The 144,179-nt window shown below is 21.0% G+C and overlaps 5 protein-coding genes across 7 annotated transcripts; 3 read left to right on the forward strand and 2 right to left on the reverse strand.

Moving 5' to 3' along the window:
* Window positions 1–6,875: 6,875 nt before the first annotated feature.
* LOC129617703 (ELAV-like protein 2) lies at window positions 6,876–15,470 on the forward strand. 2 transcript variants are annotated; one of them, XM_055532819.1, is made up of 6 exons: window positions 6,876–7,324; window positions 7,854–7,898; window positions 8,627–8,887; window positions 9,323–9,581; window positions 11,723–11,767; window positions 14,730–15,470. In XM_055532819.1, exons 1-6 carry the CDS (start codon window positions 7,132–7,134, stop codon window positions 15,052–15,054), a joined length of 1,128 nt encoding a protein of 375 aa, XP_055388794.1. In that variant the 5' UTR covers window positions 6,876–7,131; the 3' UTR covers window positions 15,055–15,470. The 2 variants fall into 2 exon arrangements, with proteins under 2 accessions (XP_055388794.1, XP_055388795.1); XM_055532820.1 differs by lacking the exon at window positions 11,723–11,767 and having other exon boundaries at window positions 6,877–7,324.
* Window positions 15,471–30,409: 14,939 nt separating this feature from the next.
* LOC129618434 (zinc finger protein 852-like) lies at window positions 30,410–32,202 on the forward strand. Of its 2 annotated transcripts, XM_055533170.1 has the most exons (4): window positions 30,410–30,522; window positions 30,589–30,785; window positions 30,846–31,676; window positions 31,740–32,202. In XM_055533170.1, exons 2-4 carry the CDS (start codon window positions 30,657–30,659, stop codon window positions 32,154–32,156), a joined length of 1,377 nt encoding a protein of 458 aa, XP_055389145.1. In that variant the 5' UTR covers window positions 30,410–30,522; window positions 30,589–30,656; the 3' UTR covers window positions 32,157–32,202. The 2 variants fall into 2 exon arrangements, with proteins under 2 accessions (XP_055389145.1, XP_055389144.1); XM_055533169.1 differs by having other exon boundaries at window positions 30,462–30,785.
* A 6,202-nt stretch (window positions 32,203–38,404) lies between these two features.
* Window positions 38,405–99,891, reverse strand: LOC129616958 (extracellular matrix-binding protein ebh). Its single transcript, XM_055532433.1, has 10 exons — window positions 99,878–99,891; window positions 97,239–99,721; window positions 91,584–97,167; window positions 89,786–89,883; window positions 43,116–44,495; window positions 42,134–43,055; window positions 41,942–42,075; window positions 41,335–41,887; window positions 41,112–41,268; window positions 38,405–41,039 (listed from the first exon to the last, which is right to left on the reverse strand). The coding sequence occupies exons 1-10, from the start codon at window positions 99,889–99,891 to the stop codon at window positions 39,870–39,872; spliced, it is 12,495 nt and encodes a 4,164-aa protein (XP_055388408.1). The 3' UTR covers window positions 38,405–39,869.
* On the forward strand, window positions 79,602–81,779 carry LOC129618436 (probable WRKY transcription factor protein 1). The gene is made up of 2 exons (XM_055533172.1): window positions 79,602–80,139; window positions 80,246–81,779. Exons 1-2 carry the CDS (start codon window positions 79,709–79,711, stop codon window positions 81,765–81,767), a joined length of 1,953 nt encoding a protein of 650 aa, XP_055389147.1. The 5' UTR covers window positions 79,602–79,708; the 3' UTR covers window positions 81,768–81,779.
* Window positions 99,892–100,960: 1,069 nt separating the features above from the next.
* On the reverse strand, window positions 100,961–102,533 carry LOC129618439 (uncharacterized). Its single transcript, XM_055533176.1, has 3 exons — window positions 102,416–102,533; window positions 101,340–102,228; window positions 100,961–101,275 (listed from the first exon to the last, which is right to left on the reverse strand). Exons 2-3 carry the CDS (start codon window positions 102,155–102,157, stop codon window positions 101,185–101,187), a joined length of 909 nt encoding a protein of 302 aa, XP_055389151.1. The 5' UTR covers window positions 102,158–102,228; window positions 102,416–102,533; the 3' UTR covers window positions 100,961–101,184.
* Between the last annotated feature and the right edge of the window lie 41,646 nt (window positions 102,534–144,179).

Consider the following 144,179-nt stretch of genomic DNA (forward strand, 5'->3'; position numbering starts at 1 on the left):
CACTTTGTTTTTTTCTCTCATTTTGTAAAGTAAAAGGTTCTTTTAAATTTACGAACTATAATATAACATATTCGTTTTTATTATTATTTTTTATTTTGGTGTTTTACAAAGATTATTTTTAGTAATTGTCTTTATCTTTAATTTTTATTTTTTCGTTTTTTACTTTATATAGGTACAATATATATATATCTTATTAAACAAATTGAAAAATGAAATATACTTTTTTTTCTGTAATTCGTATAACAATATGTAGCAATGTATAAAATAATGCGGGTATAATAAAAATGCATATATGCACTTTGCAATTTCTTTTTTTTTTTTTTTATTTTCTCTGATTTACGTTTCAGTGGTTTAAGGTAGTAAATTTATAATAAACAAGTTAAAAATTGAGGGAGTTGAATAAAATACAGGAAAGCATTAAAAAGAATTAAAAAAAATATTTTACTACCTTCTACATATTTTTTTATGAAAATAAAAAAAAACGTACTTTAAAAAAATGAGCACCTTACAAAAATAATTTATAAATTTTTTTACAATTTTTTTATAAATTTAAATAAATTATTTTTTAATAAATTATTTTAAATCTAAGTTTCCAGTTTAACATTTTTAAAATTTAAATTATTTTCTATTTTTTATTCATAAATATTATAAATTATAACAGTTTTAAATTTGCAAAATTTAGGTAATAAATTAATAAACCTTACTTTGTAATTGAAAAAAAAAATTAAATTTTAAATAGAAATTATAATTTTTAATGAATTTTCAATGAAAATTTCGTACATTCAAATTATTTCTGTAAAAATATAATTATACACTAATATTGTACGATTTATTTATTTAAAATGGAAACATTTTCTAAAACAGAAAAGAATTTTATTGCTAAATACAATTTTATTTATTAACAGTTTAATAATAAATAACAATATTTTTTTTTATTATAATATTTACATACTAATATGTAAATATGTATTCTTATAAATTAAAAATTATTCAAAAAGGATAAATATATATATTTTTAATATACATATATACATATGTAAATACCTACAAAACATTCATTAATCAAAACAAAATGACATTATCACGCAAACAATTTTGAATTTAAATAAATTTTATTAGCTATTTGAATTATTTTTAAATTATATTGTTATATATTATATAATTTTTATGTACATACATATTATACTATTTATTAAACAATTAATTATTATTAATACATTTACATGTACGAGTTAAATATGTATAATATGAAATTCAAAAAATTTTTTAATAAAAATATCATAAATTTTTAATATCATTATAAAAAATTATTAAAAAGTATGTACTCTAATAAATTTCATGAAATATTTTCCAATTTTTTATTTGTTCTTTTTATTTTGAATTCATTATTTATTTCTATAGCATTTTATTACTATAAGAAATTAATTATACTAAATTTAATAACCATTTAAAACGTAAACAAAATAACAAAATGAAAAAAAAAATAATCTTTAATATTAAAGAATATTTAAATATTTTAGTAAAGCAAAAATGAAAATATCACGAAATTCTAAAAATAGTAAAATTATATATACATACAATAAATAAAAATGATTTAGAATTATGAAATTCAATAGCAATTTGGAATATATTTAATAGTTAAAATACAAAACGGAGCATAAAATAAATCTTGGTGAAACAAGAATTCTAAAATCTACCGAAATAGAAATTTTTTTTTGTTTTGTATAAGTTTATTGAACTTTAAATTGCTATTTTTTCTAATTTTTTTTTTCCTTTTTGCTTTTTATAGTAACTTACGCCATTTTTAAAATATACGTACACTTACAAGGAAAATAATAATGAAAAATATTGAAAAAGATAACACACAACCATGGTTCATTTTTACTCCCACAAAAAAAAAAAAATAAAAATTCTATCCTAGACAAAATGTTTTTTTTTTTTTTTTTTTTTTTTTAATACATATACACATTTTTATATTTTTATAAACCTAACAAAGTACTTATTATATCTCGTTTCTATACACTTACACTATGCAGTTTACACGCAAAAGGGCAATGAACTTTTCCTGTGGTTATATTAGGAAAAAATTTACCCATTTTCTTTTTTACTACTAAAAATTTTGGCCAGTTACTGAATATTTTCCTTTTGTCCTTTTTTTTTTTTTCTAACTCTCGTATTTTTATAATAGTTTTCAACTATGATATCCTAGTTGTTAAAAAAAAAAGAAAAGAGACGAATATTTTAAAAAAGGATATCCCATAAATGGTATAAAATATATTTTACATTTATGTATCGTATACAGGGTTATACTAGTATATAAATATATATATGTGTTTATAATATTTTAATTCTAAAATATGAGAAAAGAAGCATAATGTGTTGTTTTAGTTTAAAATAAAATAAATATGAAACAAACAGAGGGTCGTAAATATTTTTAAAAATTTTTCTTTCATTTAATATATGCACGTATATATATATATATATATATATATAAACAAAGCAAATAAATGTCTGTTTATAAATTATCCAAAAATGAAAACAAAAAAAAAAAGGACAAAAATATTATATATTGTAATATATTTTTGAAGGATAATAATATTTTTTATTGAAATGCAAGTCGTTAACGCTTACACTTTTATATTATATATAGATATAGTTTGTACATGCATATCAATCATAAATTTATTAAATTTAAAAAGTAAAAATTCAAAGAAAAAGAAAACATGTTATTTTATATTCAATTTTTGTTTTTTGTTAAATAGTTCAGTGTCCTGTTTTTATTTTAGGTTTTTACTTTAATTTTATCTATTTTATATTCACTTGCGTGTAAATCTTACTAATATTATTGTTATTCTTATATGAATTTGTTATTTGCATTTAAACTAGAAAATTCCTAATATTCTATTTCATATTTTTTCTTTTACATATACAATAAAATATTTATATATATACCTAAATACTTAAATATAATCTATATATAAAATTATTATATTATATGATAGTATAAATAAAAGTAATTTTCACATACATACGTAACAATAATATAGTCAAGGATATGTCAATGTAAAATGTGAATGACCCGAAATTATTGTGATAAAATAGAGAAAATGAAATTAAAGTAATAATATTCCTTGTTTTTTTTTATATAGCTATACGATAAAACAAGTAACATAATAAATATTTAGTTCTAAAAATCCTTTTTATAATATTGAATGTATGTTAAGGCTAATAGTTCAGAGAGAGAAAAAAAAAACAAAAATAGCTTATCGTATACATTCCAAATATACAATTATACATATGTATAGATATAGTAAATATATTATAGGATTTTTTGTTTTTTTTTTTTTTTTTTTGTATTTTATTCTTTTATCCCCTTAATCATTGATGCATTTAGTTTATTTTGTCATCTTACTATTATAATCTTCTTTATATTGTTTAATATTTTTTTGTTGATATTTTTTTTTTTTGTTTTATTACAATACATATACATATATGATATTATTATATTTCTCTTTTATTCTTTCTTTTTAATAATATTAACTATATCTTATATTTATGTACATATATGTTTGTATATAGTTTGAAAAAGTCATTATCGGTTTTCCTTTATCCTATATTTGCTATGGTTATATATATATATATATATGTATATGTACATATTAATATTATCCTAGTTTTTATAACATTGAAGAACATTATGCATAAATTGTATAAATTTATATTGTATAAAAATTTTAGAATACAATTATTATAAGTATAGGGTGTAAATCATGTAAAAATTTAATTTTTTAACAAATTTGTTTAAAAAAAAAAAAAAAATGCTTTTATAATGAAAAATATTAATAATTCAATTTATTGCAATATCGAAGAAATTGCAAAATTTTTCAATTATTTTATCGACAATTAAATTTTTACATTCTGACTTTATTGATTTCCTAAACGCAGTAAAATTTACAATGTATCACATTCCAAAATGTATATTAAAAGACATTGTACACTACTACTAAAATACATATGTATATCGAATACAGAACGTGAAGAGAAGAAATTAAAACTGATTTTTCATACAATGAAGCGGTTTTGTTGTTATAAAACTGTATTAAAACTGTTTATGCTGCGTTTCGGAAGTCATGGTTTATTAAATTACAATATTTAGTATTATTAAGATAAACTTAATTTAATTTTGAATAGATATGTTTGGGCCATTAATTATAGCATATTATTATTATTATTAATTATTATTATAAGATTATCCTCTGACCAGACAGAACAGCAAATTCTTAATTCCAATGAATTCATTATATCACATAGATTTATACAAAATTTCCAACCTAAAAACATATACAATTATTAGAAAAATTAATTTTTATAATTATTAATATTTTTATAACATTTATAAATAAATGATTTTTTTTTTATTTCTAATAATTTTAATAAAATAATTCATATTTGAACTTTTCAAATAAACTGTACTCCTTTGTTAAATTTCCAAATGAAATGACATCTAATGTATACAGATTTTTTCTTTAATAAAACTGAAAATAAATTGAAAAATAAAAATTAAATATTATTAAATTTAATTAAATTAAAAACAATTTTTTTTCTAAATAAAAAAGAAATTTTTTTTTTTTTAAATGACGAGTTTTTAAAACCAAAGCATCATAAAAACGAAGAATCTTTTATTAATACCAAATATTTAGACTTAGACCTATAACATTTATTTTTTTATAATTTTAATAAAACCATTCAAATATTTTAAATTAAGTACATACATACTACTACAAATAAATACAATATTTGATATTCTTTCTTCAGAATATTAATTTTTTCTTGTAAAATAATGCTTTATGTATGAAGCATATAATATAAAAAATAGAAATATGAAAAATTTATAGCATATTTTTTATGATTGATAATAAATATAAGAATAGTAAAATTAAATATAATAATAAAATTAAATAAATTATATATGTATAATTTCAATAATTTTGCACAATATTTTTCTGTTTGCTATCTCCAAATGTTTAAATTTTTTACACTTTTTATACAAACTTAATGAACTTAAATATATGGGCAATAAAAATTATTTTAATTTTTAAAGAAATGTTTTGCAAAATTCTAATTTATCATAAATATTTTCGTAAAATTTTATTTACGATAATAATTAATAATATGATTATATAAACTAATTAAATATTATAAATGATAAAGTACCGTTAGTATATTATAATTTTTAAAATTATTATTTAATTTTTTAAAATTAATTTATTGTAAAATAATATTCCTAAATGACACAATACATCTTCTATTATATTTAGTTCTTCAAAATTTTCAAAAGTTAATATTTTTTCTATGACTGCAGCTACATTATACAAGTTTGAAAACAATATATAAATACATAGTATAGAATAGATCAATTTTGCCTTATAGACTAAGTTAAAGAAAATAATCACTGTTTAGCTCTTTTTTTTTGGGCATATATTTTTTGAACATTAAACAATCAGTCCTTACAAAATTAATTGTATGTGCGTACAAGTCTGCATAAATATAAAAGTTTAAAACTTATTTAAATGCTTCTGTTTATCTAATAAATTCTAAAATTTAATAAATTTTAAAAATATAGTAAATTATTTTAATATATAAAATATATTGTTTGTAACACAAATTTTCTAATTTTTAATAAACTTTTAATTAATGGAAATTTTTTTTTTATATTTTTTTTTCCAGATTGAGTTTTCCTCACAAACAAAAGAAAAAAAGAAGACAAGAAATTTAATAAAAAAAAAAAATCATATTTAATTAAAACAAATCTAAAACACAATTTCCACCAAAAAAAAATTAAATCTAATGTGAATAATTTAAAAAAAAAAAAGTTTATATATTAAAAAAAAATATAGACTATAAAAAAAATCAGCCGATTTAATAAAATAAATAAAAGTTCCACAGAAAACCAAACCAAACCATAAAATAAAAATAAAACTGAAATTTTTACATAAATGAAAAATTATAGTGAAATCGAAAAAAAAAATATTAAAAGATAAAATATAAAAGTGTAATTTTGCTGTCTTTTTTTGCATTTTTTGCAATTTTATAGAATTTATATATAAAAAAAAATTAAATAAAATAAAAAAAAATCACAACAACAAGTAACAAAAAAAGTATTATTAATATTTATAATTATATCATATAACTAAAGAAATAAACTCAAAAGCAAATATTTATATAAAAAAAAATATATATATATATAAAAATTTAATAAATAAATTAAGTTTATTAAAAAAAATACAAAAAAAAAACCCAGAAAAAAAAATAATAAACAATTGTTAGGAAAATTTATAGGAAATGAAATTATAAATAAAAAAAAAAAAACTATCATAATTTAACAGAAAAAAAAAATCATTTAATATTAAATATAAAAAAAAAAGAAATTTTTAAATTATTTTAATATAATAAATAATTTTTAATAAATTAATAAATATTTAATAAAATTAATAGGTTAACAAAAAAAAAACAAAAGAAAACTATTTAAATACTTAATTATTTTATAGTAATTTGGGGTTTGTGCAAAGCGCAATCAAAAACAAAAAAAATTATCTAGTCGATATAAAAAAATTCAAAAGACAAATTCAGAGTTAGTGATTCTTCTATAAATTATATATATATATATAAATATTAAAAATAAAATATTAAAAATAATTTTGTTTTTTAGTTCAAAAAGAAAAACTTTAATTAAAAACATAAAATTATATATAAAACAAGAAAAATTTATTTATTCAAACTCTAAAATATATATGTACACACACACATATATATATATACTTATTAATAAATATTTTTATTAATAATCCCAAAGAAAGTGAGAAAAAAAAAACAAAAACAATTTTTTTCTTTTAATTTTCCTTTTAAAAAATTAAACAAAAACAATTAAAACTATATTTATATTTATTAAATATATATATACTTATATATATATAAAAAAAAAACACTCATTAAAATTATCATCAATATTAAAGCAAAAGAAGAAAAAAAATAAATATTATTTTTTAAATTAATATAGAAATAAAATTAAATTTCGATAAAAAAAAAAAAACACTTAAAAAACCAAAAAAAAATATTAAAATAAAATTCAAAATGACTAATACAATGGAGACTGTAGTCCAAAATGGTGGTGCCAACGGATCCGTTGATGGTAATCAGGATGATTCAAAAACAAATTTAATTGTTAATTATTTACCACAAACTATGACCCAAGAGGAGATGAGATCATTATTCTCAAGTATTGGTGAATTAGAGAGCTGTAAATTAGTTCGTGATAAAGTAACTGGTAATTAAATAATTTTCTTATTAAATATATTTTTATTTTAATTGTAATTTAAAATTTTACATATATTAATTTATTTTCAAAATATTCTTATCATTAATATTTGAATAAATTCTAATAATTTATGATGTTTTTCACTAGTTTTATAATAATTCAAAACCAAACATTCAATTTATATTTTAAAGCTAGTTTTAAATAAATTTATATAAAAATTATTTTATTATAATTAATATTATTAGAACAGAATTTTGCTAATTACCCAATAGAACTACTCTTTTTTAAAGAGCGAACCCCCAAAAAAGTAATTCTATTGCGTAATAACAAATATTGTCTTCTGTATAGAACAACAAAATGATATAATTTAATTATACACAATGATATTATTTAAAAAAAAAAAAGTAAATTCTATTATAGCACCCGAAAAGAAAAAAAAACAATAATTTTTTCATATTAATTTAAAAAAAATACAAATATAAATGTACTATATTTTTATTATTTACAATTATTTTCAATAAATATTTTATTATTTCAGTTTTACCAGCTTCAATTACTGCTCTCAACCCAGCTCTTCAGCAAGGTAAGGATGTGCACATTTATTTATTACTTAATAATTCTATTTTAAATTTTTATATATGTATTTTTTTTAATTTTTTTTGTTGAATATTCTAAAAGGTTCTTACAGTATGAAATATGTAATGTTTACAATACAATTTTATTTATGACATTAAATTCAAAGAAAAATTTATTAGTTTTTCAATACTTTATAATAATTATAACATTAAATATTATCCATTTTTTTTTTATCTATATTAAACGTTGTTTGCTAAAATATTATATTATTTTTTGTTATAGTCGCATTTGCAACTAATTTTTGATTTTAACAATAAATGTACATATTTTTAGTTGGCAATAAATATAATTTCATAAAATAATTAAAATTTTCGTTTCTAGTGCACAATAAATTCTTTTTACTTTCTTAATTGTTGTAATTAAATGCACACTAATTAAAAAAAAAAACTATGATATTGTTCAAAATTTAAATATTGCCTGAATTGTAGTAGTAGAAGAACAAAATTATCTGATATAGCAAAACAAAACATAATTAAATACAAAAGTAAATTTCGTTTTGGTAAACTCTAAAATAATATAAACAAGAACAATTTCTATTAGTTACAAATTTTGTTTAAAAACAACTGTACTTAAATTATTTTCTTTTTTTAATATTATTTTTTAATTTTTATATTTTTGTTTTTTTTATTCTTAATTATACCCTCATTTTTATAATTTTATTTAAAATTTTTTCAGTCGGTCAGAGTTTGGGTTACGGCTTTGTTAACTATGTAAGAGCTGAGGATGCTGAAAAAGCAATAAATACATTAAATGGCCTCCGATTGCAAAATAAAATTATCAAAGTATCGTATGCCCGTCCCAGCTCTGAATCAATTAAGGGTGCTAATTTATATGTTTCGGGTCTTCCCAAAAATTTATCACAACCAGATCTTGAATCAATGTTCTCACCATATGGAAAGATTATTACATCTCGTATACTCTGTGATAATATTTCGGGTAATTTATAAAAAAATTTTATTTTGAAAAATTTCTATTTCTAAAATATTATGATTTTTAACAATTTTGTTTTGTATTTATTCTACACGAATTTGTTTTACTTTTATAATTAAAGAAAAAAAAAATTTGCCAGATATAAATTATAATTTTATTGCTTTGTTATAATTTTTTATTTTCTTTTTCTTTTTGTTTATTTTTTAAATCAGTTCCAGGAATTATTGCTGGTGTGAAACTTGATGGTAAATATTTTTTGTTTCTTTTTTTTTTTTTCATTATATTTTTAAATCATTTTGTTAATGCTATTTTGTTTTAATTCGTTTTTATATTAATTATTTATTCTTAAATTTTTTCTTTAGAAATTTTTATATTTTATAAAAATTTATGTAAAATGAAATAAAATTAAAACAAAACAAAAACCCAAAACTAATTTTTTAGGTCTATCAAAAGGTGTTGGATTCATTCGTTTTGATCAACGTCATGAAGCTGAACGTGCTATCCAAGAATTGAATGGAAAAATACCAAAAGCATGTACTGATCCGATAACAGTTAAATTTGCTAATAATCCAAGTACCAGTAACAAGGCATTACCACCGTTAGCAGCATATTTGACTCCAGCTGCTGCCCAAGCAGCACAAAGGCGTTTAGCAACAGCTGTTCCACCGGCAGCAGCTGCTGCAGCAGCAGGAAGGTTAAGGTTAGAAATTAAATTACCAGTGATAAAAAAAAAAAAAAATAATAATAAATTTTTTAAGCTATTACTGTGTTCAATATTTTATAAGCTAAATTTTATCGAAAAAATTTTTAAAGTTTTTATTTATTATTATTTATACAATATATATATATAATATATATTATATATATATATATAATATATTATATGAAAATCTACAAATTTTAAGCCCCGCGATATTACTCAAAATTTTTTATTTTAATTTTTTATCCCGTTTTTTTTAACTTTGTTTTTTTTTCTGTTTTCTTTGATTTTCATTTACTTTTTTTTTTTTGTTAATTTTATTTTAATTTTCAACTTAAGCAAATCTTACAATGAATGTTTGGTATTTATACTTATATTCATATAATATTATCTTAATAAATTGAAATATTTATTAAAATTACTTATATATATCTTCGAAAAAGATGGTTGGCTATATTTTAATTAATGTTTTTTTTTTTTTTGTGAAAAACAAAAAATAAAACATTAATTATCATCTCTAATCTCTGTGAACTTTTTTTATTACAAAGCATGTTAATACTAATAATATACATATATTTTAAAGAATATATTTTTTAAATAAAAATATATAAATACAATGGTAGAAGTATAATATATACCTACAAAATTTATAAAACGCATAATATACTTATTATATATTATATGGTGATCATTTTTTAATCTGAAACACTAAACTAATTTTTTCACACTTATGCTCATTTTTGATCACATTTTTTATTAAAAAAAAAATATATATATATATATATATATAATATTCATACATGCATATATATATATTTTTTTTCATTGTATAATTACTTATATTTTATCAAGAAAACAATATAATTGTATTCGTTAATTTAATTAATAATTACCAAACATTTATTTTTATAAAAGGTGAAAATTTATTTCAAATGAATTAGATATAAGATAACTTATTTAAACAATAATATTAACAAATTCGAATTTTAATAACAGAAATTCGTTAAAAGGAAGAGGTATTATTAATTTTATAATTATTATTCCAAATTGACTCGAAAAATTATTTTTATATACATACAATTACAAATTAAAAATATTTTATTATATACAATTAAATTTTTAAATAAGTTATCATTAAATCTTATTTTAATTCTAAATTTTCTACTTAAATACTAACACATATTATTTTATTTCGTTTTTATATAGTTTTCACAAAAAAAACTACTAATTTTTTAATTCTAAAAATAATTCAATCAAAAGAAAAATATATATAATTCATTATATCTAAAATTATAACATTTTGTATAACGAGATTTTGGATGAAATTTCAGGAAAGAAAATTGAAAATATCTACGTTCCTTTGAAAACAAAACAAAAAAATATAAAAATATAACAAAAAAAAAAAAATTTTTAATATCAGAAGAATTAAATAGAAATTATTTAAAAAAAAACTAAATGAAAATTTAAACATTTTGAATAATTTTATTTTAAAAAATTTATAATATTTTTAATATTTGTTTTAATTGCCAAATTTTTTACTTTTTCAAAAAAAATAAAATTAAACAATTTTTTTTCTTTTAAAATTTTTTTTTTATTTTTAATTTGTTTATTAAATTTTAAGCATTCGCATATTAAAATCAAATCCTTTTATCAACTCAATTTCAGATCCCATCTTTTAATAATATCATATTCAAGCTTTTAGTAAAATATTGTTTCAATAAAATTTACAGATTAAGGCTAAAATCTTTTCAATATAATAAAAAATAATGCTCGATTGCGATAATTGGAAAAATAAAATATAACCCTAACAGAGTTATATAAACTTTTAAATAAACAAAACATTATACATAAAATAATTAATAAAAACAACAGAATTTGCAAACTGTATTTGATATTTACGTAATGCATGAAACATTATTATTTTTATTAATTTCTCTTCGATATTAAAATAATATGCAAATGCTTTAAATTATTTCATTTAAAATAATTTCTTATTTTCATTTTAAGATTAATTTGAATCTTATATTTTCTTAATTCATTTAATTGTTTTTTTTTTTTTATTCAATTATTTTTATTTTTAATTTTTTGAAAAGTTACATTGGGTTTTAATTTTTATTTATATTTTTTCTTATATTTTATAGCATTGGAAAAAGCCCGATGTTAGCCATTAACAAGGGTTTGCAAAGGTGATTTTATTTATTTTTCTACTGTTTCTTGTTTAATATATATTATTTGTATTATTATTACAAAAAAAAAAAATCTATAAAATTAATCTAATCTTTGTTATTTAATATTAAATTTTTAATTTTGTGTTCTTTGTTTTTATTCGTTATAAATTTTGAATGTTAAATGAGTTGTTTTAAATTTTATTTTTTATTTTTTGTTTTAATTTTAATTAATTTTTTTTATTTTGTTTTTGATTCTTATGAAATGCGAAAAGAAATATTGTCTAAAACTATTTTATTTTATAAAATAGTTTAAAACAAAAATTTTTTTGAATTTGAAAAATATAAAAATAAAAAACATAAAATTTTCAATAATTTTATAGGTTAAGGAAAAAACAAGCATATTTAATTTTAAATTTCTTATTTATATTTCAACAAAAACAAACAAATTTTGCTATTTACATATATAGGGAAATTAATTAATTTAAATAAAAAAGTTTTAGAAAACTTTTACTAATGTATTTCAAATTCTTATACAATTCTCAATAAATCTGAATTCTTATTTCAATTTATTTAATAATCTTATTCCTAAATAAATATATCATTTCATATTTATTATTCTCAAATAATGAAAAGAAATTCTCCAAGCATTTTGTAACAATTCTTTTATGTTTCATTAAAAAAAAAAAATTTTTTTATATTTCTTTTTTTTGTATCACCTTTTATTTTCTAATTTATTTAAATTAGTTCATATTTAAGTTTAGCTATTTTCTTAAAATTATTTTTTAGTTTTTCTTATGTTTACAAATTTGTTTTATACTAAAGTTACTAAACCTATCTAAAATTATTTTATTACAAAAATGCATCTTGAAATTAGCTCATATACTATATAATAGTAAAATACAAAAACAAACAATATCATAAACATAAACACAAAAATATAAAATTATAAAATTATAAATTACATAAAATTTAATTTTACAACACTCAAAAAAAAAAAAGAAACAAAGAATAAATTAAAAACAAAATTGAATATATTAAATAGTTTAGAAACTAAAAGAATAAATTTACAAAATAATTTCTTAAGACCGAAAATTAAGTTGAAAATTATAAATTATTATTGTTTTCTTTTTTTGCAATATTCAAATATTTTGCCAATATAATTTTTATTAACAGTCCATTTCAAAATTTAAATTATATATTTTGAGTACCACGTTCTAGTCAATATTCTAATTCCTTTTTACATCATAAATCCTCTTTATTATTATTTTCTAAAAAATTATATTTAATTAAATTACATACGTACATTTAAAAAATACAACACTTAAAATGATTTATTTCAAACTATAAAATCTCGAACTTGGAATGCATTTGTTTTCTTTTATATCTCAAAATTTGAGATATAAATTTTCATGAACAAGAAATCAAAAATCTTGTAAAGGATGAAAGTTTTAATAATTTTAAGAATGATGAAGCCTTAAGAACAATCTGTTAAATATTTTTTTAATTGCAACATCACTTCAATTTTTTTTTGCTAAATTGTTCAAAATGCAAAATTTGTCAAATTAAAAATATTTGATATAAAAATTTTAAATTTAAATATCAGTGAAATAAAAAAAATTTTATTATTTTTTTTTATAAAATAAATTTGAGCAACAAGCTCAATAGTCGTTTCAAATTAATAATTTAAAATTACTACAGTTCTATTTTAAAAAACAAATATTTTGCGTAAACATTTGTATATATTAGATTAATTAACTTAATATAAATTTTTTCTATTAAATTCTTAATCTTTACAAAATTTCATTTATTTACCCAAAATATTCTAATTTTACGTTATAAATGTACGTATTAAATTTTCTTATATCTTTTTTTAATCTGATTAATGTAAAACATTTGAAATTATACGATCATTATATTTTACTTATAATTAATTTTAAGTATAAAATTTCAAATATTTCAATATATTAAGAAATCTTACTTTTAAAAATTATTTAAACAAATTATTTACATAATAATATATTACAAAATATTATTTCTCAAAATAATGGCAATTGCATTTTATTTAATTTTTTTTATTAAATATATATTTATGTACAATATTATTTTTTTTTTCTTTTTCAATTTTTGAATTAAAAGGAATACAAAACATTTTTGATGAAGTCTTTCCTGATACTCTAAAATGAACAAAAAAAAAAAAAGAAAGAAATTAAAATAAAAGACATTTAAGACTAACACGCATGATATCAAAATAACACCCTTTACACCTTACACATATTCATATATGTATTTATATATATATTTCATTTTAAACAAATAAAATAGTCATGTTAATGTTATTTATATATATTTAAACACTTTAATTTATAATTTTCGTACAAACCTTAAATATAATTATAAATATGAAAAAAAAAAAATTTTTTTTTTGGTAGTTCTTTAACTGTAATTATTTGTAAATTTATATATATATATATATATTAATTTTTTTACGTTTTGTATTATAAATACTATATATATACATATATTTAAATAACAGTTCAATTTAATTATCTTTAATGTAATTTTTATTTGTTTCCAAATTATTAAAAATTTTTAAATACACAATTTTTTATTTTTCTTTTCTAATATGATCCTGTCATAGTATAAATCACGTTTTATCTAAAAATAAAAAATATTAAAAAAATTTTTAATTTATTATTTGTGAGAAAAAATTTTTCCGTGATTTTAACTTAAGAGATCATTAAGAGAATTACCATTTTTATTTTTCAATATTTTATTTTAAAAGTGTATGTACTATAAGTCGCATTCACAACTTTATAATTTCTATACATTTTAAAGTTAAAAAATGTTTTTCTTATAAAATAAACAAAAAAAAAAAATTTAATTTCAATATAAATAAAAACAATATTTATAATTCACCTTTTTTTTTTCCATTTTTTTTTTTTCTTTTTATTTACTTTTTCCATCTTTTTATAATATGCAGATATTCACCATTGGCCGGTGATTTATTAGCAAACTCTTTGTTACCAGGAACAGCAATGGCTGGATCTGGATGGTGTTTATTTGTTTACAATTTGGCTCCTGAAACAGAAGAAAATGTCCTTTGGCAGCTATTTGGACCATTTGGTGCCGTCCAATCTGTTAAAGTTATTCGTGATTTACAAACAAATAAATGTAAAGGATTTGGATTCGTTACAATGACCAATTATGATGAATCTGTAGTTGCAATACAATCATTGAATGGTTATACATTGGGCAATCGTGTGCTACAAGTTAGTTTTAAAACAAATAAAACAAAAACAACGTAAATCAATTAAAACAAATGGCAACAACAATAAATTAAAACACATATATAATAATATTTTATTATTATATTTAAAGAAATATAAGCAAAATATTTAACTATTTTTGTTTAATAAAAAAAAAAAAAGCAAAAATTTAAATCATTATGTATAAAAAAAAAAAAAACAAAAAACAAAAAAAAAGTAAGCAGTAAAGGAAATTAAAGAGTTATAAATTTCATTATTTATTTCAAATTAAATAAACGAAGAAAAAATTAAGATTAATCAACCGAAAAACGCTTAAAACAAGTTGAAAGTAAATAAAATAATTAATTTTTATAAAAAACAAAAAAAAAACATTTTTCAGAACACAAAAGTAGTATTTTATATTTTAAATTAAATTAACTTAATTCTATTTTTAATTATTAAGACTATTGGTCTGATACTTCCTACATTTCGAACAGTATATTTGAAGTATTTATTGATTTTAGATACAATGTTAATTAATATATGTATGTTTGTACAAGTACATAAAATAAAATAATTCATTTATTCGCTTTCACATATTACTATAATACTTATATATTTATAGTATTATTCTCATTCATGATCACGTCTTTAAATATTGCTTCACTTTATTATAGTAACATTATAAAAATCAGTTCGCAAAAAATTACTACATATTTCATAAATAATGAGACAAAAATTCTAAATAGCAATAATGTTATAAATAGTTGTACATCAAATAATTTAAATTTATCCGAAAATTAACATTATATTATCACTTTTAATAATATGCTCACAAAAAATGCAAAATGTATGAGCAAAATTAAAGCTCGTTATTATATACTTAAAAAAATTTTACGAATAATATTAAAAAATTGTATGGATTATTAAATCACTTGAAATATTTTTGCATATGCATATCATATTTAATTAAATGTTCATTCTTAAAAAATATTTTGCATTTATATTTCACATAAGCACAAAAAAAATTCTCAATTTAGTTCATTTTCGATATATTAATGCATATAATGTAATTTAAAACATTAAGGAAGGTCTAAAAGTTATAGCATAAAACAATTTGATATTAACATACAAAACATACATACATATATTTTTTAGATTGATAAAAAGTAGAAAAATTAAAATATTCCAATAGTCAAATTTCTGTTTTAAGCCTTTTCTCTTTTTTTTTTGTACTTGAAAAGAAAAAAATTAAATTATTTAAAATTTATTTCAAAATAAACAAATTTTAATTTATATAATATATTATATATATGTATATATATATATATATATATATATATATATATGTACACTTAGATAAAAAGATACTCATATTTAAATAAGTATAGGTAAAATTGCTTGTTTAAAATTCGAATAGCTTAAAAACACTAAAAGGAATTTTTCGTTATTCATTTTTCGATTATTTTCCGTTTTTTTTTTCGTTATTTCTGAAAACAAAATCAAATAACAACAATAAGATAACAAAAGTAAAATCAAATAGAAAGAAATGACTTTTAACTAAATGTATAAACTATTGAAAAATGAAAAAATAACATAAAAAAAATAAAAACAAAAGGAAAAACAAAAAAGAGAAAACATTTGAATTGAATATAATAAAAAGAGAAATGTCCTTCCAAAAGAATATTAATAAAATAATTAAAAAAAAACACAATGAAAAAAAAAGAAAAACCTACTAAAAAATTGCCAAGTCAAAAACGTATTTTTAAATATTAATAATTTCAATCGAAACGAAATATAATAATTTTAAAAAATTAATAACTATACTATTATAATAGACAATTTTGTTATATTAAATATGAAGAAATTAATATACATTAACATACATATATACTAGGTATTCGATTTTATTTTTTATAATGTTTTAATTTTAAATTGGAAATAATTAAAAATATCATCTTAATCTAAATATATAATTTTCAAATAAAGCAACACATAATGTAAAAAATTTTGAAAACAAATAATTTCATAAATCTATAATTAGTATCATAATTCTAAAATTCCACTTACATTATGTATTAAAAATAATTACATTCTAATACAGGAGAAATAAAACATTTCCAAATCAATTTTACACTAAAAATTAATTGCATTCGTTGAGAAATGAAAATTTTTTAATGATGATAAAAAATTTAAAATTCAATTTTAAAAAATTAAAATTTTTGCCAAATTTATCATAAAATTCTTTTTACATTTAAAAGGGAATATTTAAGCTTTCACTTAATGTTAAAGCTAATTTTTAATATTTTGCTATACAAAAGAATAGTATTTATGCAAAAAAAAAAAATAGTATTTATAAAAAAATCTATATAAAATTTTAAATCTGATTTACAATAAATCAAAAACTTTACAATTATTCGAAATAGAACACACATTATAAATATTTTAATATGATGTCACAACACAAAAGCTAAAAATTCGTCAAAGTTACTAGCATAATAAAAAAACAATTATTTTTGTTAATTTTAATTAACAAAGCAATTCCAAATATTTTAAAGCTTACAATTGAAAAAAAAAAAACAAATAAATTTTGTTAAATTCAATTTAATATTAAAAAATTATAAAAAAATAAAATTTTTTTACTATACCAATAAAATAGAAAGTATCAAAAAAATAAATAAATAAATAAATTAAAAAACGAGAATATCTTTTAAAAAATTAATAACTGTAAATTTTATGAAAAACATTCTTTTAAAAAACAGATAAAAATAAAAAAAAAATAAATATGTAATTTTTGAACGCCTGTACTCTTTACAAGTAAATAAGAAAATAAAAAAAAAAAACGAAAAATAATACAGTAACACCAAAGAAAATCATAATATACGAAAATTGTTTTATAAGAAAATTTAAATAAAATCTTGTATTCAAAAAAAAAAATTAAAATAAAAAAAAAAACCAAAAAAAACCAAGAATAGTATTTGTATAACAGGACTTTTTAATTAAAAAATATTAAAAAAAAAAAAACTAAAAAATTAATCAATTCAGAGAAAAAGAAATAATTCTAATTAATGTTAAAAAAAAATAACAAAATTAATATAAATATAATTAAACTAAATAATATTATATAATAAAACATGAATTAAAAAAAAAAAAGTAAAATATAAAACCGAAACGATGGCAATATTTTTGGAGGTTGAGGAATTTCAAATTTTATAAGAAAATTTTTTAAAAATTTCTTATCCTATATATGTAAAAATTTATCGTATAATATACAATATTATATTATATAAAAATTATACATATATATTTATATATGTATATAAATAAATTTTAGTTATTAATAATATCCTCATATATCTATTATATTTTATCGAAAATGATTAACTATTTTATAAATTATTACATAAAATGTAAATAGAATTAAAGAAGGTTGTATAAATTAATATGTAATTTCATATTACTACTATAATATTATATCTTCAAACATACATAAATATTTATGTTATTTAATTCTTCGTTTTTTTTTTTATATATGCCAAAATTTTTCTTCTTCATTATCATTACACAAATGAATATAAATGCAAAAACTATTTAAATATTTCATATTATGTATGTTTTTATGAAATAAAACTTCCAATTGTACAAATTTCACGTACATTACATTTTATTCAAAGAGTATTTAAATATACGAAAACTCTTCCAATGAAAATATTTGTTGCAATTCCATTATTAATCAAAAATTATTTTCGATTTGCTTAAATTATAAAAAAAAAGTTAAACGATTAAATTTGTATTATAATCAATATAATTAAAAATTTTAATTACTTTCCTTTAAGTTGTTATATTCCAATATGATATTATATTAAAATTACATTTAATATTTTTATATTGCTCATGTTGATCCAAAGACTTTTAAAATATTATTGATTGTAATGTCTTTGACATATCTCATTTCCGTACAATGTATGAAAAATTCATCTCATATCGTCACATATATGACATAATAAAAACATAAGAGTACTGAAAATATATAAAAAAATAATTGCAATAAATAATAATTAAAATATTTTAATTTAATTTAGAAATTATTTTCGCTAAAATAAATATAGATATATAAAAAAAAAATTCATTTATTATTCTATACGTATTGAAAAAGAAAGTATAGAATATTAAAACAAATATTAAAAGAAATTTAAAATTACATATTTCTCTGTACCTTGCGCATAATAATAATAATGGTGATTTCGAAAAAAAAAATAACAGTTTAAATATACATACAATTTACACATCTTTTATAAACTTTTACTTTATATTTATTTATGTATTATATAATCAAAATAATATTGTATGATGTATGTAAGTAATATGTGAATTATGTAATTTTCAATCTTTAATTACATAGTAAACATGTATTTGTAACATACATAATATATGTACATATATATACATCATATATACATTATGTGCATGCATAAAAAATTCTAAAATTTTTTATTAAATAAAATTAATTTTTTTCTTTTCAAAATACACATAATTTTCTAAATTTTTTCCCATTTCTTTTATTTTGTTTTTTTTTTTTTTTTTTGCTCCGAGTATTAATTACACACATAATCAAATATAATACTTTTATTAAATTTATATAAAATTAATTTCTATATTTTTTTGCAAACTATTTTTTTAAAAATAGAAAAATTAAAAAAAAAAAAAAACAAAAAAAATATATAAATATATTATATATATATATAGTAAAAATTTTGTAAAAATTAAGGAAAAAACTTAAGAAAAGAAAGCAGCGGACTACGTGCAAACAAAAAAAAAAAATAAAATAAAAAATAATAGGTATCTATAGTTAATTGAAGAGATAAAAAAGAAACAAACATAATAAGTAAAATAAAAAAAAATGATTATAAAAATATATCTGTAATTATTTAAAATGAAAAAATCAATGAAAATCCAGCTTCCAAAATTTATAAACATATTTTTACTAGAATTTAAGTGTTAAAAAATAGTATTTTAGATATAAAAAAAAATAAGAATTAAAATAGTAAAAAAAAAACATCCAAAAATTAATAAAAAAAAAACCAAAATTTAATGAGAGCTTTAATAAACATGACATAATTTAGTAAAATTACATAAAATATAGAAATGTTTGTATGTCTTCTATCCATATATAATATAATTATAATATGTACATTATTATATTGATATACATAATATATGCGTGTTATATAAACATCGAATAATTTCTATATTTTAAAAAAAAAAAACATTAAAAATGAAATGATCATAATTTATACATAAAATAGTAATTATAATGCTTCTTTTCAGATATACATACATACATGCTTTTCCAGATAATTATATTATGATAATTATGATTAAAGATATGAAAAAAAAAAAACTTTCTAACAAACTAGAAGTATTTTGGCTTACAAATTGTTTTACTAAAATAAAGAGAAAAACAAATTATTTAAATAACTTTATAAATATTTTACATACACTTACATACGTATTTCTTAAAAATATAAAATAATAATGTTCCAAATAAAAAAAAAAATAGCCTAAATTAATTTTACTTATTAAAAGCTTTGTTATGTTTATTAAAGTTCAATCTTCAAAAAATGACAAAATATAATAAAAAAAAAAAAAACAAAAAACGAAAGAATCAAAGAAATGACAACAAAATTAAGATAAAACAAGAAAAAACAATTAATTATTTTTGTTTTTTGTTTTTTTTTTCTTTTTTAAAACATTCAAGTACCACAAAATTTCTATACTAATTTTTCAAAAAAAAAAAAAACCAAAAGCTTAACAATAATAGTTACCAACAGAAAAGTTTTGAAAAATTTTAATATATAATATACTATTATAAAAATATTATATATAAATATATTTATACAAAATAAACTTATATAATATATTATTTCACAATATCAAAATACACATATTTAAAATATTCATTTATTATTCATTTCATAATTCAATGATTGATATATCATAGAAATATGAACAAATGAGTATTAAATCCAAATTTTATATATTTGTAAAATATTACGATAAATTAATTATTCCAATGTGAAATCGCAACTAAACTTCTAAATACAATTCATTTAATTTAATATTATAATCTCAAGATAAAATGAGGTTAGAATTAGAAATACATACATATTTAAATACAAAAAAAAAAACTTTCTGAATTATAAAAATAATTAATTTTTTCAAAAAAAAAAAAAACAAACATAATTTAATTGATTAACTTCAAATGAATTGTTACATAATTTTTACAAAATTTTAAAATATCATAACAAATTCTTTACTGAATTTGAATTATACAAAGATAAACATTTACTTTACTATGCCAACATTCAATAAAACCTTTTTTAACAATTCAAATATTTTTTGGCATGAAAAGATACACATTATATCTAATAAATGCATAAGTCGATTTTACATTTTTAATTCAAAATTATCTAATTTTTTAAAACATACAATATTCATAATATATAAAAATATGATTTTAAAAATGTATAGTAAATATTTTTAAATATATAAAATATTAATTTTTTTAAAATAAATGTAATTTTAAAATGCAATATAATTGTGATGATATAATAATATAATATTAATATTTTTTTTTTTTTTATTTAAATTATTCCGTTTCAAAAATTATAAAAAATTTAATTGCTCATATAACACATTTATAATTATATACTACATAACATATTTATATTTTTCATACATATTTTCTTTATGTATTTCAATCGAGAAAAATTAAGTTTTTGTTTTTTCTTTGTTTTCAACTTCATTTACTCTCATTTTAAGAAAACAAATTCTGAATTATTTAAATATTCATTTCAAAATATTAATAATTCAATCAAAATTCAATGTTTTTAACTAACATAACAAAACAATATATATAACACACAAATAAATAAAATAACAAATGAAAAAAAAAAAAATTATATAAGACTGAAAAGTATCTTAAAAATAAAAATCTTCATAAATCGATTAATAATCCATTATCGAATACAGAATGAATCTACAAAGAAAAACAAAAAGAAAAAGTTAAAAAAAATTTAAATTGAAACAAAATGTGTAAAACAAAAATCAATTTCCAAAAAAATAATTCTTCAATCGTAAAAATTATTGCAAGAAAAAAAAAGTAATATCAAATTTCTAAAATTTATTTTTGAATATTTTCAAAAAAAAAAACTATATTGTCTTCTTTAACGTTTTCCTTTTTTCTTTTTTTTTGCTTTTCTTTGAAAATATTATTATAAATTTTATTAATTAACTTTTATTAATTAAAGCTTTAAATAAATTTAGGTATTACTTAATTCAAAATTTCATTTATTAATTCAAATATAATTACAACATATATTTTTTTTTTCGTAAAACATTTTTTATTTTTAATTTCAAATTAATTGATACTATTTTAAATTACAATTATCATTCATTTTTATATAATATCCCTCTTTATTAATAAAACAAAATAAAACATTTCTATCAGCAAAACAACCACCTTTACATAGTACTAAAAATTAAAGAAAAACAAAAAAAAAGACAAAACTTAAATCTACGTAATACTTAATATTAAAGAGAACTATATTACCTAATATTATATAACAAACAAACAAACAAAAAACAGAAAAAATAACAAACAAAAATTTGATAAATTTTTAAAATAAATTAGAAAAATAAAAAAAAAAAATTGAATAAAAAATCTTTACTTAAAAATCAATAGATTACCATTAAAATAAATTTATATAAAAAAAAATTGAACTTCATGTTACTAGTTTTACTGCGATCAATTTAAATCTAAACGAAATATAAATAATATTAAACAGTTAAAATATATGTATATATATATACATACGTATATTTATTTATATAAATAAATATATATATATATATATATATATATATATAATTTATGTATATATATATATATATACATAAATTACAATTATTATAATTATGATTATTAAATGTTTATATAATAATTTTTTTCGTGTCTCTGTAAAAAAAAAATTTACGATAACAAGTCTATATGTATATATTTTTTACACAAAATTAATATATATATAAGTATATATGTACACACATAAAAAACAAAAAAAAAAAAAAAACAAAAAAAAAATACTATCGATGTTTAAAACTAATTCATTTATTATAATTATTATTGATTAATTACCAATTAATTCTTAAAACATTTATAATTATAATTAATTAATTATATATTATTAATTACTATATTATTATTCTTCATCAGTGATAAGTGAATATAGAAAAAGAATTTAAATAACAAACAAAAAAAGTAACAAAATAACCAAAAATAAAACTTGAACAATGAAAAAATATACACACATACAAAACCAAAACAAAAGAAAAAAATAAAATGTTATTTTAAAAAAAAAAATTTATATATAAAGAAAAATGAAAATACTACACATACATAAATAGAAATATAATTGAAATCCGAAAATCGTTAATAGAACAGAAAAAATTAAAAGCTAATACATATTAAATTAAATAAGCATACCAAAGATTTAAAAAACATACATTAAAAAAAAAATTAAGAAATTCCGTAAAATGTAAAATTATGCGCAATCCCACAAAAATAAAATAAAAATTAAATAGAAAACCAAAAAAAAAAAAAAAAAAAACTCTTTATATTTACTTATAAAAAAATTTTTTAAATAAATAAAAATTCAAAATTTCTAAAATATTTAAAAGAGAAAATAAAAAATTTAAAAAAAAAAATTCACCTATATTAAATTATTATTATTATTATTATTCTGATTATTATTATTATTAATTATTCTAGTCAATGATATTTAAAGAAAACAAATTAAAATTAAAAATTATTTAAATTATGTAGCGATTTTAGTCAAATATTTAATCATTGATTCGTTTATAATTTTATCGTGTTAATTATAAGTCGTAAATAAGGAAGGAAATTTAAAGAAGAAGAATAATCAAATATGTGCAACATTCAATAGCAGAAAAAAAAATATAATTAAATATAATTAAATAAAGAATAACAAAAAATAAATATAATATATAAGCATAAATAATAATTAATAATTATTATTTTTTACTCTTTTTTTTCAACATATACATATATTTTATATTTAATTTTCAAAAAAAAAAATTGAATATATTTTATAATTTTGTTGGTATATTAATTTTATACTTCAAATATATTAATTTTTGAAATTTCATTTTGCTATTTAAAAAAAGCTTATTTTTTTATATACTTATATATACAATGCAATTACGTACAGACATACACATTACAAAAATTATGTTCATATTATATATAATTATTCTTTTTACTTATTTTTAAATATTTTCATTTATAAATATAAAATGAATAATACATAAGATAAGAAAAAAATATATTCTCTATTATTCAATAAATTCCAACTAATTTAAACACAAATGAAAACTGTTTTAAACAATACTGTTTAAAAAATTAAAGTTGAAAAAATTACTTTTGTAATAAACTATATTTTTCAAATTTTTGGACAATTTGTAACATAAATATAAAACTAAAGTTGCCAAAATTAAAATTTATATGTAATTGGGTTGTTCACCACAATCGAGAATAATTGAAATAGTTGGATGTCAAATAAAATATTATTTGAAATTAATATTATTTAATAATGCATATATTATAATATGGCAAATAAAGTTGATAGGTAATTAAAAATAATTAAGATGTTAACATTTATAAAAAATACATCTTAAATTTGATTTAAACTAAAAAAGTTTATAATTATTTTTGCTACTTTTTTTTTTTTTATTTAATGAACATAATTTCTTAAACATAAACCAATGAACATCAATCAATTCGAAAGAAACATTTAAATTCACAATGCATATAAATAATTTTTTAATATAAAATGTAAACACCAAAATTTGCATATACTTAGAAGACTCAAAAGTAAAAATCATTTTACAATACAATAATATTGTTGTATTTTACAATATTAATTTCATTAAGAATATCATCTTAATATTACAATATTAATTCGAATTTCATCAATTTTATATAAAATATTAAAAAAAAAAGAAAAAAAAAAATTGTTTTTATAAGATAATTGAAAACAACACTCAATATTTATTACAAAAAATAAACTCTACCCACAAAATACATACTATCGTTTTCATTATACCAAAAAAAAAATATTTATATATTAATATATAAACTTAACCCATCGAAAAGACATTTAAAATTTGACGATAGTAAAAAATTCTTTATCTTAAATAAAAAAAAAAATAAAGATATCAAATGAATAAAGAAATAAATTTCAAAATAAAAAACTCAAAATAAAAGTTTACAGTTCCTTTGAAAAAAAAAAAAAACAATACGCATTTTCATATAAATTTGTATTAAACAAACTTGAATTGATTCAATTTAACTTAATTTTTCATTAATTAATTGAAAAGCAAAATTAAAAAACAATATAATTGCTATATTGCCATTAAAATTAGTTTAATTAACACTCTTGTTAACTTATGACTAAATTTATGACTAAGGGGCGAAGAAAATTAACTTTAGCTATACCGAAATTCTTTAAGATAAAAAAAATAAGGGCTTTTTCAAGATCAACGCAACTGTATCTGTAGAACATTTGCACTCTTAACAACGTAATCTGGTATCACCAAAATTCTTACTTTGGAATGTGTACTTGCATATTAAGTTTTTTATTTATTTATTTATTTATTTATTAATAGATTTTTTAACTTATTTTTTTGTTGCTATTTTCTCTTATTCAAAATTCAGATATTACAATATTTTTTTTTTTAAATATTTATTTTTTTAATATTATTATTAAAAAATTTATTAATCGAAATACATCTCAGTGCAATACTCAAATATACTCATATATGTATACAAAAATTTAAAGTATGTATTTATTAACTTTTATACATGTTTATTAAATATACCTACCTATATATATATATATATAGGTAGTTATATATAAATATATATATACATTAGTTATATATAATAATTAATAATCAACTCAATTATAAAATACTAATAAAAATATTTATTTAATTTGATATATTTATCAATATTTATTTATATTAATACATTTAAAATTTATTATAATTTCTTTTATTAAATTAAATTTTAATTATTTCATAAATTATTTATTACACTTAAAAATATATATTGTAAAGAATAATTTATTTAATAATCAAGGTATAAAAAAAATTATTTTATTAATCTACCTTATATACTAGGCAATTTCATAAGCAAACTGCATTCTAATTATTTTTTATTATTATTGTAACTTATATAAAATATTTAAGAATTAAGTGAATTAGGAAAATTAATAAAAAAAAACTATTTGCTAAATTAATTTTTCAGAAATTACACTTTAACAAATAATTATTACTGCAATACTTGAAATTCATATAGACAAAAAATTGTATTAATTTTTCTTGATTAAATATTAATTGAATTCAATATATTTAAAATTAAATTACTAAATTACTATATTAATGAATAGTTTTTTTATTTGTTACAAATAATATGCAAATTTTCACTTTATTGTGATTGTAATTCACTAAATAATAAACAACAAGTTTTATCGTTAGAAAACAACCATATTGCTAAATTTGTTTATTATATAATTTCTGAAAAATATTATTTTAGCAATTTTTACCATACAAAATTAATTATGTAATTAACCAAAAATAAAAAAAGCAAATAATTTTATGTTATATTTAAAATACTTTCATTATTCCCTAATTTGACACAAAAATGAAATCTATGCACAAATTATAAATAAATAAAATACTAATATGTATTTATAAACTATTATTATGTGTAAAATTTCAAATTATTTAAATATTTTCATTTTAATTGTGCGTATACCAATTTAATTTAAATAATTAGAATTAATTATCGCGTATACATATATATAGATATTAAAAAAAATTATTTCATATTGTATTTAATATCTAGTATGTATTTAATTTATAATTTAATATATATAATTTTAACTTGAATTGTGTATAGGAGTGATATTTTAAATTTTGACTTGTCTATTGTTTTTAGATTTTCTCTAATAATAAATTATTTTCTCTTTTTCTTTTTTTGGTTTTGATTCGTAAAAATTCAATTGCATAATTCATATTTTATTATATTAATCATTATAAATGCAATTTTAATTGTATTACTAAAGTTTGCTAATATTAAAAAGCAAGTAGCATTTAAAATATTAATAATATAAAATTTAGTAAATATTATTTGTTCGTATTAAGTAAGTTAATTTACTCTCTATGTTAATATTAAATAAAAAATATACTAAACTAATTTTAAAAATAGCATTCATTATAAAAGTTTAAATAAATGTAATGAAATCAAATAATCTTTAATAAAATTTATTAAATATCAAATACAAATATTATATATAGATTAATAATAATAATAATAAGATATTATTTTATCATTTATTATAAACATAATTTTCTTCGACAAAAAAACAAAAAAAAAAAAACGAAAAATAAATTTTTGGTGTGTGTTTTTCTTAATTAGTTACTTTTTTTATATTATGTATATATAATACATATTTATAATATATGTATATTTATTTATTATATTAATTTATTAATAATTATTAATGTCTATTTTCTTATACATATATACATATGTTCTTTGCGTTTCTAGTCATTATTATTAAAATTATACTATATAAAAAATACATTGTACAACGTACACTTATAAATTTTTATTCTAATTTTAAATAATCAAAATGTACATTAATTGAAAAAAAGATTAATAAGTATTGTATGTGAATCAATGCTCGATGGCACAAATAATATAGCGCAACAATAAAATAAAAATATTATTTTTTTTTCCTCATATTAAATTTATATTAATTATAAAATTTATTTTATAACCAAAAAAGCAAAAAAAATAAAAATAAAATAAATATTTTAAATATTGTGCTGTCTAATATAGATACGCTGTAGTAGTTCTCTGAATAGTAACAAAATTTTAAATATATTTATATATTTATTCATAATTTTAAAATAAAAAATTATTTATTCACTTGTAATCCTTCTCTTACACGTAGCTCTTTTATCCTTTTTTTGGTCATTTTAAGTAAAAAAAAAAATTAAAATGAAAAAAGTAAAAAAAAAATAAACCAAATAAATATAAAATTGAAATTTGTGTACATTTTATTATATATATTTATTGTTCTTTGAATATAATACAAAAAGATAAGATATTTTATTATTCAAATTAAAAGAAAATAAATAAAAAAACTAAAAAAAAAAATTATATATATAGATATGTGTCTATTTATTTATTATATTTATAATCAAGTAGAACTTTATTCATATTAGTTTTTAAGTTTTTATTTTCAAAAAAAAAAAAATCAAATAGTAAGGAAATAACAATAAACAAACAAATATGAAATACTATAAATTAAATATGAAATATGTTCATTAAACGTGTTTCAAATTTACACAATTTACACTGCAATATATACATATATATTTATATATACATATAAAGATGAATTATATTTCATTGTTTAATTTGGTTTCATGACAAAAATAAACAAAAAACATAACATATGATACATAATTATAATTTTTTTATTTATTAAATTTTTTCTTTATATAACTTAATTTAAATTTTTCTGTTTGTCAATATTATTTAAAAATTTTTTCCTCTATATTTTAATATAATCGAAATATTTTTTGAGTTATTTTTTTAATAATAACTTGGACAATTAATCATTAATTTTTCTTTTTTTTTTTTGGTTTTATTCATTTAAATAAACGTTTAAAAATGTTGATAATTGGATTACAAAAAAAAAAATATATAAAACTAAAACATCATTTGAAAAAAGGTAACTAAAATAATATTAATTAAAAAGACAATGGAAAGAAAAAAGAAACTAACGTAATAATAATTAAACGAAATTTCATAATAAAAATTATAAAAAAATAAAAAAACAAATATTAAAAATAAAAAAAAAGTAATAAGTAAAACAAAATTAACATGCAATATAAAAATTCATTTTGAGACATAAAACAAATACAAACATTGTAATATTGAAAAACGATTTTTTTTAAATTAGTTTTACTAAAAAAAAAAAAATGAATATAAAACCAAAAAAGAAAAAATGATTAATTAAAAAAAAAAAAGGATTTTAAAAAAGAAACAATATACACAACACGAAACAAACAAAAAAAACATACAAAAAAATAAAATATAATTTAAATTCAAAACTACATATACATATATAAAACATACAAAAAACACAAATTTATAATATTTGAAATATAAGTATATTATAAAGATAACTGTAAATATATATACATATGTATATACATATTGCATAAATTAAATATACATACATTTATATGTAATTATATGTTTAGTAAATATATATATATGAGTATATATATTTATCATTGCATATAAATATATAATAAAAGTAAACATGAAACATAAACATATTTCTTAAATTATATATACATACATACTTAAATTGAATAAAAAATTATTATTACAAAAATAAAACGAAAAAGATGAAAAATAAAAAAAAAATTTTAATTCAAAATTATAAATGGATTTTTTTTTTCATTATCACTATTATTAATCTTAATTTTAATTGTCGTCCTCAAATACAATGCGTCTTTCAATTTTATACCTAAAAAAAAAAAAGGAAAAATAAGCATAGGTACATAATTACCGTAATTTTTCCTTAGAAAATCTTTCATCTTGCTGTCCTTTAATTAACACCTTTGGGGAATAAATATTCTCACTCACAGCTGTATTACATTTTTTAAGAGTTTAACTGTTCCTTTATCATTAATACTTCATTTAGTGTACAACTAAAATCTTGCTTAAAATCTTCTGCTTTTTTCTGCATTTATATTGTTTCTAACAACTAAATTAAATGTGTACAAAGTACATATTTATGTACATATGTATATAGTCAACATATTAATTTCGTATGGAATCCAATAATATATGGTTCGTATGGAATCCAAAAGTAAAATTTTAAATAATTTTTTTACCGGCATTTTCCGGTATACAAGCCGTAAATGTTTCTGCTTCATATCCTTGACTTTTATAATTTCCTTAATTTTTGTTCACGTCTGTTCAAATAATTATTCACGCTTTTTATATTATTAAGTATGTAAATTATAAATAATGAATTTATTTCATTTTTTTTTACTAGTAAGTATGGCCTTTAAAAATGAAAATGTCTTTTAAAATTTTTTTTTGACAATATTTTTTAAGTATTGATATAAAATTTTAGTGGCACCTGGTGTCAGTTTTTAAAAATACTTTTATTCACCATATCACCAATTGTCTAAAAGAAATAAATGTCAAAAAAAAAATTCAACTAAAAATGAAAATGAACCGAAAAAAAAAATGTAAACAAAAATAAATTTGCATTGCTCAGCATTTTGACAACTGTTGAAGCAATAAAAATATGTGAGAAATAACTGCAATCGTAAACACGTCTTTAACTTACGGTACATCGAGTTTATTCTTACATTGATTTGAAAAACATGTAAAATAATGTGATTTTACTTTTATAGACATCTCATATTACATGGACTTCAAAACGATATTTCTGTTGAGATTTCTATAGTAAATGAATTAAAAAATGTGTGATACAAATGAAAATATCTGGAGAAATTTATGTCGATTTTGTGGTGCACAAAGTTATAAAAATTTGGAAGAGCCACTTGATAAAAACTTCCTAGATGTCGTGGATAAGCTTTTTTCTTTTTCGGTATTAAGAAACTTTAAGAGAACTCTTAAAATATACATTTTACAATTTTGATTCTTCTAGGTTGAAACATTAAATATATTTAAAATTTGTATCGTTTGCGAAACATTCATAGATTCAATTTGCAAGTTTTACATTCAAGTTAAGAGCGTTTCCAAAATATTTTCAGAAATAGAGAACTCAATTAAAGAAGAAATTCCTATTAATATTGTGCAATTGAATTCAAAGTATAGTTCCGGACATGATCAAATCAAGAATTTTGATAATCAACTAACTCGAAAAATTGTAGGTAATATTAAAAAGAATTCTGAATCTATTAAAATAGAAAACAATCCAATCAAAGAGACTAGTAGTAATTGTAATGATTCCAATGAAAAATCTAATCACGATATTATTGACATTATAAAACAAGAAATATATGAAGAAAAAGAGGACACTGGCAGCTGCATTGAAAATAAAATTATTAAAACTGAGATTGAATATGATTTGTCATCTGATTCAGAGTCTGGATTTCTAAAAGTAAAAAATATAAAAAAATTACAAAATGTAAATGAGAAAACCCCATCAAAACGAAAATGTAAGTGTGAAACTTGTGGTAAAAGATTTTCGAACAATTCAAATTTACTCGAACATCGTAAATTACATTGGCCTGCTGAAAAAAAAGAAGCAAATTTTTTTAAATGTCCACATTGTGATGCTAGATATCCGAGAAAAGGAAAAATGCTTATTCATGTACGAACTAAACATTTAAAAGAAAGACCATTTGTTTGTCAGATTTGTAATAAGGAATTTTCATCTAATCATCATTTAGTTCGTCATAAACGAAATATTCATGATAAGAATGAAAGTACCTGTCCAATTTGCCAGAAACAATTTGCATCTTCCAGAATCGAAGTAGCTATTTCATTAACACTCTCATTCAATTTTTAAAATTTTAATTGTTTTAATTTCTTGTAGGAACATATAAAAAATCATGAGAAAAATTGTGTGCCTTGTACCGTTTGTGGAGATTTATTTAAGCCCAAACATCTTGGTCGTCATATGTTAGTACATTCTGATGTGAAAGACTATAGATGTAATTACTGTGGAAGAAGCTTTAAACGGAATATTACTTTACAATTCCACATGATTACTCACACAAATCTTAAACCATTTTCATGTAGATTTTGTAATCATAGTTTTGTTCATCCGTCTAACCGTAAAAGGCATGAAGAAGTTATGCACCCAAATGAATTAAAGAGTAACAATAAAGATTTTCACGAAAATGACAAAAAACTACCGAGCATTGAAGAATTACACAAAATGTTAGAAAATTTAAAAGGTGGGAGAGAAAACAATTTTCATTTAGAAGAAAATAAAGAATTAAAAATGTAATTACATACGTTGTTTTGCAATATTTAATTTAAGGACGTTAATTTTTGCTCCATTAAATTTGACTTCAGATTATATGGCATAGTTTTAAATATTTAAATTATTTAATTTTAAATATTCAATTTCATTTAAAATCACATTTTGATTTGATTCTAGAAAAAATACTTTCTTAGTATAAAACATGCCGCATGCCTTGGATAAGCCAGAAAGAAAATCATAACAAATTGGCATTTCTTTCCTCTTTTATTTTACTATTTTATGAAATTAGATTAAATTGCGTTCAGTATTATAGCAAATTAAAGTTCAATATTTAAAACAAATTTTATGGTACTCTATGGTGTGTTTCAAAATCGAAGGACTCAGAAATTAAGCTGTGAACTTAGCATAATTATAATTTATAAATTATTTACTTTACAATAATAATTTTCCTTATTCTCTTTTTGTGTTTGTACTTTATTTTATTTTTATACATAGCAGAATATTTATCTAATGTCTTTATATCTAACAAGTCCCAATACTCAATTTTTTTTACGAAATGTTACGAATTTTTGGCCTCGTTGTTGGTTTTTTCTTTAAATGCCACTGATCGTGTCATATTTTTTATTATTTTTTTCTTTTTTTTTACGTAAAAAAGAGATTAATATTTTAAAAAATCTCAGGATATTATACACATTTTTTAAAAAGCTTCCCATTTAAATTCTATTGCACGAAAAAGAAAGAAAGGTAGGAGGAAAGAAAAAATGAAAAAAAATTTCAAATTCATATTTCAGTATGGTTTCAAATGTTAATGAGGAAGGATGTATGATTTTTTATGCACATTTTGTATTTCCCAATAAGGTAAGTTGAGTAGTGTCGGCTAACAAAAATGTTATTAAAAGTAATATAGGTTGACACATTTCAACAATTTGAATTATCTCATTTCGATTATTCATACGTTACTTATAAAATTGTTTCAAATAATTTCAGTTAGTTTTTAAATTATTAAAAATAAATATGTATGTACCTACTTCCAATAAATTTTTTTTTAAATAATTATTTTAAAACTATTTCAAACATGTTATATTGAGTGCTTCAAAAATTTTGCTGTGCTCTTTTTTCATATTTTATTAGCAGGTAAACAAGAGCAATCTATTTATAAAATGTCCCTGCATGTGTATGTATGACCTATCTTAATTCTAAACGGAAAGAATTTTAAAATACCTGAACAAAAATTTTAAAATACCTGTTATTTTACAGTCGGAATTTTTGAGTCATTTGGTAAAATACCATTTATTTCAAAAATAAAAAAATATTCAAATCCGGTCATAAAAATATATGATTGTTTTTTCCAAACATTTTAAATATTTTTTTTTCTTAGGTAATTGATATAAATGATAGTAAGTTTTTAATATTTTTTCAAATAAAAATAGAGGTAAAATTTTGAAGTTTATATAAAATTTGTATTTAACAAATAATATTTGATTGTATTTTAGATATTATTTTCTAATTCCCTCTTCAAATTTTTTCTTTACTATGTATTTATATCAATATTTAAGAATTATCTTTCATTAATTATATTTTCAACTTGACACCACAGGTACTTCCCATATCTTGCGTTAACTTACCCTATGAGAAAAAAAAGCTGTTCACTTAAAAATAATGAAATGCTTTCAGTAACAAATAAAACGTTGAAGGCGAAGGTTGTGTTTGTTGTTTTTTCGTTTTTTTTTTAAATTTTAAAATAATTATCAATGAAAATATTAATACATTTTTTTGATTTTTCAAATATATGTTCTAAATTTTACCTGCTTTATAATAAGTGTGAATTTATTTTAATATTTCTTCTCAAAAAATAGCCACTTCGATTTAAAAAAGGCCATATAAAATAAGGTGTGCTTTCAAGTTTCTCTCTGAGCATTGGGACTTGTTAGATATAAAGACATTAATTTATCACATTCTTGTTTCTGGTAAAAAAAAAAGTACTAATATGTACGTCGTACGAAAAGCTTTATTCAAATCGCATACATGATAATTTTCTATCACGCATGTCTAAGTTAATATCATTTACCACATCTCATAGAATATGAAATTTAGAATATGATATGTAAATACCAATTCTTCGTTTAGAATATAACTTAAACGTTATGGTATGATTTCATGCGATATTTACATGAGATACAACTACCAAAATATATGAGTGATGTTTTTTTTTTATTATCGTTTGCCCTCTTTCTATATACGTAGAAATTTAATGAAAATCAAATAACATTGAAATTCCCAAAGAAATAAGGAAATATATAGAACGGCTTTTAAATATACATTATGAAAATTAAAATAAAAAGAAACCATTCGCTCTTATACAATTTTACTTATTTAAAATTAAAGTAAAACCAAGTACTCTGTCGTTTTACATTTAAAATAATAAAAATTCTAAGATAATTGATTTAACAAACTAAATAAAATTAAAAAGCAAAAATTTACAATAAAATTGTTGTTTTTTTTTTGTTTTCCTTTTTTTCATTCTTTATTATTTATTATTAATTAATTTTAAAGATAAACCTACTTACAAAATCAAACGTAAACAAATTATGTAAAAAAATACTAATAATAGATTCTTTTCCTTTTTTTTTTTATTTCATTTTAAAATAAAAACTAAAATTTCATTATTAATTTTTTTTTTATTGTTTCCATATTTTTTTTTTTTTACTTTTTTTTCTTTTTATATATATTTTGATTAATATTTATATAAATTTATTTTTTTTTTTAATTAATAAACTTAAAAATTTCGTACATACACAAGGGAAAAATTAACGAACTATTTATAATATTTTTACTTTAGATTTTTTAATTTTACTTTTAATTCTTATATAATAGCAAGAAAAAAAAAAATTAAATCTAAAATTAATAATAAAAATTTAAAATATATAAAAAAAAAAAAAAACCAATAAAAAAAATTACATTACTGAATTTTTCATTCAAATAAAATTTATTTAAATTATTATTTTTTTTTTTAATGTTATTTTTTTTTTTTTTTTGTAATTTTTGCATTTTGAACAAGAAAAACTTATAGATTAACGAAAGTTACTCTCTATTTAATTTAACTTATAATAATTATATTTTGTAAATATATATATATATATATATTCATATATATTATATATACATATCTATATGTATTCAAATATATACATCGTAAATACATCTATGTATATATATATATATATATATATGTATACATGAATTTTATATAATTATATTTAATAAGTATAATTAAAGGAAATATAATTAAATTGTTAAAGAGTGTGAAGGGAGTGGGAAAAGGAGGGAAATTAAAAATTAATTTTTTTTTTTTTTACATATATAATTTCTTTTTACTTTTTTTAAAAATTATTTATACTAATTTCTAAAATTTATTAATTTATTGAAAAATATATATTTATATAATATTAAATTTATTTTTTTTTTAATTATTTTTTTTTGTTTTATTGTTTTTTTTTTTGTAATTTTTTTTTTTTCTTGTTGAAATAAATTTAATTTTTTAATATTTTTATTTTATTATACTTAATAACAATACAATTAGCAAAGGTATTTTTAGTTTAATTAATTCTTATAAAGAAAAATAAAAAGTAAAGAAAAAAAAAAAAAATTAAATTATTTTAAAAATATTTATAAGAAAAAAAATTAATTATATATTATTTTTTATAATTTTCTTTTTTTTTTTTATTTAATTAATTAATTTCATATTTTTTATACAATAATATAAATTGTACATATATACATATATATATATATGCATTTATATGTATATATATATATACACTTGCATATATGTATGTTAATATATACATAAATATATATATATATATATATATATATATATATATATATATATATACGTATATTTGTAATATATAAGTACATCCATATTTAAATTTTATGTTTGTACATATATATATATATACATATATATTTAATATAAATATTTTAAGTTTATTTAACATTAATTTTTTTTTTTTTTTGTATTTTTTTAATTATTTTAAATTTTAATTGTATATTTTATTTTTTACAGATTTAATTTTTTAATTTTTTCTTTTTTCTTTTAAATTTAATATAAATGTATATATGTATATATATATATATATATCTATATATATTTATGCATATGAATGTATATACTTATATATGCATAAATATGTATATATATATATATCTATATATATATATATATAATATGTTATATTACAGATTAATTATATTAATAATATACACAAATGTACATATGTATATGAATTTACATATGAACATATATTAAATATGTACAAGTGTGTAGTGTATGTATATAATATTAATCTAAATTAATTTTTATTTTAATTAATTAATAAATTTTTTCTTATGTTTTAAATTTTTTTATTTTTTTTTTTTTTTTATTTTTTGCCTAGTTTTTGAGTGATAAAGTTTTATTTATATTTTTTTTTTTTTCATCAAATTTAATTTATTATATATATATATATATATATATATATATATATACATATATATTTATTTAATAAAAATTTTCTGTTATTGAAAATTAAGAAAACTTTTTTGCTTTTTTACATTTTCTGCTATTATTATTGTAAATGTTGGAAAAAAAAAATAAACTATCTTTGAAGAAAATTTTTTTTAAAATTTTAAATAACAAAAAAATTCTAGTATATATAGACTTTGCATTTTAATGAAAGAAAAACATTTTCACAATGATAAATTTTTAGAATCAATTTTATTTAAATTTAATTAAAAAAAAAATAAATAATTTTTAAGCCTATCTCTCACGTTATAAATTAATATTTTTGATATCAGCTTAAAATTTAAAATTATTTGTATTGTACATACGAAAACGATAATAAATTTAATCAATAAAATAAAAATAAAAAAAATTTTTTAATCAAAAAATATTTAATGCAAATTGAGGTATTCATTTAATTTTACGAATATAATATTATCAAATATCTTCATGGAAATAATTTTTAAATCTTTATTCTTTTTTTAAAAGAATAACTTTTGGGAAGAATAAAATTTTAAATTTGGAAATAATTAATTAAATTAAATGTAACAAATATAAAATACAAATTAAATGTAAAGAAATGAAATTTCTTTAATTATTCTCCCTTTATGTATTTCTTTATTTATTTAAATCAAAAAATAGCAAAAAAAAAAAAATAATAAACGAAAATGTTTTCTTTAACAGAAATTTTTAAAATTTTTTTAATTATGTATATATATTTTTTGTTTTGCATTTACATATTGTTTACTTGCAATTATACTATACAAGACGAATTTATTTATTATTCATTTTTTTTTTTCTTGAATTTTAGTAAATAATATATATATATATTTATTTTTTTTTTTAATTTTCTTTTATAATCAAAAAATTCTGGGGACGTTTGTTTTTAATATTATCTAATAAAAATTTATAGCATTTTATATTATGTATAATTAATTATTACATAATATATATATATATATATATATAATATTAATACATTATATATATATGTATATAATAATTTTCAGAATGAGTTTTAAATATTTTTATTTTTTATATATAATTTTGTTTTTATTTTTATGTATTTTTAATTTCTTTCTTTCCTTTTATTTTTAATTTTTTTGTTATTTTTTTTTTTGTTTTTATCTATATCACTCTTTTTTGTATTATAACTATTTTAATTTAATTAGTACATAATTTGTAATTTTAATAAATGATTAATTTCAATTTTAATATTATTATTTATATAATATTTATATATATAGAATTTTAATTTAATTTTCTTACTATCGTATTTATAAATTTTTTATTTTTTGTTTTGTTTCATATGTAATTGTTTTATATTTAATAATAATGTATAATGTTATATGTAATAATAATGTGTTTATATTTTTGTTTTTATATCAATTAACTCAAAAATTAATTTTATTATTGATCATGTTTTTTTTTTGTTTTTTTTATAATATTTTACACATTTTATAGCAATTTTTAACGATTTATAATTTTTGTTAAACTTTTATGTATGTAGGTAAGTATGTATGTATTTTATGTTTTTTATTTCCCATTATTATAATTATCTATTTTTGTTTTTTGTTTTTTTTTTATAAACATAAATTTTTAATCAAATACATTTTGTTTTAAGCTATATTAAGTTGTTATTATTGTTGTTGTTGTTGTTGTTGGTATATTATGTATGAATTTCATGAAAATTTAATATCTTTTTTTTTTTTTACTTTTAAATTTTCTCTTATTCACATTCAATAAAATTGACAAAAATTATTGTAATTGTTCTAAAAAAAAAATTGTTGTTTGTTGTTTGATAAAAATTGTTGTTAAAAGAAATGCAAATATTATTGATATTGTTAATTTAAGAACAAAAATTTAAATTCATTTTGCACAATAATAATCTTAATGTCATATTTTGTATACAATTTCCCTACAAAATAAATGAATTCCGAATTAATATATTGAAAGTTGTTAATAAAGAATTGTTTTGTATAAAAGTATCGTGCTTACTATCAATTGCTTGTAGCAATTTTCATTTTGTTTGCATCCTCAAAATTTTTAGAGCGATTACAATAAAAATTGAAAATTTTTTTTTTTAATTTTTTGTTTACTCTGTATAGAAATTTTCTATTTTCTTATTTTTAGATTTTCATCATCTTATTTTAAATTTATTTTTTATTCTTTTTTTTTTTTGTTAATTTTTTTTTTTAATAAAAATTTTTGAACTTATACTTTTTTTCTTTAATTTTTTTTTTTATTTTTTTTTTTTGGTTTTTAAGTCTGTAAATTTTAAGGCGTTTTTCGGAATTTTTATTTTTTTTTAATTATTTAAAATTTGATAACATTTTAATTTTTTAGCTGGCGCAAAAAATATTTGGTTTTATAATTTTTTTTTTTCTTCTTTATTTTCATATTCATAAATAGCTTGTATTTTTTGTTTAAGCTGTGTAAAAACTTCATTTTGCTAGTTCGCGTTTTTCGTAATTTCATATTTATATTTTTTATTTATGTATGTTGTTTTTAATTATAATTTCGCATAATTTTTGTTTTGTTATTATATTTTTTTTTTTTCAATTTATTTTATCTATTTTAATTTTTTTTTATAAAATTGAATTTTTATAGTTATTTAAATTATATTACAAAAAATTTTATGAAATTTATTAAATTTATAAATATTATATGATATATTTGAATATTTTTTGAAATGTTTTTAATTATTACAATTGGACAATTTTATACACCAATATACATATAATATATTATATTTTTTAATATAATTTGAAAATTTAATCAATTCAAATATTTATGTTATAAAGTCAATCCATTATTTTATTTATTTATTATTTTTTTTTTGTTTGTGTTTATTCTGAATTATAATTTTTTTTATTTGTGATTTAAAATGTGTATGTTTTCAAAGCGATGTTTTTTTTTTCTTAATTTTTATGATTAAAAAATAAGATATTTTTTTTTTTTAATTATTTATGTATAGTTTTATGGAATTATTTTTTTATTTCGACATCTTTGATTGAGATCATAAATGTAATTATTATTTTTCAAATAGCAGTAAGTTTGATAATGTCAAATATTAATTTAGCAATTACCATTATCATTTGTTTTTTTTTTTTTTTTTTTTAGTTATTCTGTTTTTGATTCTTATAGAAACTCTTATTAATGCCAATATGATATTGCCATTTTTTCTTTAAAAACTATTCTTCGTCGCTAAGAGCCTCATATTGTGCTGATAGCAAAGGTTTTGGTTCAGATGATAATGACTGCTGTGACTGTGGTCCATTATTACTAATATCGATACATTTTCCAGGTTGAACTGATGGTGATACAACTAAACCAGATGGTGGTGGTGGTCCAGTAACATTTAATGCACTATATGGATAAGCGTAAGTTGTTGTAGCAAAAGTAGTTACGGGTGGTGCATATCCACCACTTCCACCACCATTGGGCCTATGTCCTTCATTAACCTGTTGTCCATCTGAGCTTCTGGAACGGCGATTGTCTTCATAACCAGTAGACATTTTATTTCCACTATCTTTTTCTTTACAATGACTTGCTGATAATCTACCATGACCACCATCATTACTGTTACGTTCATGATGTAAATTATGACCACCGCCATGATGATGACTATCATCTGAACGTCGATCATCTTCAGTTCTCATTGCTTCAACTATTCGATGTTTAACGTAACAATCTAAAGCAAATTGATGGGACGGAGGACCACCACTATTAGAACCTCCAGGTCCACTTGGCCCACTTGTGGTTGGACCCTGATGCATTCTTCGATCCATTCCCGGGTTAGGCGGAAGTCCACCTAAGCCTTGGGCAACTGCAGCAGCCGCTGCCTGATAATAATGCCCATCTATTATGTCATGAAATTTATTTCTAGGACTTGGAGGTTGAGCCATTCGAATTATTTGTCGCTCGTCTGGAGTTGTAGAACGACCACCACCAGAAGAAGATCCAACAACAGATTTATTACGTTCAGCTGCTGCAGCAGCTTCCGCTTCTTTATGCTGCATTCTTCGATTATACTTCCATTGATCAGTTGTGACTATTGGGTCTTGCAAGTATGTCATATAAGATGAAGCTGCCGGTCTTAAATGAAGCGGATTTGGACCATATTCCTTTGTAATTATTGAATCAGTAACTTCGCCAAGTGTCATACTTTTAGTAATTGTTTGGGAACCATGGGTCGGCATCGAAGATGGTTGACGATTGTTACCACCCCCATTATTTCCAGGTCGATCGTTGCTACTGCTATCTAGGTCAATATTGATAATATTTGGGGAATTAGATTTACCGTTGTTGTCACCTGCTGCTATGGCTGCTGCCACTGGATGTTGTTGATCTCGTGTTGAATACTAGGTGAAAATTATTTTCGAGTTAATACACATTTACAATTTGAAATTGTTAATTTGTATAAAGATACTTACGAAAGATGGTCTCGGCGGGCCATCCCTATTTAACATATTTGGTGGCTCGGACGAGCCTTGATTAATTTGATGTTTTATTATAGCATCTATCAAAGAAGCTGCTGATAAAGTTGTCCCATCTGACGGTCTACTTGGATGATGTGGTTGTCTATGATAACTAAATTTTAATATAATTAATAAATTTTATTATTTGTTAAATTATTTTATAATATTAATATCTTACGGATCTCTTTCCCTTTCAGGAATGGGTCCTCTTCCGGGATCAGCTCTCAAGAAAGGTGGAGGTCCGCCAGTAGCTACCGTACTAGCTGCGATTATACGGGCAGTTTCACGTCGACGAGCTTCTTCCCGTTCTTGTTCCTCTCTTTCACGTCGTTCTCGTTCACGTTCTCTATCCATTCGCTCTCGCTCAGCTTGAATTCGTTCACGTTCTTGACGATCTCGTTCTTGGCGATCACGTTCCTGTCGATCGCGTTCTTGTCTATCTCGTTCCTGTTGTTGCTGTTGGGCAATCATGCGTTCACGATTATATTGTTCTCTACGTTGTATGTCTGCTGCGGCTTGTTGTTGTTGTCTATAATGATGTTGCTGCTGCTGCTGGTGAATTTGCATTGCAATTTGTTCTCTGGCTAACTGTTGCGATCGCATATCATGATGGAACACATTCGTTGGATGATCAACTGAGGGATGAGAGCTGCGTTTTTCGTCTCGCTGAGGTACTGGAAGTTGGGGTTGTTGAACCGCAACATCTACTAAAGAATTAAAGGCTTCATGACCTAAAAAGTGGAATTTTGTTAATAAAAGCAAACTAAAATTTTAATTTAAATTACCTGAAGGTGCGTAAATGTGCTGCATCAAATGAAGACGATTAGGCGAAGGAGATGGAGGTTTCGAATTATTTGTATTATGTCTTTGAATAACCCCTTGTCTCTGTGGTGGAGGAGTTCTATGTGGGCTTGGTGTACTGATGAAACAAAATTGTAATTAATTTTTGAATTAAATTTACTTAATAATTTTCTTACCTGTTAACATGTTCAGCTGGTGATGTTCGGCTAAGATAATCAGCCCTGCTTCGATCCTTTTCTGAATAATAAATTGAAGCGGAGGAACCAGACATGCTTCCAGAGCTTCTTGGTGAAGGAGATTCCTTATCACCACGTCCGACACTTCTTTGTTGACCATGCATTTGTTGTGAGGTCATGTAATCATGCATCACTATTTGTCTCGTACTTAATTGAGGTTGTGATTCTAAACCGTAGGCTGATCTTCCATACGGTGAACCACCAAAATTAGGTGCCCCAACATTTGAATTTGGTGGTTGGGTTGGCGGAGGAGGTCCGGATGTTTGCTGAGGCTGAGGTGCTTGAGAAGACTGTTGGGCAGGACTTTGTCTATTATTCTTATAATAATCAAATACACGTTGTTTATCTTGCATATGATGTGAAGGTAAATGAACAGGAGTTCCTTGAGTTATTGAACCCAATTTAGTTACATCAGGAGGCCCAGATGGTGGGGTCTGTCTCATGATGCCTTCAAATCGAGGACTTACAGTAGTGGATCCCTGAACTAAAATTTGTTGTTGTTGAGGAACAATTGGAGTTCCGTGAGTTATTGATCCTTTTGGTGCCCCAACCATTATTTGATTAGGGCTAGGAGATTGTTGATGTGGATGTATTTTGGGACTCAATTTTTGTTGTGATAGTTTGGTTTTGTTTTGCTGCTGTTGTTGTTGTTGTATCGTAAGTTGCTGATGTTGCTGCATAGGCGGACCCTGTTGTTGTTGCCTAGATAAAGGCTGACCTGATTGTGAAATATTCACAGGTACCTGTGACACATATACTGACGGGGATTTTGGAGTACGATTTAAATCACTACTTTGAGAAGGATGATGATAACCTAAATAGGCAGAGCTCTGCTGGCCTGGCGGTCCAGATTGTTGGATGGCTGTAAAGTAATTTTTTATTGAAAATAACCATAAATTAAGTAATATATTAGTCTACATACCTGACACCTGACCTTGTTCAGAACGGTAAATTGGCATAGCAGATACACCTGAACTTTGTTGATGCGATGGAATTCTTGAAGAAGCAGGTGGAACGTTGTGTAATGGTATATCTTTTGAATGTTTCTTAATGCTCAAATCTAAAGTTTGAGGTTCTGGATCCGGGTTGCGAACATTATAAAGTGTTTCATCCTTTTCACGAATATCAATTGGAACTTTTACTGGTGTAATTGTGGCAGATATTCCATGTTGATGTTGCTGTATTATTTGTTGTTGTGTTGGTGGTATGTGTGCATGAGAATTAACAATAGATAATGTAGCCAAATTTTCATTTTGTGATCCAGAATGCTGTCGATTTTGTGTAATTGGCTGAAGCGTTGCACCAGAATTGGCAGTATTCATATTATTTGACATTAAAAGATTTGGTTGATGTCGATTTCCGACAATAGGACCATCATTCCGGAATTCACCAACAAATTGAACATCAGTATTACCGTTATTACTACTATTACTGTTGTTACTGCTATTACTGCTACCACTACCAGTATTTCGACCTTCAATTAAATTTGGTCGTGCGTTAGGTTTAGGTCCACCAGTTTTTAATGTAAATTCTATAACATTGAACACAAAATCACGAACATTTAATTGTTGATCAGATCTTGGTCCATTTTGAATAGCAGCTGGAGAATTTTCATTTTCTTCATCTGCAGTTTCAGTTGCAGAACTATCATATTCTTCTTGTGTTTTTTGTTTACGTGGTGCATGACCTAATGGTGGTAATAATCTATCATCAATTGATTTATTATTATTACCAATACCAATTCCGGTAACATGATGTGAAATTCTATTTCTATTACAATTATTAGAAAGATCATCTTTTGATAATAGAACATTTTGCCGTATTGGATTATTTGGACTTTCAACTGAAGCAGTATCACTGCTAGCAACATCACGTTCATCACATGATGATGTACTTAAATCAGATTCATCACCATCCGTTAATGTCTGACGATCTTCTGATAAATTAATATGTGGATCTAATTTACGTCGTATTCTCATTAAACATGCTGAACAACATCTTGTTGTTGTTCGTGCAATTTTAAATTCTTGTAATATAGGTTCACGAATTTCAGCTGGTGCATCAAATAATCTTGCTGGTATATTATGTAAACGTTTAGCACGTTCCTTTGAATTTGGACATGTTGGTAATGGACAATTCGGATAACGGCTTCGAACTGATTTACATTGACAAGAATTACATACACGTGCACCCAATGGTATTATATCATCTGAAATACCATATTGTTGACCACGTCCTTTCTTTAATGGACGTGTACGTGGACAAGCATCCATTTTGCAAACGAAACATGAATGTAATTTATCTGAAAATAAAAAAAAAAATATTTTAATTAATTTATTAATTTAATTAAATGTTTTAATTGAATTATAAAATATTTTAAAGCACAAAGGTTTGCAGAGTCATTTTTTAAACCAAATATTCATTTTTATGACGTACACACAAATTAAAAAATAAAACTGATGGAATGAGGAGACAATCAAAAATTGAATTATTGATTTCGAATTTTTTTTCTAAGAAGAATGTTTTTTTTTTCAAATTCGAATTTTACCTATGCCTGATTTTACATTTTGTGAAGGAAACTTAATCAATGTATCTCACATATGTATGTATTTTCGAAAATAGAGACAAAATTCTAAAAAAAATCCCAATATCTTTTTTTAAATTAAATCCAAATCTAGAGGAGTTTTATTTATTATTTTCCCCTTTAAAATAAGAAAATTCCTCAAGTATCCATTTTATTTAAATCAATAACCACACGATGTATTCGAAATGTACACATATTATTTTAAGACATCATCATATTTACATTAAAGAAGACACAAACATTTCATAAAACTTGACATTCTAATTTAATTTTTCTAGAGAATGAAATTTGTTTACATACATACTAAAATTAATATCTAAATTACAAACGATTTTCTTTATATAGAAACCAACAGAGCCAACAAAATCCAAAACAAAAAAAAAAAAATAAAATCGTAAAAAATATTCAGTTTAAATAAGGAACTATTTCAATTAACGGGTTAAATGTAAAACAAAAAAAAAATTTAATTAAAAGGGAATAATAAAATAAATACTAATTCGGTTGAAATAAATAGGGAGAGAGTAGAAAAAAATATTAACATTTAAAATGTCCTTTCCAAGTAGAATTTTTTTTACTTTCCTTTATTACTTTTTCTACTTAAAAAATTTTTAAATTTTTAATGATATTCAAATAAAAAACAAGTACATTTTATTTTTTTTTTTCTCCTCAGCTTTGCAATTTTTCAAAAAAAAAAAAATAAAAATACAAAAGGGGAAAAAAATAGAAGAAATAGAACAGAGAGTACATGTAGTAAAAAACGCAAAAAAAAATTAGAAACTCGTCCTTTTCTCTGCTACGTCTATGTGTAAATTTGTCAGTTAAAAATTATTTGATTTTTTTATTTTTTTTTTTTTTTTTGTGCGAATTTATATGCTTTTTATGTACTTTAAAAATTTTAATGGAATTTATGAATTACTTTTATAAAATATTAAATTTAAGGTAAATTTTATTAATTTTTATATGAAGTGGGAATTTGTGAGAAAAAAATTATAAATTTTTCTCGTTTTATACAATACTAAAATAATTCATTTCAGAATAAATTATATTATGAATTCATTTTTGATAAATTATTGTTCAACGCAGTTAAATTCCTTTATATTGTTTATCATATATAAGCTTATTATTATATTTTATTTAAAAATATCAAATTCCAAAAAAAACAAAAATTCATTTTGCAACAAAATTTATTTTGAATTCATTTTGCAACAAAATTTATTTTAAATTTATTTTTAAATTCATTACGATAAATAATAATTCATTGCTGTTAAAATATTATATTTTAAATGTTATTTTTATTTTTAATTATATTTAAAATTCTCGCAATCTCATCTTAAATTAAATTTCTCTTACTCTAAATATTCTATTTGACTATAATTGTAAACAAAAGATGTCATATACATTATTCTCTGCTAATATTTTAAAGGAAATGAAAAAATAAGAGACAAAAAATTTTTTTTTTAAATATCAATTTAACAATCAAAGGCTACTCAAAAGAGATCGTTAAATAAAGTTAAACACAAACATTCAGAAAAAAATTTTTAATCAAAATTTTATTGTTCGATATTTTAAAATAAAAATACAATTAAATCAAAAAAAATTTTTTTTCTCGTTTTTGTCTCTTTTCATTATTCTATTTTATTTGTCTCTCTCTTCTTTTTTTAATTTCTATAAAATCAATTGGCTTTACGAGAAAGATTTTCAAATTTTATTTTTCTCTTATTTTTCTTTTTATTATTTTGGGTTTGATTTATTCTTCTTTCATAAAAAATATTATTTAAATATTTTATTGAATTGAGAATTTTATTGAGAATTTTTAAATATTAACAAATTTTTTATATTATTTTTTTTTTAAAAAATTTCTGTTTTTTTTTTTTTTTTTGTTTCTTATTTTGTTAAAAATGCGGGAAAGAAAAATTATTCAAAGTACTAAAATTTTAAAAGAAAAAGAGAAAAAAAAAGGAATATTTCTTAACAGTTTTCCCTGTTTACATTTTATTTATACATACATAACGTACATTCACAATGAAATTGATGCTAGAGGAAAAGTAAAGAATACCCAAATGTACGTACCAGAAACCAGAAAAGAAAAATATATATGTATGTATGTATGGATATTCATAAAAAAAATAAAGAAAAGAAAAAAAAATTTCTTTTTTTTTAATTCAATAAATGGGATTTTAAGTAAACAATCCTTAAGGAAAAGAATATCAGAAGAAGTCAAAGAGAATTCGCGTTTTCTTAAAATAAAAAAAAACAAGGAGAGTAAGTACAAAAGGAAAAGTTCTATATTATATAATTCATACATACATACACACACATCAAGTAAAAACATTACTTCTTTTTCTCTTCTCTTCTCTTGTTCATGATTTTTTGTTTAGTTGATTTATAAATGGTTTTTGACCAATATTTAAATTATAATTTATATAGTATATTAGTAAGTACATAAAGGATTATCCAGTATTAACTATAAAAAAAATTTAAAATTTTTATTAAATTTCTTCGTACATAGGGCAGTAAAAGAGTTGAACTGTTTCACACCTATTCGCATTTGTATTGGCCCCTGTATATAAATGCGTTTTTCCATTATTTTCTATTATTACAGTTAAGACATTCTTTGCCTGTAGTTAATAGATATTTTTTGCGTTTTCTAATATCTAAATATTTATTTTATGTACTTGAACCGTAAGACGCTTAAGATAATAATTAGCGGGTCTTAATATTCTATAGAAATAAAAAATATATGTATGTACATATATATATATATAAGAAACTATCGGTTTATTTGTTAATATTTAATGGGATAATTTTAGATAATTTAAGTTTCCTTAGTTGGATTTACAAAATTACAATGTTTCGTTAGTCGGAGTGGAAACAGAATAACATAATTGTATATATCTGTTTGCATATATACAAAATGACAGTTTTTTTACAATACCATTTTACAATTATACTCTTAAATGCCATTTACGAGCATACGCTTACTGAATTTAATTAAATATATTACAAATTTAGAATTCTCTAATTAATTATACATTAAATCAATTATTAATTTGACAAAAATATGATATTTTACAATTTGACAATTCGTAATAAGAATTTCTTCCATTAGAGTAGAACACCCCCCGTGTAGCCTACACATACACCTACTTGTGCTTATTCAAAATAAACAAAAATATTAAATAACCTTACAATTTATCACGGTATTCTTCGTTCTATATATTCAATAAAAGCGAAAATGTTTTTTCCACAATTATGTATACAATTTTGAAAGACCTTTTATAAGAATAACATTATTTTTTTTTTATAAACTATACAATATCATAAAATATTTAAAATGCGTTTACACAACACAATTTATACAACCATAAAGTATTTCGTTTATTAAAATGATGATTTAATAAATTGACTATAAATAAAAGGGGGAGATGAGAAAACTAATCTCATGGGAATTTTATAATTTTACAAAAGATTTTTTCAATAGTGTTTTTTTTTTTTTTTTTTTTTGGTTTCATTATTGTATAAAATTTTACAGAATGGTGTTTTTATATCGATGTATAACAGTAATTTTAATGAAAATTTTAAATTGATCTATTGAAAAAATTCTTGAATTCTTAAATTCAAATTTAAAATTAATTTTAATTAAAAACCTGCACAAAATATAAAATTATAAATATTTTATTAATTTCGAAAAAATATTATTATTATTGTAATATAAAAATGGAATACAATCGTTAGTAAAGTTACTCATATTTTATTTTTTTGTTTTTTTAAAACAAAATATGAAAAAGAGTAAATAAATTGTTACTATATTTAAGTGAATTCTTCTGAAAATCAATCAAATCAATTGAATTTTTTTTGCTTTTTTTTTTGTAGAAATATTTCCTATAAAACTTTTTTTTTTATATATAAAAAAAAATTTATTTTTCAATTTTTTTTTCCTCCTTATACACACATCTTGTCTATTTTATTTGTTTTGGTTTCCTTATTTTTTTTTTTCTTTTTTTCTTTGTTTTTATTTTTAAATATTTACTCAATAGATGATGATTGGATTTTATAATAAAATTAATATATTTTTGAAAACTCTTAAAAAAAAAAAAATCTTAAATTTTGTTTTTTTTTTTTCAATAAACAAAATGATAACATAGGTAAAATGTAACTAAAAAATGAAATATATGAGTACGAGTACATATGAAATGGAATCAAAATATGAAATCATTGAAATATTCACAATAGTAAAAAATTATAAATATTGTGATTATATTTTACAGCTGATGTCGAAATGTAACAAATTATTGAAAAAATAATAATGATTTATATTTTTTGATAAAGAGATTCCGTTCCGTTGTGATACTCGTAGTTGCCTCCCTCTCACAGAAATTAATAATCATTATTTGTTTAATTATATCTCAGGATCTCCCTAAAATACATTTCTTTTAGTACATCTATATCAATCTCTTCCAGACAGTATAGCATTCCTTCTCTCCCAAATAGAGTATGAATATACAGAGAAACACTGAAAAAAATATATTCTTTTTCGATCACCATTACTGCAAAGTGACAACCACAACGGAATGAGTTGAAATAAAACTTATAAAGCGTTGTATAAATAAAGTTGGGTCAAACCAATGGTTTGTATTGTAGCACTTTTCCCTTCAACAAGTGAAAATTCTGCTTTTAAATACAGTCTATGTATAGCTATCACACTATTAAAATTATTTTCATTCATATACAAAACTATTTCTAGGATTGCATATTTTTAGGATGACGCATATATGCAGTCTTTGAAATAAAGCAAAAACTAATATAAAAAGGGGTTAACATAATGCTCGATTTGAAGGTTTAATTGTGTGAGTTAAGAAAAATAATTATATTTTTTAATTTCACGGAATTTACCATTAGCTTTTTGCGTTTATAAAAATTTGGAAAAGCTTGCGGTTTCGGAAATATAAGGTGTCAAAAATTCAAATTTTACGAATTTCAAGAGGTGATAACTTGAGAGGGGGTGGAGATGGAAAAAAATTTTCTTCGAACAAAATGAACTATTTATTAATATCTAAAAGCTCCTAAAATTTCAAGCTTCTACAGTCTGGGGTCTAGAAGAAAAACGACATCAAAAATTTGGAAAAAAAGGACTTTAAATAACGGTAAATTTGAGCGGCCATTTTGTTTTTCTTAAGTTAAACTATAGTATACCGCGCAAGGGGAAGCAAGCCACTGCCTTTCTGCGTTTGCAAAATTTCAAAAATGCTTATGGTTTCATTGCAACAAATATTTAAAAAAGGCCATTTTTAGGGTTTTGGGGGGGTATAACTTCTAGAGGGGGGGAGATAGGTAAAAATTTTGTTCTACGGAAATAAGTTTCTAGTGAAGATCTATGTACGTATTAAATTTCAGCTTTCTATCTTCAAAGGTGTAGAAGTTTTGTAAACAGACACACGGACAGACGGACGGACGGACGGACGGACGGACGGACGGACGGACGGACGGACGGACGGACGGACAGAGTGAAACTAATAAGCACTTTTTTCAAAAAAATTTTTGGAAAAGTGCTAAAAATTGAAAAAAAGAATCTTCATATAAAATTAGTGCAATTAATAATTTTTCAATTATTCAATTCTAAAGTTCGACATTTGAACGAACATTAGAATTTTTAAAAGAGAATTTATTATTGTCATTGTTTTCCCCGCCTGTTTATTTTTTCACAATAAAATTATTTTTACTTCATTCGTAATTTCGCACTTATATTCATCACAAAAACTTTCTTATTACTTAAAAAGTACTTTCAACTCTCAAGTACAATATTCTCTTCTCTCTTCTCTAATATTAATTTATTTTCTCCTTCTCTATATTTTGTAAGATATAAGTATATTATGTTGAAAACTATTCAAAATTTTAATTACAATTTTTCAAATTTAATTAAGTCATTAAACTCTCAACCGTATATAAAACAATAATAATGTATAAGAGAAATTAAAAATATAAAATGAGAAATATAACAGTGATTATATATTAAAACATAAGAAAATATATTTAGTCTCCTTCCATACACCTTTCAAACATAACAAACGTAACATACCTTTACAATGTAAAATTAAAAGAAAAAAAAAAGAGAGAATATTAAAAATAAAATTAATAAAATAAATTTTTTCATCTCAATTTAATTTTTAGAAGGTAAGTAGCTAAAATATATATAGTAAAGAAATAAATTCAATTATATGACATATTTTAAATTGAAGTACACACTTATATATTTTTAACATTAAATATAACAAATTTTTTAATAGAAAAAGGGTTATGTCTTTACAAATATTTTGACACCATTAATTTTCAATAAGTATATAAAATAAAAAATACTATAAAGTAAAATCAAATAATAAATATTAAACTATATATAACCATCATATACATATACATACATATGCTCTCTAATCATCATTAAATTAATTAAATTTTAAGGTATGCACTTGAAAAATTATTATTTACATTATAAAAAAAAAAAAAAAAAAACAATAAATAAAAATGAATAAATAAATATTTTTAATAGAAATTGCTGATTTTGTATTGACAAATAGCAATTAGTAAAGATCATAATATTAAAAAAAAAAAAATGAAATGTACAAATACATTTTAAAAATGGTTATGTAAATATAACAAAAACATTACAACTCAGTTATATCGAACAGATTTCATTCACAACAAATTCAATCAAAAAAAAAAAATAACAAGTGCCGTGACAGCAGTGATTTTCTCAAATCAGATTTTATTAAAAATGTATAATGTCAAACTCAGTTTACACAAAAAAAAACAGCCCGAAACATTTTGAAGATTATAAAATTTTCGCCGCACATATACATACATAATGAGTAGATACAATGTAGGAGAATTTTCGAATATCATTATAATTCTGATTTTTTGTAAAATATTTTCGAAAAATTCCATGAGACTCAAAAAAAAAAAAAAAATTTAATGATCGAAATTCATTCAATTCAAATTTGATCATTGACAAATAATCAAACATTTGACAGCGAAAATATGTCAAAAATAAATAGAAACTGTACGAATTAAAATTTTATTTATTTATTAGAATTACTTATTTGAAGTAAATTAGTTTGAAAGTTTTATTAAAATTTTAAAATTATTTACAAGAATTATTTCAATATTTTATAATTCGCTCAAATTTCGCTCAATATTAATGTTTATAATCGATTTCAATCGTATAATTCATTCTGTTATACTATTGTACATTTAATATAATACAATAACAAAAATTAATAAAACATAATTTTAATTTTTACATTTTTATTTTTTTGTTTTACTTTCCGACATTTTTGTTTTTTTTTTTTCAATCTAATCAATTGAAATCATAAAACCCATTATCAAATAATAATAATAATGAATTAAAAAAATAAAAATTTTGATGTGTAAATAATAATCACAAAAAATTTTTAGTATGACAGTGGGTACATATAAAAAAAAAAAATAACCAAAATAACAACGTTAATATGAAAGAACAAGGATTTTTTTTTTAGTAATTTTTAATGGTAAATGGTGCATACATTTTATTAAATGGATAAAATACGAAATGTAAATAATATAAGAATATATATATATATATATTTACAAAATAATATAAAAAAGAGGAAGAAAAAAAGGACATATTATGTAAACAACAAGTTCCCAATTGAAAATTACAACTAAGTACATTACATTATTGTGCTTATACATATATACACATATATATATATTATATATATTGATATATATATAACAATATAAGAGTTTATTTACCTTATATATACATATTTTATAAAACTCCCATAGTAAATCATAATATATATCTATATGTACTCAATTTTTTACAAAAACAAAGAGAGGGTGAATTAAATTAAAAAATAAATAATAATATAACAGTATTATACATTGAAATAGAGAGAAAATTATTTATTATAAAACAAAAAAAAAAATTATTCGGCTATTCGATTTTTTTTTTCCTGTTTTACGAAAAATGAGATAATGGAATATGAGAATTTTCTATGATATTCACCACAAAATGATAATATAGTTATATTAAACTCGACTTAAGAGAGTATAATTGGTTCGAATCAATGGTAAATTAGTTATATTTAAAAAGTGAATTGTCTTTTCAAAATTAAATCAATTCAATTCCGTATACCAAAAATACTTGCCACATATTTTATAGCATGTTATTTACCTCCAAAACAGAAAGCCAGACCAGTCACTTTACCATAATTTTTAAGAATTTTCTCACTACTTGGACTTTATTCGAATTTCTAATAAATGAGCCTCCAATTCTTATATTAATTTTAGCAGGTTAATTCAAGTTCAACAATTTAATGTTATTCTCTTATTTAAATACTCATTTAATGTTAAATTGCTTATAAAACAGAATATAGTATGAATATTATTTTTATATACATATATGTCATTCATAACACAAATATTCCTGCATTTGTATATAAAAGTTGAATATAACAATTTTGTTATACAACAAGTTAATACCATAAAATTATCATAATAATGTGAACATGCATACAATATACATATTATATTTTGTATAATGTGTATGTAAAATTGCTTATGCGATAAACTAAAATATTATGGTAAATATAAAAATTGATTATTCACGTTTTTTTCAACAGAATATGTAAAATGGTATATAAATACATGTGAAATGGTATATATATGTATATATAGATATATATATATGTATATATAGATAATAATGTTATTATAATATGGTTGATATTATTGACAAAAATGTTAATATTTTAATTTAAAAATCTCTTGTATATTAGCCATGATAATTCCTATATATAGAACTGTTATACACATTCATATACATTGAATATATATAATTTGAGGTCCTTCATTATATTCTTGTATATTATGTCAGCATTTATTTTGTATAATATACTATACATACATATGTATATATACGAATATGAACAGTAAATTGTAATATTATTTTATAATAAATAATAATAATAAGAGAAAAAATAAATTTCGATTTTGTAAATTTTGTAAAATTCCCACCATATTAAAAATATAATTACCGCTATATACTAATTTTTATTTTTATTGCTGTTGTAAACATTTTTATTCAATTTAATTGTTATATCCTGACATATTCAAATCATATTTTTCTGCTGCTGTTTTTGTTTTGTTTGTTGTTTTTTACATATTATACAAGTACGTTTGAATTCTGAAAATTTTATGTTATATTTGGTTTACCAACATGTTATTTACGTATATTATGTACATATGTATAAATGAATGTCATTACAGAATATTTGAGCTAAATAGATTTTAATATTTGATAAGCATAAATATGTCAATTTTTTCTTTTTTTCATTTTGGATTTAATTCTGTTATTCTTGTTTTTTTTTGTTTTTTTTTTTTTTTTAAATTAAGGAATAAATTATAAGGATAAAATGTAAGGATTTTATATAATTTTGTAATTTATATAAGTGTGCATAAATGTGTAAATTCAACGAATGAATAAAAAAAAACTGTTGATTAAATGGATATTTGATTGAAATTATAAATACAAATAGAGAATGAACAGTAGAATCTGAATATATGCTCTAAATATAACAGCACAATTCAAAAAAAAAATTTATAACAGTTTAACTTGTATAATTGCTCAAATTTGATAGAAAAATTTCAGTGTTTAATATCCCAAATAAAAAAATAAAATGCTAAAAATTCTCCAATCAGCACACAATTAATAATGTTATATATCTCGAATAATCTAACATTATGTTATATATTTGACATTTCAAATATAAATGTCAAATTTCAATTGAAATTTTATTTAAAATTATTTCAATTCATGCAATTTTTACTGAATATTCATAAAATATTTTCAACATTCGAAACAAAATATTTTTCATTTAAAAATAATTTTATACATTTTATTCTAACAATAGAGTGCTGTTTACCAAATTAATTTCTAGCAGCTTTGCTTTTCATATTTTCTCAAAGACAAAGTTTTACTGTATACATATTTAGAAATATTGAAATATAATGTGTTACCAATTATTTGTAAAGTAAATTAAATAATTATTAGAAAATTAACTTAATTTTCTAATATTTACTTAAATATATAATAATTGATAGTATTAGAGGTATTATATTTTATATTAGTATATATGTATGTATAAAAAATAAAATTGAATTTTTTTTAAATATTCAAATGAAATAATTTAGGTTTTCGATTTAATATTATAATATTATATAATTATGATTTGATTTTATTATCTATTATATATGCATATAGTCACATTTCATTAGAAATAAATTTAATAAAATAAATAATATGGGTGTTAAAGTGTCATATTTAAGCATATTCACACATACAAGCATAATATATTGAATATAATAATATCAATTTACTTTAAATATATTATAATTTTTAGACCATTATAGAAATTATAAATAATGTTATAATTGCGTACTGAATTAATTGTACAAATTGTATAACAATAATATTTAAAAATTGTAAAAAATAAAAAATCATTTGAAAATTATTGTTCAAGAATAATAACTGATTAAGAATTTTATTTAATATTATAAATGATTATATTGTCATTTTAAATATTAATATAAAACAATATATAATATTATTAATTAAATGAATAGCAATAAATTATATAAAAATATTTTTTTTAATTCAAAGAGAAATTTTAAAAATTTTCTCTCAATGTGGTATAGAACACAAATACATAAAAACATATACATATATATACTATACTATATCGTTATGAGGTATGCTATACGGTCAATAGATGTCGTTATAACAGAACATTCTAGTACATACAATATTGTCTATTATATATCAGGCTTAAACGGACATTTACATTTATTAGCTTTGAATAAAAGTCTTATTAATTGAATCTAATACCGGCAAATATTCTTTGTTTTTTATCTTAAGCCCCACTAAATTATACGATTTCGCTTATAATTTAAAATTATAATATTATACAAATTCCATTTTATTCAATTTTATTTCATATATATTATAAACTGTCCGAAATTTGTATAATATAAATGCAAAAAATTATTTTCTCATAATTTCTTAATTGCTTTGAATTTTATTTTAAATAAAAACTATAAGTTTATGTTTCTATAAGGTATTGTAACATTATAACTGTTATACGTATATAAGGTATTAAGTGCTTACTTATTGAAAAGATGTTGGGGTTCCGCTCCCAAAATCTCTAAAATTTGTCCTAAAATATCAAATTAAAAATTAAGTTAATTGTATTCATTCTAACAACTCCAAAGCTATAACAGGTTTTAACTTGTATTAAAAATATAATCTTTCTATATATAAACGTATAATGAAATTAAACCAAATTGCAATTGGAACAAAAACTTAAATTTTATACAAAATTTAAAGAATAAATGGATACCGAAAATATATAGACCTTTTTGTTTTATTTTATTCTTTTTTTTTTCTATTCACAAAATATCTTTTGTGAATTGTATAACAATAGAATAAATAATTGTTAAAAATTAAATTAAAAATTAAACAATTATTTTAAAATTCTATTAGATCAAAAAAAAAAATTACGATTACCATATTATTATATGAATTAGAACAGTTCCATTGGAATAACGTATACATACACATATACATATGAATATAAAATAATAAAATTCTCTTAAGATTGTCAGACCTAGGTTTTTGTTTTCAAACCAAATTTGATATTATGTAAATGGAATGAAGAGGAGGGCAATCAAAAAGGGTACGGAACAAAATGTATTTATGCAAAATTAAAATAAATTCTTGTTACACAAGAATATTAAAATAATAATATGGAATTGAAAATTAAATTAAAAAATATTTCTAATTTTTTTTCTCTCTTTTGATTTTTCTTCTCTTTTCTTTTCGTTATCATTTTTTATAATATGTCCTTCTCATTAATAATTCACCTTAAAATTAGCTAATTAACTGACTTGAGGGTGAAACAAATAAAAATGTACTTACAACCAAAATAAAAAAAAAAAACAAAAATAAGAAGAATAAGAAAAATGGAAAATGAAAAAAAAATTTTTTTTTTACAAAGAAAAAACCACGAAAGAATTACGAGTATACCGTTATATTGTTTGTTTAATTTTTCTTGTTGGTTTTTACTCTTCTCTTCCTCTTTGCTCGTTCATCGCATATAAAACAGAAAAATGATAAAGGAAAAAGAGGAAAACTGTTACTTAACAATTTTTTTTTCTTATACCCATTCATTCACTACAAATTACATAAAGCACATAATTTTATAAAATATATAAATGTACATTTTAAAATATACATATATCCATAAGCATATACACAATAGCAATGTGAATGTATAAAAAAAATAATTTTTCAGTCTGATCTCTTCTCTTTGCTGCTTCATTCCTCATTTTTTTTTTTTTTTCAAATAAAAGAATAAATTATTATAAATAATAAAAAAAAGAAAACCACTATGGAATTTTCTCTCTCTCTCCCTCCCCCCCTCCAAGCTCTTCTTCTTCTCTCTCTTTTACCTTCCTCTTACACTATATCACTGTTTCATTCTCTCTTGCTTTTATTTTATATATTTAAATATATAAAAACTCTTTTGTATATAATACTTATACAACATAAAGAGTAAAGTGGCACTTAACGGTACTAAACGATTTTAATAATAATATTCTAAAAAAGCGTTATATTCTAATATCCATGAAAGAAAAAACAAAAATTAAAAATTAAAACATAATAAAATAAAAAATAAATATAATAAAACATTTTGAAAGGTAACGAAAGGATAATAATAAAAGTTTATAAACAATTTAAAAATGCGTAAAAATAAATTTTGCAAAAAAAAAAAAATATATAGAAGAATAACGGTAAAGAGATATAAGAAATAAGTTCTTTATTATTATAAATATTGAGATTAAATGAATAAGAGAGAAATGATAAAAATAAAAATCAGATTATTATTTATTATTATAAAAGAGAGTGAGTGAATGAATGCAATTGTGAGAATATGATGAGGAGAAGGAAATGTTGAGAGGACGAGTAATGAACATTAAAAATGAATAAAATTTATAATAGCACTTGATCCACATATTATCAATGTAAATATTACAGACATAAAGTAATTATAAATAAAAATAATTTTTTTTTTTTTTTTAAATTTCATAATAATTTTTTTTAATTCTAACATTTTATTTTTTTTTTTAATTATTATATTATATTTATTTAAGTCAATGAATTCCAAGAATTTTTCTATATTATTATTCTCTTAAATATTAATTTAAATTAAATAATATAACAGATTTTTAATATTGAAATTATAAATCTGTTATATACCGAACTATTTATTTATATTTTATATTTGTACCTATAGTATAAAATTTTTTTATAATAAAAATTTTCAAAATTATATGAGGAAACTTAAAAGAAAACTTTACCGATTCATGATTCTTATAGTATAATGTTTCATAAATAATTAATTAACTAACTAAATTCTTGATTAAGATTACTTGATAAGATTCAATACCAAAATTGAATATTTTCAATTAAAAACAGAAAAAATTTTCGATAATACCCGTAATTATCAAAATTGTCTGTTTGAGCAATTTAAAATTTATCTAGAGCAATATAATTCTAGCTAATTTGAACTTAAATTCCCAATTTCTCAGTTTAGTTTAGTTTAAATTTTTTTTAACAGGCAAATAATTTTCGATTTACTATTTCGAATTTTGTATACCTACACATTTTCAATTTTATTTAACATTCATAAGAATTTTTTAGTTTGCTTATAAGCATATTTAAATAACATGACAAATATTTTTTTTAAAACAATATGAGTCGACAGAGAGCTGGTTTCGGTTTTCGGTCTAATCAAAGAACTGTTTCGGTTTTATTCTTATTCATTTTCAAGAACCTGGAAAAACATTATGTATGATTCAGAAAAATTTAATTTTTCTCAAAAACTCGTTTTGTATATGAATTTTATATTTTGTTATAAATATTAAAAATGCATTATATTTAATATTTGAATTAAAAAAAAATTTTTTTGTTGAAGTAAATTTAATGTAAAATGTATAAGAACAATATTACAATAGAATAAAACATGATTGTTACATTATTACAATCATATTTACATTTGTACATATGTTACAAATTTTGGTTTTCATTTCTTTATACTTTAATCTCTTCACTCTTTACAATCATGGTTGAATTCAACAAGTTTTTTTTCTACTTAAACAATTTTATTTTTAGAATTTTCTCTACATGAACAATATGAGATTAAAAAATTTTTAAATTTATTCAATAATTTTAATATTTTCAGTGATGAATTAATATTAAAGCCTATGTATGTATACCTAGATACTTCAAATTTTTTAATAAAAAATTTATTGATTTCTAGTTTCAAATAAAGTGGATTTCTTTTGTTTCCTGACGTTGTTGCGGCGGGTACTTTTAAATTTTACAAAGAACTGGTGGAGTTTTAAAATTATTTTCAAAAACAATTTCATACACATACAATTAAACAAGTATATTAAATTATGAAAATTGATTTAGAATGGGTAGTTCGAGAAAAAAAAAAAACAAAATTTTCTCCTTATTTCTTTTACATTTTATATAAAAATTGAAAAATTTAATAAATACTAAAAAGATTAAAAAATATGAAATATTTTTTTTTTCCTGAAAACCAAAGAGAATTTTTAATGAATCTATTTTCAAGATTAAAAACGCGATTTCTTCCTTTTATTTTTATATTATATTTTCATTATTTATTTTAGGTATATAAACTGTTTTACATACATATACATGTGTGTATATATAGAAAAATGGATTAAAAGATTCATGAATGAATATTACAAAATAAATAAGAGAAAAATAAATACACAGAAATAGAAAGAATAGAGAGGGAGAGAGGGAAAGAAAAAGGGAAAGAGAGAGAACGAGAAACGGGAACAGGATTTTTGTTCAAATTTCAACCTAGAGCATAGAAATATGTTTTGAAAATAACATTAAATTAATTACTAAATTAAGTAAAGACTATAGGTAGGTACTTTTTTATTAAAAATCAAATTTAATTATAAGAAATATAAAAAAAAAATTTACTTTTTTAATAAATAAAATAATTTACACTTATAATTAATTACGTTAAACATAAATAACATGCATAAAATATGAATTCTTTCAAAGAATTTAGAAATAAATTCTTAATAATTTTTCAAATTGATTTCGAAAATATGATAATTTAATTTTTGAAATGATGCTTATTTAATTTAATTAAGTATTTTTCTAATTAATTTGTTTTTCAAAAAAATATATACATATATATATTTTTTAATTAATTTTTAAATTGATTAAGAAATAAAATTTTTAATTTTTTTTATTTTTCCATTTTAATTAATTTCAAATCATTTTCAAAAAATGTGATTTATAAAAAATTGTATATATTTAAAAAAATTGCATATTTACAGGGGTTCTTGTAAACTGAATATCAATTTTTGTTATTAATATTTTCCGTAGCGATTTTATGAACTCATTCTTGATTAGATTTTAGTTTAATTGAAAGAAATCATTTTTAATTGGAACATTTCTAGAAATATTAAGATAGATTATAAGAAGACAGAATTTTTTTTTTTGTGAAAATGCAGCTCTTAAGATTTGAGAGCAATGCCTCAATCCTAAGAAAATATTCACATATCAAATGTAGTAATTCTAATATTAACAAATTAATTTTTAAAAGATTTGTTCATTTAAGAATTAAAATTTGCTGTTGATTATTTTAAAAATTCTGATTTTTATATAAAAATTTTAATTTTTTGAATTGTATAATTGAAATTCAAAGTACCGCCAAAGTACAAATAATATAAAAGTAATTTTTAAAATTTATTAATATTAAATTTTTAATAAAATTAAAATTTATTAATATTAAATAAATACGGCAGGCTATAGTCATCTACCTATAGTTAATTCTATGACGCTATGAAACTAGGGCATGATATGATGCACTAGCCCTATGCTCCTTCTAGGAGTGAAGAAGAAAAAAAAAAAAATATTAAATAAAAATTTTAAAATTATTTTTTATTATTATATTTTTTCACACTATTTTAATTAATATAAAAAATAAGAACTTTTTTCAATCAGAATTTTTAGTTTTTAATAGCAATTACAAAAAAAAATGCTCTTTTAAAACAATAAAATGTGTTAGGACTAAACAACAAATGAAAAGAACCACAAAACAATTCAGAGAACAATTATTCTTCTCTTTTATAAGAAGAACAAAATTAAGAGAAAAATTTATTCTAATAGTATAGTAAAAAAGAGAGAGTACATAATAAAAATAGCATTTTATCATTTTATTTTACGTTCTCTTATTTTCGTATCTCGCAAAGGAAAAGAGAGAGACTCTTTTCCTTTTTCATAGAATGCATTTTGTTTATTTTCTCTTTTAAATTTTTTTTATACTAGAATAGAATATATTTAGAATATATGAGAATTTTTTTTCTCATCCCTTTCATTTTCATATAATAAAATTTTTAATTTGTTGTTCTTTCTTTTAATATTTTAGCCGTTAAAAAAAATCAAGTTCTTTACAAAAAAAAAAAAACAAAATAACAAAAATTCCCCTTCAACAAAACTTTACCTATACTTAAAAGCAAGAAGAAAAACAAAAATAAAATAAATAAAACAAGAAATTGCAATTCTCAAATACGTTATCCTTATAATATGATATTTGGATAAGAAAACCAGTTTAAATGATAACAATAAAGAAGGATCAAAGAGATAAATTTAGAAAAAAAAAAAAATTCAGTGCGTTTTTATTTTTATTATTATTAAGGGTGTAAGGGTAAAAAATGTGTATAAGGTGCAAAGGTCATGTGCATTTTGATTTTTTATTCTTTTTCTCTTTTGGTAATTTTTTATATTTTATTCCTCCTTGAAAAAAATAAAAAAATCTGGTCAATGGTCATTTTCATTTTTTTTTTATCGTCAAATAAAATTTGACCAATTGTTCATTATTTTCTTATTTTTTTTTTTTTAAGAATATTTTTGTTTTCTTCTGGTTTTGTGTTTAAAATTTTAGAAAAAAAAACAAGTTTTAACAAAATTTAAATTTAAAAAGAGCGAAATTCACTTTTATGTTATTAAAATAACAATAATAATAAAAAAAAAATCTTATTATTCATTTGCACAGGTTGACCTTTAAGATCATGGGACAAAAATATTTTTTTACTCTTTTTTTTTTTATTACTGAAATTTTGTATTTGTACTCAATTGTATTCAATTGTATAGGTTCTTCTGTTGATCATTTTTGCATCGAATAAAATTTTGCGTTCATTTTTTAAAATATCCTTTTAATTTTTTTTATTATTAATTTGTTTTTTTCATATTCATATTTATTTTAAATGATTTTTTTTGATTTTTAAAGTACATATATGGCATATTCAATTAATATTCATCAAGGTATTCAAAAATGAAAAAAAAAAATATTTGACATAATTTGAATGTTATACTACTTTTTTTATATCGTTAATAGATTCAATTTATTATATTTATAAACGACATACTTTGTATATTGTAGGTCGTTAAAAAATAAAGAAAGGATTAATATACATAAAATTTAGAATTTGAAAAAAAAAGGAGAATATGTAGAGGTTCTCAAAGGTCATTAACGGCTATTTTTTTTTTTTTTCATTATTTTACTAAATATAGAAATGAAGTCGTTTCTAAATAATTTCGGTTCAATAAACATAATTTTTTATTTTATTTATAAATTTTCAAATAAATTTAAAACTTTACTTTTCTAGTGAAATCTTCTGGTAATTGTACTTTTTAGGATTATTTTAATTTTTTAATGAATATTTCGCTTTTTATTGTCCAAGTCTATAGTATTAGTAAGTCAATGTAATCGACATAAGAACGCTTGACTTCCGAAATTCAGTAATACGATATTAATATACAATTCAGCTTGTTGAAATGTAAATTGCTGAATTGTTTAGTAATATCGTATTATTGCATTTTGGAAATCAAGAAATTTTTCTTATGGAAGCGATTTTAAGTTTAAAATTAAATGATATCGCAATAATCATTATGTAATTGCCTTTTAAATACAAAAAAATAATTCTGTGGTTACAAGCAATATTCGTTTATTTCAAAAATTCAAATTTCTAACAATATATTAGATATATAATGTTCAGAATTCAGAATTTGATTGTTATTATTTTGAATATTATTTCCGATATTATGAATAAAATTATAAAAAAAATTATAATTTATTTTTAATATATGAAATCTTAATATTCAACTTAATTAACTTAAAATCAATTTTTTCTATTCAATTTTGTTTTAATTCTAAAGAACTGTAATAACAGAGTAAATTTGAAATTATAATTAATATTTTGGATTAACATATATGCACGATTTTTGAATGAAAACTCATGAATTCGATTTAAAAACAAAAATTTTACAAATTTGATTTAAACACTACCATTACTAAATTATTAAAAAATATCTTGAAATTTAAAAATTATAAAAATTATGATTTGCAATTAGTTATCATGTAAATTGTAGGCTCTCAATTTTATGACAATCAATGATCTAATAAAATTTTTAATTATTGAAATAAAATTGCCCAAATTAAATTCAATTATTTTCATTTTCCATCTCTTTTCATTATTGGATACCAATTATTTGGGGTGTTATTATGATGGTTAACCCAATTGAAAATTTTTAAGCTTAAAATTATTTCTTGGTTTTTTCCGTTTTTATTATTTGGATTCCTTTTTTTCCCCTTTCTTTTTCTTCTGTTTTTTTTCCAATTAATAAAATTGAAAGACAAATAAAACGGCGCACGAATCTTTCTTTATTCTAGTGAAAAATTTTTAAAGTAAACATATAAGTATAAAAAAAAAAACAATTTTTACTTTATGTACAAGATAAATACATACAAATGTACACAACATATACATATACATATATTGAAAATTATGTGTTATATGAAAATCCAAATATACTTTTATGTACACACACATTACTCATATATATATATAAGAGAAAATTATCTTTTTCGAGGATTTTTTTCTGTTTTGTTGTTCTTTTCTTTTTTTTTTTCTGTTTAAGTACTCCAATAATCTGTTTCATCTTCATGTCAAATCTATTTTAAATACATAATTTTTTTTATTATAGTTCGTTTTTTTTGTTTTTTGTTTCACTATTTTTTTTTTTTTGCTCTTCCTCTCTATGCTCCCCTCTATACAAATTCACCCTATTCGGAATAGTACAAAATTTTATGATTTGAAATTTTCATACCTACGTACGAACCAACATTAAAAAAAAAATTTTTTTTTTTAAATGATTCTCACTTTCATTCCAAAAACAACAAAAAAGCAAATCAACAAAATTCAACACAAAGAAAAAAATTTACAAGAATTTTTGAAAATATCCTTTTTCAACAGAAAAACTCAACTTCATAAATATTTCAAAAGTATAACAAAAAAAAAAGCATAACAAAAATTTATCAATTTTAAAATTTTCATATTTAAACTGACAGACTAATTTCAAGAGATTTTCTATTTTATACATACACGTGCACTTATTATACACTAATTAATGTATTGTACATTTAACATGCTAACATGTTCAATGTAAACTTATAAATGTATAAAATATTGAGAATTTGAGTAACATAAATAATAATGATTCTCAAATGTATTCTCATTATATTTCCATTCAAAATTATATCCAATTATGGTTATACTTATTTTTTTTTTTTTACAAAATTATTAGAGAATAGTTGTTGTAATACAAACATATACAATAAGGTATATATGTAAGTATTATGTATGAAAAAAAAAATTACGTAAATATTTCATTCCAAAAAATTTTATATAGTTATTAGGCAAATTTATAATACTAGAAATAAAATGCTAAAATTTCTAAAAAAAAAAAAACAAAAAAAAACAATAAATTTCCCATGAAATTAGGGAGAGTTATAAAGAAAGGAGGAGGGGAGGTAAGAGAGAAATACAATAATGAGAAGATAATGAAACAAAAGCTTTTTTAATGTGATAAATATCCTTATGTTTATTTATAATATGAGAATCTACTTACGTACAGTAAGTGACAAAAAAAAAATTATTGAAATTGTAGTAAATATTTTACAATTTATAGAAAAAAAAAATTGCCTTACAAAGTCGATGAGTGGATTTTATGAAAATTAGAACTTTAAATGTATATTGTAAGCATTAAGAAAAGAATTTGGAAAATTCATATTCAAATTCATATAGAGAATATTTTTATGTTATAGAAATTGAATTAAAAATAAAATTAGGTAGTTGATCAACCCTTTTGGGACTGAGCAAAATTCTGTTTACGCTTTCACACATCTCAATAATCTCAGTAAACAGAACAAGAAAATAAAATAAATTATAAAAATTAAATTTTTCGAAAATTATACAAAAATAGAATTCAAGCCTTCCGAAAATTTTTATCTAATACTTTTAGTTTTTTTACAAAAAAAAAAATTTTAAAACAAAAAAAAAATTTGAGCGCCGGTAGAAATTTTCCAAAAATTTTTTTTTTCCAAATTTCGAATTTTAAAGTGCAATTTTTTCGGTATGACATCTACTCATTTTTCAAGACACCTATTCAGACAAACAAAATTTTGACTCATTTTCAATATTCTTAATTATCGGATTTACTAAAACAATTATTAACGAATTACCTTGCATTGGTTTAATATCAAATAACAAATTAATATAACAGATTTTATATTAATTGATTCAAATAATAAATAACAGTTTAAGTAGTGTAATAAAAATTAATTAAATAATTGAATGCAATGTTTATTACTAATTAAAAAAATTTATATAATAAAATTTCTCACATTGATTTCTTTTCAATCTGAATTTTGAATTTTTTCTTGTCAATTACTGTACTATACACTTACATAACAATTATTCTGCACAATAAATACCAAATTTACGATATAATCTATATTACATACATAGATAGACTATTATAACTAGACTATTATAATAGTCTATATCTAGAGTATAACAAAATTATTATACTGGAATGAGAGAGATTTTGATGATGAATTTACTCATATCAAAATTCTCCAAAATTCCATATACACATGTATATACATATCATCATTTTTAGAAGGAACTAAAAAAAAATAGGAAGAGGAAAAAAAAACAAATAAAACTAACAAAAAAAAAAAATTTTTTTTTAAACAAAAATCTCATTCTTTAACTTAAATGATTTTTGTTTTAAAATAAATAGTAACTATGTACATAGATTTACCACATACATATATACAATAATATTGTGGAACATAATTCATACAATGTACATACATACAACATACACTCATAATATTAAAATATACATATACCAATATCGTATTTGAAATTTTACGAATAAAACTTGGAAAAAAAAAATTCTTTTTTTTTTGATTATTTTGATTTTGCTATTTCTTTTTTTTTTTCTTTTTGCTTATTTTTTTCTGAGGAATATTTGTTTTAAAAATTTGTGCCAAGTTAGCGCAATTAATCTCTTACACGCTAATTAGCACCATTGGGATTTCGACAAAAAGAAAGAAAAAACAAATTACAAGAAAGAGAATGAAAAAGAAAAAATGGGATGTTAAAAAAAAAAATAAAGTCAAAAATAAAAAGAGAAAAACAGTAAAAAAGAAAAATATTATGAGAAAAACTTTTATGTTAGTGTTGTTATTGAATTTTTTTTTTCTCATTTTTTTCTTTCATTTTCATATTTTCTTCAAATAACATTCTTTATGGTTTTATGAATAAAACCATCATTAAAATCATCAATATTATCATCACTACTATCAACAACATCAATTGGACTAACTATTATATTATAACAACTCATAGCTAAATACATACATATGTCTACTGTTATCATAACATAAAATTTTGTTACATGTTAAAATTATAAACGAAAGTATATCGTATATTAACATTGTATATAATTGCATCAATACTTATACATATGTATATACATTAAAATAGAAAATCAACTATTAATATTTATGTGTACAGAGAATTAGTTAACAATTTTCAGTTTGTTAGCTGATGTTAATGCTACTGCTATACTGCTATTGCTCCTACTAATATACTATTACTATTTGCAATGTGCCAATGTTCATTATTTTTGAGTGATAAGAGAATTCTCAATCGTCGTAACAAACGAATAAACTAGTGCATTACTTTAAAAATTCAGAGGAAAAACAAAACAGTAAAAAAAAATGAATTTCAAAATATACACATTATGTAAGTATAGTTTCAAATTTATCATACATACATATATACATATATTATTATGCCTGTATGTAAAAAGTGATACTAGCATAGCATTTAAAGGAAAAAGAAAATTATGATTATTTTTCATTTCATGATGATATCAAAAAAAAAAATTTTTTTAGACTTGAAATGTGTAAATATACATACATATGTATGCATATACATGCAATGTATGTATGTAAATTACAATATTCTGCACATTTTCATAAATAGCTACACCATAAGAATGATATTTTATAATTTTATATTTTGCATATACAAGATTCTTACAAACATAACATACGATGAGTATTAAAAAATATAGTTGCATAATAACAAAATAAAGAGAACAAAAATAAATGAGAGTTATTATATTTATATGTTTGTTTGTATGTATATAATGGTAGATAACATTGAGAGAGAAAAAAAAAAGCAATATGAGAAATGATAACATTGTTAACTTTTATTTTAATGTTTTATTGACATTTTCCTGAAGTTTATATGTACTGATGAAAAACGTAAAGAAAAAAAAAAAAAATTATGAGCAAAAAACAAAATAACAAAAACACAAAAAATAAAATTTATTTTTATGTATTTTATTTTTTGTGGATTTAAGAATTGGATTTTCACTTTGTACAAAAAATTTTTTTTTGTTTGTAATTTTCTTTTTTGTATAATATTATTTAAACAAGAGAAAATTTATGTTAAATGATTCAATTAATTAATTTAATTGAGTTATTTAAAAAAAAAGGACGTATAATTACATTATACATACATATATAAATACTGTACATGAATACATATACATATATAGATATATAATTTATATACCTATAAACAAATTATTATAAATGGCGTTAATATTATTATATAAAAATTATTGTTAAAAAATATTGTACAATATAAAAATAATTAGAATATAATTAAATAAATATGTAAAAAAAAATATAAGTGTGCATGTATGTATATACAAAAATCAAATTAAAATATTATTATGTAATTTGTATACAAATTAGTACATACATGTATAAGCAGTAAAAGAGCCTCATTTAAAAAATTTACTAATCGAAATATTAAAATTAGATTTTTGTTAATATTTTAAGGATATTAGGATACATTCCTTAACATTTATTTATTAAAATAAAAAAAATAAAAGAAGCTCTAGAGTAATTTGAAATTTGACGTATAGTCTATATGGTGAATAATATGGTTAAAAGTTATTTTATAAACCTTATCGTAAAATTTTTCATTAATATTTTCAAACAAGAGAAGAAAAAAAAGATATAACATTTGTGCTAATGTTACTCTCACAATTTTTTTGTGTTGGGCAACTGTTTTCTTGCATAACATAGACATAAAATTTGCCAACAATTATCATAGCAATTTTACTTTTCCATGTAATGTTACTAATTAATTATTACTCTTGCTAATAATAATTAGCAAGGGTAAAAAAAATTAATAATGTTATTATTAATTGCGGACTGCTTACAACTTCATTACTGTAAAATTACATTGCCTATAGGTGTAATTTTTTTTTTTTAAATATAAATAGTCTGTTGAAGAGATTTTATTTTTTAAATTAATAAAAGTTTTAAAAAGCAAATTCAATTAATTATAAGAATGAGAAATAATACGCCGATCTATACCGTTATAAAACCATCTGCAATATGTAAAATTCTCAAATTTTTCTGGCTTATTTATACAATTTTTTTATAAACTCAAATTTTAAATAAACTACATAGAAAAAAATTGAAAAAAAAAAATTATTTTTTCTGATAATGAAGATAAGTCTAGTGTAAATACATACGTTTATATTGACATTTGATTGAACTATTCTCTCTTATTCTCAATATATCATTAATATGTTGCAAAAGTAACATAACTCAAAAAATACAATTTCTGAGTTATTTATACAAAAATAAGTACTTAAAATATTAGTGTGAGAAAATGCTATTTCTCTAGCTTGAAAATTTTCGCTTTCAATAAAATAATGCTATAAAGAGAAAACAAATATTAACTGTAAAACCTTAAAATTCGATTTTATTAAATGTCAAAATATGCACATTTGTGCAGAATGTTAGTGTTACCGAAAACAACCGATATGTATTTTATATGTATTAAATGCATAAAAATTAATTTGAAAATGACATTTTTAATTTCATTAAAACAAAAAAAAAATTTTGTAATAAATAATATTTTTTAAAGATATTTTTGAATTTGCTGAACTTACAAAATAAGTCTATAATTTACATATAGCTACATACATACATGCATTCATATACAAATATATTTGTACACATGTATTTATTTAATATAAAAATATGTTAAAAAAAACAACACAAATTAATCAAATTACTTCTGATATGTGACGTAGGTTAAAAAAATAGAAGAGAAGAAACCAAAGAAAAAAAATTCAAATGAAACACCGAACCAACAACAGTCCAATAATAAAAACAAAAGTGAAATAATAAAAAAAGAAAATTATTTTTTCAATCATCCAAAAATATTTTTTATATTTTTACTATAAGGATGCTATTTTTTTTTTATTTTATTATATGGTTTGTAAATCCAACTGCATTTTATTTAAAAACTTCAAAAATATTAAAAAACAAAAAAAAAAATATGAATTTTTTTTTTAAATCATACAAGTGTACATAGCATTTTTTTTTTATTATTTTTAATACACTCTTGTTTTTATACTTTAAAAATTGCATATCTATGCGAGTGAAATTGAATCAGACAATGAGAGGGACCTATGTTACTACCATAGTCCACCTTTTATTTTATTCACATATACTATAGATATATGTATATATGTACATATTTACATAGTGTGTATATGTATAATTTTCCAATTAAAAAATAATACCTCAAGTAAAAATAATTTACAACAGGGAAAAAAAAAATATGCATTCAATATAGGCGAAGAAATAAAAAAAGAACAAAAAAAAAAACAATTAAATAAAAATCGCTGATCTACCTGTTTTTTTTATACTATATATATATATATATATATATATATAAAATATAAATAAAAAAAAATAAAAAACAAATTTAATTTAATAAAAAAAAAATGTTCATCCGTTCGAGAATATGTAATTAAATAAATTGAAATAAAACTTTTCACATATTCATGATATTGCATACATTTAGGATAAAATAATAAAATGTAAATATATGTATGTGTGTATAAGTAAATGTATAACAATTCTTTTTTAATACGATTTTACATTTACAGGTACATACATGCACTATAATATTAAGCGTATAAAAAATGGGTTCAGTATCATTTATGAAAGTTAAAAATAAAAGATTTCTATGGATTCATTTGATTTCCATATTATTCGAATAACCTTTGATGAATCCTTTCTATATATCAAAATAATTTAGTTAATAACTTTCGATAATATTAAATAAATAGCTAAGGAATCGATCTTTTTATAATATCGAAAGAACAAAATTGATTTAGTATGCAGAAAAAATGGAAATTTTTATCTAGCAATTTAAAACTATTCAATGATAAATTGGCAAGCCAGACAAAATCTCATAATTATTTAAATCTCTTTATATTTTTAAACAGCAAGAGAGTATCTCACGTTGTTTTTCAAGTTTGAAATGTTAATCAATTTGAGAGCATAATTTTTGGAAGCAATTACATTATTACAGTGCAATGTTTAGTGAAACGAATCGGAATTTGATGATAATTTTATAATTCATTTTTATAGATTCCAACTATAAACACTACTGATGAATTTAAATTGGTGAATTTAGAAATTTTTAAAATTCATATATAAGAACTGTAAAATTTTTATATTCCCTTAAAGAGTTATGAATGAAACAATAAAGATTAATTCTGCCTAAAATTCTCCCCATATAAAGGCATAGAAATGACCACTACAATAAAATAATATTGAAAAATTCGATAACTATGAATGTAAAATGAAAAAAAAAAACTTCTCTTCAATAAAAATATAATTGATTTGTGGTCCTTAAAATATAAAAGTAATTAAATTCAAGTGAAAAATAATAATAATTTAATGGTTAAAAACTTTAAAATAAATAATTGGATTTTTTTTTGGGGAATAATTTGCATTTAAAACACGCATTTAGAATTGAGAAGTGAAAAAAATTTTAAATTATACAATTGAATATGAGATAATAAAAAAAATCATCAAGTTTTTAATTGAAAAATTGAAGAAAAAAATAAAACGAATTATTTATGAAATTATTTTTTGTATCACATATAAAAAATATTATGGAATTTAGAATTGTTTGCATGTAAGAATAAATTAATTTTTAATAATGCAAGTGACAAAACATAAATATTATGATTTAACAAAAAAAAAAAATAAAGAGATTTATTTCTTCTCTTCTAATTAACAAAAACTAAGAGTATTAAGCTGTTAACAGTTTTAACCCGTAATTCGTAAAATTTATTCTTATATTTTCAATTTCACCACATAACATTAATTTTCTCACTCTTTTGCAAGCAACAAAGTTTTGTGTGATCAGCAGTGAAAACAACAAAGAGAAAAAAGTAAGCTGACCATGTGTTGATGCGTTCTTATCCTTATATAGAAATAAAATAACTAAAATTTGAAAAATAATTTTGAAATAAATTTAATTAAAAAACTCGAATTATAGAAAAAAAAATGTAAAATCAGATTTCCTATAATATATTTAAAAAATTTTATTCATTCAACAGAAAATAAAATAAAAAAATACGGAAAGAGACAACATTTGACTTAAAAACAAAAAAAAACAAATGAGAACATACAAAAATTATCCAGCAACATTTTTTGTTCTTTTCTTCTTTAAAATCTATATGATTAATAAAAAATTTCAGAGTATACTTATATATTGTTACCGTTATTGTATTTAAATATTTCGCTTCTCTTGCCAAATTAATATGCACTGCACAATGTAATTAATTATTACTACTTGATTTTTATTATTATACAATATTATTTTGTTTTATTTTTTTTTTTCAATATATAATTATTTATTAAATCCTTTTTAATAATTTTTGCATAAAATTTATGAGTAATTAAAAAATATATGTATATATATATGTATATGTATATATATAAATGTATATATATATTTATATATAAATATATATATATATATATATAAACAATTTTTAATAATAATTATTAAAAAAAACAGTATGATTTAAATTGTTGTGTATATATAATTGTTTATATATAATTGTATATATTGTTGTGTTGATATATATGTATATATATATATATATATATATATATATATATATATATAAACTTAAAATATATATATATATATATATATATATATATACTTAAAATATATATATATATATATATATATATATATATATATATATATATATATATATATATATCAGTTATATATTAATATATATGATGTATATATAAATATAAATCAATACACAATATATATATATATATATATATATCAGTTATATATTAATATATATGATGTATATATAAATATAAATCAATACACAATATTGTTTTAATCGTTTTTAATTTAATTAAATTGTATTTAAGGTGCAAAAAATTAATTATAAATGTCATTATGTTAATCAAAAATTGATGGATTAATTTTACAAAAAAAAAAATAAAAAAAATAGATAAAGGAAAAAATCAATTTTTATTTTTTACATTTTTTATATTATATACTCAGATACACACACACATACATTCGTATATTAATTATTTAATAAATGCTTATATGAGATTAAAAATTTTGTTGTCGAAAAACTATAAATTTAATAGACTAATAAAAAAAAAAAGCAAAATCAAAAATAAATAAAAATAAATTTTATTAAAAAAAAAAATGTTTCTTTTTTTATTGTACTCTATAAATATTAAAACTAATTTATAAATAAAAATTTTTTCCAGATTAAATTTTAATAAATTAATTATTAAAGTTTTTATTATTTTATACAATAACATGGGGGCAATATAATTTGTCTTTAAATTAAAATTTCCTGATTATATGTATAGAATTATTGCAGCTTAAAATTTCGTGTTAATTTGTGAACCTATATATACATATACAGTAACACTAATAAAGATAAAGAAAATTGTAAATAACGTAAACTATTATAATTTTTAATAAAATATATTAAATGGTCTTCTTGCCTAAACGCCGAAGAAGTCATAATTCATAGTAGTGCCATAGTAGAACTTGTAATAATAATTATACATAATAATTATATTTTATAATAAGTAATTGATTACTTCTGATTACTGATCAGTATCAGTAATCAGAAGTAATTTAAATAATAATTACATTGCATAATAATTCAATTTTTCGTATAAAAATTTCAAAATGTTCGCTTTATATACACTGACAAAAAATTATAAATATTCGTAAAATGAACTATTATTAATTGAAATTAAGTTTAAAATCAAGAAATTCACTATAAAAATATTAAAATTCTAAAAAGTTCAAAATAAAATATTTAATATTAAAATATTATAAATTTCTTTTTTTTTTTTTTACAAAAATTCTACAAAATTTTAATTATTAATTATCGCCACCTACAAGACTTTTTTATAATTTATTCAATATCAAATTTTTATTAAAATTAATATTAAAATTATATTTGAAAAAAAAAAATTAATATTTTATTTTCAAATTCCGAATATTTTCCTTAAAGACCTGTAAAACCCCTAAATTGACTTTTAATATACACACATAACACATAAATATTTATTTATTTTAATTATTTAATATACGCAATGGGACAATATTGAAATGTATTTGAAATTTTTTATATTTTTTCTACACTATACTCTATACAGTATTGTATATTATTTACAGTTATATATATTTATGCATTTCAAGCTTACCATATACCCTTATTCTATTTTGACAATTTAAATAAATTATTAAATAATACTGAATACTCTTTTATTTTTATAAAATATTCAAACTACTCGTATATATAAGAACATCATTCATAATTCAAATCAAAATTACATGATATATATGTATATTTATATAAAATGGGTGATTTTGGGGTATACATGTACCTGTGTAATGAATATCTTATAAAACACTAATCAATATCAATTAATTCAAAAAAAAATACAATAAAATAAATTAATATACAATCGAAAATAATTATATGATACCTTGATAGAAAATTATCAATTTTAATTAAAGGATACCATCATTTAAATAAAATATTGATAGATTATTATATTGTATAAATAAAAGTGAAGTAATAAAAATATTATTATTATAAACGATACTAAACAAATAGATTTACAAATTATTGTAATATAAACGTATGTATTTATGTCAAACACCTACATGAAATCTCCCAACATAATAATAATAATTAGCAGTAGAAATCACGATATTAGAAAGTGTGAGATTCCACGATATTGTAATAAGGAGTGAAAAAAAATCTCAATTCTATTATTACTCAATTTATAAATACAAAACACAAAATTCTCTCCACCTCATACTCTCCAAACATTCGACTCTTTCTATTGTCTATTTTTATTGCTTATTTTATTTTTTTAATTTTTATTTTTGTATATTACACACAAATAATATCAAAATGTCATAGAAGTAACTGTTATTGTCATTTTCCGTATTTTAACACCCCGAATAAAAAAATAAAATAAAAAATTCTAATATAAATTTCAAATTTGTTAAAATATAAAGTAAAAAACAAAAGTGTTCTATTTTATTTTACAATTTTATTGGTTATGGGTTTAAAAGCAGGCAATTTGTATTGTAATAATAATAGGATAAAAGTGTATATATATAAGGTCAATAAAAAAAATTATAAAAAAATAATAATAAAAAAAAAATTTTTTATATATTTTTCCGATATGATGTTGATGAATGATGAATGCTGATAGTAGGCAGAGAGGCAGAATTCAATTCTCAAATGATTTCTATTGTTTAAATGCGTAAACGTCTGTTCATATATGTACATATTCACATATGTATATATACTTCTACCATTGTTTTTTTTGCGGATTTATTCTTATTTTTAAAACAATTATTATTTGAAAAGATTCTAAAATGTCCAAAACAATTTTGAAATTCATATTTCATTCAAGAATATTTTCAAAATATTGAAGAGGAAAAATTAAAAGAAAAAACAATAATATACATATATAAAATTCCATAGCATTGTAAAATATGTGTAAAAAAAATGTAAATGCACATACACATTTCGACATTTGATCACACTACATGCATGTGTATGTGGGTGCTTCAAATATATGACCGTTATGACATTGTGATTTTTCATGTAATAAAAATCATAATAAAAATAAATATCAAAAAATTGAAAATAATTTTTTTTTTATTTCATTTTTTAATTTGATCCATATTCATATTTTTTTCTTTTATTCTACTTTTTATACATACATATTTATTATTGTGAATATGTAAACATACAATTCAGGTATGTTATAAATGTACAATCAAATTTCAGAACTCAAAACACGATAAAAAAAAATACAAATTTTCACAGCGAAAATTCCAAATTGATAACAGTAAAAATGCAAAAAAAAAAATAAACTCATAGAAAATGGCAATTTATTTATTTTACACTTAATAAATTTATAATCTTAAAAGTGTTATACTACAATATGTATAACAGTTTTATAACAGTTTACAATATATATAACAGTTTACCATATGTATAACAGTTTACAATATGTATAACAGTTTACAATATGTATAACAGTTTACAATATGGAGTATAAAATGTATATTAAGGTACACTTAAGTTTTTTATTAATTTATTGAGAATATTTACAGATAAAAATTACTTTTCAATTAGAGCAGTATACATTTTATAAAAAATTCAGTGATATATGGAGTCGGAATCAAATGGTTCAGTATGCCAAAGAATTTGAAAGATTTTAATTTTTAAAAATCTGGCAGAGAACTGAAATATTTTATAATAGATTAGACTTGTAACTAAACGTGGCTATACAAGAAACAGTTTAAATATTATAAACGAGTAAATTTATGGTTAGGTGTTCGCGTATAACATCAAAAATTTGTTCTATGACATGTGAAATTTTATATATATACATACATTGTATTGTGTGTAAAATAATTTAAAAATTACATATTAATGTATAACAAAATATCAATGCATATAATGAATACAAAAACATCTTGTATAAATCATGATCCATTTTTGTACCATCAACATATTATACACTGTTATAATATGTTATATACGCTTTATCACGCACATATACCATACAAACATTATATTATAACGTATATTATATTCATATATGTATATGTTTTAAAAATTGCTTTCAATTCGCGTCCTTTTTGAACATTTTAAAAACGTATATGCATTAAAATGTCACATAAAAAAAAAAAATAATAATAAAAAAAAAAACGAAAAACAAGAAATCCTTTATGATAGGGTTTAAAGAGGTCATCACTGAGGGCAGTCACAATATCAGTAGTTGAGCTCTAATAGATTTTTATTTTTACTAAAAAAAAAAAAAAAACACACACATGAATTATAAAACAATATTCATGTATATGCTATGTATAACGCAAATATAAATGATAATATGTATGCATGCTATATATACAGAGAACAGGATATGCTATAGTAGAAAAAAGAAGGATAATGATAAAACAAAAAAAAAAAAGAAGAGGAAAAATGTACAACTGTTTTTCGATTTTTTCTACTTTTTTCTCTTTTTTTTTTTTTTTTTTGTAAAACTGGTAAATTCTTTCCTCAATACAATTAAGTAAGCAATAACTGATTGAAAAAGGATTTCAAAAAAAAAAAAATTAAAATGAAAAACGTTTATACAATTATAATTTGTAGGCATTTATGTATGTACGTATATCTCTATAGAATACATAAACTTATGCCGACTAATGTACGCACATACATTCGCACATATAAAATTGACATTCATATATGTAGATAGAGGAAAATAAAATGTGAGAACAATTTCAGAATTTTAAATTTTATATTTTTGTAATTATTGTTATTAATGTTTGACCGTCAATTACCGATTTAATTGTCATAAAAGCTTTTTTCTTTCTTTCTTTTTTTTTTCATTATTATTTTCTCTTTCTTATTTTTGTATTTATATTTGATTATTGCCTCTCTTCATATTATATATTGCTTATAAATACACGGTCATCATTAATGTAATAATAAACACAAACAATATGAAAGGGGGAGAAAAATTTTTGATGATGATGATGATATTAATGATTGATGATATTGATGTTGATTTATAATTATGTAATATACGCTCTTGTTTATAAATTTATGATAATCTCTTCATCAAAAATATATAAGTACAATTGTAGAATAACAGAACAGTAAAAATTCTTCTCATGTGATATTTCAGAAATAAAAAAAAATTTTTTTTCATTTAAATTCACCAGGATTTTAGTTGGGTAATTTTTTAATATGTTATTTTTGATTTTATAATATATCATAATATTATATAAATGAGTATATAGGTATATGCATAAGAACTCAACAACACAAAAATATGTTAAAATGAGTTTTTGTTATAATTATGAATTATAAAATTATAGAGATATTAAAATTATTGTAATTTTTCCAATAGATTTATTTTAAATTGCAAAGGTTATAAAATTTTTAAGTTTGTGATTATTGGTTGTTTAACTACATAATATATGGTAATGTATATATGACGAATTTTATATTATATAATATTGATTTCTAAATATATGCGAAATTATCTATTTTTAACAAAAATTATTTAAATATCCTAGAGTTCAAAACTATTGTATTACAATCGAAAAAATATTGAAACTCTCGTTTTTCTATATAAAGGTATAATGTAACATATGTGAATAAATTTGATTATTTGAGAATATTATGTATAAACAAAAATCTAATTAGAGTACTATGTTTAATATAATTATAATTTAATTAAATATAAATCAGAATTTAAATGCTATTTATTATATTTTAATTTATTTTAAATTTCAAAAATTAAAATTTTATTCCGAACACCATTGAATTTTTGTAAATATTTAAATTCTTACAACAAAATATTGGAGAAATATCAGTAAATTATTAAAATAAAATTTTAATTGTATTTTCTACTCAAGTTACTCTGGTAATACGGAAAATTATTAAAAATATTGAATATATTTCCAAAAAAAAATCAATTTCTGATGCATTTCTAGGAGATATTAATTTCTCAATTAGTATTAAAAATTAAAAGAAATCGAATAATTTTAAAGTACTATTTCTTTACAAATGTTTAAATTGCATTATTCAAACCTATAAATGTAAGAAAATAAGCAAAACAATTACAAAAAATTTTAATTCACCCTAATTTAATAACAATAATAATGAATGTACAAGTATTTTTATATATGCAATAAAATAAACTAAAAATTCTCTTATACAAATACAATTTTCGCTCATAAAAATATTTCTAAGAGAAAACAATTTATATTAGATTGCAAAGCAATGTCATTAGTAACGCAATACAAAATACAATTCTCTATTTCACTTTTTGCTTACAATTATTATTAACACGATTTTCTCTTTCGTTTATCACTGAAGAGAATTCTCTTTCAATATTGTCTACCACATCAAATCTCTTAAATGTATTACTCGTTTCCTGATGAAAATGAATATTCTTCTACTAGGAAAATATCAAATTATTTTCTACATTAATAAAATTGTTTTGGGTGAAAAAAAAAATAAAAAAGATATTCACGGCGAATTTAATGCAATCCAAAGAAAAACCTTTTTGATCAATTGAAGAGAATTTTGTGAAAACGCTTTGTATGTTTTTGTTATTTTTGTATAATTAAGAGTTTTAATTTATTATATATTAAATTGTGAGTCCTTTTTTTTAATAAAAAATTTTTAAATAAAATGGTACAAATAAAATATATAAAAACCATATGGATAAGGACTTTTTCATATTGGAAAAGTAAAAAAAATGTTGAATTGAAATAAATTTCATTTTGATTTTCTTTCACTGATTTTTTCTTGTTTTATTTGCTCTTTTATGTTTTACTTTTTCAGCCCTCATTTTTTATTTATTCGCTTTCTTTTCTTCTTCTTTTTTTTTGTGTTTTTGGGCAATTAAAAAAGTATAAAGCCAGAAAGGCAATTTGATAACCATTCAGTCATAATTTTGACGATAAAGCGTTCGGTTGTTTTAATTTAATTGTTTTATTGTTTTTATTTTTATTTCATCGGTTTCGCATCATACAATATGGAATAAAATAAATTTTGTGAGAGAAAAGACAAAACACTATAAGGATATAAGTGATTTTAGAAAAGAAAAAACAAAAAAAAAAGTAAAAAAACTGTTTAAAGTTTTCAGAAAAAAATTTTTTTTTAAATTTTAGCAATTAAAAAGGATTTAATTCAATTGAAATGCCATAGACTGTTAAATATTTGAAAGGATTTTAACCTTAGTTATTAACACTAAATGCAATTAATAAATTTAAGGATTATTTAAATATTTTTTTTTTTAATTTCACAAATATGGACTGTTAAAGATTGTTAAAGAAAAATTATTATTAAATTAAAAAGAATTTTATTCGAAAAGCATAAAAAAAATTAAATTATATTCAATATGTTTACAAATTGGTTAACAAGTCCTACAACAACTACATCAACATCTGTTAGTCAAAGTGGAAATCCTTCTTCAACTTCATTTGTTGGTCAATTACCAACAAATTTAATGACAACACCACCTGATATTATACTTGAAGTTGGACCACCACCTAGTGTTCGTTTTGTAGCACATAGTTCACTTTTAGCAATGCATAGCGGATATTTACGTTCTGCTATACGTTTAGATGAAAATAATGGAAATTTACATAATACAATTGGTGGTCCTGTTGAATTACCACCAATTTATTTAACAAATGTTACACCAGAACAATTTGGTCCACTATTAACATATATGTATACAGGATATTTAGATTTAACAATTGAAAATATTTTTGGTGTTTTATTAGCAACTCATGTTCTTCATATGCCAAGAGCATTAGAAATTTGCAGGTAAATTAAAAGAAATAAAAAAAAAGAGAATTCTAAAAAATATTTTTTTTTTAAATATTTTATATTTTTTAATGAAAAAAAAAATAAAAAATCAAAAATATTATAGGGCATTTTTAGCACGTTCACAAGCTGAAGGATTTTTAAATGGAAACTATCTTAATCAATTAAATAATAATAATTGTGAATTAAATACAACAAAAAATACAAAAATTATACGACCAATACCAAGTAAACCAATAATATCAAGTTTAGGATTTATAGTACCTCCAATGCAACATATCTCTTTACCAAGTACAGATACACCATTCCGAAGTTTAAGTTCACATAATTTAGAAAATTTAACAAAAATAACAAATAAAATTTCAACTTCAACAAAAATTAATCAAAAATTAGAAGAATCAAATTCAAGTAATCCATCACCAACATGTGAAAATTCAAATCCATTAGAATTAAAAACAAAAACAACATTTAATCAAAATCAAAAGGATAATAATTCAAATAATCAAAATAATAATGCAAAACAAACAATTTTACAATCAACAACACCAACTATAATTAAAAAATCACCAAAATTAAAACGTTCTAGATCAAAAAGTTCTACAGTAACAGCAGCAGCAATAGCAGGAACAACAACAACAATATCAAATCCAACAACAGCAATAACAGATACATCAAATTCAATAAAACATTCAAATATATTTAATCAAAATCAAAATTTAAATTCTAATAATCAAGATAATGAAAATAAAGTTATTATTGATGTTGCTAGTTGTGATGGACCAGTAAGATTTCGTAGAGTATTAAATGATGCATACGGAAGACAACCAGATAGTGTTCATATACCACCACCACAACATGAACGTAGTCATGAAAGTGTATCATATTCATTTCATCAACAAATGGCAAAAAATATAAGTCAACAGAGACAGAAACAACAACAACAACAACAGCAGCAACAACAACAACAATCTGAAGAATCTGAAAATAGTGAAGATGTAAAAAATAATCCTTTATCAAATCAACATGGATCAACAACAAATAGTAATAATAATAATTCTACAAATAGTGGTGGTGGTGGTGGTGGTACTGGTAGTAATGGAGAAACTTTTAATTGTGTTTATTGTAAACATACATTTAAATCACAATATTGTTATCAAAAACATGCAAAACGACATTTAAATCCACTTTCATTAGAACAAGGTGAAGGTATTATATTAGCACCATCAGCAACTAGTTTTCGTGATTTATTTAAAGAAACCACAACAACTACAAATATCAATTCTACAAAATCATCAATAACATCAATTGCATCTAGTGGAATAAATAATAATAATCATAATTTAAATCAGCATCAGCATCATCATCATCATAATCATTCACATCAACATCATCATCAAAATCATAATAAAAGAGATACAACAAATAATATGAATGATATTCAAAATTCTGATACTGAAACAAATAATAATCCTACAATTGGACACACAAATAATAATAATAAAAGAGAAGTTCGACCATTAGATATGAATGTTCAATATTATCCTTGTAAAACATGTGGTAGTAAATTTCCAAGTTATTATTTTGTTCATAAACATAGAAAGATGTGTCATTCAAATGAAGAGAATTAAAAAATGCAAATAAAAATTATTAAAAAACTTTATAATGAGAATTTGTTTTTTTTTTTTTTAAATTATTTAAATAAAATATTATTTTTATTACATTTTATTATATAATAATGTAGAAAATTGAAATAGAAATTAAATGAAATACAAGACATATCAGTTTTAAATATTATTAATAATAATTTTAAAAATAATAAAGAAAATAATGAAACTTAATATTAAAATGAGTGGAAAATTGAAATTTTAAAAATTTTTATGAAAATATAGAAAATTTCAATGATATTCCCAAAATTGTACATTAAAATTGTTTTCTATATTCAAATTGTATGAAAAAAAAAAAATGAAATAAAATTGTAAGTGTTAAAAAATAAAATAACAATTTCAATTATTTTTAATTATTTGCAAGAACAATTGAACGTAATATTGATAATCATCTAAATTCCCACAAAGAGTAAACTGTCACTATTAAAATTTAATTTCCAAAAATGTTTCTTTAAACGAATATTCGAATTAAAAATTTTTTAATTATATTATATTATCTTTTAATTATACGCTAGGCTAGTCACCTACCTAGCTAACTCCACACAATATCATGCACTAGCCCTATACTCCTTATAGGAGTGAAGAAGGAAAAAAAAAAAAATATTATCTTTCAAGCCCAATTTCAAAATTACTTCAAAATGGAATTAATGCATGCAAACTAGTATTGTTTTAAAAATAAAAATTCATATTATATACTGCAATAATTAATGTGATCAAATTATAATTAATTCAATACATTCAATTCATAATTTTAAATTAAAATTAAATTTAATAATTATTTCAATTAAAAAATCACATATCAGAGAGAACCAAACACTTGTGTTACATTACATATCAATGAAGCTTAATAATTAATTTATTTATTATTAATAATTTAATATTAATAATATTAATATTAATAATATTAATATTAATAATATTAATAACTTAATATTAATAATATTAATAATTTAATATTAATAAAAATTTTGAAAAATAAATTCTTTCTCTAAAATTGAATTAAAACCATAAAATTTGAAATTCTGAATTCCATATTATCAATTTATACTATAAAGATTTATACTAGAATTAAATAATTTTAAATTTATTTTAATGAATTTTAATTAATAATTTTAAAAATATTTTTGAATATTAAAAATTCAAAATATAAATTCACTTTAGTAAATTATTATAATTGTAACAGGGAAGGAGAAAATTCATATTTACTCATAATTGGAACATTCATAACAGGAAATTCTCAATTTCTCTCAAAGCAAAACTATTAAGCGAAATTATTAAAGTACTTTTACTTAAATATTCTTTTTTTTTTTAATTTACACTCAAACTCTCAATGCTATTGTATATTGTTATGAAATTTACGCTCAAGCTCTTAAACAATGCAATGTAAATAGAACAACTACAAATGTGCAGTATTGAAATGTTATCTTTGAAACACATAATGAAAATTAGATAGTGGTGTTCTTTTAAAATTATGATAAGATTTTAAAAATTATGTATGATATTTTCACCTAACAAGGTCTAATTAAATAAAATAGAATAAATTCTCATTAAACTGCAAAAAAATAATTTGAAATCTATTGCAATTATTTTGTTTAAACAACATTCTTAGTTATAATTATAGTGATATTTTTTGCAAATCAGCGAAAAAATTTACATTTCATTTTAAATATTTAAAAAAAAAAAAACAAAAATTATATTTGAAAACAAAAAAAAAAAAACAGGGAGAAAGAATACACAGAAAAAAAAAACACATACATACTATAAATAAAAATTTAATTAGTAATTAATCAAATTAAAAATAAAAAAAATAAATAAAATAAAAAAGTAAATACAAATGAAAAACGAACTTTTCAAGTGTTTTAATTACAGAAATCATAAAATTGAATTAAAAAAAAATACAAATATAATTTTCATCTTTTTATTTTATTTTTTTATTTATAAAATTAAAAAAAAAAAAGGAAAACAAAAAACTTTTCTTTTTTTCTGTTCCTTTTTTTTTTTTATTATAATTAAATTTTTTTATTCACTTTTTTTAATTTTTTTTTTTTCATTAATTGAATTCCCTCGGAGTGGTAAAATCATGGAAAATAAAATAAAAAATATACACGTAAGTATGTATTGGAAATGAAAATTGCAATGGGAATAAAATAATATCCTGAATGATTTTGACTTGAAGAAGAGGCTATACATTTTTTTTTACTTTGTATTTTTGAAGCACCACAATAATAAAGAAAATAATCAACTGAAATATATATTTTATTCGAAAATTTTAAAAATAACAAAAAAAAAAACAAACAATTAATCGCATAATATAAAAATCATTTGAGTTATCATTTACAAATACAAAGTTAAATAAATAATAATAAGAAAAAAAAAAATGAAAATAAAATATTTTTTTATTGCTATTAAAATTAAATCAAATAAAAAATAAAAAATCCAAGAGATTTTCAAAAAAAAAAGAAAAAAATTCTAATAGTATTAAAATATCATAAAATTTGTAATAAAATTTCTAATACAAAAAAAAATTTTAAGTTTCACCCGGAAGCCAAAAAAAAAGTATTTATTTATTTACAGTGAATTCTGAATAAATTGACTCTTATCACACTAAATTGACAGTCACAGTTGTTTTGTTTTGACAATTAATTTTTGACAATATTGCCTCTCTCTATAGTATTAGTATTACGAATATATCATAATAAGGCAAAAATAAGTGTTGCTATCCAAAAATCAATACAACATATTTGATTATATTGGAATAATCAAAAAATCCGCAAATCGTTGGAATAATCAAAAAATCCACAAACAACCGGATGACCAAATTGATTATATTAGAATAATCAAAAAAAAAACATTTTCATTTTACTTAAGCTTAACTTTGAAAATTGTTGTCATTGTTAATATTGTCATTTCATACACGATTCAACATTATATCCAACTTAACTAAGATGATCAACATATTTGTTGTATAAAAATTAAGTTTCTTACTTTTGTCCACATACATACATATAACTTCGAAACAAAGTACGACACATAATTCAAACTTTCGAGAGCATTTAGAGAAAACTTTTAAGGCTTAAAATTAACATTAATTTTCGAAAAAAAAAAATTATCAAAATCGACTTAAAATTCGAAGTTTAGAGATTAATATCAAAAAACACCATTGATTATTTAAAAATTCTTAATCATTGTTTAATTTTCGAAATTATTATTTATTTTAATTTCAAAAATTACAATTTTTTTTTTTTTTCTTCCTTCACTAAAATTTGACCTTTAACTTATTCTTTTTCGAAAAGTCACACACAATTAACCTATATTTTTTATTTTTTAAATTCAATATATGGAAAAAAAAAAAACAAGAAATAAAAAACTTTCCTCCTCTTCCCCTAACTAACGTTGTAATAGCAAAAAAGTTTAAAAATTTCTGCTCTAAATAAAATAAAAATTATATAATTTAATTTATTAATTAAAAAAAAAAAAATTGCTAGGACGCCATTATTCACTAATAAAATAGAAACAAAATTAAAATAATTGAGAACTTTAAACTAAAACAAAAAAAAAAAATGAAAATGAAAAAAAAAAATTTGTATAACTCTTTAATTAACATTTAATAAAAATTTAAAAACGAACGACGATTATAAATTTTAAAGGTCCTTTCCAATAAAATGCAATTCAAATAACAAAAAAAGAAAAGCAAAAAAAAAACTCGCAAAATAAATGCTTAATACACAGAAAGGAAAAGAGAAAAAAAAGAAAAATAAATACAAAACTTTCAATTAAAAATATTGACATTTCTTTTTTACTATTTATATTAAATCGAATTAAAATAATTTTCAAAGTATATAAATATTATATACTTATAAAAGCCACAATTAAACAAAAAGGAAATCACCATCGAAATTTCAACAAAAAAAAAAAATAAACAGAAAAAAAATGTGAGCGTAAAGTGAATTTTGACAGAAATCTCTGATACGAGACCAAAATTAAAAATAAATAATCGAGTTAAAAATGGATGTGTTATAAAGGAACATTCCATAAATCGAAACCATATTTGAGAATAAGTTTCGAAATTGTTTTCAATATTGTCCTTTTGACATCCCAATTGCAATAGTTCTTTATCCCTATACAATTCAGCAATAATAACATTTTCAAGCTGGATCGTGTAGTAATACAATATGTATTACCAAAAATTTTCATTAATCCTAATAGTAATAAAATAAAATAAAAAAATCGGTAAATTAGATTCCGGCAAAACACAAATATTTTATAATAATTGACCCAAAAATACCCAAAACCTATTTCTTTTAATAATGAGGCGAAACATTACAAAATTTTAACAAACAAATATGATAAAAATATACAATATTTATATAATTAGAATTTCTTTGGTTTTAAGAAAATTCCACATGATTCGATTTTTGTAAAATCGATTCATTAAATTTTGAAAACCTGTTCCTCGTAAATTAAGTTAAAAGTTCATATTTAATTAAAAAAATAAATTTATACTGAAGAATTTATTCAAGAAACTGAACTTAAACAATTTCTGTTTTTCACCATAGAAAAACCATATTCCTTATTTACTCAACATAACATTACCGTATAAATATTTCGGTTTTAAAATTACGATATTACCAATAAGTTCGTAAATTATCTCATTATCGATTATCGATTTTCAAATTTAATAATCGATTTTTCATATTATAATTTAATTTCAATTTTTATCCGTACACCAATTATTCGAAATTTAGACTCGTACACGCATATTATATTAAAAACTGAAAATTTGCTGAATTTTAAATTTTTTTTCTTTTTTAATTAGTCGTTCAATTTGAATTCTTTTTATATGAATATTTAAAAAAAAAAAAAAAATCTTTTAATTAACTTGTTTTCTCATCATTTCCCAATATATATTTTTAAGTATCAAAATATATATACTTATATACACAGATGTATACAACCTTTATGGTATGTATAGAATGTTCATGTACGTCAGACCAATTTTACGTATAATAAAAATTATTTGTACATGTGTAAGTAAATCAAGAAGAAAAAAAAAATCATTTTACCTTCGCGGATTTTTTTATTTTTACGCGGACTAGTATCATAATATTTTTGAAGACCCCCCCCCCCATTTCCCCCCATAAATATTTTATTAATAAATTTTTTTTTGCACTTTTTTACCCTCTTGCAAGCCAAAAAATTGTATGTAAAATGTTGAAATTCAGTCAATGATGATGAAATTTACAACCCTTTCTTGTTGTCTTCCTTTCTCTCTCTCTCACACAATTTATTCTTTTTAATATAAACTTTTAAAAGTGGAAAGAAAAAAAAAATTTCACCACCACTCTAAAAACAAAACAAAAATCTTTTTTTTTTTATTTCTCTTCTTTTTTGTTGTTACTTTTGAACGCAACTATCGCTAGATGAATTGAAATTCCTTCAGATTTCAAAATGAAAATTGCTAGATAGCCCTATATAGCGCTATGTAACTTGAGTTTCATATTTTGACATATATGTATATGTACAACTATAAATTCGCAAACATACACATTAAATATATATATTCGGCTAAAATATGAAAAGACTAAAGAGTGTTTGGGTGAGCAAAATATTTATTGCAGTTTAAGGAAGGCACTTTGATGTGGGGGAGATTTTTTTTTTTTTTACAAAAATTATATAACCGTGTAAATGAGGTGAGGAAATGAAGAAAAAGGGAAAAAACAGATTTTTTTATTGCGTTTTTTTTTATTCTACTCTACCATACCCTAGAGGGATCAAGAAAAAAAAATTAATTTTTTTTATTTCAGAATCTCTTGTTGTTTTGTCCTTTTTTTTTCCTTTCTCTTTCTTTTTTTGCATTAAAAAATAACATTAAATTAAATAAAAAAAAAATATTACTGGAAAAAAAAAAGATAATATACAAATTTATCTGTGTAATCTTTTTTTATGGCCTGACCAGTTAATTAATAATAAAAAAAAAAAAAAAAATATTAAAAATAAGTAAAAAAAAAAAACTTTTTAATTGTATGAAATTATTTATGATCAAAAAAAAATATCAAAGATTTTAGATTAAAGGAATTAAGGTAACGATTTCAAATACAATTTTTAAAATTTTTTCAATTTCTCATCTAAAATTTAAGAATAGAACAATATCGGAAGATAAAACTGAATTATGAATGAAAATTCTATTATTTGTATATACGTTAGAATTAAAACTTAACCTGATTCGGAGTGTTATATGCCCTCAGAAACAATGAAGCCGTTCACTTATCATTATAAGAACGAATTACAATGTATGAAACTTGAAAGAGAACGAAAAAGGAACACATAAAGCAGTGAATGAAAATATACACAATATCTAAGAAATACAATACAGAAAATCTAAGATTTAAAAAATTTATAAGACGACAGTCTTTCAGCAATAATAAGTTTCATTAAATATAAAGCGGTTAAAGTAAAATATACGAATAGAAAAACTGGAATTTTAATTTTTAATACTAATTAATACTTTTCAGCTCCGACTCCCTTCCTATGAAATGAAATTAGAAGAAAAATCGATCCTATCACAAAATTCTTATACTTACATTTTAGGTTTTAAAAAAAAAACAAATACAGCAAACAAATTATATTCTATATACTTATTTCCTAATTAAACCTGATTCCTATTCTTCATTTAAACTAAATTCTCCACATCTAAATTCATAACATTTATTCACCATATAATTTAACATTTTCTTTTTTATTGCTGTTAAATTTTTATTTTGCTTTTTATTTTATATCTGCACAAAATACACAAAATATAAACCATAGTAATCATATTTAAAATAATTTTCAATACATAAAATATACATATAATAAAATATTTAGAAGTGTTAATTTATTTAAATTTAATTAAATGAAAATAATGATTATATTTTCATTAAATTTGTTAATTCAATTGTATAACCTCGAGATAAATATCAATATGGTAAAAAAAAAAAAAACAATTTGCAAAAATAGAATATTAAAATAAAGCAGAGAAAAAAAAAATGAATTTAAATAATAAAAAATTTATTTAAATTTTCATTGTATATTGGGGTAAAAAAATACAAAGATAATAATCATACAGAATTCTATAAAAAAAAAATTAATATACACAAATTAATATAAAAATTATTAAATAATCATGAAAATTATATTTAATTTTTAAAATTTTTGAGTGGAAGAGTAAAAAACAAAGCCGTGTACAAATTATGATTCTTTCTTTTTATAGATATTTATGTATATGCTAATTATAATAAAATCATTATAATTTTCAATAAAATTATTGAAAAGTATAATAATACATTACTATATTTTACAAATAAAGGAAAACCAAAAATTAAGAAAATTAAGGTTTTGTGGCACACAAATTTTTGTAAACCATAAAAATGGCATATATAATATCATTAATAGCAATTGTATATTTCCATCTCTCTAATGATAATTATAATTTAGATTTGAAATTAAATTACTAGCACTGTAACTCATTTCTTTTATTTTTGGTACGAATCTCGAATTTTATAAAGAAAAAAAATTCTGCAGCAAATCAGATTTTAAATTTTATAACTTAAAAAGTTAAAATATGGTATAAAAATAAAAATAACACCCCAATTGTTTCAAAATTATAAAAGTTTCTTGAAATTTAGGAGCGCAACAGAACCAGTAAAATAAATATTAAGACCTTTTGATAACAAACAGATTGCTTATATATATAGCACAAATGTAAAACATTTGCAAATATTTATGCTAATCTTATAAAACCTAAACGAACTGAACTTCTAATAAACAGAAAAATATTTATTTTGTTTGGATTTATTCCATTTTCAAATAATATCACCTCAATACACAATATTTAATATTAATATGACCCTTGCAAACCATTATTATTTTTCACATTTAATTAAGTAAAAATATATTATAATGAAAATATATTTATAATTAAATAAATAAAAATAAAAACTTACCTTTAACATCTGAAACAATGCTATCAACATCACCATCATTAGTTGAAATGGCAGGATTTGAGGAAGCGTCTGAATCAAGGCGTTTCTTTTTTGGTTCACTAATTGTTAAGAAAAAAAAAATATTATTAATTTATTAATAGTATATTAATAGTAGTTTTAAAAAATTTTTATAAATTTCTTAATATATATATTAAAAATTTATGTATAGAAATAAGAAAATAATAATTATTAACATACAATAAGAGATTAGATTTTAAAGTATATAGTTTAATTTGATTTTGATTAAAATTGTTTTTAAATTGGAATATACATAGTAAAAAGACTCTTGAGTAAAGCAAAAGAAAAAACTTGTTCAATTAAACAGAGTTTCATAAATATAGATTCAAATCTTTTTTGTTTTCTGTTCATATTTTGAATTTTATGAAATATTTTTTAATTTAATATAAAAAAAACAAAAGCAAACATTTCGAATTTTAATTAAACGACTAAGTACATGAGTCCCGCAATAATTTAGAAATTTTCGAAAACTGAAAAAAAATAACCTAAAATAGTGATTTCTTTTATGATCTACCCTTTTATTTTTATTTCAATTTACACAAAATTCAATAAAAATAATTTAATTTAAATTATTCTACCGAAACAAAATCAAAAAACCACCTTTCATTTCACAATAAAAATTTAGGCAAAACAAAAATTTTTTGCTTTGCTATTTTTTGCAAGTTTATTCAACTTCAAAAAACGAAATTTTTCTCATTTAAATTTTTTCCTTTTTTTTTTGATTTTGTTTACTTTGAAAATATTGGAGATTTATTACAATAATTTTACAAACAATATAGGTACTATGAGTATTACATACTTATATAATGTAATATAATTTAGTATATAACTAAAAAATAATAATGTAATCAAATAAAAATTTTATTTGAAATCCGTTTACAGAAAGTGCATGCATATTACAAATACAAATTTATGCACATATGTGTAAACACATAATTTTATATTTTTTTACATATAAACTTTTATTTTCTGTTGTTTTTTTTGTTTTTTTAAATAACCATAATCCAATATTTCCGAATAGAAGAATAGAACAATTGAATTTTAATTTGTGTTTTGCCTTTTTATTTCCTTTTTATTCTTTAAAATCTAATCTGATAAGTATTTTCGCAAATATTTATTTAATAATAATAAAAAAAAATTTAAAAAAAATAATTAAAATTATTAAAAATAAGTTTTTTAATCGAATATTTGAAAATTTTATATTTTTAATACAAAAATTTCAATAGTTTACGCTACAAAAAAAAATTAATGTTCAAAAAATAATATTTATGAATTGAAAATCCGGATAAAATTTGTTCTTTGGTAAATTCATAGTTTAACAAACGATAAAACACTTGTTATCTTTTATTTCTTTAAATTTTCGATTATCTAAAAAGTTTTATTTTAAATTTCTCTAAATTTTACATTTCCATATTTATAAAGAAAGGAACTCAAAGGAGATACATAGAATCCCATTTAAATATTTATTGAGAGCCAATAAAATGTGGAATTTAAGAATTGATAAATTATATAAAGAAATCATGTATTCAATATCCTACGTTACTATAGATACTGATTTGAATTTATATAAATCATTTAAATAATTAGAATAATGTTAAAAACTAATTAAAAAAATTTTCTTTCAAACTCGTTACTCGATTACATTTGATAGTTCTAATAAATTAAACAATAATTATGTAAATATATTAATAATTATTTTAAACTAAAAATTTTAAATGAATATATAAAATATTAAATTTACCTAACATCTGAGTTATCACTACTGTCGATGAATTCCGACAATTTAGTTTTAATACCGCAACTATTCAATTTATTTCTATTATTACTGTCCTCTATCACTGATATAGATTCTTTATCTTTATTTTTATCAATAGAATTCATATCGTTTGACAAAAAATTAGAGGAGGCTGATGTAACAACAGTGGAATTAATAGCCGAAACACTAGCAGCAGCTATTACAATTTCAGATTTAATTCCATTAGGAGCATTAAGAGAATGTTGTAGCGGTTGTTGTATTGTTGTAATACCATCATTTATATGGCTTGTATTTATATCAGTAACAGAAGTAACAATTGATGAATTATTATTATTACAATTATTATTATCTATGTTATTATTATTTTTATTATTAATATCATTACTATCAGTAATGAGATTTCTGTTATTATCATTATTATTGTTATTAACATTATTAACATTGTTATTACTGTTGTTATTACTCTCATTATTACTGTTATTATCATTAATAATATTATTTTTATTGACATTTTCATTACTACTATTACTGCCAATAAAGTTTTCAGTATTAGCAATCTTATTATTATCAACATTATTACTATTATTCTCGTTGTTCTCATTTTTCTTGCTATTATTATTTTCATTATTATTATTTCTACTTTTGTCACTTTGTTTATTATCTTTATTATTATTTTCATTATTATTTCTTAAATTATCATATATATCATTTTTCTCATTGCTGCTATTATTTTTGCTTTCATTATTAATAACATTACTACGAATGATATTGTTTTCCGAATTATTGGTAATATCCATTTTATCAGTAATATTAGAATAATTTTTGCTATTGTTGTTATTAATATTAATAGGATCGCCCTTTTCAGTAATAGCACCGCTGTTATTTTCATTTTCGGCATTATCCGCTTTTACATTTTGTTTGTCGGCATCACGTTTTTTAGAGACATCATCATCGCTATTACTTTTAATATCTTCGTCGCTTGTTTTTAGGTTTTTGTTGATGTTAATATTCCTGTTTCTCATTTCACTGTCTCTTTCACTATTGCTTGCATTTTCATTACTGCTGCTAGTACATTCTCCTTCATTTTCTCTGCCAGATCTATTTTTACTATTATTTTTATTATTATCATTACTATTATCAGTATTATTACTATTACTGCCAGAAACGCCGACTATATTAGAATCATTGTGGTTTTTATTATTGATATTGTTATCCATCTTATCCTTGTTATTATTACCTTCGCTGTTAACTCGGATTTCCCTACCGACATTACTGTTACTGATATCACTATGAATACTAGTATCAGCATCATTCTGATCATTTTCTTTGCTGCTAGAAATGCTATTTTTATTCATACTATTAGAAGCATCAGTCTTACTATCATTATCATATTTAAGTTCAATCCCACTTTTTGCGTCACTTTTATCTTTTTTGTCCTTTTCTGTAGTTTTAATGCTTTTCTCGATGTCATCATTACTAGTATTCTTGTTATTACAACTATTGTTACTGGATGTATTATTACTATCAGTTGTGTAAATATTACTTGATTTACTAACGTGGGTTTTAACATCTTCCATACCAACTTGCAAACGGTCAACGTTTTTATCATAACTACTTTTATTATTTTCACTGTTATTATTATTGCTGTTAGTACTATTACTTCTGTCATCTAAAAGTTCAGTGTTACCAATAATTTTGCCCCTACTGCTGTTATCAAAGCATTTATCGTCTGTTCGATTTGAAGAATTATTATCATTTTCCTTCCGTTTCTTTTCTTCTTCATGTTTTTGCTTAAAATCGTTACGATTATCTTCATGTATGGTGCTATTACTGGGATTAGTACTGATGCAACTGATATTAGGTGTTATATTACCACGATCTTCTTTTCCAATAATGTTACTATCATTACTGCTACAACTTTTCCTGTCAACGTTCTCAATACTATTATCGTTATTTTTTATTTTGCCGTTATTTTTGTTGCAATTATTATCATTTTTACTGTTCTCGTCATTACTAGTTTTGCTATTGTTAATTATACTACTTTTACTGTCAACATCATTTTTGTTAATCACGCTATTGTTGCCGCTGTTACTTTTATTACTGTCGACATTTTTACTATTATTGATAATTTTCTTATTGTCATCATTATTATCGATATTACTTTTATTATAATTGTTATTGTTATTAGGATTATTGTTATCATTACTAATACTTTTACTGTCATTTGAAACATTTTTGCTTGGAATATTGTTTTCAGTAGTGATTTTAATGCCTGTAACTATCTCGGTATTTCCATTATTTTCAGTACTTTCATTATTCGTGTCATTATTATAATTTTTGTTGTCGCGATAGCAGGAATTACCAGTCCCAAAACTTGTACCAGAAGAATCGTCGTTTTTTCCAACACTATTTGCGCTATCCTTACAAATGTTTTCGTCACCACTAACATCACGACTACTTTTACTACTGATTACACTTGTACTACTTTCGTTACTGTTTTTACTTGAACTAGTATTGTTGTTTCTTGTCTCATCATTACCAGCATCAATTATTTTTAATTTGTTGCTATCATCAGTACATTTGTTATTCTTGCTGGTTACGTTGTTCCCGTCATTACCATCAATGTCTTCATTAGATTTGTTTTCAGATTTATTTTTACTATAATTAACATTGCTTTTTTCCTCATTTCTTTTACAAATAGAGTCAAAGTTGGTTTCTCTCATATTGACATCAATATTACTACTACTACTAGGACTATCTACATTACTATTTTTATTATCTCTATTTTTACTATTATCATTATTAACGTTACTGTTAATGTCCTTTTCATTTTTGTGATCTTTACTACTATTATTCATATTATCATTTTCAGAAACTTCATTTTTATTATATTTTCTATTATGATTACTCGTGTTATCTGGATTAATTTTACTATTTTCATTATCATTATTTTTATCGTTTTTGTTACTTTTATTCATATTTTGACTGTCATCATAACTATTTCCATCATTCCTAGTTTTACTATTACTAGTAATATTATCATTAGTACTAATGATGTTAACAGTGCTATTATCAGCATCATTAACAATAACAGAACTATTCTTTTCATTGTTGCTATGGATATTATTATTATTATTATTAGAACTACTAATATCAATGCTATTATTAGTATTTATTTTTGTATTTTTATTTGTGCTACATACATCCTTGCTCTCATTTATATTTTTGTTATTGCAAGCATTGACATTATTTGTTTTACCAGCGACATCGATTCTGCTGGTGCTGCCTTTAATGGCGATATCCCCATTACCGCTAATTTTACTATCGTTATTAATACTGCAACCAACATTACTGTTGTCACTGCTATTACTTGCAACATTTTCATTTTTGCTATCGTCTTTGATATTATGAATGTTTCTTTTGCTGTCGTTATTTTGTTTAATGTTGCTTTTATTTTCGCTATTAGTATTTTTCTCGTTTTTATTATCATTTGCTTTGTCATTTTTACTACTTTTACTATTGTTGTTGCTTATTTTATTATTCGTGTTACTGCTATTTTCATTACTGGTTAAGATATTGACCTTCTTATCAATATTATCGGTTTTATTATTGATATTGTTGTTACCATCATTTTTATTTTTATTACTGTTACCATCATTATTATTGTTGTTACTATTATTATCATTTTTATTATCATTATTAATATTATTATTATTACTGTTGCTATTACTATTACACTTATTATTATTGTTACTACTATTATTATTGTTGCTATTATTATTATTATTATTTATATTATTAATATTATTAGTATTATTATTATTATCATTATTATTATTATTATTATTATTTTCATTATTGTTATTACTATTACCATTATTATTATCATTATTATTGTTATTACTATTATTTTTATTGTTATTGTTATTCATATTATTATTTTTATTATAATTATCATTATTAATATTTTCATTACTATTATTATCATTATTATTCTTACTATTAGTATTATTATTATTGTTATTACTATTGCTATTAGTATTATTATTATAATTTTTATTGTTATTATTAATAATATTGCTACTATAACTACTATTATTATTAGAGTTATTATTATTCATAGTATTCTTACTCTTGTTATACATATTATCCTTATTGTTTTTATTAGAACATTCATTTTTTTCATCAATCTTGTTATCTACTTTCAATTTTTTATCTTGACTATTTCCTTCATTACATTTATTTTTGTGACCGCTGTTGTTGGTATTGAAATTTTTAGTGTTACAACTGCTATTACTTTTGTTATTATTGCTATTATTATTAATATTATTAGCGTTATTATTATTATTACTGGCGGTACTACTACAACTTGCAATGCTATCACTTGTATTAATCTTATTGATCTTAACAGTACTTGAATTATCGCATTCGCCATCATTATTTTTATTATTACTATTTTTATCATTATTATTTTTGGTTTTGTTGTTACTATTATTACTAATGTTACCATTATTTTCATTATTTTCATTATTGCTAATTTCGTTACGAACTTTATTTGTACTAGTACTATTATTATTGCTATTACTTCTATTATCGGTATTGTTGTTTTTATTGGCATTAGAGTTATCATTGTTATCATTTTTATTCATGGTTGTATTGTTATTACTTTTGTTACTGTTATTGGTATTATCATTGTTACTATCATTTTTATTATTTCTAATGTCATTATTACTCTTATTATTGTTATCGTTATAATTAATATTTTTAATATCATTACTATTCCTGCAACTGTTATCGTTCATATTTTTACTGTTATCACTATTATCACTATTATTATTTACACTTTTGATATCATTATCACTTTTAAGTGAACTATTGTTTTTATTTAAATTATTATTACAACTTTTATTCAAATTTCTGTTTTCATTATTATTATTACTATTATTGTTAGTTTTAATATTACTATGAATACTACTATTACTATGAATTTTATTATTTGTGTTACTAATGTTACTTATATTACTAATGTTAGTGAGGGATGTGCCAACGTTTGTAGATGGGACTCCACTTTCTGCTACACCAATTTTTGTTTCTGATGTAGAGCAACTACCCAACTGTGTTACATTTGACGATGTATTCGTTGACATTTTATCTTTACAAATTGAACTTTCAAGTGTGCATGCCGCACTCATACTTTCTTTACTATTAGCTGCTGCTGTTGTATTAGATACACCATCAATTAAAACTGATTCCGATTTCTCAATTGTTGCTTGTAGCGAGTTCACAGCCGATATATCAGTGGCAGAATTATTACTAGCCAAAGACGTTGTTGAAGATGTTGCTTGCAATAATGAAGACGATGATGACGTTGTAAAATTACTGTTTGTTCCATTTGCTATTGTGCTAATATTACTGCTATTAACCGAGGAATTTGTGGGAGTAGCGATTGTTTTCGATAAATCATTCCCTGTACAACTTAATGGGGATTGTGGCGTATTTGTCATACTACTCAGGGCCACGTTGATTGTATTTTGAGTGGTTATCGAATTAGATTTATCACTTTTATTATCTAAAACAATGAAAAGAAAAGTTAGAAAAATGCTCTACATATATAAATTTGTTTAACATTTGAAAAATTACCTAAATTCGATTGTCGCAATTCGATAGAATTATCTGTTGCCATTTCAGCACCTATGGATTCATTTACTAATTTAATTGTCGTATTTGATTCTGAATTATCAATTGCATCATTTTCAGCTATTACATTTATTGATATATTACCACTAGGCGATCTATTAGCTACCTCAGAACTACTAACCATTGAGCTAAACAATGCTGCATCAGAAGCAATACTATCAGACGCCACTTGTCCATTATTCGTACTATTAGAACTACTCGATATAAGGGCATTATCAATGTCGCCACTAATAATGTCACCACTAATAATATTTGTTGCACCAGTGGCTGTTGTATTTGATTGTGCGGTACGGTCACGACCGCCAGTCTTTTGTTGTTGCTCACGTTGCAATCGTGTCGTCACACCAGTTGTCAATGAATCAACAATACACTGCGGTACTTGTTGTTGTCCAGTCTTTTGTGGGTTTCGTGAGCTTCGAGTTCTTTGACGTGACTTTCTTAACAACTGCTTATAATTTTCCGTCTTTTTACTGAGGTAGTAATAACGAACACAATCCTGTGCTGACTTACGATCTAAACTTGCTGCAATAACCCCGAAATTTTTAGGGTGCTGCAAAAATTTTTCTTTAAAGATTTCTTTTTCTCCAGATGTCCAAACGTTTACATTTTGTCGATCTTTATAATCGTTTACCATATCAAGCGTCGCACCGTTTTCGTTATGGTAAACAAAACGACGTTCGCGGGGATCTAACATTAAAGGTGGTATCACAGCATATGAACGCATTTTTTTCTCCTCAATTGCCTGTTCTTGCAGGCCATCCATAATTTCTTCTAAATCAGCTTCCGATTTAATTCTGGATCCTACACGATTAAATCTCTCCTTATCTTCACGTTGCTTTCTAAGCTCTGTAAAAACTTTTTCAAAAAATTCTCGATTTTTTGCTTCTTTTGTTTTTCTTTTGACACTATTTTCAGCTTTTTCAACTCTCTTCTGCCATTCTTGTGTCATCTCAGTATATTTTTCAATTAATGCAGAATTTTTAGCAGCCTTTTCTAAACGAATTTTTTTAATATGCAGAAGTAAATGTGTTTTAAATATTTCATGACGTTTCTTTTGTTCTTCGATAGTCTCTACGTCAGACGGTTGATTATAGAGTGGGAATATATTCGGTGGACCCAGTTTATCAAAAGTGGAATGTACATCTTCAGCTCGTTTTTTATTTTCGGCATAACATTTAGAGGCTAAACTACGATGTTTTGGTTGCACTACTTGTGTTTCTTCTGTTTTCGCACATAATTTTTGAGATGAAGCTTGCTCTAACTTTTCAGCTTTCTTTTTCAACATTGCCATAGTCTTTTCTGTTTCGTTAATCTCCATATCAACTTTATTAATTTGCATTAAAAGTTCATCCTTCGCAGTTCGACGTTCTTCTATTGGATCATTAGGCAGTGTTGGTGAGATCGCTTCGACTTGAGGATGATAGGCTTCTGTTGCTAAATTTCTATGTTCTCTTGTATCTACTTTTAATTGTTGAGTTGGAGGAGCTGTAGATGAAACTGCAGTTTGAACTATAGGCGCTACAATTGCTACAGGCTGTTGAGGCCCAACTATGTTCGCAGGTGCATTGGCGGAAACATTAAGAATAGTCGCTCCAGCAGGCACAATTGATGGCAGGTGATTTGATGAACTAATTTGTTGCTGTACTGATAATTGTTGAACTTGCTGATGTGGATGCGGTTGCTGTGGTTGTTGTTGTTGTTGTTGCTGCTGTTGTTGCTGTTGGGATTGTTGTTGTGATTGCTCCTGAACATTGGAAACACTAACACCAACCCCAATACCCAAACGCATTTTTTTATATGGTCCTCCACAATCTGGTAACTGTTGAGGAGGCTGCCTTGCCACAACAGCAGCGGCAGCTGCATTTGACATGTAATCACTAGGATGTGCTGGTATAAGTGATATTCTTTGCCCGGCGCGACCGGTAAGTATTGATGCCTGTTGTGATGAATGGGTTTGTTGCTGTTGTAAATGATGTTGTTGCTGAGCTTGTTGCACCAAACTGTCCATCGTATTGGCGGGTCCAACTGATACAATAGGCAGGCTACTAGATACAATAACTTGACCAGCAGCAGCCGCAACAGCAGCCGCTGCCACTCTATGATACTCTTGAGCTTGACTGGATATTTGAGGTATTCGAGCGTATGTTGTTTCTCTATACTGTTGTTGCACTTGTCCAGGGCCACCACCATTTGGTCCACCATGAGAGACAATTGACCCACCATTTCCACCTCCAATACTGTAAGCACTATGCTGAACGTAGCGATGTGGCGCTTCACGTACGGCAGTGACATCTGCAAATCTAGGATAAGTATTTGCTGCTCCTGGGCCTGGTCTCGGTGGTGAAAGTGGACTAGCTGCCGATCTTGACTGCTGCGGAGGTGCACCAATTCCTCCTTTTGTATAAGATTGCGGTGTGTCAACAGGCCTAAAATAAAAAAGCATAAAATTTATAATTAGTATTTTGCCATCTTAATAATAATTTTGAATAAATAAACATACATATGTATGTATGTGCATTTATATGCACTTCAAATGCATTTACATATATTATTTTGCATAAATAAAGTTTTATTTAAAATACCAAATGCAATCCATATGCGATATTTCCAAATATTTCCAAAATATATAAAAATTATTATATGTATGTATTTAAGAATTTTTTATGTGTATAACTAAATTTGTATCATAAATTATAAGTATTTAAAGTTAAAGCAAGCAAATTTAATTTTAATAATAACCTACACACATTTATGTATGTAATAAGTATGACTGTCAGACAAAATGAAAGTGCAAACAATGTTGTTGCAATAAACAAACCTCTGCGCATTGATTAAGTACAAGAGAGGTAGGTAATCTTAGGTTCATCAAATCGCGTTGTCTCATTCTGACAATGAAAATGAAACTGCTAGAGTGCTAATCATAAAACAGATGATACAAATTTAGGTTTTATAATTTAGCAGTTGCACGTTTACAATTGTTGCTTAACGTTAGCTTTTTATTTTTCTAAATTTAAGATTGAGAAATAGAAAAAAAAAAAGACAATTTTGAGTTATTTCTCTCATGTGCAAAAGAAAAAAACATGAAAAATTTCATCCCTTAATCATTATGTTTACAAAATGATATTCTTGACATTTTGATTTAGCCAGAATCGCCAAATCTGTGGGATCCAAAAATGCTGTATAATAAGATACTTATGATTTTATTTTTAAATTCAAATATTTTATTTAAAATTTTTTTTCTGGAAATATTTTTTTTTTGGACTAATTTTTTTTAGCTCATGTAAACGACTCATTACTGAGACTTAAACTTGTGTGCTGAAACAGAAAACCTTTTTAAATTTCATCTGTCAATTATTCAATTGTCATTTTTGTCAGATTACCAGATGGTTTTTTGTTTATTTTTCTTTTTCATTTATTTTATTTTTTAACATAGCCTGGACTGTTGGTTTTACCAAAAAGTAATTTTATTTTTTTAGGTAATTGTTCATTTTTTATTACAACACGTTAGATGTTACAATATAGATGTTACACAGGCTGACATTTATACTCCACGACCGAGCAAAATCTAATGTAATAAATTTTGCAAATTGTAGCCTTTTCGTTTTGATTGAATGATTGAATATTTAAAAAAAACAAGCGTATTTTAATTTGTTGTTAGTGCATTTTCTAATTTCCTTTAATTTTAGTTTTTAAATTCTATTACATATACATATATTATATTTAAATATGAAATAATTTTGTATAATTAATTTATATATAAAAAAACATTACAATAGAAAATGTTGAGAGTTTTTAACTCTTAACTTCGCACTTTACTTTATTAGCAAAGTAAAATTTTAAACCATCTCCGTTCTAGAAAATATGCAAAATTGTTTGTTTAACGGTTTTATTATGTATCGTGTTTACGAACATTTCCTCCAATCTGCTTCAAAAGTTCTTTTAGTTCAGTTATTTCTTCTCTCATTTTTTGAAATTCAGACCTTAAACAAAATAACATACGCAATATTAAAATGAAAATTATTTTGACTTAAAAAAATTATTTACTTTTCTTGTTCTGTAAACATAGGTGCTCGAATAACCGGTTGCCCAACACTTTGTACTGAAGAAATTAATGGAAGTGGTGCTGAATTTGGTGATAAAGGTAATTGTGGTACGACAGGAACGGGTGCTGCTTGTATTGCAACAGGTTGTACTTTCTGTAATTGTGGTACTGATGCTTCATTCATTGAGGTAACTGAAGTTATCTTTAGAGAAGGATGTGCAGCAGATGTAACTAAAGATTCATTTGAAACTTGTGGCGTAATTACTGAAGATTTTGCAGGTATGAATTGAATTTTTGGTAAATTTGTTGGATTGGTTATTGGTTGTGTTATTTTTAATCTTTTATGTGTCGATAAAAGTGGTTTTGGATCATGATGATTTAAATTTATATTTTGTTTTGTTGTAGATTTTCTAGCGGATTTTACTGTCTTTGATACACTTTCTATAAATGTATTTAATCTTTTTGCTGCCGACATTCTTTGTGAATCTAATAATTTTTTTAAAGTAGTTGGATCATTATCTTCAATTTTACGTAAAATATCTTTTTCAGTATCAATTATTACAGTATTCGTAACATGAACATGTGTATTTTGTAATATTTGGTATTTTATTTGAGTTTTATTAAAATTAATACTCGCTTCTGTATTGTCATCACTTTTTCCACTTACATTAAAAACTGATGTGTAACCATTTACTAAAAGTGGCTCTTTTAAAATATGCGGATCACTTATAATTTCCCGATTTATTTCTGGTTCATGAGGTACAAGTGAAATCAATTCCGGTGCTGAACATGATGGATTTAAACACATTTTTCCTTCCATTTTTAAATAATACAATTAGTTTTTTTTTTTCAAAAAGGCAAAGATGTATAATAATTTTAAAAAACAATTTCCTAAAAATTATAAAAAAGAAATTATTGTTCGGTATGTGCATCTGCAAAGCTGCAATGTACATCATGTATATTGCAGCGTACATATGTATATACATACATATTTATGTATGTATTTATAGATTATCTGCTTGCAAAAAATTTTTACAAATTTTCAACTTGGATTAATATTTTTAATCGTAATACTTACTTGAATTACATATTTTAATACAATTTATTGCCACAAAAACTTTTAATTTTTACTTTTATATTAAAAATTATTTTCTTAATGTATCTAAAATTTGAATTCTACTTTTTTTTAAAAGAACATGACTGTAGAAAAAAGCTTCATGTTCATATCCTTATTAAATGTAAAATGTCATTTATACGTCAAATAAAAAATTATGGCGTTTTGTAAGAAAAAGACAAATATACGTAGTTTCAAAATAGTAATGTCACATTGTAGAGATTTTTTTCTTGACAATTAATTAACTTAGTACAGACACAATCCACTATTTTAATACTGATAAAATTTATTTTTATTGAAGTTGAAAACCAAAAATTTATAAGTCTCCAAAAGAATAAAAAGTATATATTCATCTCATTCTTACTACAACAAATTATAGAAATTGTATAATGGCGTCTGGAGATCAAATTTTATTTCCATAGAAACGTAATATGTGTGTTGGTGAATTTTTGTAATGGCTGCCAATGTTTTTGAATTGCATGGTTTATAATTTTTTCTTCTCTTCTTTTTCGTTTTTTCTTATTTTTAATCATTTTGTTGTGTAAACGCCTTCAACCATTACATAAAACGAAACTATACAATTATTATAAAAAGGGGAAATTGAATTTTTTACACCAAAATGATTTAAGATGAGCAAAGGTTAAATTTTATGTATGTACATAAGTATGTACCTATGTATGAATATATTTTACATGTACCTGCATATAAGAAATTATTCTGAAAATATCGATTTCATGCAAAAAAATTTTTAATGTAAACAATGGCATCTAGTATACAGCAGACAAGTTTGCATGAGCAAATAAAAGAACACCATTTCAAATGTACTAGAATAATAAAAAATTTTTATGACTTTGTTTTTCTATAATATATGTACATGAATTGCAGAAGTATGGACAGTTGCATTCTTATGAAAAAATTGAAAACAATGGACGCATTATTGTGAAATCTGCATGTGGATATAGTTAAATATGTACATATATACATATACATATACCTTTATATGTATGTACATATTTATCTGAAAACATCTAACCGTATGCATAGATGAACTTACATATGCATGTATAATTAAATGCATTCATAATTCATTCAGCCATACTTCACGTACTTATGCGTAGTTTAAATAATTAAAAACTAAATTGTACGATATTTGTATGTACATATATATGTATGTATGTAAGTAAATGTCGTATATATTCAATTATTCTGGGCATACAGTATACATATTTCAAATATGTATGTATGTATGTATGTAGGTACTAAGCAACGCAAGTTTTGGCGTTTTTTTACTTAACTTCGCCCAAAATTCTCAATATATGTATGGATGCATAAATATTACATGCCTACATACATATGTTTTCAAACTAAAAAAAACGTGAGTTTAACTACTCGCTAAACTTTATTTTGAGTTTACCGTAGCGCTAAACTTCATTTTAACACTATAGATCCCTCTTTGATAGTTAAGTCACATTTAAAACTGCTTTAGATAAAATTTAGAAAATAATTTTTTTAAATAAATTTTATTTTAAGTTACATATGTATGTAATATGTATGTATGTACATTTTTACTTATATGAATGTCTATACGCAAATAGGTAAGTATATTATGTACTTATTTCAGGGTTCAAACAATTAATAGAAGGGAAATATTTAGTTAACTCTGCATTCAAACAATTTACGATGCGTACATATGAATGTACGTATGTATAAACATACATATGTATGTATATGGAAATTGCCTTTGCCTTACTAATCCAGAAATAATTTTCATTTAAAATATAGGTTCAAATAAAATCATTTACAAAATTATTAAATAATAAAATCAAAATGAAAAAAAATTATAAAATTTTCAATGATTGTAATGAGTTAGATATACATAAGCACATACATACTTACATACTTCTTAAAACGAGTAGAATGAAAAATTTAATATTATCTTTATAGCATAAAAGAATTATGTACATGTATTGCAATTTCCAAATTATTTTCTAATTTCTTAAGGAAAAATTATAATTTAATTTACTGTCAATCTTATTTATAAGTAAGACTGGTAGTGTAAACCGTAGCTTATTGTTGAACTTACACAAAAAATCATTATTACAATTCAATTTTTTTAATTATTAAAATTTATAAATTAATTTTAGAAAAATTAAATTTATATCTCAAAATGTTTTCAGATCAAATCATACAATTAATTTTGTAATAGACCAATCAGACTTTTACAAAAGATGATTTCTTCTTGAAAAATATGTTGCAAACTTTAATTTTCATGTAATTCTAAATTTAATTAATTAAAAATATTATATTAAAAGATAAATACATAGCAAAAATCCATTTTAAACATGTAGGCATATATATACCTAGATGACTCTCATTATTCTCGAATTAAAAACTCATTGGGCCTCTGAAAAACAGAAAAACCAATACGCATTTTCAATACTTATGTATGTATGTACATATGCAGCGTATGTATGTATCTACTTAAAAATTTTCTTTCTAAATTAAAGAAATTTTTTTTTTATAAATTAATTTTTTTTTTCAATCAAATTAATTACTATTATTTTACAGTCATTTTGAAAATATCGAAAAAAAAAGAAAACACACCCTTCCATTAAACGATTTTTTATTAGATATACATACTTATGTACATACATACATATGTGCACACATATCCCGGACACAGATTTAATATGAAATATGTGTACGTATATATAAACTAAATTTATAAAAATAAATATACAAATGTTCATATATGTACATATTTAATAAGCAATATAAAATATTTATGTATATAAATATATACTTAAATAAATTTATATATTAATGTTTATGTAAAAACTATTTTTATAACAATCTTCCAGCTCTTATATACATAAAATCATATACATTATATTGAACATAATATTATATATGTACATACATATGAATATGTTGATATATAGAAATTAAATTCATACAATGTGCCTACACTTGTACATACTTGTATACTTAAATAGTTATTTATATACTTACATTAATAAACTTTTATAATAATAAAATACATAATGTATAACTGCATATACTTAAGTATACACTATAAATATGTACGTATATATACATGGTTACTTATATAAAACATAGTCTTGATTCTTGAATACCAAAAAAAAATAAAAATAACAGAAACCATTACCATTTATAATATGTACATAAAAAAACATTTTTCAACAAAAATACATACTTATATACATACAAACATACATACACGCATGCATATGGAAAATTGGTACATACATACATATATAAATTTTATATTTATATAAAATTCGTGTGCATGTTTTTTTTTTGTATATAAAATGAAAAGAAAAAGCAAAAAAATACAAAAATATAATAATAATAAAATAAGAGAAAGAAAAGCTCAAAAAATCGATAAAGGTCTTATTATCTGGAACTGAAAATAAAAATGAAACGTTATTTTATTTTTATAATATGTAAGGAAAATTTAAAAGCATACAAAAAAAAAAATAACAATATAACAAAAATAAGAGAGAAACATGAAATGGAAATTATTTTTTTTTTTTATAGAAATTTTCAGAAAAAAAAACAACAAAAATGTAATAATGCGTTCTTATTTTCCATACACACATTGTACTTTCATACATATTGTATGAACATAGAAGAAAGTATTTAGGTATAAGTATAATAAATGCTTTAAGCTGTTCTTTGCTCGTTCTAAGGTTACAATCAAATTTAAAATACATACATACTTAATAATTACATATAATATTTTCATTTCGTAACCCATACATATGTATATGTATGTATGTAGGTACACAACAAAATTGAAAGAATTTTACAACGCTTTGCAACAATACAAAATTTGCTAAAAATTCATACCCAAAACTACGTTAACAATTTTTAATAAAATTTTTTAACATTTTTACTAAAATTCTTGTCCATACACAATTCTTTTACACGTATACTAGTTTTATATTATGTAGCTTTTAAGATTTTTAATTCCAACTTCCGAACCTCATCTTATGCAATAGTCTTATTCATACTTTTATAAGGTTTAACAACACTATCAAACACTTTTAAGCCTGTTTACACGACACTTCCTTTACAGTCATTGGTTGACATAAGTACGTTCAAATTTTTGACAACAAAAGTATTTATTTATAAATTAGAATAGAAACAATTCGAAATGTTCTTTTAAAAATTATTGCTAAAAAAATATTTAATTATACACAAATTACATTATGCAGGTACGTATAAATAAAATTATTTATTAAAATATTTTATTTTTTTAATGGAATTTATAAATAATTTTTATATATAACTTAAAATTTTATAAAAACAAAAAATTCTTCATAAAAATATTTATAAATTTTTATTTTCTCTCTAAATTTTGTTAAATAAATATTTTTAAAAATAAGTGCTTAGTTAAATAATAAAATTTAGATTGAGTATTTTACAGATTTTCTTTATAAATACGTAAAGTATTTCTCTTTTAATATTATTACTAATATTAATAATTTCAATTTAGCTATAATATAATAAAATAATAATAATCTCTCCATCTCAAATTAATTTGATCAATGTATGCTATTATTACATAACATGAAAGTAGTAGCAAGTTAAATAAGTGCTGAAATAATAAAGTCATATACATAAGTTATTATTATAATAAAATAATGAAATTATTTACAAAAATATTACTTCTCTATTTACTTATAGAAATATTATTATTCCATTTCCCTTAATTGCAAATATATACGATATACTTATGTTGCAACAAGACTTTAATAAAATTATTAACATTAAAATTATTTGAGATAAACAGTAAACTCTCTTTCTAATAATTGAATGCCATACCAGTAATAATTTAAATACTGTTAACAATTTTTCTCTTCAATTTCTCTTTAATATTTTAACTCGAAAAATATTATTCTATTTAATTATAAATAGTCGAAACAATTTTCTCTTTCAAAATTTTTCAAATATGGTAAAAATTATTTTTGAATAATATTTTAATATTAACATTTTAAGTATTTCTTATTTTTCAATTTAAATTTCAGTAATTTTGGAAATTGAAACTTAATCTAAATTAAAATTTATGTATATACATATAAAGATTTGTACATAAGTAATTTATATATTTTTTACTTTATTTCTACATAAAGTAATTTTATATATTGAATTTTGAACCTGTTTTTAAAATTCTCATTTAACATATCAATAAATTTTCAATTTTTCTCTTATTATTTTATTTTTTTTTTTGTTCACAATTTCTCATTTTTTTCTTTTTTTGATTATTTTTTATTGTTTTGTAAAAGAATTATTGTTCAATTTAGAGAGATATGGGCAAATAAGTATGCATAATAAAATACAATATATTAAAAAAAAAAAACAAGAAAAAAAAAGAAAAATAAAAAAAACCACTTTAATTTCAAATTTCATAAATAACATTGAATGTAAGTATTCATTTACATACTTTTGTATAAAATTGTATTTTATACAAATATTCATACATATCTAAAACATGTGTGTATGAATGTAAGTATAACCATTATTTGTTCACTTATATTTGTATGTTATACATTATATGAGAAAGTGTACATATACACAGTAAAACTTATTGAAAACAAAATTCTAAAAAAAAAATTTTCATATTGAATTTTGACCTTTAAATTGAAAATTGGTGGGAGTGTTAAATTAAATAAAATATTCTTCAAGTTAAATGTAAAATATTTACATAATAATGTAAGTAATTAACGGTTTTTTGTATGTACATAATATAAGTAGTAGGTAGATATTAAAAAATTTGTATTTTGGATATGAAATCAAAAATTTTTGTGCCCATAATATTTTTAAAATAAACTGATAGGAGTGTGAACATGAATTTCGTCTTGTAGTAAGTGCTACCTACACACACGCTGTTATAATCTTAAACTTTAAAAACTAATTTTAATTAACAGATTGTCCAGAATGCACAAATTCAAATATTAAGGATTTTGACTAGTTATTTGACTGTTATTTTTGATTTTGACTAGTTCAGAATTCAATAAAATTCAATAATATTTTACGAGAAAAAATAAGATTGCTATAAGTATAGAAAAATTTGAGAATTTTGCGACTTTTCGATGATAATTACTGCCATTTCCGACACAAGCAGAATTACATATTTCGACATTTGTGCGTATGTGCAATGTAGTTGTAAAGATTTAAGCATAAATTTATTAATTTCTCACATTTTTTTTTTTTTTTGAAATGAATACAATATTAATTTTCTATAAAATTTATCCATACATAAATGTAATTTATGCATGAATGTACATATGTATATGAATATATAACTTGCATATAACATATATAACTATATATACTAGTTAATGTAAATATTAATTCATATAAAATTGCAAATCAAAAAAATCTTAGTTTAACAACAAAAAAAAGCAGAGAAAAAAAATATCATAAGCTCAAATTGAATTATTAAAAATGTTAAAATTAATTTTGCATATATATAGGCGCATATATATATTTTTCAAACAAGTTACAGCATAAGATATATGTATGATATACACATAGTAATTATATACTAAAATTATTATATATATAACTTAATATTATGTAAGTATATTCAAGTGTATTTATATAGATGTAAATATGTACGTGTATATTTCAGTATTTCTCGAATTTTCTTAATACGCAATAACCATTCAATTAAACTGATTGTGATAACATGAAAATAAATAACTAAAAAAAAAACAAATATATATATGTACATACATATGTGTACATATGTATGTACTTAATAACATTATTATGTACAACATTATATAAAAATATTTATACAATATAATATAGAGTTTGTATTTATAAATTGCAAAAAAAAAATGTAAGTATGCTTAATTTGAATTCGCCTTGAAAGAAAAAAAAAAAAGAATATAAGAAGAATTTCCTAAGAAAATGTGAAAATATCTTGTTAATAAGCAAAAAAAAGAAAAAAATCACAAAATTAAAAAGTAATTTACGAAAAATTTCGTTCAGATTCCGAAATTAATTTTCATTTTGAATTATCGAAATTCCATAATTGAATTATTTCGTTATCGAATGTTTTTTTGTTGATTTTTGCCAAATTCACTTTGAATATCAAATATTGGTCTTGTAACTACCATTGAAAGCTTCTATTCAAAATTAAATTCTGTAAATATTTATACAAAAATATTATCTAAATTTAATAATTAGTCAAAAAGAACCTGGTTTAATTGTTAACAATTGATATTTTAATTGATGCTGCTGCACATCCACAATTTCTAACAAAATGAGTGGTTTACACTATAAATGCTTACAAAAATTATATTTTAACAGTTTACTAAATATTATTACAGAACTAGCTACTAAAATATATTAGAGAAGATAGACAATATGATAATTTATTCATTACTCTCTTAAAGTATCAAACAGTTTTCTCAATATCGCTATATTGAAATTGTTTCAACAAATAAAAAATATTCAACTCACATTCACAATTCCATTGGTAACAGATATACATACGTTACTTACATAATTCAAATTTATGAAAAAAAAAACCGTACAAGTGCCCTATTATTACATGGTACAACACAATATCTTATTCCCTATTCAATTTTGCAGCTGAACCTTTTTGAAAATTTTATTTTTGAATTTTTACTTTTTTTTTGTCTTTTTTGCTTCCTGTTCCCCAAATAATTCATGTTGCCATAGATATTGAAAATTAAAAATGTATGTATATATATGTATGTATAAATATATGCATATAAAAAATAAAACTGAAAACATATGTGAAAAAATGCAAAAATTAATAAAATAAAAATTTTCTCACTTTTTTTTTTTTAGTTCCCCAAAAAGACACACATTAAAATATGTGCAATGTGCATTTTCAATTTTAATATCACATGACCTGGGAAGAAAATGACTTTTTTAAGAAAATTGGAAGGGTTCAAATGAAAAAAAAATAAACAAAAAAAAAAAGGGAAACCTAATAAAAACCAATGAGAAAAGAAAATGCACAGCAGATACATAAAAAATGTCAAAAACGAAATTGAAAAAAAAAAAATTCAAATGACATGCAATTTCTGGTTTAATGATTTTCTCTTTCCCCCTCTTTCAATACTATAATATTGCTTTGCTCTATTGCTGCTTTGCTACTAAATTTTCTACTGTCATTATTGGCAATTCACCATAATAATAGTAGATTACGTAGATAGTAGGTATGAGAGAATTTTTTTTGGTTCGAATATAAAATAATTTTCGATGCAGACATCAATTTTCTAATAACGCATGAGTGCAATTTATACAATTTTGTTTTTTTTTGGGAACACATGCACAAAGAATAATTTCGATTCGACATACCAGGCAAACATAACAGAACATTTTTATGAAATAATAAAATGCATATGTATGTACGTACATAAGTACATATGTATGTTGAAAAAATATTAAATTTAAGCAATAAATTCATAAATGCTAATGGCAATTTAAAAAAATTAAAAGGAAATCATTAAAATGGAAAACGTGAATATTTTTTTTTTTAATTTTTGTCAACTTTTAGCAGTAATTTATTGTGCATATGTAATACGACATATATGCTTAAAATGCCAAACGTAAAATATAATGAGCATCAATTTCCAATTATATAATAACATATTTAACATTACGAACATATCAAATTATTTAATTAACTGTGTACATGGTTTCACCTATTCAGCTTTAAATTTGAAATATTTCAAAAAAAAAACTGACCAAAATTAGATTTTGAAAGACGCCCAATTTATTTTAACGTTAGTTCTTTAAATATATTGGGCGTCTTTCAAAGATCTAACGTTTTAACATATTGGGCGTCTTCCAAAATCTAATTTGATTATTCAGCAATTCAATTTGTTGTAATTATAAGTTGTTCATAATGTTGAAGTTGTTTTACTGAATAAGTCAAATTGACGTCAGGTCTGAATTTTGGTATAAGCCCATTTTGAGTTTCTCACTAATACTCGTGCGAGATTTCTTCAAGTGACACCTGGAAATTCTAAAATTTTTAAAAGGAGAAATTCTTGAATAATTTTTTTTCCAAAAAATTTTCGTCATTAATCGTTAATTATCTATGAAAAAAATTTTTCATTAAATATTTTTCTTACAGTTTAATATCAAAATTTCAGTTTAACTTAAAAATATAAGAAAATTACGGTCATATAAGTCTTATAAAATTTAAATTCAAATAGTATACTATATTTTATATATATACCCATTTATATATGCCCAATTTATATATATATACCATTGTATTTAATTTATAAATACATACAGGGCTATATAAGCTGGCAATACTTTGTTATTATGAAAATGAAATATAAAGACTGTTTTACCGAAAATTTACACATAATTATGCATATTTTTTCCCCCTCTCTCTCACTTCTTTTTCTCTTTCTCTTTATTTTTAATTAGAAATTCAATAAATTTAATTATGTCAGATGAGGTATCATTATTTAAATATACTTATGTACATATTAACTCTTAAAATTTGTAAGGTAGGGAATAATCCAAAGCACCAAAAATTCAAATTTTAATTTTGGCCTAAATAATAACGTTTTTGTTGTTGAAGAACTTTATGGATTTTGGGACGTTTAGGAATATTTTTTAACAAATTATGATTTTATGAAATTAGGAATTTTTTTTTTTACTTTTTCATAAAATTTATTATAAATTGATCCCAATTCTTAATATCTGTTAACTACTTCTTCTTCTTTTTTAGACTTGCCTGCCTGCTATTACGATTTTTTTCATCTTTTTAAATGATCCCAAAAATCAAATTTAAATAAAATATGGAACTTTTTGAATAAATTTTTATGCAAATAATACAATTTAAAAGTTTAAAGAGAACAGAAAATCAGAAAGAGCGGAAAAACAAATTTTTTAACAATAACATGTGTTTTATTTGAATTTTATTTTAATTTTTTTTTTTTTGTTTTATTTTTTGAATAAAATTATAATAATTTATGTTATTTTCAAATAAAAAAGATAATTTTGTATGAAATTGTTCTTAGTACAGAAGGTAATATTTAATCCAAAACGAAATATAGCAGACAGCTATATACGAAATTTTAGTACTTATTCCGGAAAGTACTAAAATTTGACATTATATGAGTAAAAACCAATTTTATATTATATAGATGGCGTGTTGTTTCATTGACATTTCACCGACTGCTTATTAAAAAAAAAAATATGCCAAGAAGGAAATTGTTTTTTGAGATTGAATTTCGGTAATTTCGGTGTGGTTTCGGCAATAAGTTAAAATAGTTTTTGAATATATTTTTTACAATTAATATAATATTTTTCAAATAAATTATATGTCATGATTTTACCTATTTATACTTAATATATAGACACTAAAATGCAAAGTACTCAATTTTTTAAATGGTAGAAAAAATCCATTTCTGTATATCACGTGGATTATGATATATAGAATTCAGGATATCACGTGCCACGTTGATTCTGTATATCACGTTTCGACAGATAATTATGTTATACTTAAATTCAAAATATTTTTATTTAATTAAAGGCTCTATCAAAAATAATTTTAATTATACTTATTAAATTGAATAATTATTTTCAAAACACTCTGTATATTTGTATATAGGTACAAATATTGAATTCAAATAATACTTACATATGTAAATACAAAATAAATTCTAAATTTTCATATAAAAAAATATATACATATATTTATCTCTTTCAAATATCATTTGTCAAAATTCTTTTTTTGCTGTTAATACTTATGGGCAACATTTTTCCCAAAAATTCTTTGTTACATATTTTTTTTTTTTTTTTTACAATTTTTGCACAAAATTCTCATTTATGAAAAAATTTATTGTGGATAAAAAAGATAACAAGAAAAAAATTTTTGCCAAATTATGCAAAAAAAAGAAATGAGTTTTTCCACAAAAAAAAAAAAAAAATTCCATGTTAAGTGTACTGTGATGACACAGAGAAGAAGAAACCAAAAAAAATTTTAAATGACAATTCCCTAAAAAATACCAAAAAAAAAAAAATAAAATTAAATGAAAATTCAAACTTCACTTTGACGTCTTGCCTTCGTCTTTGTCATAACTTTCAAATATTAATATAATTTTTTTTATTCTTGTATCTCACAAACTTGTCATAATTTCTAACTTACATTCTCCGTTTCCAATTCATTCTCTTCATTCCAATTCCAAATTCTCTATAACACCCTGAAGCATTTTAATAATGCTTATATATATATAGGTACTTTATATTTTCTGTTATAGTTTTAATGTAACTTTTTTAATGACATGACGTTATAAAAATTACAAGGTCCTTTTGGATTTGATAAAAATAAACCCAAAAAAAAACATGATCCCAAGGGAGGAATTAAAGTAAAAATAAAAGAAAAAACAAGAAAGATAAAAAACATTTTAAGCAAAAAAAAAAAAAAGTGAAAAAAGATAAAACAAGAATTTTTGCCTACATAAATTTTTAGTAATAACGTATACTTAAGTACTTTAATTTCATTTATGTATAATACTCGTATCTTTAACCATTAAAAGTTTAAAAGGGAAATAAGTAACAAAATTATTTCAAATAATCTAAATTTACTTATTATCCTTAACATTTTACAAAATATACACACGTATGATGTATATGTATAAGAGAATGAATATTTTGGGTAGGGTGTTTCAGAATGGGATTCATGTCCTATCAGGAATCACATTTATATTACAAAATATGTAAAATCGTTATATATATAAAATAAGCTGAAATTGTTTAATTAGCAGTTCTACCGTATAACCACTAATGAATTTAAATAAAATATGTATAATAAAATGTCATAAAATTCATAAATTTTTTTAAAATACAATATTCAAAGAATTCTTATAAAAAAATTGTAATTTGTACACCCCTGAATTCGAATTTATGGAGAGCCCTTTAATTAAACAATAAACCGTTCAGTGAATATTGTAACAAATAAGCATGAACGACTTTAATAACTAATTAACTATTTAATACGGAATTTTATTACGTATACAAGTTACATTTAATCTTGGTTATACGAAATATTTGAAATATGAATTTTAATTATATTGCCCTATTTATGCCTATTCTTACATTTCGAGTTAATGTACAACGACAGCGCTGTACTTAAAACTACTGTTACAACTTAACAGTTAATGTATTAAAAAAAATTTATCACTCAATATTCATGATCAAACTCACTTTTCTCACAAATATTTGACGATTTTTTTTTCTCATTTTCACAGGCCGCATTACTTCGGAAGTTGAATTAATTTTTTGGGAGAGAAAATAAGTGCATGTATTCAAAATGCAAAATAAAGGAGCACAGCTGTACTTATAAAGAATTATGCTATTTTTTTTCAATTCGAATTGAATTCTTATATAAAAATCGCAGCAATGCTATACTAAATGTTAGATGCCAATTTGCACAATCACGTACTTGATTGTAATATAACAAAACAACTAAAAATTTGAATGATATTTGGATTTCGAAATTAATTGGACAAAATACTTAATCTAGAATTAATTTTTTTTTACAACATAAAACCAAATTACTACGTGTATGTACACATACACAGTTTTACATGAAATTAATATACAGGTACATATTTACATATATATATACATATATTTAATTCATGTAAATATCCTTAATCTCATTACTTACTAAAATTATAGCTGGTAATGCACAAAAATAAAAAAAAAAAAATGATAATACGACACAAAAAATTTCTAGATTAATTCCCAATAGAATTTAACATACTTATAAAAATTTCATTTTTTGATAAGGATAAAATACTTGTGATTATGACCCAAATTTACTTATATTTTCTGAATTTCTGAATTTAAAAACTAATATTAATATATATACATATACTTATATAATATATATGCATATATTAAAGTACATATGCACATATACATTAGGCTGACTAGGTTAATACATTAAAATAAGTATGTAAGTAATTATTACCAATGAAAAATTGCATTTCCAAAGAAATAAATGTTTAAAATATGCAATTATTAATTAAAAAATGGATAAATTAATATTTGGTTATATTAGGATTAAAATTTCCTAATATTGAAAAGAAATGAAATAAATCAGTCTTAAATGAAATTTTAAAAATTATTAAAAACTTAAACAATTACTCAAATAATTAAGACAGGATTTGCTGTTCACAACAAATAATTTTCAGACTAGAAATTGTTAACTCTTATATTATACAACTAGAGTACACATAACAATGAATAGTTTCTTAAATTTGCATTGAGATTAAAAAATTTAATTAATGTAAAATATTTATGTATTATATAAAATACAATAAATGAACAAATTCTCTCTTTAATTACAATATTGAATATTCTCTCATTTATATTGTTGAAAAATTCTAGATTTAAATTATAAAAAATTTCAATTTTTAAAATAGCAAAATGTGATGGTATATTTAACAAAAATGTTATTGCAGAAATTTTAAGGAAAAAATATTACAGATTTAATTGAATTTTAATAGTAAATTCTATATATTTAATTTTATAATATATTTATTAATTTTACAATAACTTAACCTTTAAAATTCAAAATTTCGAAATTTTTTAATGTTCTTACCATTTATTTTGTTAAAATATTTTATAGTGAACTGAATTTCAAGCGAATTTTAGGGAAATTTTTTCAATTTAGAGGAAACACAATTCTGAATTATGTGAAATGACTTACATGAAATTCTTATAAATTAAAAAAACAATGAAATAAAAAAACGTTTATAATAAAAAAAATTTAAAACTATTGCTGAAAATGGAATTTATTTATTTTACATTTTGGAAAACTTTGCTTGCTTTCTTATTCTTCAGTACGAAATTGTCAATTTACTAACATTAAATTCTAAATTAAAAATTATTTCTCATTAAAAAAAAAATGAACTCTTTAATAATTTAAATTCTCTAATACTATAGAATTAAAATTTGATTTAAAATATTAAAAAAAAAATTAATTAAATTTACTAGATAAAAAGAGATTTTATAAATTCGAATGAGAAAATTTTTAAATTCGAATGAGAACATTTTTAAATTCGAATGAGAAAAAAATAAAAATTTTACCGTATTTGTTTGTATTTTATTTCAATAATATGGATGTCACGCCATCTACAACGTACAACTTATATACCCAACTTTTATATTATAATTTATAAAACTCTAAATTTAAACTACATACATATGTACATACGTACATACGTTAAATTATGTGAATAATATTTTCATCATTTATTTTGTTTTATTACTTATATTTTTTTTTTATCTAAAGTTTAAGTTCCTTTTTTTTTCTCATTTTCTATTTTATGTGTATACATAAGTAGTAGCGGTAGCAATAACAAAAAATTCCTCCTATAAAAGGATAACAATTATATACAGAATATAATTACACACACACACATATACACATAACCAGAGTATGTTAAGAAAAAAAAGAAATAAAAACGTATGTGCAAAGATAAAATAAAGTAGAAAAAATTGTAATTTTCTAAAAGAGATGAAGATAAAGTTTTCCCATTAAAGAAAACAAAAAAAAAAAATGGAAAAAATAAAAAACCATTTTTTTTTTTTTCATATCATTTCACTTTGCCCGGCTTTTCACTATTATTTATAGATTTCTCACATATAACATATAACCGTTAATTTAACTACATAACTATACTGTAGAAAGCATATAAATTATACATACATACATACATATATTATGTATATATATATATATATCTATTGGAGCAGCAATACCTTAGTAGTTTGTGTTATTAAATGCAAGTATGTATGTAAATAAGAACCTTCATAATAATAAATATATTCAAGTGTTTTAAGAAATAATAATAATAATAAAAAAATAAAATCATTATAGAAATTATAAACATAAAAAAAATAAACAAAAATGACCCGCCTAATACCGTAACAAAAAATCTATATATAGAAAAACTCATAATATAAGTGAGTATAAAAGAAAAGTTTCGAAATATTTTCTATATATATATTCTATATATATATATATATATATATATATATATATATATATATATATATATATATAATATATATATATATATATTATATATATATGTTATATATAATATATGTTATATATATACATACGTATATATATATATATATGTATGTATATATATATACATATGCATATACATATATCCAAAATATTCATTTAAATATCAGCAATAATAACAATAAAAAAACGCAGAGAAAATAGAACAACAACAATATTATAACAATAATAAAGGAAATTACTATATATACGAGTATCCTTATATAATTATATACATAGTTAGTATATATACATAATCTATTACATAAATAACTAGTATTATATAAGCATTAAGTATATTATGTAAGTTTTATTTTTTTTTTTTGTTTTTGATTATATTTTGTTATTGCTCTTGCAGAAAATTTAAATTGTAAACAATATTTTTTTTATTGATAATTACTTACAGTATACTTATAAAGATTTTTATTAAAAAAAACTAAAATCTTATTGTTATAATTCAATATTATTTGTTTTTAATTAAAACGAACATACATACATAAATATTACGAAACTTAACTAAAATACTGAAATCTTACTTAACCTCAAAATTTTTAAATTATTCTCATACTGCATCTAATATTTCATTAATGTTTTATTGAATATTGGTATACGTACACGAAAATAAGATTTCTCGGTGAATTTTGCTTAAATTTGAACATGCTAAATTTTTTTTTTAGATAAATTTAAAAGAATTCCAATATATTTTAGCTTCAAGTTTTAGCTATTTGAAATTTTTTAAAATATCACTCTAATATTTTCATTCATACTTCTTTTATAAGTATTTAAAACCTGACTAGGTATAACTCAAAATTCTACTTAAAATTTTACTCAAATATTTAAAATATATACTTATACATACGCATGTATTTTAATTTTGACTCAAATTTGAAAACATTGATAATTGAACGTAATATTGAAAGAATAATAATTATTCAAAATTTGACTCAATTATTTAAAATGCAATATTTAAAATTTTACTTATTTTGAAATTATTTAAAATATGACACATATTTGAAAATTCATAGTTCAAATTTGTTTCAAACTTGAAATCGTATTTAAAGCATAATTGAATAAATACAGAGAATAAATTTGAATGTGTATACAGAAAGGGTTGACGTACAAAATATGTTATATTTTACATTTTGACAGTATGTAGTATAATTACTATTTTATAAATTTTTCGAAGAATCAATCTCCCAATACTTTATCACAAAATTGATGAAACCTAATAATTTGTCTAATATTTACTAAAGACTCAATAATTTATGAATAAAAATTTTTATTTATTCTCCAAATTCTGTCATACATTTAACAGGAGAGAGTATTTTCATAATTTTTCCAATACAAAATTATTTTCTTCTCAACTTTTACTTATAATTAAATTAACAAATCCAGAGAGTTAAGTTTTCTCCTCTCACTGCAAGTGTCAAGTCTCTTCACTCAACCAGTAATAGTTGAACTATTTCAATTTCTTTCTTATTCTCTCTTCAATCATAATTTGAATAATACATCTCTTAACTTCATTAATTTAAAGGATTTAATTTTTTTTTGTTATATTAATACTAAAAAATAATTAAATACAGTAATAAATTAAAATTTTTATTGGATATTTTGAGAATTTCAAAAGAGAAGTCTCAATAATAATTTTCTGAAGAAATCTGAACAGGAGAAAAAAAATCACCAAATCATTTTCAATTAAAATTAAAAATTGGACTTATACTGATTCTATATAATCAATAAATAAGAATATTCTAGTAAGTATAGCACAAAAACTATTTGTAATTTTTGCTGTATATAAGAATATTGGCACATAATAGGTACTTTTTTTTATATACATATATCTATTATATTTAGCTATTAAGTATATAGAGTAGATGAATAATGACGGGAAAAGAGAATTAAAGTTTTTTTATACATATTTTTTTTTCCTCCCAAAACAACGTCGCGTTGTCTGATGTGAATGTGACCCTAAAGATATTTTTCCCATTTTTCTTATTTTTTTCCTTATTTCGTTTTACTTTTTTTTTTGGTAATTTTTCATTTCATTTTCTCTAGTTTTTTTTATGGCACTTGGAAAACTTTTCTTTTTTTTGTTATTTTCTCTTTTCACGCGCATACCATTTTCTCTAAGTAAAGAAGAAAACAAAAATAAAAAAAATCGAATAAAAACAATTTTTATTTTTTTCAATTTCTTGTATGTATAAAAGAGCCAAAGAAAAGGAAATAAAAAAGGAACGAAACCCAGTAGAAAAAATTCCTAAAACTGAAAATTTTTTACTCGACCTCCGTCCCTATAACAACAAAATGTAGCTAGAAAAAAAAATAAATATCCTTTAACCATACAAAAGGAATAAACATTATCAATAGCAATAGCAGTAGCAATAATTTCTATAAATACCTATAGAGTTCGGTAAAAGGCGAGAGAGCGAGAGAGAAAGAAAAAAAAGAAATTATATCTTAAAAAAACAGGGATAAAGAAGAAATGAAAATCATGTTTAGCCCCATTTTTTTTTTTTTGTTGGGATTTTTTTCTTATTTTTAAGTATAGACAATAGAAAATTAGGTTACCAGATGCCATTGATTTTTCAAATAATTTTTCTTTTATTTTTGTCTATTAATTAAGAATTTCAATGTAGACATTGAAATCTATAAACTTTTATAATTCTAAATATGCAATTACATGAAAAATACAAGTTAAATGGAACGTCATAAATATTGTGTGAAAATTCTATCATATTAAAAATTCACTAGAAAGAAATTTCGTACTATCAGACACTCTACTATATTCAATTAAAAATTTAGAATTTTTTAAAGATTATTATAAAGTTATATGTTAATAATATTGCAATACAGTTCAAGTTTAACTTCACCACAGTTAAAGTTTTATTTTACCACAATTAAATACGTTTTCTATCTCTTTTTGAATTATAAATAAAATAGAAATTGTTGTAAAACAGCTACAATTATTCTTGAATAATGTTCAAGTAAAATAACTTTTTTGTATAACTTTCCATAACTTTGATACTCTCCCATATAGGATATAATGTATGTATAAGAGATAATAGAAATAAAATTTTCTGTTATACATAATATGTTCACTATACAAGGGTTTTACGTTACGATTGTGATTTTTTTTTTAAATTCACAAAATTAAAAAAATTATAATTTGCAAAGCCAAATTTCAAATATAAAAGAATGGTGAAAATTTAAAAATATTCACCACATTTTTAAGGTTACCATTCTTTCTCTTTCTTTTCATATTTTACTCTCATTTTTGTGTTTTTAATTTCGATTTTAATAAAATCCCTCTTAATTAAACACTTACATTTCCGTTTTTTCTGTTCCGTTTCTTAAATTTCAAAACAAAAAGAAAAAGCCCTCTGGCTACCTTTATTTCGAAATGTAAAAAAAACAATAATAAGTATTTTCTTTACTTTTATCTTTTCTCTTTTTTTTTATCATCTTTTTCACTAATAAATGAAAATAATATTTTTAGAAATGGCTTGAATGTCCTCGTTAGGAAGATAACTAATGTATAAAGAATTACAATAAGAAATTATATGTATAAGAACAATATAATATAAATTTATGTACATAGTATATAACTGTTATACACTATATATGTATACGTATATAATATATACTTATATCGTATAAAAGTTTTCTTTCTTTTTTTTAAATGTGTATGTATCCGGTACCTTCTATATCCTTATTATAAAATACTTTATAATGATAATAAAATACAGCAAAATAAAAAAAAAAAGTTTTCCCCGGTTGAGAGGTTAGAGATAAAATGGAAAAATCATTTTTGTTTTTTTTTTTTGGATTTTCTGTAAGTATTGGTGAATATGATAAATTTTTTATATCATGTAAGGTACTTATGTAAGTATTTTTATATAAAAACAAAATTCTAGAGAAAATTAATATATAAGAACACAAACATACCTACATATATGTGTATATATAAGATTTTGTACAATCATATAACAATATAGAAATTCTTAGTTAATTTTTTGAAGAAGAAGAAGGAAAAAAATTTATTGTTAGTTTTAAACTTTTTAAATACTCTTATACTTGCATGTATAACAAAAAAAAAAAAAAAATATGTGTATGTATGTAAGTATTTGCAAAACCTACATATTTTAGAAAAGTTTTTAAAAAACAAAGAGAAAAACAAAAAGTATTCAAATAAATTTTAAAGAACTTTTTTTTTTCTGGTTCAAATTTTTTAAGTTTTTTAAAAATTAAATGGGAATTTTAAAATACGAAAAATTCAATCTTTAATTAGTGATGGAAAAAAATATTTAAAATTAAAATTTAATTTGGCTACAATTCTCTGCAAGTACAACTCTACATGAACTTCATTGGCAGTATTAAACTTCAATGTATCGTATTCGCCTTCAGAAGTAAGGAGAATTGTAAACGCAGCTGACTACCATATAACTGACTACATTATTAATTATGACAAATTCCTTAAATTACCGAATTCTCTTGGTATCATGTAATTTGGTATTGTTGTATAACAGTAATTTTTTTTACAGATTTTGGCACCATTGTATATAATATTGACAGTATCACAATCCTATCCTTTATATTATTTTGAAAAATTATAGATCTTCTCACAAAGTATTTTTATTCCCTAGATTTTTTTATTGCGGAATTCGTTGTAAATAATATAAAACTGTTATACATTCGCCATATTTAAATTCGACATTAAGTCTTAATTGAAATTAGGTATAATTTACAAAAATTGACATGTCAGTATTTAGTTTTTTTTTTTCAAAATTTACTCAAAATGGGAATTTTAAATTAATTTCTGTGTAGTCCTAAGATTTTCCGGGATTTCTTTATCAAATCAGAGTACAAATTTAGTTCTATCGCTTATAATTATTTGTAAATTATTGTAGTTCACTTGGTACGCCATTATAGAAGGAGGCGTAAATTCGAATTATTTTTAAATTTACTTAAATGCCAGTAAACTTTGAACTGCATTGAAAACACTTGGGCATTTAATTTTGATAAGACAAAATTTTTCAATATTCAATAAAAATTAACTAAATGTTTGAGTAATATTTTACAAAATTTATTTAATAAATATTGTAAGACCTAGAAACAGGAAAAAAAATCAATAAAAAATATTTTGTTTTTTTCAGGTCCTTATTCCAACCTTACAACTTTTTTATTTTTTGCATTATTTTGATTTTTGTATAATCTATTTTTATTAAAAAAAAACAAAGAAAAAGAAAATATTTTATTATGTAATTATTGATACCTCAAAAATACATCAAAGGTGACCTAGTAAAAAAATGAAAACAACACAAAAATAATAGCATGTAAGCATTTTTATTTTTAACCCTTATTTCTTTTTCCCCCTGCATTTTAACTACTCCACCTTAATTCTTGTAATGTCGAGGCTTCTTTTTATTTCTAATTTGAAAAAAAATATTGTTATATATGTTAACTGTAATGTAATTAGTACATATATACATATATTATATTTGTATACAATTTTATGTGTGTATATAAAATATACTTAGTAAGCAATAATTACAATTAACCTCCACGTAAGTAAATGGAAAATTTTTCCTGCATTTGCAAAAAAAATATTATAAAACTTTTTTCCCCATTTAAAATGAGAAAATGGGTACAAGTTATTATTAGTATGATGTAATGAGAGGGAAAAATAGTTTATTGAAAGCACCTGTTATAATTATAATTAATTTTTTTTTTATTATTTTTTAAATATGCTGACTAGAATATACATATACATATATGGATTATTTTATATAAGTATATAATAAAATGATTTGAACAAAATTAATTAAAAAATGATTTCATAATATTTAAAATTTATTGGTTAGTATGTATAACAATAGCTCAAATAAAAAAAAATTTTGGGGAAAATATCAGATTCGTTATATTAACGTCTGATATAAAAATTATGAAAATTTGTACGACAATTGTCACCAGCACCACCTAATACGTACTCGTATATAAGACTTTTCTGTAAAGCAATTTAAAAATTTGAGTCACTATAACTGTATATAAATATTGATGAGCAAATTAGAATCCACAAAAAACTTCCATATACTTAATGTTTTAATTTAATAACTGTTATAACACTCAATTAGCATTCGATAATAATTAAATATAATGTTATTAAATATTATTCATTTAAAACTGGGCTTATTATACCCCAATCATTATTAATACTCATTAAGTTTAAAAATTTTCAAAAAATTGTTATTATTTTCAAATTCTTTTATAAATTGTTCAAAATAAATAAAATATTCGAAATTAATATTTGAAATCAATTTGAAAATGAAATTCATTAAAAATATTCGAAATTAATATTTGAAATTAATTAAAAATATTCGAAATTAATTAAAAATGAAAAAGAATTTCGAAAAAATATTCAAAAATCGCTACTTCAGAGAAATTTAAATATAATTGTTGAACAGAATATTTTAATATATTGATGCTGTAACTCAAAGAGAATTTAGTTCAATATGTATAATGTATTATAAATTATTGTTATAAAATGACTCTCAGAGCTATACTAATTTTAACTTACAATTGTGTTTATTGCATGACAATACATTTTGCAAGATAACTAACAGAAAGACTTGATTAAATTTCTCATTGTCTGTAAATATTATCTGTACGTATAATTCGAACAATATTATAATTGAAATATAAATAAAAGTAATATAACTTTAACTAAGAGATTTTTAATATTATATGAGAAAATGCTCTCATAAGATCTGACATATTTTGATTAATTTACAGTAATTTTTTTTTTCTGTTCAAATTAAATATTCATTGTCAAAAAAAAATCCAAATTATTTATAAACAATTTAAATAACAGTTAATTCTTTAAAGCCTGTTTATTCTAAATTATTAACAATCTGTATTAATTACAGTGAATAAAAGTAAATTGAGAGAATTTTTTTTTATGCATTAATTTAATATTAATTTCTCATCCATTTTCTTTCACAATTCTCTCTGTAATGCAAAAAAAAAATCTATGTACATACTTTTAATCTTATGTTAACCTAAATTTTTATTTCATAATTAAATAAATAAAATGTCATTAAATGTTTAATTTACTGTGATCACAATACATACATTACTTTGCTAACATAAATGACATAATAATAAAATAATGAAAGACTTAATTTAGATTTAGTAAACATTAGAGTTAAAACTATTTAAGTAGTAAGTATAAGTAAGTAGGTTTAATAAGTATAAGTGCTTATAATTTTTTTGTACATTAATACATACATATGTATACAAACATAATATGTTACAACAATATACAGAAATAAATACATAAGTCACGTCAATGGAGGAAATATTAAAAAAAAAAAATTCTTAAATTGCTTAAATTCACGAAAGATATTTTAAAACATGCAATATTATTTTCCTGTATATTATTATTAAGATATTTCAATTTTACATTTTATAAACGGAAATTATTTACAAATTTTTATGTAATTCAAAAAAAAAATAAAATAAACAAAAAAAAATATTGCAAAAATTTTAAGAAAATTCTTGTGTTTCTGTTATACATACATATACTCTCTGTTTTTAATAAATTGTTCATTCAACTCATTGAAAATTGAAAAAAAAAAAATAAATATTAAAAATGAAAAAACAAAAAAATATAAAACTTAAAATCGAATTAATTAACTGAAAAATGGAAGAGAAATTGATTACAAAAATTGTAAAATTTAATAATAAAAAATCAATAAATTGTTATCGTAAAAAAAAAAAATAATAAATAAATTTTGCAATTTACATTAAGTAAAGGAAATTGATAAATAAATTGAAAAAAAAAACCAAAAAAATTAAATTTTAAAATAAAAATTTTTTTTACAAAATGGAGAAATTTTAGCATAAAACTTGTTATACTGTTATACGTCGTAGTTCCTTCTACTATATGAATATAATTAATAATTATCAAATGGGTAACTGGGTCTATGTAAAGTGCTCTATGTAGTCTATATGTACACGGTAAATTTAAGAATATAAATATGGATAGGAAATTTTTAAATGTGTTATATATACTTTATATTTCATTTATATATGTGTGTATTCACATTTATTTTTGTTAATTTTAAAATATGCTTAAACTATACTATATTTACCTTATACAATTAGGTATTATGAGAAAAATATAATAAATATTGAAACTGTTATACATTTTTAAACTGCTTAATCATCTGTTATACATAAAATATAAATGAAAATTTTAAATTTAATTTAAAAAAAAAATTTTATTTTGATATACATAAATATTTTAAATTTTTATAAAAATTTTGTTCTAATCAGTTGTACTTAAGTAAGTCTAAATTCTAAACCTAAATTAATCAATCAATCTAAAAAAATACACATAATTCTCAAATGAAATCGTAAAGTATTACAGAAAATAACTTAAAACAATTTTTTATTATTGTAATTTGTAATAACCTTCAATTTATTATAGTGACAAAGGTGATATGGATACAACAGTAGAACAGAACTTATGAAGTCGTGCATTTCGACATTTACTGTTAAATCTTATTTTGATTTAAAAGAGAATTTCTGTCAGTGATATATTGTCAAATACACTGTACAACAATATTATAAGAATAAAAATATAAAATAAAATGCAAAATAGAATTTCAGAAATAAATTTAATAAATGACTTTAGTTAGAAATTCACCATTTAATTTTTTGTTTTTAACATTTTTATTTTTCACAAAATGATTGATTGTTGCAATACAATGCAATCATCATTTTCATTTTTAACTTGAATTCCATTTTTTTTTAAATTTATTTTTTTTTTTCTCTATAATGACATTTTTCTTTATTATCTCTTAAATGTAATTGTAAACAATTAAAAAAAAAAAATGAAAGAGACATTATTCTCTTCTCTAATGACTTTTTTTTCTCTATCAATAATAATTGTACTGTGTACACACTGTCATATCAGTAATGCTTTATTTACTTATGTGATATTATTCTCTTTCTATAATAAAACTTCGCAAATACAATATATTAATTCTCTTAATTTACTTATAAAATATAAAAGTTTAATTTTTTTTTTTATGCAGAATGTACAAATTGCTAATATGATGAGAAAATTTATATGTAAGGACATTATCGAAAAATTAAAGTAAGAGAAAAAATAGTATAAAAATTTCATTTTTGAAAGTATTACCTACCTTACGACTCTGATTGAAAATTATTAAATAACATTAATAATAAATTATGCAGTTCATTTTATATATGTACATATTTTACAGACTTTTAATATTTAATAAAGAGAATTCGAGTGTATTTTATTGGCTGTCAAAATAACACAAGTAAATACGTAAACTGCATACCTACTTTAGTCAATTTTAATATTTAATAAAAACCTATGATTTAAAAATAAATTACACTTAACAGAATACAGAATGTATTCAAAATATATATGTATACAAAGTATGCATATAAGCAATTAAATTAAAAAAAAAATGCTACAGAACTTTAATTATTCACATAAAATTTATGATTCATTAAAACATAATTGTATTAAATGTGCGCATATATACCTTTTCAATTATTTATGTATATTCCATTAAGTATAACATTATATTTTATTAATAATAAAAATATGAAAAATAAAAAAGTACTGCATAAAATCTTAGTTAAATATTTATAAAAATAATTTTATTTTATGATAATTATAATAATATTCTTTTTTTAAATGAAACTCATTCATTCAAAAAAAAAAAGAATGAAATAAATGAATAAGTAATTTAAATTTACAAGCCTACAAGGCTTTTTAAAAGTTCAAAAGTACTTCAATTATAATTATTATAAAACATTAATGTGCTTATGTAACTATATACGTATAAATCTACTTACATTTATTTTAATAAATTATAAATTGAATTTATTAAAGAATTTGAAATACTTAAAAGAATCATGGGTATTATTGAAAATGCAAATCCGAATTTAACTTTAGTAGCAGGAAAATTTCAGTGTTGCTTACTTATAACAAAGAAAGTTTTAGTAAATATTAAAATATTGTCGCAATAAATAATATTTTTTTAATACATAAGTTAAGTACTCTAATAATTCTCCAAAATTTTTCAACAAATTTAAATCTGCGACATTTTGTTTGCTGCAACAAAAATAAAATTTCGTATTTGCGCTAAATTTTTTGCTTAAATTTTAGTTTGCTGTTCCCATTTCAAAAAAATACTGCCAGAATAATGTTATATTTTCAAATTTTACAATTTTAGTACTAAAACAGTACCAAAAATCAAAAATGTCCCATTTCTGTCATTTAAAATACCTTTTATGTATTACTGTTATAATTTTCGAAATTTTTAATTTATTGCAGGAAAAATAATAAAAAGCTATACATAATTGACACATTACATAAAATATATTTTCGCCAATAATAACCTGATCAGGATTACGTACATAGGTGGTTTAAAAGTAGGTAGACATTTAAGTAATTCTTTCTGTTCAAAAATTGCAAGAACTTATTGCATATAAAGTTCTTGATTGTGTATAAGTAATATGGCAATTATGATCAGACGTGTAAAAATCCATTAATGCAATTATGGAAACTTTAAAAAAAATAAAATGGAAAATAAATTCGTCTCACTAAAAATTTATCACATTAATTTTTCATTTTATTTTTTTTTTTGCGTTATATTTTATGATTATTTCTTATGTATAATAAAATTCCTACAATTTTTAAAACTTTTTGAATTTTTGTATTATTTTCGCTTAAATTTTTATTAAATAATTTTTTTTATTCACCTCATACCTCAATATATGTACACATAGATACACATTTAAGTGCAAACAGGGATACATAAATATACGCGAATCCATGTACGAATACATAAAAATTTGAAATATGAATTTCAAAAAGGAAAAAATAAAATGAAAATTAGCCATAAATTTTTTTATTACTGTCATTATCAAATTTATGAAAATGATAGCGTTGCCAAGGCCTTATTTACTTGTACTTAAACAAGTTATTTTTAGCATTTATTCAAACTTATGTATGCACATACATTATATAAATATATATATGTATATAAAGGTATGTATATCAAATAAGTGTCTCATAATCAGGGTTGTCAAATTTGAGGTATTTACCTAAAATTGGAGTATTTTTTAATGTTATTGCGTTTTGATTAAAATTTGAGTTATTTTTTATTTTGGATAAATTTTACATATGTACATAAGTAATTTTAGTTTTAATGAATTTATGTTCAAAAATTATAAATTTTAGTATAATTAGAAACAAATTTTGATTCATCTTAAAATCATTTCCCAACATTAGAGTTATACAAAACTCGGGTAATTCAGATTTTTTTCGGATAATTTTTCCATTTTCTATTTGACAACCCTGTATAATATACAGGCAATTAATCTTGCTTAGCAGACATTCTTATATAAAAATATATGTATGTGCATATTCATATGGCCTTAAAATTTTAATTTTTTTTAATTAAATTATTCGACTGGAATATCGAAAATATAAAATCTCTGTAATACAATTTTTCTTTGACACATACAGTGTACAATGCACTTTCCTTTGACGTAAATAAATGTATATGCATTACATATTTATGAAAACATACCCACATACAAATAAGTACATACTTAATCAATCGAAATTAAGATAAAAAGAAAAAAGGAAATTTTTAAAGAATTGCATATGCTATATTTTATCGTCTACACTTATTGCTCTGAATAATATAAGGGTACCTACATACATATAAAAATCCTATGGGTCTAAAGTTTCTGATTCTGAACATTATTACATTTTTTTTAAAAAAAAAATCGAAAAAAAAAAAAACAGTCTGCTATAGACCGAAAAAAAAATTAGTAAGACAGCTTATCTTTTTATACACCTGCCTTTTTTATATTTTGTAATCAGAAAAAAAAAGAAAACAATTCTAGAATGCAATTTTTATATTTTTCACATGCATAAACACAAATTACATATGTATGTACAAACATATTCTATTCACATACTAACTGTATAAGTAGATATAAATAATTTAACACAAAAAAAAACAAAAATAACGGGTCTCATGTGTCCCATTAAATGTCAAAAAAAAACGTTCTTATTTTCTTTTCTTTTTTCACTTCACATAAAATGCACTTACATTTTACATTGCTTTGTTATCAGTAACAGAAGAAGAAAAAAAAATGAAGAAATAAAACAACAAAGAGAAAGAAAAAAAAGTAAAAAATAACAACAAAATAATATTAATCCCAGCAATACACAAAATGAAACGAAACGAGAAAGATTATCAAAAAAACAAAAAAAAAAAAACCTGGAAGAGGGAGACGAAGGAATACACACAACACAACAATAAGGCAATATAAAAACACACAAAAAAAGAAAGAGTAATAAAGAAAAATTAATGAAAAGAGAAAAAAAAAGACTTCAGATGACGAGGGAAAATAAAAAAGAAAAAGTAAAAAAAAGAAAATACGATATAAAAAGCAGCTGAGTTGAATTTGGTTAAAGAGTGAGTGGCATGGTAGTGTTGTATGCCTGCCTGTTCAGTCTTTTTGATTATTATTGTGTTGTGTTGTTATTATTGTTGTGTTGCCATTTTCATTATTGTATTTTGTTGTTATTACTTTTATTTTATATATGATTCAAGTAATGGCTACGACGCAAAATACTTTTTTTTTTTCATTTAATGTTATAAAAAAAAAATAAAGCTTTTTCTAAGCACTTAGTGTTTTTTTTTCTTTTAATAAAAAGTAAAGAATAAAAATAATGAAAAGAAAAAATAAAACAGAAAAATGAATAAAAATTTTATTGACCTTTGTTCAAGGGGATTTTTTATTACTTTTATGTCCTATTTCTATCTCTTTCTTTCGGTTTTTTTTTAATATTGTATTTTTTTTTGTTCTTAATTAACTGCGTTTATATCAAGAAAACCCTTTAAAAAAAAATTGATTATGTGAATATAAAAATTGGGTTTTTGGGATTGAAATCAGCAAATTTTGGGTCTTTTTTTTTCTTTGGGCCGAAAAATAAAAATAAAGTTTGTAATTGAAAAAGGTTTGATTGTCGCCAGGTAAATTTTCTGCAATAATTAATTTTTGCATTAAAAATTAAAAAGTAAAAAAAAAAACAATAAGTTGTTAGGTAGCTAATTGAATTTATTTCGAAAAACTGTTATATTATTTAAAATTGTTATAAATATTTAAGGTTAAAAAAAATTTTTAATTAATTAAAAATTAATTTAATTTTTATGATATTCTTTGTGATTTTTATGATTTAAGGTTTATGATATCATCTCGAATTGCTGCAATATAGAGAAGAAAAGATACCACTGTCAGAAACGAGGGGCCAAAGTTTCTTTTTGGATCTTTCTTTACTTCTTTTGTAGATCACGGGTAAATATAACAAATACAACTAACAAAAAATCTAACCAATATTCGAATTTTCAATCTAGTTCTTCTTTCATGATTTAAAATACTGGAATAAAAAAAATTTTCACAATCGACCAAAGCCTAAGTACCTAATCTGGTCTAAGCCTATGTATCTACCTACTGTTCGGAAGGACAAATTAGTCTAATCTTCACAATTTCAATATTTTTTCTTTTATTTACATTATTATTTTTAACATATAACATACATATAACATGACTTATTGTTTTTTTTTTATAGTTACCAATATTTGTGTCCTTATTGCGCCTAATAAAATAATAAAAACACTCAATGACTCAAATACCCTATACTACATATTCATACCAATGTACATATACATACATATAAAGTTATTATATAAGTTAACTGTTGAACTTAATTAATATCTTATAATACCGGAAATATTAAAATTACATATTTTATGCAGGGACATTATAATTATTTATAGTAACCTATAAGCTTTATTCGTCTATAATGTATACAATATAAAATTATAGGACTGCCATTATATGTACATGTATGTATGTATAGAAACATGTATGTATAAGATAATACTTTAAGCTACATACTTATGTGCAATTAAAATTAGTACGTATGTGTATGTTCAACAAAGCCTCTTTATTAATTTATACCTACATTAAGTATGTGGTCTTAACACACATAATGTGTATGAATATAATATATTTCCGATTGCATAATATATAGTATGTGTATGTATGTACATATATAATAATATTAAACCTCAATATAAGAAGTAAATATGTATGTACAATGACACAGAGAAAAAAAAAAACTTTAATTAACAACAATTTAATTTAACCAGAAATTATATTTTTTGTACATGTATAAGAAAAAATTTTAATTTTTCGGTATTAATGTTTTTAAAGCCTATTAATATATGAACAAAAACAAAAATTAATTAACTTAGTAATGTAAATATGCGGATATATTTCTATTAATAGTTTTTGTTACGGACATTTAAAATTGTACATTTACATATAACATGGTCTCTTTACGCATTTTATTTATTAACATTGGAAACTGCTAATGTTATTAAATGAATATAATTGTATAGGCACGCATATTCACCAAAGAATTACTTTAATACGCACGTATACACACATTTGTACATTGTACATAAGAGCTTATTTACTTTGTTTGCTTACAAATCTCGAAGGCATGAAGTATGAAACGTATACAAAATCGAGTAAAAGTCATTATGTAAACATACATACATATGTAGGTACTTATAGTAATTGTAATTAAAAAATCATTATACTTCTTATTTATAAATTGGATTTTCATTGATTTATAGCTAATATTATGAATCTGTAATGAATGTATGTATGTATGTATGTATATGACAAGGTGTATTAAAATAATGAATTATAAATTAAAGTTGTATAGGTAAATCAGCATTCAAAGCATATTATGTATATAGACAGGGTACTTTAGGAAAAAGAAGATTAAAGATTAAAAATTTTAAAAACAATTTTAACCATAAAAAAAAAAAAACAAAAAAAAATGTGAAAAATTGTAGCAATTTAATTTTTATACTTATTTTATTATTATATTTTTTTAAAGTTCATTACCCAGATTATTACATTATTTATTACAGTTCTACTATAGTTATTTGTATACGACCGACCAAATATACATACCACATATACAAATTTAATAATGTACATATATATACGTACATAATTTTATACTAATTCAAAATACAAAGTGTAAATAATTCGTACACTTTACTTATACATACATACATTCATTATTTTTCCTTCTTTACTTTCGTAATTTTTTATTTCTTTAATATTTTTTTTTCTTTCTTACCCTTGTACATATGTACATACATATGTAATCATATTTGTAAATTTAATATGGATAGATGTCGCTTAATATAGTTTTAATATTCCCCATTTAAAAAATCGTAAATTTCAAAATACTTGAATCAAGTACGATTAAAACTGATTTCGCAAATGAAAAAGAAACTAATACTTTTTGGCAGTGTCTATATATTATAAAAAAATCTAAAACTAAATTTACGATAAAGTTTACATTTTTGATGGCTGTTTACATATAAGACTGAAATTGTCTGATGAAGCTTAGACTTTACGTCAAAATTTAACAATTTATTACGAAAATTATAACGAAAATAAAAATCAGCTGATCACTTTTCAAAAAAAAAACTAAATGTCGCCATTTTACTTTTATCAAATATATGACTGTAAATCTGATAACAATAGAGTAATTTATAATATTTACCACCAAACAAAGTTTAATGTCAAACAGTGTTTACATACTTATTTGTATACGACTTTTATTAGAATTAGTTTAAATCTTAGATTTTGTCGTACCTACATGTCGTAAACAGAAAATTGGCTTAAATTTTTGGCTCTTATTAGTATTATTCCATCATTGTTAAATCCGTACTAGTAAAAACCAGTTTTTCTTTATAATTTTTTTGAAAAGCTATATTTTTGAATTGCTTTACTTTGTAAATACATTTTCCACTTAGACTATTTTTATGATTCAATATAAAAATATAAAAAAAATTATATATGTATATGTACATATATCAACCTCTATAAAACACGTTTGATCGATTATGGCCGCCTCTCCTCTTATAATTTTTTTTTTTATTTTACTCTTTCAAAATAATAAATAAAGTATTTTTGTCTATACATGTTTGTATACTTAACAAAATTTTATTTACAATCATACACAAGTACCTACATACGAGTATATGTATGTATAATTACGATTTACGATCATTATATTGTATGTATGTATGTAATAAAGGTAAATTATATGGTAAGCCCAATAAAGTACAATTATATGTACATACACTGTTATAATGAGTAATATTTTATAATTCCCCTGCACTCGTTCTCTTTCCTCTCTCTCATATTCGATCTATTATTGTTAATTTCTACCGCTTGAATTTTATAAGTGCTTGTGTATTACGTTCCAAAATTTATAAAAAAGGAAATAAATTTTAATGAACATTTTTAATTTTTTTCTCTTCTTATTTTTTTTTTTTAATTAATTTATATTAAATTTTATAAAATTTTATGGAAAAAAAAATAGAAAAATAAGACAAAATTTTTTTTTTAGAAAACGTTTTTAAAATGAGACTAGGTCATGGATAAATAAAAAAGCAAAATTAATGAAAAAAAAATACATAATCATAATAAAGAATTTATAATAGAAGACAATTGCATAAGCTATTATACATATATGTATATACATATATAATATACAAACATACATGAAAATTTTGTAATAATTTAATTAGCTCATGCTAATTTTCTAGTTGAAATTTTAATGATTCATTAGTACAATGTGTGTATGTATAACACATTATAAATATAACACTTTTTATAAATTTTATATTACGCCTTGAATTGATTTTAGTTGAATTGTTATTAAATTAGTAATTAGTTCAATGAAATTTAAAAGAATATTTAATAAATAAATTAATATATTACAAATTTTGACAGAAAGAAAAATTCAAAAAATATTACGACATATTTGTTATCAGAACAGTTAAGCTTCTTTGGCTTTTCTAATATGCTATTTGATTTTCGAAAAATCAATTCTAACTTGGATTTTAATATAAAACATGTTCGATAAATCAAAACTACAAAATATAATGTAAACATGTTCGATAAATCTCAAAAACACGTTCGAAATTCTTAGTACGCATAAAACTTTTTAAAAACATTTTTTTTAAATGTTGCAAAAACATTTTAAATTTGAAAGAAACTGATAAGAAAAGGTAAGGTATAAAAAATTTCAAAAAGTAAACTACATATTAGAGCCTGTAAATCTCTAATCATGCATTCATACATGTATGACCCAACTTGCTGTAATTATGCTTTAACAAAATAATTATTCCAAAATGGATGAAAAGCAGTCAATTAACAGATCTGTAAAGTTTATGTAAAATTGTTGAATGATATTAAAATAATTTAATAAAATTATGTAAATATGATCAAAATAAAAAAAAGATTCTTGTTTTTTCCAACTTGTTTCTTTGTTTTTTTTCTTTTCTACCTAGTTTTTCAGTATAACATACAGAAATATATTTAAATTATCTATTATTATGGGCTATACGAGTGTATACACATATTTTTGAATAAAAGTATAATTTTCTTTTTTTTATATTTTATGAAATTAACAATTGCTATCATAAAAAGTAATTTATTTATCAAATATAATATTTGTATACATAGATTTAAGTATGATTAAGTATAATAAATACACAGTCGAACTTGTTTAAAATGAAATTCGATTAAAAATTACAAAACTAAATTATAAAAGCACAAAAATGTAAACAATCGTTAACTTTCGTATTAGAAATTTTAGAATTTCTTATATTCGACAAAAAACAAAATGAAAATTCTAAATTCGAACATAAATTTCGAAATTCGAATTTTTTAAGTTATATTAGAATATTTTCTATATTCAAACTTGTAGAACTATTAAAATTTATTAAAAAAATGTTCAAAATTGTGTTATAATGAGAGTTATGGAAAACGTCATTGTATATATAAAATTAAGTTGTCAAATTTGAATTTTATATTCAAATTGTGTGGTTTTTAGTATTTAATCTCAAATAATAATAAATAATTTTGATTAATACACTTTTAAACAATTAGATTTTGAATAAATTTGAAATTATTTGTTGCGTAAATTTTACTTGCATTCATACATGCATGATATGCGGGAGGTTCGAATAATTGCAATATATTTTTGTGTGCTATTGACTAGCGTTTTCGTTTCTATTATATTTCTGCACAACTCTATTAATAATACTATGTCTCTATGTATCCATAAATTTACATAATTATTTTTTATATTAATTTTTTTTTTTGTAAATAGAAATCCAGTTCACAATTAACATTTAATTATTTTGAATTTTTATTTATTCCAATTTCAGTCTTATTGTCATAATTACCAACATATCATATAAAATATAATACATACATATATCCGTACATTTAATTATGTATATATACATATGTACATATATTTCAATAGTTATTTTTATAATTATGATTGATTTAACAATCATTTAATATGTTTTATTATTTAGTATACTTATAGAAAAAAAAGTCTAAATAATTGGCAATTGTGTAAATAATAATATGAATTAAATTATAATACGTACTTAATTTCAAACATATGAATGTATATAGGAATTTGTACATATGTATATAATTGTAGGAATAAATAAATATAAAATAGTATATAAAATATATTTTTACTTTATGTGCATTATTCATATTTATTTTCTATAAACACTTAAGTAATTTTAAAGGGTGATTATATTTTACCGTTTGGGATTTATTCATGCTTTTATTTTTGACATTTCAAGAGTGATATTTGTGAATGTCAAATTGATTTAATTATGTTATTTCAACATGAAGGCTTTAAATTTGCCGTTTAAATGATGCCATTTGACACCTTTGATTACTTTCTTTGATATATAACTTCAAAAATTTGTTTTATATCGATTTATTGGGAATTGAAAAATAGTATTAATCGCGTAATTGGGTATATTCCGTGCCAATATGTAATTAAAAAATTAGAAAATTCGGCATTTCAAATCATAAAATATAATATTTGTCAACATTTACGAAAAATTATAAGTATGCATTTTTAAAAAATAATTATTAGCAACGATTAAATGTCTATAACAATGATTGTTGTATAATGACAACGATTATCGGAACTATTTATGTAGACGTCAAGAAGCGTAGGACAGATTGCAAAAATTATCAAATTATTTTCAATTGCTTTGTTCTTTTTAAATTAACAAAATATGTATGTAACAAAATTTTCATTCATTTATGTAAAACGTTCATTTTACATAACAGAATTTATAACAAAAATAACATTACATTTTGGTATTATTAAAATATTTCTAACAAATTAATTGATTTGTGTATATTTTATAAAATTTAAACATTATAACTTACGAATTGATTTGAATTGCATTTGATATTTTAAAATTCATATTTAATATTATTGTTTTCAATTAAAATGCTTCTGGCATAGTCCACTTTTAATTCAACAACTTTAACAAATGTTAATAGAGAAAAGAGAAACATGCTCTTTCTTATATCAAATTGAGATCAGTTTAGATGAATAGTTACTGATTAACATTTTCTGTGTTATTTACCTGAAAATATAAGAAAAAAAAAGAATAAAATTATTAATAATGAATTTAAATTTTAAGTATTTAAAATATATTTCAAGAAATTTATTTAAAAAAAATTTTTATTATACAGTATAATATTTGTATTTATGTAGCTATACAAATTTTGAAAAGAAATCCTATAACAATAACTTTGATATTTTCTAAGGTCATGAAATTTTCTGTTATTTGTACAGCTTTCTTTCTATGAGAGTGAGATATATGTATGTACTTAATGAGAGTGGAATAGTGTAGTTTCTTTTAAAATGAAATTCTTACTAGGTACTAATATAATTTTTCTTACTACCTAAAATAATTCAATATTCAAATGTAGAGACTACACTTGTACAATTAAATTAATTATACCTAATTTATTTTTCGGATAAATAAGAATAATAGTACATTAAACAATAATAATTAATAAATTTTTGATTATTTAACAGGAAATTTATAATAACATGAATTGTAATGCATACATACATACATATAAGTACTTATTGTCAATCAATGCAGAATTGAAATTATGCACACCTTATGGCTTATATTCATTTTTTAAACACGTATACGTGCTTAAATTATGCTATAATTGTTAATATTGTATCATTTGAATAAATAAAATAAAAATATCAAAATATTTATGTAAATATAACAAATATTACACTGAAAATGTTGTCCATGCATATTTGCTGATATATTTGCATACATACAGGCGCTTTCAAAATACAAACTAAGTTTACCATAAATCAAAATATTTAACAATTGAAATATTTTTTTAGAATAGATATCTAGCCCAGATACCTTGCCTTAATTAGAGGAATTAAAAAAAGAACTACACCAAATTTAGAATTAGTTAGAGTTCTGCATCAATTGAGTTTTTTCGGTTATTATACATAGATAAATGTGAACATAAAAAACGTAAGTGTTATACATATGTATATATAACTAGGTATCAGCATTTATACATAAATTTGGCATATTATTTAATTTCAATTTAATTACAATAGATTTTTATGACAATAGTTTTATATTTTATTCTATATAACATATTTTATAAATGTTCAAATACTTCGCACATGCAAACTTACATTTACATACAATATTATGTTGTTTTAAATAAATATTTAATTTTATGCTTTCTTATCGTATTTTTTTCCAAAAATTCCTTTAACATAACATTAAAACAATAAGAATTGTACATTTATCGTGACTTTCAAAATGTAGTAAGAAAAGTTTCACTGCAATTCGACTACTCAGTCATATTCTAAATAAAATAAATAAAATTTGACATATTTTTGATATTGATGTGTACCTATACAAAAAAGGAGCGAACTTTTTTCGAACGATCTCTCTCGGCTTTTCTCTGCATTGCAACGACATAATTACATTATTCTATATTTCAACAATCTGTTTCGTATTTCATAATTCAAGTGTTCAAAAATTCCTTAATGTCTCGTCTGTTGTCTCAATGACATTAAAAAGAATAATGTGGTATGGAAAATATTTTGCATATTGAAAAAAGTAACAGATGTACTACAATTTTTTTTTTTAGTAACAAAATCATATCACTAAAATAAGTGAAAACAAAATAAAGAAAACAAACCAAAAAAAGAATTGAATAACGAAATTCAAAAACAGAAAAAAAAAATAACAAGAAAAATACTTGTACATACCGCAAAACAGGAAAATCTAATTTCATGTTAAAATGTTATTGACATCATTAAATTCTAAATAGATTCGTAATAATATTCACTTCGTTTTTCCCCCTCCATAATTCTATTCCATTTTTTCTTTCTATTTCATTTTGAATTTGTTATTTTCTTTTATTTATCTGTTATTTTTCTTTTATTATTTTTAGTTTTTTGCTTGTTTTTTTTTTTGTTGTTGTTTTGTTTCTTGTTATTTTACATGGAATATGTATCTATGCATACTTTTTATAAAATTCATAAGAAAAGAAAGAGACACATATATAATACTAGAGAGTATGTATGTTTGTATACATGTTTTGTATTGCTTTATAATTTTTCTATTTGTTTCTTTTTTTGTTTTTGATTGTCACTCAAACGTGGCGACAGTAATTACTTTTTTTTGTTTCTATCTTTCATTTTTCATTATTTATTATATTTACTCACTTTTTGTTTTGTTTCTTATTTATTTTGTTTGTTTTTTTTCCTTTCCTTAATTATAATTACTTTTGATGTGAAGTATTGAAAAATTTAATGTCACATAGCGGGAATAATGTACATACATAATTTCAAAAAAAAAATTTCTTTTCTTTTTTTTTTGAAATTTTATTTATAAATAATAAATATTAATAATATGCTTGTATGTAAGTATGTACTTAATGTGTTATACTAACTATACTATATTCATATAATGAAATATAATGTACATACATAATATGTAAATGCAATAATTATAAAAGACGTGGATAAAAATAAAAATACTAAATTTGGAATGACCGTCAACAGAACAGAGATATGTACATATGTAAATACTTATTTACTTAATCGATTTATTGTGTACTTTGTTTGTACACTAATTTGAGATTGAAAAGAGAGTAAATTAGTAAATGTGTATATAAGTTAATAATTTATATTATGTACACACATACATACATATGTATATTCATATGAATATCATAATTAACAGGTTCATAATGGCAATGGTGTTAAAAGTCATTATTTTTTTTATGAATAAGTAAATAACCTAAATTGAAAAGTTAATTTTTTTTAAATATGTAAATTAGGTATAAGGCCTTGAATCACTTTGCTTAAAACCGCAAATTTACGGTCCCAAAAACAATAATAAGCGAGGAATTACTGTAAAGTGTACAAACTCAATTCTGAAGTTAATAAATGTATGGTCGACATTCAAAAACTGGATTCACTGGTTCGTCGCTCGAGCTGGTGTATTTTGTATAAAAATTTGAATTTTTGACATTCTCTTTTTCTTTTTAGTACAGCTTTTTTTCCCTCCCTCAAAAAGTTGAATTATAATTCTTGTCAAAAAAATAATAAATGCATCATAATAAAAAAAAAAAACCGATCCGCTTCTTTCAGACTAACCAATGAACAAATCAAGAGAAAAAATAGTTCGACTACAAATAGCTCAGCTCAAAAACGGCAAACCAATGAATCCAGCTTAACAAATGAAGTAAACTCATAATTTTGCAAGAATCCCGAATTTACATATTTGCTTACTTATGTATATGTACCTGTAATTTGTAGCAAAACATTTTACGGTATATCTATGTACATACATCTATGTACGTAAATTAGATTTACGATAACTAATATTTTATACGATTAAAATAATAACGTATTTAATTAGTATTTATATAATAATTGTATTACAATATTATACATAATTATTTTTAATATAATTTAAATACGTTGTAAATTTTTTATTATTTTATAATTAAATTTAATTTGATAAAGTTTTATAATCTATCTATACAGATCGCAGGCTCATGCCAAATGAACTTTATATAATAAGTACTTTTATCATTACTGTTAACGAATTGAATAACAATTGATTGAAATTGTTTTATTAATTCTTTATTAGGTACTTTCTCTCAGTATTAAGAATGTATGTGTAGTATTTGTGAAATTATTAGTAATACATGTAAAAATTAATATAAAGTTGGTATTACAAGCATTAATAGCATTTTTTCATGTAATTTTTTGCAAATTTTCACAAATGTAATTAATTACATTACGAACAAAAAAAAACATTAACAGGTTAAATTGTTTTATGTACTTGTAAATTTTTTGAATGACAATCTGTCTAATTAAAACTAAATAATAAATGCAATTATAAAACTGTTATACAGCAATTTTTTCGCTCACTGGGTTGCAATACTTATATATCGTCAATGTAAATTAAAATTCGAATTAAATTTATTTTTGATATTGATAAATATTTTGTATTTTTATAGTTATTTGTAATTTATTATAAATCAAATGAAATACCGTTTTCTAGTGTGTGTATTGTCTAATACCGTTTTAGTTCAATATATTAAAATATATTTAAAAAAAATATATAATTTGCATAAACACAAAGCACAGTTAAAATATTTACCCAAAAAATTTTGTATGATGACTAAAGCAACAAAAAAAAAAATATTATACAAAACCGCTGCCTAAAAATTATTCATTCCGGACATACCAAATATTTTTTTTTCCAAAATAAAAAAACATAAAATTTTATTAATAAGTATATATACAAAAGAATTGGGCGATGATGATGGACGAAATTATTTTAAAAAGGCAGAAACAGAGATTTGACAAAAGAGAACAAAAAAAAAATTTAAATATAAAGCAAAATGGTCAAATGAAATTAAGTTTTATAGAAAAATTTTTTTTACGGTATTTCGATTCATAGCTTAATCTTTTTGATTTTGTCCGATCTTAAAAAATTTTTTTGCAAAATTTAGAACTTTGTTGTTAACGTAATAATAATATTTAAATAAAATATAATCTGGCGATTTAAATTATTTTAGTTCTAAGAAAAAGTATTGAAAATGAGTAATATCTATGGGTTTATAGCACATTTATAATAGTTTTCGGAAATTTGAACGAAAATAACAAAAATTAGTGTTGCCACTTCCACCCAAATGGGGTAAATTATACTAGAATATATAATTTTGAATTTGAATCGCCTTTGACACCTTCAATTGACTATTTTTTGAATTTATTTTCATGGATTTTACAATTTGATCTCTTTTATCGAGATATTGCCCATTTTTGTTTAAAATTTAATTAAGCTCTTAATGACAGTTTCAAATTATTGTTCTCCGCTGCTTCGACACAATTTACTATACAACGCAATGACTATTTACTAGGAAATTGTTTGAAAATTTAAAAATTAATAATTTCAATAGAATATTGCACATTTAATACCTTTAATACATAACTTTAAGCAAATAATTTAAGAAATAATTTATAAATTTTGCACATTTTATTCATCATCCTTTTTTTTCCAATGAAATGCTTAAGTTACTTATTTAAATATTTAATTTGAAATTTCAATTAACATCAAAGTTAAAATCTTAATTAAAAAAAAAATGGAAGAAAAAAAATTTATTTAACTTAAAAAAAAATGTTATTTATTGTATTTTTAAATTAGAATCATTAGTAAGTTGTATTAAATAAATCACGTAAAATGCTTATACGTATAGGAAAATTATATTAGGTAAGCGGTCGAAAACCTTTTTTTTTTTTAATTCAATTTAAAAAATCATATAACTGGAAATATATAATGGCGTAATTATAAAAACGATAAGAAATGAACACAATAATTACCTATTTAAATAAATAAAAAAAAGAGAGCTAAAAACTTGCATAATTAAATATAATCTAATCTAAATATTATAGTTTGCTTAATAAATATAAATGTACTGATTCCAAAATAAGAGAACATAATATATTGAGTTCATGTGCATGACATCTTTAAATAACAATATTTTGATACACAAATCGCAGCCAATAAAATGAAATGAGATATGAAAATATGTAAAACAAAATATTTTAGAAAAGTTCAACAGTTCCAAGTATTAGACTGCATATAAAATCCGTTTTGTTAATTACGTACTTTAAATTTGCTCTTAATGCTCTTATTTATCAATACTTAAAACTTTTACAAATTACCCACAAATTCTTATTAAACTGATTTTGTTATACAAGATACTTAAATTTGTCAGAAGAACACGTCTCAAGAGAACTATTTAAGTGTGATAAATAGAGTGGAAGGAGTGGCATAGTAGATCCACTTCCTGGATCACAGTGTATTGTGACCCCATGCATGTAGTTTACATCATTTTACAGTAACTACATAAATATAACATTAGTTACAATTAAAGAAAAAGAAACTAATTGGGTTTGGGTCCATTCTTTTAAAAGTAAATTGGAACTGCCTGCATATTATTGATTGCCAACTCCTGTACAATAAATAATATTGTAAAATAATGTTATACTAATAATATGTATGAATACATAAATGTAGCCGTATTCAATCTAAAAATAATTCTTATATTTAATTGTGTATATGTACACATATGTAAAATGAAGTATATACACAAATAATTTTTGTCTAAATATGTATGTACGTAATGTATTTATTAATAAATTTTCTGAACATGTGTTGTACTCGTATATTATGAAAAATATAAATTTTTTTAATCAATTTCTAAAAATTAATATTTATAATAATTAAAAATATAAATATTTGTATTTTTAATAATCATACTTACACATACATTCAATATGTATATATGTATATGTATATGCATACGTATATTTATTAAGTATATGGGAAATAAAATAATAAGTAAGTGGCATAAGTAACTTAAACAAAGGCAAAAAGTGAGTATTTTTTAAAATATTAAGTCACGTTATATTATTTGACACTTAATCTTCTTAATTTTTTGTTTCTCTTTTTGTTTTTCATTTTTTGTTTCTTATTGCCTTTTTTTTCCTGTTTTTCTTTGATATTTTACTAAAATTGCAATATAAATATGAATATATTTAAATACATATATTTAAGTGTTGCCGCTTTGACCCAAACTGGAAAAAATGTAGATCATTTTTATTGTTTGAAATAATTTTGGTTTCACAGTTTGATTTTGCATATTATTTAGTTTTGGCAAATTTTTTAATTTTTAATTAATTGAAGTAATAAGACCTTAAAATTTAATTTTGGTTAATGAAATTGTAATTGTAAAATTAAAGTTTTCAGGTGTACATTATGTCATTTATGTATGATTGGCATAATGATGAATTTATGTAATTAAATTATCATTTTCGTTTTAACTTATAATACGTTAATTTTAATTAAAATTCTTATTTTTCAAAAATTTTCTAATTCTGAAATTTTCTCATTGTTGTTTTGATACATATGTTTACTGTTATGAGATAACCAAAAAAGTGAGGATAAGCAAATATAG

The sequence above is a fragment of the Condylostylus longicornis genome, unplaced genomic scaffold (assembly GCF_029603195.1).
Source record: "Condylostylus longicornis isolate FDR11 unplaced genomic scaffold, ASM2960319v2 ptg000006l, whole genome shotgun sequence".
Classification (NCBI taxonomy): domain Eukaryota; kingdom Metazoa; phylum Arthropoda; class Insecta; order Diptera; family Dolichopodidae; genus Condylostylus; species Condylostylus longicornis.

Coding starts and splice junctions, on each gene's coding strand:
- LOC129616958 (XM_055532433.1), bottom strand. Junction 44,496..89,785: donor CATTGTTTCAGATGTTAAAG/GTAAGTTTTTAT, acceptor TTTTATTTTCAG/ATAAATTACATTCATGTTTC. Junction 41,040..41,111: donor GCCCGCCGAGACCATCTTTC/GTAAGTATCTTT, acceptor ATTTTCACCTAG/TATTCAACACGAGATCAACA.
- LOC129618439 (XM_055533176.1), bottom strand. CDS start 102,157: ATGGAAGGAAAAATGTGTTTAAATCCATCATGTTCAGCACCGGAATTG. Junction 101,276..101,339: donor ATGTTTACAGAACAAGAAAA/GTAAATAATTTT, acceptor ATTTTGTTTAAG/GTCTGAATTTCAAAAAATGA.
- LOC129618434 (XM_055533170.1), top strand. CDS start 30,657: ATGTGTGATACAAATGAAAATATCTGGAGAAATTTATGTCGATTTTGT. Junction 30,786..30,845: donor ATAAGCTTTTTTCTTTTTCG/GTATTAAGAAAC, acceptor TGATTCTTCTAG/GTTGAAACATTAAATATATT. Junction 31,677..31,739: donor TTGCATCTTCCAGAATCGAA/GTAGCTATTTCA, acceptor AATTTCTTGTAG/GAACATATAAAAAATCATGA.
- LOC129618436 (XM_055533172.1), top strand. CDS start 79,709: ATGTTTACAAATTGGTTAACAAGTCCTACAACAACTACATCAACATCT. Junction 80,140..80,245: donor AGAGCATTAGAAATTTGCAG/GTAAATTAAAAG, acceptor AAAATATTATAG/GGCATTTTTAGCACGTTCAC.
- LOC129617703 (XM_055532819.1), top strand. CDS start 7,132: ATGACTAATACAATGGAGACTGTAGTCCAAAATGGTGGTGCCAACGGA. Junction 9,582..11,722: donor GCAGCAGCAGGAAGGTTAAG/GTTAGAAATTAA, acceptor TATATTTTATAG/CATTGGAAAAAGCCCGATGT. Junction 11,768..14,729: donor ATTAACAAGGGTTTGCAAAG/GTGATTTTATTT, acceptor TATAATATGCAG/ATATTCACCATTGGCCGGTG.